Below are 144,179 nucleotides of genomic sequence, written 5' to 3'. Positions count from 1 at the left end.
AAGGGAGGAGGCATTTGAACAGAAGAGAAAGTCTGAAGACACAGTACAGCAGCAAATTCCCCTTAATGAGCAATAAAATGATGTAGAAAGTATCCAGAAACTCTCATCTATGTGAGATAACAGAGTCCTCAATTTAAGATACTCTTCTCTGTATATTTCAACGTACACTAAAGCAGTAGTATTCTAATTTCCCTATACCTGTGATAATAAAGGGTAGCCAATTTGAACAAATGAATAAATTTAATTGAGAAAAAACAAAATACTTTCCAAAGAATATATTGTTATCATTTCAGACACACACACACACACACACACACACACACACACACACACACACACACAGACACACAGACCTACAGACACACACACATTCTCTCTCCCTCTCTCTCTCTCTCTCTCTCTCTCTCTCTCTCTCTCTCTCTCTCTGTCTCATGTATCAATTTTTTTTAAACAAAGAAGAATACAGATCTTTAAGATCTGTTATACTTCTTACACCCAGGAGACAAAGAAGAAAACAGTATCAACATGCCTTCCAGAGCTCTGATGTCTGGGTGCCCTCAGTACTGACATATTGCCTAAATGGAAAAAAAGAGCACTCAAACCCAAACTAATTCTTCTCATTAAAAACATATTTACTCAATTTTAAAAATCACATTTAAGAGTAATGTTAACATAATATAGAATATATTATGGACTGTACACCACCTTAATAGATGAATTTCCATTTCTTCAGTTTTCTGATAGAATGCTAAATCACTTCTAACAATAGCATATTATTATTTCCTATTCTACATTCTAACCTTCTTCCTTTAAGATTATAATTTTATAAGATAAATCTGATTATACAATTTAGTTATGTGTAGTTTCACCTATTTAGCTTTGATAAACTCCATTCTGCACAACTCTACAAATTTTATTTAATGAAACAATTACAATGGCTACTACTACCCAATGTTGTTGATAAGTAATAAAACACAAGAGGTTTACAAGGAGTTAGATTAATTCTCACAACACTATAGGGAAAAATTACTATCACCCACAACTTTTATATTAGTAATATAAGTTCAACAGCTGGTGAGTGCCCAAATTGGAATTTATTTCCAGTCAGTCTGATTTCCAAGCTCTTAAATTATCATACTTGTTGTTATTAAAATCTCGTTGTAATAAAATACCCACCACACCCATCCAAATAGAGCACACAAAACTAACACAGTTCCACTTGGTGAGATTTAATGGGAGAACAAGACAAGGGAAAGGGGCGAGAGAAAGAAGAGAAAAGAATGAAGAGAAGAGAGAGCATGAGGGCAGAAGAAGTCTGCCTTTCATTTGGAATATGACATAACTACTCCCACGTGGAGTTGGGATTTGGACCAGAGGAATACTGGGAATGTAGGGCTGTTGCCATGTCAACAGTTACCAAGTGGTGTCGCTGTTCAAGGCAATTCCTGATACCAACAATACTGCTGTTATAATTCGACATATTTCAAAAAGTAGTTCACAAAAAAACAAAGTCTATATACACAGGGAATTTTTCTTTCATCATTAGCTGTTACTCGTTCTGCCACATGACCATTATATTTATGGAGATGAAAGTAAATATTATCTCATAAGGAAAATTACTGACTTAGGATAACCAGAGATTGTTAATAAGGATTATTATAATCCAACTATTAGGATAACACTACTTTATAATAATATTACTTCTAATAATCCCCCTGGTGTTCCAAAATATGATAGTACAGGTCCTAAAACTGCCACCCATTCCTACTTGTCTCAAGCTCTGGCTGAATCTTTCGTGCACTGTGACAGCCAATTCTGTGAACAACTGACTCATAAAAGGCCAGTGAAAGAAGAACACAGACTGGAAACAATTTTAAAAAAAGTCTATTCAGTCCCAAATCAAAGGACACCTGCCTGTTAAGATAAAGGACAGAGCAAGCAGTGAAGATCCAGGTAAATATATTTAAAATGCAAATTATACCAGCCCTCAACAAACACCAAGAAGTCAACAAAATGATCTAAGTATTAAAAAGAAAAAAACAAACAAACAAACAAAAAACCACAAAAACCCCAAACCACTTTTTCTCTTCAACAAGGTGGCCAAGTAGCAGATGCCAACATGCAGATCTTCATGAAGACTCTAATGGGCAAGACCATTACTTTTGAGATCGAGCCCAGTGACACCATCAATAATGATCCAAGACAAGGAAGGCATCCCACCGACCAGCAGAGCTGATATTCGCTGGCAAACAGTTGGAGGATGGCCACACACTGTCCAACTACAACATCCAGAAAGAGTCCACCTTGTACCTGGTGCTGCGTCTGCACAGTGGCATCATCGAGTCATCCCTTTGTCACCTTGTCCAGAATTACAATTGTGACAAGATGATCTGCCACAAGTGCTACTCATGCCTGCACACAGTGTAGTCAACTGTTACAAGAAGTTCGGTCACTCCAACAACCTGAGCCCCAAAGAAGCTCAAATAAAGCTGGGCCCATACCTGGCCTGTGACCCTGTGACCAAATAAAATCCATTGACTGGGGCAAAAAAGAGAGAGAGAGAGAAAGAGAGAGAGAGAGAGAGAGAGAGAGAGAGAGAGAGAGAGAGAGAGAGAGAGAATGACAAAGAAAAATATCAAGCTGGGCACAGGACTTAAACGCTAGCATTCAGAGACAGAGGGCAGGCACATCTCTGTAAGTCTGAAGGCAGCCTGGTCTACAAAGTGAGTTCCAGGACAGCCAGGGCTATACAGAAAACCCTGACTCTAAAACAAAACAAAATTCTGACAATTAGCTTTCCTGTGTAAAACCATTATGACTCTTTAGCATATCCAACAAAAATTCATGTATTGGTGGCAAACCCACATTTGGAAAACAGCTGTGTAAGAAATATAGTAAGACACACATTTAAACAACTAACATTATTGGATTTTGTACTAAAAACTGAGATCTTATGAGTAAACTGTAGTGGTTTGGCTTGATGCTGCTTGTATATTATTGTTCATATTGGTTCCTCAAGAGGAGTTGACCCCACCCCACAAGCAGAGCATCATGTACTTAGGTGATGCTATGTGAACCTTCTCTCCACTTTAATAGGTCAATAAAAGGTTAGAGCCTATGATTGCGTAGTGGATAGGAAAGGTGGGACTGGAGGCTCAGGAGTGGGTGCCAGGTAGAAGGAGAAAAAGAGAGAAGGAAGAGGAGAGAAGGAAGCCACTATGCACCAGAATCATGTGGCTGGGAGAAACCAGAAGTAATAAGGAGTCTTAGAATTGGGAAATAAGTTAGTATTGTATTAGATATGCCCAATCTAGGCATATAACTTATAATTAAAAAATTTGGATTGTGTGTCTTTTACATGGGTTGTTAGGGTTGGAAACTTTAGTAACAAATTGACAAACCCATGTCTGGCTTAGAACCGAAGTAACCCGATACAGAAATCCACCCCCATCCACTCAATATTAACAACTAGAGCTTCACTCTAAAGCTGCTTCAGGGTGGAAATTAAGCATGAGTCTAAAGGGTGTACAGAGAGCTAACTGAGAGGCTCCCTGCCCAAGCCCCAAGCAAACCGAGGCAACCAGAGGTAGCACACCAGCCCTGAGTTTGGACACAAGGTGGCGCCAATGCCACAACATAGTTGGGGTTCCCTGAGTCTGAGAGAAAAAAAAAAGGACAGGAAGTCAAGGTTGCCTGAGATGAGGCCTTCACAACTGAAAATTAGCAACTGAAAACACAGCAGGTATCTTTCCAAAGCTTTCTCACAGATAACAATGGGCTGACCTAGGCATCTCTCTCCCAAGTCAACCTTCCCGTGCACACTTAGATTTCCAACATCCCTCCACTTCTAAACAGGGCACAGGACACAGGTAGCAAGACCAGCTCTCTCAACTGCTTACACTGCAGGCTGTGTAAGATCAATACACAGGCTGAAGGCTATACAGGACAGTAAAAGACAAAAGCCAAGGTTCTTTGTACAGTCAGCCCCTCCCTACTAGTGAAAGAATCTGAAAGGAGCTTTATGTCCTAAATCAAACACCAGAAGGAAACAAAGATAAAAGAAACTTCAGACCAAACATAAGAATTAAAATAGTACCACTGCACTCTTTTCCTCCTTCGCTTTTTCCCACATAAGGTGCTATAGAGAATTGAGGAGTTTCTTAAGTAGTGAATATAAAAAGCAGTGATTTTGTTTTTAACATTCTTAGCTTCTCAGAGTATATATGACCAAAGTCTAAGAAATTAAATTTGCCAAGGTAAGTTGAAGAAAATGTTTGCATTTTCTACAGGCTAACTCTAAAAGCTGTACCAGGATCCACTCTGACATAACAATTTACCAGCAAAACTTGTAATTATAAACAGTATGATCTGCTCTCGTTAAGCAAATATCTTGATTGATTAGTACTTAACTTTAACTCAACGAATAAATAAAATAGTTTGATTCAGTCATCACAGAGACAACAACAGTACAATTATACAGTAATGAAAATGTAGCTCTACCTTATGTCTATATAACAAGGAACTATAGTAAGGACTAAAGAGGGCTAATATTGCACCTTCCTTAAGAGGCATGGACCTGGGCTGGAGTGATAGCTCAGTGGATAAGAGGTCCTGAGTTCAATTCCCAACAACCACACGGTGGCTCACAACCATCTGTAATGGGATCTGATGTCCTATCCTGATGTGTCTGAAGACAGCTACAGTGTACTCATGTTAATTAATTAATTAGCCATGGACCCAGAGAAACAAGGTGAAATCATATAAACCAGTATGAAGACAACCAGGCAATCAAGCACAGTGATATATGAAGAGATCTTAAATGACAAATATGTATCAGTCAACTGCACGGGTTAAAAAAAAATGACACTGACATACATATTGACAGCAACTTGCTGTCAATTGGGGGCAAACATACACAACTATGACCATCAAGAAGACTCAAAATTAAGAAAAACTTGGGTAGTAATACTCAATAAAGAAAGACAAGTGCTAAAATGATCAGAAAGGAATAAGTCTAGATTGGGTAAATGAAAAGTCAGAAAGAAATTATTTGGTATAAAAAAAGGAAAATAAAATTAATTAAATAAGTAAATAATTGGGGGCCAGAAACAGATGGAACAATCTCACTGGGCAAAAAAAAGTAGGTGAATAGGTGTCTTACAGTTTTATTGCTGTGAAGAGGCGCTGTTACTGAGTCAACTTTGATAAGGAAAACTGACATTGGGCTGGCTTACACTCTCAGGAGTTTAGTCCATTATCGCCATGGTGGGAAGCATGGCAGCATTCAGGGAGGCATCGTGCTGGAGAAGGAGCTGAGAGTTCTACATCTTCATCTGAAGGCAGGAGCAGAAGACTGTGTCGACACTGGTCATAGCTTGAATATAAAGACCTCACAGCCCACTTTCCCAGTGACCCACTTCCTCCAACATGGCCACACATACTCCAACAAGCCCCCACCTCCTAATAGTGCCACTCCTTATACGACAAGCATTCAAGCATATGAGCCTATGGTGGTCATTCCTATTCAAATCTTCACAGCAGATAAGTCTTCAGACAGGGAGTTCATAGCTAAAACTATATAAAAATTAAAATTTCCAGATATCTTCACCAACCCATAAGACAAACTACTCATTCATTCCAGAGACTAGACCCAGGAAGAGTAGATAGAGCTGGTAGAAGAGGCAACCAATACAAAGGGGTAATTTGGTGATACCCTTTCTAGACTGACAATTATGGCCCTTTCCTGACCTTCTTTGACAAATCCAAAAATGTTCTCTGCTATGTATGTACCCTTTCTCAAGCAAGAAAAAACAGATCTTTCTCTAGGAAATCACAAGCATGCACCCCAAAGGACCTCAGGGGCAACCCTAATCCTGAGTTCCTGCATGAAGACCCTGAGAGATGAAGTGAAGCCTGGGATACTTGTACAGACTCCAAGGTGTTGGAAGCGCCAAAGCTGTGATTTCTGCCAGGGAGAGTTGCTTACATGGGATAGAACCAGCCTGGAAGAGATATATTTTACAGGCAGAAAGATGGAGGGATGGTGCCATCTAAGCCTCCGATATCAGATATTAAGCTACAGCCCTGGTTCTCAACCTTCCTAATGCTGCGACCCTTCAATACAATTCCTTGTGTTGTGGTGAACCCAACCATAAAATTATCTTTGTTGCTACTTCATAACTGTAATTTTGCTACTGTCATGAATCATAATGTAAATATATGTTTACAGATGGTCTTAGGAAGCCCCTGTAAATAGGTCATGACCCACAGGTGGGACGTCTGACCTAGGGGACTTGATGTTTACATGCTGCCTTATCAGTCTTGCTTGGTCCAGCGTTTTCTTTTTTTTTTTTTTTTTTTTTTTTTTTCCGGAGCTGGGGACCGAACCCAGGGCCTTGCGCTCACTAGGCAAGCGCTCTACCGCTGAGCTAAATCCCCAACCCTGGTCCAGCGTTTTCTGACTATGCCCCCATTCCTCCTTTTAGGAAATAGTAATACATATCTTTTCCATTGTATGTTGAAATTAATTCACTTTTCGAATTCACAGGGTTTTATCGAGACTGTGGGAGACCATGGGGACTTCTAAAGTAGGATTAAATATACTTCGTATTATAACAATGGCCTTTGGAGCCTGGGAGGGAAATGTGGTGGTTTGAATGAGAATATCTCCCATAGGCTCAAATGTCTGAACCCTGGAGATGACTTTACAGGCTATACCTTTCTAGGGGCTAGCTCTGAGGCTAGTATATATTGACTAGCCCCAATTCCTGTTCACTCTCTCTGCTTCATATTTGGGGTTTAACATGTGATCTCTCAGCGCCCTGCCATGATGGTCTCATGGAAGCCCAACCAAAATAAACTCTTCCATAAACTGACTTGGTCATGGTATTTCATTATAGCAACAGAAAAGCAAATAAGTCAGGCTATAAGTAACTGAAGATTAAAACATTTTTTTCTTAATCTTAAAAAGGTCATGATAAAATTGGGCACAAAACCAGTAAAAAGCACTCAACATCTCTAACCATTAATATAGATAGCAATTCCTCTAAATATTGCAGTGTCCCATCCTCCTGCTTAACAGAACAAACGGTTCCTCCAGCTTCTGGAACAAGGCAGCCAAGTGCTCATCCTACAACCAAGAAAAGACATTCCAATAAACAGCAGGTACAGCTCCCTGCCACAAAAATAACTTTAAAATCCCAACACACTTACAGATACAATTTCATGTTTTTTACACTGTTTTGATTAGTTTGCTTTTTTTTCTCCATCTTTATTAACTTGGGTATTTCTTATTTACATTTCAATTGTTATTCCCTTTCCCGGTTTCCAGGACAAAATCCCCCCTAACCCCTCCCCCTCACCTTCTATATGGGTGTTCCCCTCCCCATCCTCCCCCCCATTACAACCCTCCCCCAAACAATTACATTCACTGGGGATTCAGCCTTGGCAGGACCAAGGGCTTCCCCTTCCACTGGTGCTCTTACTAGACTATTCATTGCTACCTATGCAGTTGGAGCACAGGGTCAGTCCATGTATATATACTCTTTGGGTACTGGCCTAGTCCCTGAAAGCTCTGGCTGGTTGGCATTGTTGTTCATATGGGATCTCAAGCCGCTTCAAGCTTTTTAAGTCTTTTCTAAGATTCCTTCAATGGGGATCCATTCTCAGTTCAGCGGTTTGCCGCTGGCATTCGCCTACATATTTGCTGTATTCTGGGTGTGTCTCTCAGCAGAGATCTACATCTGGTTCCTGTTGGCCTGCACTTCTTTGCTTCATCTATGTGGGGCAGTCTCTGAATGGGTTTTCCTTCTGCCTCTGTTCTAAACTTTGCCTCCCTATCCCGTCCCAAGGGTATTCTTATTTCCCTTTTAAGAAGGAGTGATGCATTCGTATTTTGGTCATCCTCCTTGGGTTTCATGTGTTCTGTGCATCTAGGGTAATTCGAACATTTGGGTTAATATCCACTTATCAATGAGTGCATACCATGTGTGTTTTTCTGTGATTGGGTTACCTCACTCAGGATGATAGTTTCCAGTTCCATCCATTTGCCTATGAATTTCATAAAGTCATTGTTTTTGATAGCTGAGTAGTATTCCAGTGTGTAGATGTACCACGTTTTTTTTATCCATTCCTCTGTTGAAGGGCATCTGGGTTCTTTCCAGCTTCTGGCTATTATAAAATAAGACTGCTTTAAACAGAGTGGAGCATGTGTCTTTGTTATATGTTAGGGTATCTTTTGGGTATCTGCCCAAGAGAGGTATAGCTGGGTCCACAGGTAGTTCAATATCTAATTTTCTGAGGAACGTCCAGACTGATTTCCAGAATGGTTGTACCAGTCTGCAATCCCACCGACAATGGAGGAGTGTTCCTCTTTCTCCACATTCTCGCCAGCATCTGCTGTCACCTGAGTTTTTGATCTTAGCCAGTCACTGGTGTGAGTTGGAATCTCAGGGTTGTTTTGATTTGCATTTCCCTTGTGACTAAAGATGTAAAGATGTTGAACACTTCTTTAGGTGTTTCTCAGTCATTCGGCATTCCTCAGTTGTGAATTCTTTGTTTGGCTCTGAGCCCTATTTTTTAATATGGTTATTTGTCTCCCTGCAGTCTAATTTCATGAGTTCTTTGTATATTTTGGATATAAGCCCTCTATTGGTTGTAGGATTAGTAAAGATCTTTTCCCTATCTGTTGGTTGCCATTTTGTCCTTACAACTGTGTCCTTTGCCTTATAGAAGCTTTGCAGATTTATGAGATCCCATTTGTCGATTCTTGATCTTAGAGCATAAGCTATTGGTGTTTTGTTCAGGAAATTTTCTCCAGTGCCCATGTGTTCGAGGTTTTCCCCCACTTCCTCTTCTATAAGTTTGAGTGTATCTGGTTTGATGTGGAGGTCCTTGATCCACTTGGACTTAAGCAAGCTTTGTACAGGGTGATAAGAATGGATAGATCTGCATTCTTCTACATGCTTACCTCCATTTGAACCACCACCATTTTCTGAAAATGCTATCTTTTTTCCTTGGCTCCTTTGTCAAACATTAAGTGACCATAGGTGTGTGGGTTCATTTCTGGGTCTTCAATTCTATTCCACTGGTCTATCTGTCTGTCTCTATACCAATACCATACAGTTTTTATCACTATTGCTCTGTAATACTGCTTGAGTTCAGGGATAGTGATTTCCCCAGAAGTCTTTTTATTGTTGAGGATAGTTTTAGCTACCCTGGGCTTTTTTGTTATTCCGGATGAATTTGCAAGTTGTTCTGTCTAACTCTATGAAGAATTGGCTTGGAATTTTGATGGGGATTGCACTGAATCTGAAGCAGTCATTAAAAGTCTTCCAACCAAAAAGAGCCCAGGTCCAGATTGGTTTAGTGCAGAATTCTATCAGACCTTCATAGAAGACCTCATACCAATACTATCCAAACTATTCCATGAAATTGAAACAGGTGGAGCACTACCGAATTCCTTCTATGAAGCCACAATTACTCTTATTCCTAAACCATACAAAGACCCAACAAAGAAAGAGAACTTCAGACCAATTTCCCTTATGAATATCAACACAAAATACTCAGTAAAATTCTTGCAAACCGAATCCAGGAGCATATCAAAACAATCATCCATCACGACCAAGTAGGCTTCATTACAGGGATGCAGGGATGGTTTAACACACGGAAAACCATCGACATACTCCACTATATAAACAAACTGAAAGATAAAAACCACATGATCATTTCATTAGAGGCTGAGAAAGCCTTTGAAAAACTACAACACCCCTTCGTGATAAAGTTCCTGGAAGAACAGGAATTCAAGGCCCATACCTAAAGATAGTAAAAGCCATATACAGCAAACCAGTAGCTAGCATTAAACTAAATGGAGAGAAACTTGAAGCAATCCCACTAAAATCGGGGACTAGACAAGGCTGCCCACTCTCTCCCTACTTATTCAATATGGTTCTTGAAGTTCTAGCCAGAGCAATCAGACAACAAAAGGAGATCAAAGGAATACAGTTTGGAAAGGAAGAAGTCAAAATATCACGATTTGCAGACAATATGATTGTATAGTTCAGTGATCCCAAAAATTGCACCAGAGAACTACTAAACCTGATAAACACCTTCAGCAAAGTGGCTGGGTATAAAATTAACTCAAACAAATCAGTAGCCTTCCTCTACACAAAAGAGAAAGAAGCAGAGATAGAAATTAGGGAAATGACACCCTTCATAGTAGTCCAAAATAATAAAAAATACCTCGGTGTGACTCTAACCAAGCAAGAGAAAGACCTGTATGATAAGAACTTCAAGCCTCTGAAGAAAGAAATTGAAGAAGATCTCAGAAGATGGAAAGATTTCCCAAACTCATGGATTGGCAGGATTAATATAGTAAAGATTAGTTTGCCTTTAAAGTCAAGCTATAGGTGACAACTAGTGGTATACTTTGTCCAAACTGCAAACAACTTACTTTTACTGATTAGTAAATTTTATATGTTCCTTGTATTTTTCAAAAATTAGAAACATAAAAAGAAAATGCTTTGCTATATACAGATGATTAACTAATAACACTATGTACTAGATACTTATATGTTTTTCCTAATTCTCAGTATTACTAGCAATGCTGAGCTAAACAAAAATATATTGAATTGTTCTGTGCAAGAATATCTACTTCCTCTGAACAAAATTTTTGAGAGTAAAATTAACTTTAAAGGTTAGAATTTTTGAGCAGTGGAAATATATTCCACCTGAAGCCATATTGTAAACTAAAATGAACAAAAATTATCTGGCTATGTAAATATCTTTATTCATTAAAACAGCCTTTTTCCCAGCCATGATTTTCGGATTTCCTCCTCCAACAACACTGCCTCATGGTAGGCGGAGATTCTGTATGGAGAGAAAAAAAATCAGTTTTATACCATAACGTACTCTTCATTGATATTCTATCAAGGGAAATGGGAAACTTGAAAACTCAAATGTCCAATTAACGAAAGACAGAAGTATAATCCCAAGTAAGCCTTATGAAATGTGTTATTTTCAGGTTGCTTTATCAGTGCAGTCTGTCCAGAGAACATCCTCCCTACACTTTTAGTCTCATATTTAAACACTTTCCAACTTTCTACTTGTAATCGGGGTCAATGGGGAATCTATGCCCTCCTGAATAACACTTAATATCCACTTTGCATCAAACATCAATAAATCCAACTGTCACATACTTGTTACCATTAATTAGTTAAACAATCTACTAAAATATTCCCTTCATCATCTGACCTAAAATGACTCTTAAACTGTGTCATAGAAGCCACTCAAGAAAACACACATACTATAACACATCTGCCAAACAAAATGCACCCCCAAGAAATTCATTAAAAGATCTACATAAGGGACTTCTTAGTGTGATAACAAATTTAATACATGAGGTTGAAACGAAATACATAAAGGAGTATTACTTACTGCAGACCCATGCCAAGATGTGCTCTTGAGAAATGATTACATGCAAGAGATCAGGGGTAAGAAGGTGTGTGGGGGGGTGAGGGCCTGGAGACTGGGTAGAAGCAGGCAGACAAGAGCAGAGCCATGAGGGCAGAGAAGGGAAGACAAGGTCAGAGGACAGAAAACACTGGCATTCTTAATGCAACACTTAACTGTACTATACAACACCAAGATTATCAGATCCTGGCATGTCTCAAGCTCCCAGCTTAGGGACTAACTAGTCAGCTAGTTAAGTCATTGTTGGATCAAAAGAGGCACAAAATTAAATTTTTCTAGGTACAAGTTAGGCCACCACTGCATTAACTTTCACAAATTAATGCAACATTTACATTTATTTCTGTAATTCTCTAAGATTATATCAAAGACTATTATATGAAGCCTTCACTATCAAAGTCAAACTAGCTTTGGTAAGATTTATAAGAATCTTTAACACTTAAAACATATTTTATCCACACACATGACTCCTACTTTTTGAAATGCCTTTTGATTTGGTTTCTCTTCCTGGCATTTGTATTAACGACATATTATATACATGAAAAACGGCTAAAGACACACGTTGTCAGCTAAGTCCTAGGAGTGAGAAAGAAAATTAAATGTTTTAGGGGCATATGTAAAAGGCCCTGAGAATAAATTACTAATTCTGTGGACTTTGCTCTTAAATTTGCTCTGGGCGGGTACCAGGGTGTTCCATGGTGTGTTCCTTATCAAGCCCAGAATTGCCAGATGTATCTCATAAATTCTCCTTAAGAGGCTTATTTGCTAGTCTTCATCCCTTAAGAGCCAACAAAATTCCTATTGCATAATGACTGGTTCAAAGAAACTCTGAATCTATACACATACTTTTAACAGCAAATGACTTGAACATTCTGCTTATGTGTATGTGGCAGTCATTAAATGTAACAACATGTAGTCATATGCATGAGAATGTCCTCATAGGCTCTGATATTTAGACACCTAGCTGGTGGTGCTGTTTGGAAGGGATTAAGAGGTATGGCCTTGCTGCAAGAAACATGTCCCAGGAGGGAAGCTTTGAGAGGTAAAGATTGTTGTATATCCAGTCTGCTCTCTCTGCTTCTGCTCACCACCATGCTTCCCATCAAGATGTCTATTAAACTATAAACAAAGTTACTTTCTCATGGGAAAAGCAACAGGAAGGTCTCTTCCTCAGGTTTGCAGCTTACTTGGCAGAGCACCAGGATTCTCTGCTTGAGAAAGTCTGCTTCCTTGGTCTCAGTTTGCTTAGAATGACAAACACCCTAGGTTGCCTGCAAGCCGGCAAGCTGGGAACAGTGTCCTCATGACATTTCTCTACAAATAATAAAATATATCTTCAAACTTAAAGTCAGGTATGGTGTATTACACCTTTAATTTCAGTGTCTGGGAGGTACAATGAGGAGAATCAGAAGTTCAAGGCTAGCCCCATGTATATAATGAGCTCAGGACAAGCCTCAACTTCAGAACCCTAGTCTCAGTTCTTAAAAAAATGAATAAGTAAAAGAAAAATAAGTGAGAAATAAAAAATAATAACAATTCATTTGATTATTCATTTAAGAGCACGGTATGCTCACCAAAGTTTCTGCTGTGAAAAGCCAGTGAGAAAATCCTTATTGATGGTGTAACAAGGAGGGTATCAAGTCTGACACTGAGAAAGATGCTAAGGCTATGGATATTCATCAGGGGTGCAGCACTGGCCTGTCATTGAAGAGGCTGTGGGTTTGGTGTCAATAATTAAGGAAAAATGCAAAACCAAGCAAGCCCCACAAGAAACTAAAACTATGTTTTCTATAAAAAATTGTCCCAAGGCAAAGTCACTTCCCAGGTAGTGGAAATTAGTGAAATAAATATCTGAAGAGAACAAAATTTACAAATACCTGCTACTTCCCCCAATGGGATTCTTTCCTCTCTGAGAATAATCTGTCAACTCCAGAGGAGTCGCTGAAGAGCAGCCATAATTTTGACAAACACCACACGAAAGGAATGAGAACTGGAGTTGAAGAATCTTCCAAAAATACTGATCTCTATATTACCAAAAAGAACTGAGGCTGGAGAGATGTCTCAGTGGGTAAGAGCCCTGACTGCTCTTCCAGAGGTCCTGAGTTCAATTCCCAGCAACCACATGGTAGCTCAGATCAGCTCTGTAATGAGATCTGATGCCCTCTTCTGGTGTGTCTGAAGAGAGTGACAGTGTACTTACATACATAAGATAAATAAATTAATTTTAAAAAAAGAAATAAGAACAAACTAGAAGTAAACAAACCAAGTTTTCCGGAAATTAAACCCCCGACAACTTCTACTAAAAGGCCAAATACTAGGCAAGTGATACATTTCTCCACACTTGCATTGATACTCATTGCCCTAGTTAGGGTTATTATCACTGTGCTGAAACACTGAAGCAAGTTGCAGAGGAAAGAGTGTATTTGGCTTACACTTCCACTTGGTAATCCATCACTGAAGGAACTTGGGACAGGAACCCAAACATGGTAGCAACCTAGAAGCAGGAAGTGGTACAGTGGTCAACCAGTGGTGCTGCTTACTGGCTTCCTCAGCTTGCTTTCTTATACAGCCCAGGACCACCAGGTCAGGGGTGGCCACACCCACAACAGCCTGGGCCCTCCTGTATAAATCACTGAAATAACACCCTATAAGCTTGATAAATAAAAATAAAACCTGATCTTATGGGGAAGCATTTTCTTAATCGAGGTTCCCTCCTTTATGATGACTATAGCCTAGATTGAGCTGACATAAACATGGAGAGCATATTCATATGTACACGTTCATATTTCACTGAAACCAACAAGAATCTTGTTTCACATACTCAAATATTATCATGAAAATATATTAAATTGACATTAACTGTACATGTGATTGGGTAGCAAAGAGTGTTTCAGTCCAGCCAGGACTACATAATGTTGGGGTAGAAATCTCATTTCGCATCCAGACAAACCAAAACGGGACAACAAGGTTCCATGTGGAAATGTTTAATGAGAGAAGAGTAGAAGAGGAGAGGAGTTAAGACCGGCCATGAGCATGTGGAGGGAAGGGGGGAGGAGAATGGGGAGAGAAGGAACAAAGGGGGAGAGGGGAGGCAGGGCAAGAACAAGAAGCAAGAAAGGAAGAGAGTAAGAGAATGAGGAGGGGACAAGCATCCCCTTTTATAGTGCCAGGCATACCTGGCTGTTACCAAGTAACTGTGGGAGTGGAGCTTAGACAGAAAACTAACACATAGTGAGAACCTGTTTCCAAGAAAAAAAAACAAAAACAAAAACAAAAAACAAACAAGGAAAATGAACAAAAAAGTTTTTTCCAGGACTGAAGAGATGCTTCAGTAGAGAAGAGAATATAATACTCTTGCAGAGGATCAGAGTTTGGCCAAAGCAAACACATCTAGCAGCTCACAACCACCTTACTCAGCTCCAAGAGCTCAGACACACTCTCTGGATGCCAGCACCTTCATTCCCATGTGTGCATACCCACCATCACCACCAAGCTGCTACTACATACACATGCATATTATTAAAATAAAATAAAACATTTTTAATAGAAAAAATTCTGAAAATTCAGATTCAAACTCTGAACATATAGATCACAAATTCTCTCCTAAAAGTAGTATAGGAAAAAACTCCAGCATTTGGACCTCATTGATAGCAACAAGAACCATGTAGTATGTGGACAATTACTACAAATCATTCATAGGATTATACTCTATGAGGTGTCATGGTATAAAAGCATAAATTTCTGCTAATCCATAACGATCACCAGAAAAGAAATAGTTTATCGATGTCTCTGTGGTCTTATCTATAGAGAGGTTCCCCACTCCACAATACTTGTCTGTTTATTTAAATAAGACTTTGTCTAAAGGGAAGAGGGCAATGGATTAGGATACAAATAACATGATGAGGCATAGTTCAAAAAATGAGGTTTTTCTTCCTGTTCCAAGCAACTTTTGCAATTACAATGTGTCCTCTTTACTACGCTGACTCATTAGGAAGCAATGGTTCTGTATTGACAAGTCGTCAATTATAAAGCTAGACTTGTAGGCAAAAACCACCTTGTTTGAGGTGATTGGGTTTCCAAAGCTAATTGTATGGTGTTTGCTCATCTCAGGTGAGCATCAGTGAGAAACAGTGTCTAAAATACAAGGTACAAAATAAATCAGCGCACAAGTTCTCTGTATTCTGCAGCATTAACAGAGAAACTATCAATGATGATGTCAAACACTTAAGCTTAAAAGTAAATTAGACATGAACTCATAAATCTACAACACATTATGCCCATCATTTGGGGAATGTCCTCAAAACACTTTAGTGATTTATCACAGGATTCTATCCTGCCAGTGCAGAGCAAAAAGCATATTGGAACAGACTTAGAATCCCTCTGAAAACTATACAAAACATAAAGTCACTTAAAGCCACCATCCAACCGCTACAGAGAGACACAATGGAAAGGATTTACTAATGAAAGACCTCAGCTCAGATCTTAGTCAAAGGACTGCCACCTTAGCTATTATACAGGGTATATTCAAGAGCAGTGAGCCTCAGATCTCTTCACCTATTAACAAGAAATGTGACTGACTAGTGATCAGAAAATCCCCATGTGGGGCCATATGTGGATATTAGGTAGTGATGTGACCAGAGTAAAGAGAACTGAACGTAAATATGTCAAGCAAGGAGGGTTCCATTGTTTAATCCTGTCTTTAGCAGCCTTTTTCTTATTTAAGTTTTAGATTTAAGTTCTGAATAGAGTCTCCTCAAGGTTTAAAAGTAAAAGAGTTTTGAACAGATGAGACTGATTTAAACTAGTCAGCTAAAAATAGTGTAAAATTCCTCAGTGTAGGGTTGCGTGAGTCCCATGTCCACTCTGCCACAGGGCAAGGCTGCAATAGGCGGGATGTGGGAGATGACTGCACTTACCCCATCGACCAGTGGTTGTATGGGCAGTCAAGGGACACTGCTCTGGGGATGATGAAATGAGTCTGAGGCACAGGACCACTGGAGCTGCCTGAGGGATTGGGGAGGTTCCTTGGGCCTGCAACAAGGCAGGGGCTGTCTGGTTCTTATGTTCTTAGGCATCCAGGTGCCCCTGAATGCCACAGAAGAGTTGAGAATGGAGTTGGGGCCCATGGAACTGGATCTAGTCCCGGGCTGAAGGGGAAAGAAGGGGGCCTCTAGCTGGTCCTTTGAGGAGAGGTTTTGGGTTGGTGAGGGGGTCTTGGTTTGGCTTGGTTGTGGTGGTTGCTGTGGCTGGGAGAGCAGGGAGGCCTTCTGCAGGAGATTAGGTGCTGGCTCTGTAGTCTAAGGCCTTCTCTGTGGCTCACCATGGCGAATCCCAATAAAATGAGGCAGTCCATGGTTTTACGATATTCATCGGCATGGTGAAAAGTGAATGATTAAAACCGTACCCCACTTCTTAGGGTGGACTTGCGATTAAGTACCTTTTGAAGGGTGAAATATCTAGGAAGGAAAGGTTATTGGCTAAGCCTCCAGGCCTTTGGTACCTCATTAAAATGGAGATCTGTCTTGAGTCTATGAGACTGAAAGATCCCACGTAGAGAGACCCTTATTCAAGTCTTGGGAAATCGCGGACCCCAGACACAGAGAGACCATTTTGGATGTAATAAGCAAAGGTGAGGTTTATTACGGAGACCTATTATAGAGATCTCCAGGCCGACACGTATCCCGCGCAGGAGACAGAGGTGTCGGCCCCGAGAGGCTGGGAAAAAGAGTATTTAAAGGCAGAGGCTGTGAGCACCAGGGGATGGGGGATGTCAAAGGGGAATGCACCGCAAGTTACAGGATTGTTTTATGGCTCCAGGAGATAAGGGGACGCCAGAAGGTTTTATGGCCCCCTGGTTCTTGGAACAGAGCTACTAAATCAGGAGAAGGGTAGGGTCTTTAGGTCCTCATTATTTTTAAAAGTTTGTCAAAATTGATGGAGCATTTGTATTTGAAACACCTCTGGTTAGGCTTGGGCTGCCCGGTTTCTTGGAGTGCTCTCGGCAGGACACAATGGCTGAAAAGCACAAGTAGGGGCTTATCAGGGTCTGGAGGGCATCTGGTTAAAGTATGGCCCTGAGTAAGCTGGGAGGATGTCTGTGGATGGTTTATGGGTCAGTCCTCGATAGCCTGAGCTGGTTTTTGCATTCCTTTTCTTTATCTTTATGGCCTGCTATTCCTGGCGGCAGGGCTTAGCCCTGAGTTTGTGGCTTTGGGGGCTAACTCTTTTAATTTTATATTTCTAAACCTAGAATTCGTATAATTTTCTTTTCAAGACCACAGGCCATGTCCTCTACCTGTGGAGGGACTTGAGGCATTACCCTTCTGTGACTGATGGCCATGAATCTATGGAGGGCTGTGGGCTTGTGATCTGCCTAGTTTCCCAGGGGTCAGGCGAAATGCCTACTGTCTCTTCAGTGTCACCAGGATTTCTAGCCTTAGTTCAACCAGGAACCAGGCTGTCTTTCATGGTACCACACAGTTCTTACTTCTTGTTTTCATATGACTCTATGAAAGTTGCCCAAAGTGCCTCAACCACTGAAAGGTGCTGTAGGCTAAAACTGTAAAGAAATATTAAGGCAAAAATATTAAATGTCAGCCAATCAGTGACTATAAAGCATAACTATGCCCTGTTCCATTCAACATACCAGAACAGTCAGCCAGCTGGCTTCCCTTCAATGGAAGGGGAATGATAGAGCAGCATGGATTTAGAATGTTTACAATAGGCTTCTTGACTTACAGGATTGCTAAAGCATGTGTCATTCTTGATGGGCACAGCAGTAGCAGCTCATTCTGGACTTCAATGTACATGTTAAGAGGCCTCTCACACCCCATCAAAAAACTTCCTTTTGTCTGCTTACGTGGGCATTGGTAAGCTTTACTTAATTTTGCTTATTTTTTGGTTTTTCTGACATAGGGTCTCTATAGCCAAGGATGGCCTAGAACTCAAAGTTATCCTACTGACTCAGACTGGGTCTTGGCATGCACTACCACATTTGATTCTTAATTTTAATATTTGTCAGAGGAACTATCATCATTAGGAACAATCAGGTTTTGCAAAAGTGGCATTTCACATATTTACTAAGAAAATTACTTATACAATAAATAATAAAGAGCTCATTTATCACACCGTGACAAAATGCTCCCAAATACAGCTAATGGCATTTGTAACTCCTAAAGATATGAAGTATTAATGAAAGAAACTGAAGCTTGCTTGCTCCCCATACCCCCGTAATTTCAACACTCAGAAGACTGAGGCTGAACAGTTATGGCTGGTTTGGGCTACCTAGGAGTGGTAATGGCAGTGTTGTGGGGAGGAGACATAGGAAGAACAAGCCAGGTACAGTAAGTCACACCTGTAATCCCAGAACACAGGAAGAAGCTAAGGCAAGAGGATTCTGAGTCCAAGCCAACAGAGGCTAGATAGCTATGTAGTTAGATCCTATCTCAAACAAACCAATAACCCAAACAAGTAAGTGCAATTGCCTTTGAGTGACCTTATTCAGTCTCATTGCTGTGGTCATATACAGATACAAAGTGCTACCTTACCCTCACTTAATAGTTACAAGAAATATTTGTTAACTAAAACAAATGTACAATGAGTTCACTATTGTGCCCATTTTAGTTGTATGACATAACACATAATGTGCCACAAATGTAGAGAAAGCAACCTGGGGCCACTCTTTGACAAGGCGAGATAAGCTGGGTTTGGGCCCACACATATCTCTCTTCTCAGTACCTTTCCCCCTTACCTTAGCCATCAGTTTCCTACTTAGGCAGTTACTTACAACTGAGGACCTTAAGGTATAGTGCAACCCAGGGACATTTGTATTTAAAGGGGCTTCTCCGTAAGAAATCAATGGGACAGTCTTTTAAATGAAGAGAGTTAGTGAAACTGGGATATCACATGCAAAAGAAGATGGACCATTAGCTTACACTATATATAAATATTAATTCATAATAGATTTTAAAATGGACTTAAACATAAGACCAAAACTACTGAACTCAAGAAAAAGAAAATAGGTAAATATTTTGACAGTGGATTTGCTAATGATTTCTTGGATATGATATGAACATATTCTCACAGCAAAGTAGATAAACTAGAAAATACTCAGACGTAATACTGTGAAAGCAGAAGGGGGTCCATGACAAGAATAAATCCCATGATTTTGTGTGCCAACTAAAACTCTTAATTAAACTTTTGGGGAGAAAAAGTAAAAACTGGAGCTGAAGAGATGGTTCAGCACTTGAGAACACTTGCTTCTCTTGCACAGGACTAAGGTTTAGTATCCAGCGCACACAAGGCAATTGGAACCATCTGTAACTCCAGTTTCAGGATATGCAACAATTTCTGGCCTCTACATGCATGCTGTAAACATACAAACGTAGTCAAGTATTCATATGTTGAATTAATAACTATCAGCACTCAAGTGCTGCCGCGGTGGAAGCAGCACACAATCACAATCCTCACCGCCCGCCAAAATGCTCTGGATTCGTGAATGAAACACACATATACACAGACACACACATACACACAGACTCACACACACACACACACACACACACACACACACACTCAGAGCCTTCTATTTAATATACTTTAAACATCGAAATGTCTGGACCCATCCAAACATCCCCGCAACTAAAACAGTCTCCCCTCCCATATGCTTTAATTATTTCTTACAAAAGCCTATATTCAATACTGGCAGCCACAGACCCAAGCCTGCAGCCCTCATGCGCCATGATCTCCAACTCTTACATGTTGTCAGTGTCTCTGTGTCTTTGTCTCCCTGTCCTACATTTCTCAGGCTAAGACCTTCTCTTTCCCTGGCAATGGTGATCCCCAAGCCCCGCCTCTGTCTCCCTGCCTAGCCATTGGCCACCAGCAACTTTATTACCAATCAGAGCCAACTGGGGGTGAGGACCCTCAGAGTCTTACAGGCAGACATGTGGTTCCCATGTGCTTTTGGGAGCCAAATGAACACAAATAGCATTACAACCAATCCACAACAGTCATAGACATTAAGAAAATAAATATTTAAGTTAAAACTGCATCAAATCACACAGCAATGAAAAGGCAACTTACAAAATGGAAGAAAGTATGTGAAATTATATTCAATTAGAAATAAAGATATAGGCTACTTAAAACTAATTTTATCATCACTGAAAAGGTAATCTAGCAGTTTTGATGTATGGATGGCCAATAAGCACAGGAAAATATGCTCCCAGTCACCAATCATACAAAAACACTAGGAGAGGCCTCCTCACACCCAAACGGATGGGTACTGGGGTTCAGGGTGTTGGGCATAATCTAAGTATTGAATCCAGTGTCATGTGTGCCCTAAGCAAGTGCTCTACCATTTAACTCTATCCTCAGCCCCTTTTTCCCTTGAGTCAGACTCTATGTAACCCAAATAGCCAGAATTCCTGATCCTCTTACTTTCATCGCCCAAGAGAGGAACTAGGCGAGAGGATATAATGATGCTCCTACTGTGGGAAAAAGCATGGCAGAAATCGAAAGCATTACTACAGCACTACATTATCTATGTCCACTTCTGAGTATAGACCAAAACTCAAAGTAGATGTGGCCCTTGGTGAAAATGGGTTGAGTTGCTTCCAGGGGTCTCTGGTCTGGCAGGAAATGGGCAGAGTGTTAACAGCTCTTACAAGGAAAGCGGGGGGGGGGGGTTGGGAGGACAATACAGGAGAGCTATCCAGGGTCCTGGGTCTCCTCTGCTACTGTGGCAGTGGCAGTGCCAGTGCCAGGGTGGCATTAGCAGCAGTAGGCTTTGCTGATGGCAGGAGGCTGTGCCAAGGTCCAGATGAAAGCTTCTGATGACAGCTTCTGGAGAGAAAGCTCTTTCCCAAGAGTTACAGCTCATTAAAACAGACACTCTCAGATTACTCTAGGCAACATAGCTTCTGTACTTTACTAAATGTGAATAGGAAATATACTTTTGGAGGAGTAGAGTGGGTTCCAAGGGAAGATGCTTGGATCCACTGGATCAGTTTGAGAAGCTAGTTCTGCTCTATTTGCATGGGGAAGGATTCCAGGTGTTTTTCCTACGTGACTAATAGTCCTGGTCTTCTCAGTGTGGTGTCCTGGTTACATGTTCTAGAGCAGGCAATGGCCTCATTCCTACCATTATCAATTCTGAGATTCATGGTGTTTGAGATCACTAAACCTTCTGAGCTCTTCTGTCTGATGTCATGGTCCACTTGCTCACAATGAAACATTTATCTGTACACCTGTATTCCCAACAGCAGCATTCATAGTAGCTAAAAGGCGAAAGCAATACCAAATATACATTGATATACAATCACAAAACAAAACATGCCACATACACACATGAAATATTATTTAGACTTAGGAAATTTAGGATGTACAACAGCATAGTCATGAAATCAAGATGCTAAGAAAAGCAGTCATTTGTAAAGGTAAACTGCTCTCCCATCCCACTCAGACCAGATACTTCAAGTATTTAGGAGATACTGAAAATAGGAGAGTGTGTTTTGGGACTGGGGTAATAACAGGAGAATCTTAGGTCAAGATGAAAGGGATTTACTGACAAATGGTAGTAATGTCTGTTGCACATTGTATTAATGTTACTGAACAACCCATGTAAAAATGGTTGGGACCAAAGAGATGGCTGAGCAGCCAAGGGCACTGGCTTCTCTCTCAGAGGACTATGGTGGGCTCCACTGCCAGCACCCACATGGTGATTCACAGCTGTCTTTAACTCTAGTACCAGGAGTACCCAATGCTGTCTTCTAGCATCTGTGGTTACCAGGCAAGAATGTGGTGTAGAGACACACAAGCAAGCAAAACTACCTTTACACATAAAACGATAACTAAAAAAGGATCATCAAAATGTTACATTTTTATGTTTTAAGCATTTTAGCACTTCACCACAGTTTTAAATGGTGTATTTAATGGCTTAAAGATAAAAATGTGGATCAGAGAATGGCCACTAAGAGAATACAGAGCACTCAGGAATGCTTAAATAAATGGAATACAAACCCAGAGGTCTAAGAGAATTTTGAGAGAGTCTGTACTGTTATGTTCTATCTTCCTTTCACATTTCCTATATCTTTAATAGGGTACAGAGTTGGGAACTATGAATTATATTTCCTAGGTGACTATCAAATCAAGAGTATGCATGTTGACTAAGTTCTAGCCAGCAACATATGAACCGAGGCCACAGTCAAAATGTCTGCCATTTCCTTCTTTATGTTTACCCTCCCTAGTACTGAGGATCAAATTCCTATATTCTTAAAGAAATTTGCTTAATTTAATATCAAGAATGTATGTGTAAAGGGTCAACATCTGGTGTTGAGCATTGTCTTATTTTGGCTCCCCAAAAAACCAGGCCTGAGGCTCCTGGAGTCCTTTAATTGCAAATAAAGAGTTGCCATATAAGCAATGGCTGGGTAGAAAGACAGAAAGAAAGGGCAAGGGATTGAGAGAGGGGAGAATGAAGAGAATCACCATGATCCATATTTAGAAGGATCAGATTTAAGAGCTGCAAGAGAGAAAGCAGCCTACAATATAGGTGGAAGGGAATAGGACCCTATAGGGAAAGTGGAGGCTTTCCCAGAAGGTAACAGAACAACAAAGATAAAACACAGATTTATATGAGTACACTGTCGCTGTCTTCAGACACACCAGAAGAGGGCATCAGATCCCATTACAGATGGTTGTGAGCCACCATGTGGTTGCTGGGAATTGAACTCAGGACCTCTGGAAGAGCAGTCAGTGCTCTTAACCGCTGAGCCATCTCTCCAGCTAAAACACAGATTTAAACATAGATCCCTCCTGGGGTACCAGAGGGAAATGTATGCTAGATGTCAGGAGGATTAGAAATGTCCAGCCATTGGGCATACTCGAGGTGTATCAAAATTAACTGGTGTGCGTGTATGTGTGTGTGTGTGTGTGTGTGTGTGTGTGTGTGTGTGTATGTGTGTGTGTGTATGTGCATGTGAACACTTGTGTGTTTCATTCAGAGAACTCTTGAGCAGTGCCATGCCTAACTATGGAGCCAAAGCAGAAAAATGGATTCAATGCTACAGTCTAGTACATTGAGGTCTCAAGTGAGGTTTGCATTAACCTGGATATGGGGGGTTCACAGCCCAGTCAGCCAATGCACAGTTTATTCAGTTTCAACTTCTTTTAAAAGCAAAGCAGGATAAAAGTTTCCCACAATTTATAGTTCTCACCAGCTGCTGCTTCCCTACCAATAGCATATTTTGGATTGAAGTGATGCAAACCTCTTTGCAAACTGAGAAACTTGTCAGCAGTCCAACTCTTCGATCTGTTAGATGTGCTGTTGTCTAATTAACCTATAAACAAAGCTACTTTCTCACGAGAGAATGATCATGAAGGCCACGTCCTCAGGTTTGCAGCTTACTTGTCAGTAAGAGTCACCAGAGTCCTCTGCTTAAGGAAGTGTGCCTCCCCGGTATCTCAGTATGCTGGGAGTGACCAAACCATCCTAGCGTGCCCTGCAGCTGGCAAGCTAGGAGCAGTCGCTTCCTGTTATTTCTCTACAGTAGACTAAAATAGTGTCAAATGAAATCCGTAGAGAATGGCTAAGCAGACAGAGTGACCCATGGTCCTGAATAGCCAGAGAAATGTTGCCCTCTGCAGATTAGCTGCCTATCTTTGGACGAGCACAGGCAAGAGAAAAGTCTCAGTATTTGCATCAGATCCAGTCTTTTCCAATCGCTTGTCCTGTGCCCTAGTGAACTTAAGAACACTTAATAATTTTAGTATTAGTAATTTATTCCACATTTCAGCTACATAATTGAGATTGTGCCAAAAGGGAAAAAAATGAAACAAAGTACATTCTTAGTAATCTTAGATGTAAGAATCATGGAGTTTAGAGAATTATACAACCCTTGTCCTATAACTAAACCTTCAAGAAGACCCTCTTGGAAGGGTGGGGGAGGGAATGGGGGCTTATGGACAGGAAACCGGGAAGGAAAATAACATGGCAATGTAAATAAAAAATATACCTAATAAAAAATTTAAAAAAACAAACAAAGAAGTTCCTCTTAAACCTTGAGTGTGATCAAACAAGACTAAGCCAGAAAGGAACATTCTGTTCACTTTTATGCTAGACTCAAGAACAATCATATACAATACACGCATTGATCACAGACATTTTTTGTCCTCTCCTGCACACATAGAAAGCCATGGGGCCAGAAACTCAGATAATAAACTTCAGTCCAAACACAAGAAGCAAATTAAAATAACAACAACAATAAAGAAACCTGGTTTGGTGGCACACACTTATGCTGGGGAGACAGAGACTCCATATCCTCCCTAGCCAGATGGCCAAGTCAACCTGTCCTAATGATGGCACCTGAAGAGTAAACCCCAAGGTTGTCCTCTGGCCTCCACACATGCAAGCTCACATATGCAGAGCCACCAGGCCAAACGAGCCTGTAAAAGGTTTTTCATGAGCCAATAAGATAGCTCAATGGGTAAAGGTTCTTGTGTGGCCAAGCCTGATGTAATCAGTTCACTACCTGGGACCTACACTGAAACCTGACTCCTACCAGATGCCCCTGACCTCCTTGTTTTGAGGTTTGGTCTGTTGCTCTGCATTGTAATGCTAACAGCAGACCCCCAAGGCCTGATTGTCCCAGAGACAAGAGTCCATAAGTAGACCCAAGTGATGAGATGTGATCTTTTTCCCAAATTATTTCTGATAAGTGAATAAAGATGCCAAAGGTCAACAGTTGGGCAGAAGACACAGAGACAGGGTTTAGCATTCCAGGACTTCTGGCATCAGAGAAGTACCATGAGGGGAAAAGAATGTGAAGGGAGGAGGAAGCCTCCATGGGTCAAGTAGGTTGGCTAATTGGAGTTAAGAGAAGCCCAGACATAGGAAATTTAATTTTATAGTGGGATTATTGGCTGTGAAACAGACATAACAGCAAGAGGATCCATATCTGCCCAGCTCCTTTGCTGATTAATGTAAATATAAAGCTTGTGGGTGTCTTTTATCTAGGAACTAAGTGGTCAGAGGCAGGGGAGAAACCCTGTGTCAGGATTAAACAATTTCTACAACATTCACACATACAAATGCTGCCACACACACACACACACACACACACAAACACACACACACACACACAAATAAAAATTGTCACTTTTAAAAGGGGGTAAAGGAACTTGTCATCACCCATGAGGATCCAAATTCTATCACTACAATCCATGGGGTAGAAGGACGACCTCCCCACTCATTTGTCCTCTGGTCTCCATATACACACACTAACATATATAGACATAAGGACACAGAATACGTTAATGAGTTAATTAATTAATTAATTAATTAATTAAAAGCTTTTCTAATTATCTGTTCTTGGCCCCAGCTCACTCTGTCTTTGCTTTACACAGCTCAACTCCCCACATCTGCCTCCCCTTCTCTCATGCCTGTCATGCTTTCATGTGTGTTACTCCTCCTTTAGTGTCCATGTTTAAATCTATATTCGCCTCCTTATAAACTATAGTCTGGTGATTAGACAGATACTTCCCAGGTTGAAAGAACTTGCTGTGCGATCATGAGGCCTGCAGTCCGAATCCCAGCATCCTGCAAACACCAGTCACTACAGCTGCCAGGAATCAGACAACATCTTCTTAGGCAAAAATAATGAAATACTGCCAGTGATTTGGATGAACATACACTTATGAATATATGGCAAAATGCAAAACTTTGTCCTTTTAAGATGTAGCTCACAAAAAGAGTGAGGACTGGGGTCATGAGTCAAAGGGAAGTAAACATACTGGTTTCTTTTATACCATGTGAACCAAACAAGTACTGTTATCTCTAAAAATCTGTTCCTTTCTCATAAGCCAAATTTAAATAATGCTTTGGAAAACTATCCACCTGGACCTGGATCATCCTGCTCTGTTGTCCCCATCTTGATTTTCCTCACCTCTCTTTCTCCTCCCTCCTTCTTGGACTTTTCCCCACCTACCCTTCCTTCTCATCCAATGATAGGGTATGCCTTATCCCGGACTCGCCTTGCTCCATAATGGCATCACCTTACACAGAGCAGTGCCACAGATTTCAGCAGAATACAGGAGAGGGATGGACTGGGGAAATAGGATGCTCAATGTTCAACACAGTGATGTGAAGGGTCAACATCTAGTCGAAGTTCTGTTCTCAGACAGAACAAGGCCTACATTAAACTCCTGGGCTTGGCTATTTCTGTAGATTTCTAATTTCTCAAAGCCACCCATTTAGTTGAATGCTCACTTCGTTCAATCATTAATGTTTAGGAGGGTTTTTTTTTTACCCTTTATAATCAATATGGCAAAGTTCTCCAACAGTAATAATAGTCTTGAATATAAGATCTGTTTGTCAAGTCCATTTTCCTCATGAAGAACTATTATAAAAATTGAGGACCAGCATGAAGGCTCAGCAAAAGGCTTTTGCCACAAAGCTTGATGACTTGAATTCAATATCTGGATCACATATGGTAGAAGGAGCTACCACCCACAAGTTGGCCTCTGACCTCCGCACCCATACATGTATATACATACATACACATAAAAATGCGATGAAAATTTAAAACGGAAAGCCTAACAAAATTAATTATAATTCAGCCAAGGTACCTTTAGTGCAATTCGAGTTGCTTTATCTTCTGCTGACTTAACAATACAGAGGGGGAATGGAAAGAAATGGCCTATTGTTTTGACTGTGCCTAAAACCTCAAGCATGCCCAAGAGAAGGCAAGCCTGTAGGATGGGCAAGGTCCTAGAGGGATAGTACCAAAATATCACCACACAGTAGAGAACACATGTAGTCAGAAACTACTTAAACAGAATGTGTAAGTCCTCAATACACAGGACATAGTTGATGGCGCTTGGGGTGCAATTCTTAGGGGCCCTGCAGTGTGTAAAATACATGACACTTGTGTCATATAATTGTCTGGGATTCAGTAAATCTATATACTTCAGTTCTAGCTTTGGATTACCTCAGCGGACCTTTGTGGAGTTTTTTATCAATAGAGTAGCTCTTTACCTCCTCATAACCTTATTATGCTTTAGGCTTTTATTATTTTATTTTTCCCTCCCACTATTTAAAGTTGACCAGAAGAAAAGGGTTGTGTTGAGGCTAAGTTGGTTGGTCCGGTTTTCTTCTTGGAGGTAGGCTTCTGAACATCAAAATATCTGAATAGACCACCTCACCACTAGATCCCAATGAGGGCTTTTCAATAGAACCCAACTGAAATTGGCTGATTGTCTCTTCTCAAAGATCAGGAAGAAACAACAGTGCCTTTTCAGACCTCTTATACAGAGAGGGGCATGTGGCTTCCTCAGTATTCTGTTGCTCGTGATTTTTGTAAAAACAGAATTTTTAAAGTCTGTTAATGTTTCACAAAGAAGAAAGACACAGTTTGTTGTATCCTATAGTTTTATAGCTTTACATTGTGTGTTTCTTCCTTTTAGGAGAAACCCTACCCAGTACAAGCCATCACATGCACAGAATGTCCAATGAGTGAGTTGGTTCTCCACAGTCCTTGGTGTAGTACTTAGTTTAGTCATTTACATTCTTTTGTATATGAACCCCAATAGGCTTATATGATTGAATACTCAGTCATCAGGGAGTTGAATTATTTCAACTGGCCTTTGGGAAGAGGTATGGCCTTATTGGAGGAGGCATGTTATTGGAGGAGTAGGTTTAGAGGTTTCAAAGTCCAGTGTATCATTCTGGGATATATTAGGATGTATAGCTCTCAGTTACTGCCCCAGCACCTTCTTATTTGCTTCAGGCCATGATAACATGTACTGATTTTCTAAAACTGTAAGCAAGCCCCCAATTAAATGTTTTCTTTTACAAGAGTTGCTTTAGTCATGGTATCTCCTCATAGCAATAGAATAGTGACAAACACAGAGTTTATTTGACTTACAATGTCAGGTAACAGTCCATTATTTCAGGAAAATCATAGGAATTGCAGGAATTTGAGGCAGATGGCTGAAGAGTATTCACAGTCAAGAGTAAAGAGAGCATATTTGCACGGATAGTTACTTAGAAGCTTTTTTCACTTCTATATATAGTTCAGGGCCCAACCTAGGGAATGGTTCTGCCCATAGTGGGCTAGGACTTCTTCCTAGGTATTTAAACTTATGAACCTTTGGCAGCCATTCTCATTCAAGCCACCATAATCCCTTGTTCCCTAAGTTGATTCTGGCCAGGATATGTGATGACAGTAAGGCAAATAAGACTAGAACAAAAATTGGTACCAAGAGTAAGATAGTTGTTGGTTGCTGAGATTAAAATAAAAATTCAAGATATCTACCACCACCACCACCACAACCATCAAAACGTGCCTATAGTCCAATATGATCGAAACAATTCCTAAGTAAGACTCTCTTCCCAGGTGATTCAAGATTGTATAAAAATGACAGTTAAAAGTAGCCAACACAATGACCAAAACAAAGAAGAAACGCAGCCTTAGAATATAGCCCCCTTTTCCATCACTGGGAAAGTGAGAACTCACTACTGCCCAGGATAATCATGACAATAGTATTTCAGTAGGAAGAGACATGCAGTGTGTAACAAGACATTCTACTACCAGTAAACGATACCATCTCAGTGGAACCCATTTTTCATTTAGTATTTTATGTTGTGGTATAATGTGTGATGCTCATTCTCCGAAGAATTCTGAGAACTTTGCAGTAATTCTGGATGGCTTACAACCCCTGTTCCTGCTGCTGGATTAATGAAGCATAGCTATATTTATGGGTGAGGTTGCTTTTCGGGCCATTTAGATTCTCATTTAGCTACTGTTAGCTGTTGGAGCACGAGCAAGCCACTTAAAATTTCAAAATCTCAATTTTCTTATCTCATACGATGTGATGAAGATTGTGAATCCATTGCAATGTCTATTGTGTAATAAATTTTTAATAAATTATGAGAACATCATCAACAAATCTAGACTGCAAGCTTTTAAAGGGCATGGTTTCATATTTTTTCAGACTAAAGAATTCAGATATTTAAAGTCCTCTAATTTTATGAGGTATGTCCAGTTGAGCACACATAATTCTAGCTTCATGAAAATTGGGAACACAAGAACTGGCTGGCAGAATTAGAGGTTCAGCTGTTGCCCATGTTTTGAGGGAGGTTAGAGGTCAGATAGCGTTGGCTTGAAGTTTGGTTTTCACTCTTGCTGAGTGGGTTCTTGGTTAAGGCAGGTAATCCCTCTACACTCCATTTCTGTATCTGAAAATGAGGCACGATTACCAGATAAACAAAACAGTGGAAACAGTGCCCAGGCCGAGCCCTGTACGTTATAGATGGCTCAGTTAAGGCTGGCTATTGCTATCATTGACTTCAGGAACATCGTTCTGGCTCAAGTACCAAGTTCTAGAGTGTCCCGCGCTATCGTCTGGCCAGCAAGAACACGTGCGGACACCAGGATCCTTCTGCAGCAAAGCGTTTATTACATCTTGAAGAGGAGAGACTGGGGCCCAGAAAGGCGCTGCTTATAAAACCCTAGCACAGCACGTCCACGCCTGATTGGTCGCTTATCCATGATCTCACTGGCAGGTCCCAGGGTGGGTAAAGACTTGGCGCGAACACACTCTTGCACTTGCGCACACAGCTAGTTTCCTGAAAGGAAGTCGGGCTGGCACAGCGGAAGCCAGCGCCATCTTGTAATGGCGAATGCTATCCCGGCTTTCCACGTGGGGCGCAGCGGAAGCCAGCGCCATCTTGTGATGGCGAATGTTATTGCGGTTTTCCACACTAGAGGAAGTGCTGGTGGCCAGCAGGTCACATGTAACAATAACAGGTGATTTGATTTGGGGAAAAGCAGAGCATATCTAGGCAAACAGCACAAAGAAAACCAAAGACAACTGGAAACATGGCTGCTTTCACTACCCAGTGGAGACAGCTCACACTAATGTTATATTTGGGCAGCCATGAGCTCTTTCTGCATCATCAGAAGTACACCAGCATTTATTTACAGAACACTGTGTTAGGGCAGCTGGGAAAGTCTTGAAGGAAATGAAAAGTAGAACCTAAGAGAAACAGAGTCTGGGGAGGGGAAGACTTCTGTGTGGAGGACATAGAGACTGATAGAATATACTTAAGTATAGTTTGTGTGTGGGTTTGCTTCTTGTTTTTCTTTGTTTTTTAACTCAAGTCTCATGTATTCCTAGTAACAGTCAAGAATGAGGCAAGAATGCAAAGAATCAGGGAGTGGATTATACAGGAGAAAGTGTGGGAGTTAGGAAAGCCATTCTAGTAGTATTTTTTCCTATTCATGTCAGCAAGGGTTTACTGAACATCCCTGTGTAGCAGGTCTGTGCTGTGAAAAATAAGATAAAGAGATACTATGCATCGCTGACCACATTCCAATGACTATGCAAATCCAGCCAGGAATACATTTGTAAAGCTTTCTCTTGTCCTATGATCAGAGAAACAAGCATTCTTAAGTGACTACATAAGGTAGGTAAGAGAGCAGAGAGACAGAGACAGACAGAGTGGGTCAAAGATGTACCATGACATGAAACTACAGTTCAAACCCTGGAGCCTTTGGAAATGACAGACCTAACTAGAGTACTGGAGAGTTTAGAGGAAAGGCTGAGAAACATATGCCCAAGTATTAGGTAGGCAGAAAGAGCAGGTTCTTTGGAACATCTGCAGGTGGGAATGGCAAGGAGCAGTATCTGCTGAGATATACCAGGATCCAGCTGTTATTGCAGATTCTGAGGATGTAAGGCTGGAAAGAACAGTATATATCAGAGGAGATACAGAACAGCATTAGCTTTCCAGGAAGGTGAGGAAGCTCCACCCAAGCATGTCAGACAGAGATATACCATAGATTTGTTTAAATTTTATGGACAGTGCAGGGTTAAGTGTAGAGTGTATTAATGAGGCATAGGAATTCCTACATGTAAGAAAAGTTTACGCCAGCAGCGGTGTGTTTTCTCTCACAGTGAAGGGGTGGTGACAGGAGGGCAGGGCTCTCTGCAGTTTGGCTTTGTCAAAATGGTCTCATAGAGGCCATTCTGCCATAAGAAGATGGTTGGTTGAGCACAGGACCTTGCAATTGTGTTTAATGATACAAGAATGGGATATAAGCCAACAGGTCCTTTATCATCCATCATAAAGGCCCTTCCAGAGACCAACAGCCTCAGTAGATTTCTGCAAGTCAGGTACATACCATCTCCAATGGCCACCTTTGACTGTAAGAAAAGCTAAGCAAGCAGTAATTCTCCTTGTATAAAAGGTCTGGGCATGGGAAACTCGGAATAAACAACGAATAAGTTAAGCTACCATTTCTTCTACCATAGGGAGCAGGTGAGATACAATGAGGACCTGCAGCAGGCTAATGGTAACAATACATGCCTTTAGAAGAAATGTGGAATGTAGAAATTCTTCTAGTTCTTGATGTGGAGTCTCAGGGGAAACTCAGCAAAAGGCTGGATGTAAGTTCAAAAGCCAAAGGCTCAGGGCTGGGTCTGAGACTCTAGCTGTGAGCAGGGGCCATTAGAAGAGTCCGGACACTCCAGGATGGCATGGAGCAGAAAGAGAATCAGGCCTCAGTAATGACATGCTTTTAGAGCAGAGGCGTAAAACAAAGACCTTAAGGAAGAATATAAGGAGATGACCAGAGAGGAGAGCCGGGCAGAGAATTTCTAGAAAGAGACCCCAGAAGGGCGAGAAATACCAAAGAGGTCTAAAGGTAAAAGGCTGAAAATTGCATAGAGAATTTTGTCATATGATTTCATAGCTGGTCTCGATCTGAGCCATCTATTGGTGGAAATGGAACAGTCCTTTTCCCTGTATTGTAAAGGAAGGCACCTGGCTAGTTTAAATTCCTTCTCAGCAGAGGCTCTAAAAATGCAGAGAAAAAAATCAATGCAGTAGGAAATAGAGAAAAACATTAATGGCTTGACTGGTGTATAGTTAGGGATTAGGAGAAAGGCCAATAGGAAGGGAACGGTTGAAGACACAGGAGACACTTGTAGGAATGAGAAAAGGCATTCAGGCATCGCCCTTTATCCATGGCTTTGTATTTTATTGCCTTAGTTATTCATGGCCAACTCCCTGCAGCCCCCAAACTTCCAGAAATAAATAATGCATAGGTTTTTTTAAAATAAATAAAGCATCTTGTTCCATTCTGTTTTGTTAATGCCTTTAGGGCTTACTTTTATTATGATTTTTAACTACGTGTAGGTATGTGTGTCTGCATGTCTCTGGTTTCCACGTTCCCTAGAGTATGAGACAGTCCTGAGTTGCATGAAGTGGGTGCCCAGTACCAAACTCAGGGGCTCTCTGAGAGCAGCAAATTCTTTTAACTGCTGAGCTGTCTCTGGCCCCTTCAGCTGCACCTAATTAACAACTCAATGCTGTCCTAGGGGTGCATAGGAAAAGCCCTAACACACACTTTCAGACATCCAAGGGATGTGTTCTGCAATGGAAGAGGTAGCAACTGTAATCATGACTGCTGGACCAATTTTAGTTGTCTGTCAGAATGGGGGCCACCATACCTAGCTTTGCTGCACTTAGAATCTGAACAGTATGAAGCTTTTGAGTCCAAAGAAAAGAAGAGGAAGGCTGTTGGGAAAGAATCTGAATGCCCCCCCCCCCCATACCATCTCTGTATTTAAAATTATAGGAAACCTACATGATCAGTAACACAGATGACAAGACTGCAAGACTCACAGTCATTATACACCGTACATCTTACATCAAATACTATCTTGCGCGTGGTATTTCTTAGGCCCAACATAATTCCACGTGAGCCTCAGTCTGAGAAGACGTGCTAATTTGCCCTATTCTATTTTTTCACAGACCATCACACCGACCTTGGAATATAGTTGGATAGCAAAGTTATGCGAAGAGTCCCTGAGTACTACGAGAGCTGGGCTACACAGAGAGTGTGCTCCCCTGACTTTGCATGGCACATGCTTGCCTGACAGTCCATGGAGCATATACTTCTGGTCTATCCTTGGAGCATGCTCATCTCACTAACCATTGAGCATGCTCCTCTGACTAACCATTGAGCATGCTCCTCTGACTAACCATTGAGCATGCTCATCAGACTAAACATTGAGCATGCTCATCTGACTAACCATTGAGCATGCTCATCTGACTAACCATTGCGCATGCTCATCAGACTAAACATTGAGCATGCTCCTCTGACTGACCATGGAGCATGCTCCTCTGACTAACCATTGAGCATGCTCATCTGACTAACCATTGAACATGCTCATCAGACTAAACATTGAGCATGCTCCTCTGACTAACCATTGAGCATGCTCATCTGACTAAACATTGAGCATGCTCATCTGACTAAACATTGAGCATGCTCATCTGACTAACCATTGAGCATGCTCCCCCGCCTATGCATGGAACGTGCTCTTGAGAACTTGCATCTATCTGCACACAGAGGAACAGATGTGCTTTCATTTTCCTAAGCAAAATAACAGGAAGTATCATCATTCTTGAGGTCACAGTATTCATAACAGGAATGTGTTGAGAGTCACGTGAGATCAACTGGGAAGCATGGTGTCTGGCTCAGTCCCTATCTTGAGGGGGATAAAATAATCTCAGTTCTCAAATGGTGTCAGTCACCATAAGGACCCAACCCAAGACCAAGGACCCAACACTTCTGTAGTCCCTTAGAATCTGAGCTTGAAAGGGGCCTCTGCCTCTTCAGCCAGCTGGGCAGCTCACAGAAATTCTATCCTTGCAAACGGAGCTATAGGTACCAGAGAAGCAGCTCTTCCCTCTGATTAGTGGAACAGCTATGACAGAAATTGTCTTTTCCCCAAGACACAAAGTGACATTTTAAAGGAGAAGCCTCTCTTTTGATGCCATGGAGTCATTTAAAAATAAATGTAAAAGCTCCAAAGAATGTCTGTTTAAGCACAGCTGTAATTCAGGGACACAAGACCATTCACTTCAGCCATCTCTCTGCCGGATTCACTTCTTGATCCTCAGATTATGTAGGAATCAAATCCAGTACTATCTTTACTTTCAAAGTCAGTTTGCCTGTTTTGCTGGTGACTACCTGGTATGTTAGAGCCTTGTACGTATGCTTCAGTTTCCAAACCTAATTGTGATCGTGGGCCAGTAAGGTCGAGGACCAGGTCATGAAAGCCATCATAGCTTACCCACCTGGGTAAGCTTGCAGGAATATTGCCAAATGAATGAGAGACTGATGAAAACTACAGTAGTACAGTACAGTAGTGGGTGGGTTGCTAAGCAGCCTGGTAAAGAGGATTACAAATTAGGTCCCATTAGTAGAAAAGGTGGGGTGGACAGTGAGAAAGACCGCTGTTCTGGGCCAGCAAAACTGGGTCCTTGTCCCAGGCTGGCTTGCTGGGCTTCACTCACTCAACAAATACTCCTCGAATTTCTAGGCATTTGACAGGCTCAGAATAAGACAACATTTCTTCTCCCAAAGCATACTGAAGGTGTCTATTTGGATCACAAGAGAGATATGGGAAGACATTCCACCTTGGTATGTAAACGTGGGGTATGTGCTGAGCAAGAGGCTTCTAAATCAAGTTGTTGTCCAGGAAAACATCCTGAAGACTATTGCTTCATGCCTTGAGGGATACAAAGGGTCATTTGTAGACTGGTGGAAAAATTTACCCACCACAGGGAACGGGACTAGTGTTTGAGTTATTCTGCATCATGAAATGTAGGAGGTGGCATTTGACAGCTGATAGCATAGCCAGAGGTGAATCTAACCTAAGTTACATTGCAAAGTAAAAATGCCATTGAGTCAGTATAATTTGCAGTTGAAAGTAGAAGTCCAGAGACAAGACAAAACTGGGTTTAAAGATAAGCTTTCACATAAACCAGTCACGTGACAGTAATCACTTAAAAAAAAACAAAACAAACAAGCAAACAAAAAAACCAAACACTCTTCAAGTTTAGTTTCCTTAGCACAGTGTTCTCCTGATTTGGTTATCTATTGATGTCCAGCAACTCCTCTCAAATGAAATGCCTTAAGACAACACATATTTAGTATTTCTCAGGGTCATTATGAATTAAGAATGTGTTATGGCTTAAATGAGGCCCTTGCTTCAAGGGTCTATCACATGGCTGCAACCAAAGTCAACCATGGTTGTGGTGCCATCTCAAGACTCCAGAAGCTCATTTACAGGTCTCTTGGCAGTTTGGTTCTTGCTGGCTGGTGACCAGAGTCTCTCTGGAGTTCTTTACTATGTGTTGCCCTCCTATAGCTTCCTCAGATCCAATGGAGATATGGTGTTGACTGGCAAGACAGAAAGGCCATTGAAGTGAATTCTGAACACTATGGCCCCATTCTGTTGGTCAGAATTCACAAGAAAGCCGACCCTTCTCAGGTTGGCAGGGGTGTGTTGTTGGAGAGTAGGAGTGCATGGGAGGATGGGCATTTATACAAGAAAGAGAACACTAGGAAATCAAGCTGTGGGGATTCCATCTTGGATTTTGGTTTGCCTCTAATTTGTAGGCTAGACGTCCAGTCAATGTTAGAGCTATTGTTATGCAGAATGGAGGGATGGTGAGCCAGAGGCAGAATGTACTGTGTGTGGAAGAGTAAATAAGGTGACTTTGGACAAGTCAAATCGCCTCCTGCCTCTTAGACACCATTTTGTCCTCAGCAAAATGTAAATACTTGGTCACAGGGGGGCAAATGAGAAAAAAAAAGTGCAAGCTTCAGTTTGTTTTCTGAGGGAGAAAACATAGCTCTCTCCAGCTTGCGGGGACAAACTGCTCTGGGCCTTTTCTGTTTTGTTGATTCGGAGTCTGTCAGTCTAGTATCTTCAAGGATTTTAGCATTTGGCCCCTTGGAGCCAAATAATAAAGAAATATATTAAATAATATATAAATATTTAAGAATTACATGGCTGGGAATAAACACAATGAGAAAACTGGTTTTGGGAGTCCTTTAAAGTATCTCTAAGGCTTTTTTAAAAACTACCTTTGCTTCTAAGGAGCCCATGGGGGGTGGGCCTAGCTGAGAGAAAACTGGCTGTATGTGGGAAATTTCACACTCCTGATAATAAAATGGTAATAAAATCTCATCCGGCTCCCGAGGCTTAGAGCAGAGGGGATGTTTATGGTGGAGGGGGTTCCCCAACACAGGTGCAGCTGCTTTCCAGGTTGTGAGGTTTCCAGCCCTACAGGGCAGCTGGGATTATGGACTCTGTGGCCTCCTGCTAGGGCAGTTCCTTTACTTTGGGAGAAAACACTCAGTTGTCCTGCCCTGGCACCAGGCAGCTTCACTCCAGGCTCCACTGAATGGTGTCACAACAAAGTGAGATTCACAGTCTGCGCTGGGGTGGTTTGCCCCAGGGAAGGTAAACAGCTGGGGAGGACATTTCAGAGGGTGGCAGTGTCCTCCCAAAGGTTAGCCAGTGATTGGGGATAGAGTTTGGGAGTCAGCCTTTCACAAAGGCATACTTCTCAGCAGGAAATGTGGGTGGGGCGGAGCAGTCCTGGGATAGAGACAAAGCTCCTTTGAATCTTTATCAGAAGGCCTGGCCTCTTGCAGGAGGGGTACCCGGGACGCCAGGGCAGAGAGAAAACTCCAGTGTGTAATCTCATTACTCTCCCTCGCTCTGTCAACCTAGAGTGCACAGTTGCTTACAGCCTACAGCTGCCAGAGCGCTGAGTGTCCCTCCAGCTCATGAGGTCACCTCCTGCAGTGTCATAACCCATACTGGAGAGTTGTTGGTAGCCCAGGAGTAGTTGGGACAGCCCAGACCAGATCTGGCCAACAGTCTCACCTTCCCAGGCTGGCTGCTCCACCAAACTACAGCAGTCTTAGAAAACCTAATGAGAGCCAGTTGTAGTGGCCGCTGGCAAACTTCCTCAGAGTCGTTGATTGGTCAGTGGCCGAGAGCTGTAGCCAATCAGCGCGGTGTTTGGGCCCGCATTTCGGACCAAAGGTCCGAGTAGGCGTCTGGCGGGCACAGTGGCCTGCAGAGACTCAAGGTATGGAGGGCAGAGCCAGGGAGGGGTGAGCATGTCTTGGGACCGGACAGCCAGGCGTCTGGCACCGCCATCACCGCTATCGCTGCTCCTGGTGCTGGTGCTGCTGTCACGAGCCGGGACTCTGCATCCTGAATAGCTCTTTCCTTACGGGGAGTCGTGGGGAGACCGGCTGCTGCAGGAGGGCGACGTTGAAAGCTCCGCGGCTGTGAAGCTAGCAGTACGTAGAAGTAGCTTCTATGGTGTCCAGTTCAGCAACCTCTACGTAAGTTCAGCTCCCAGAGGTGCGCGGCTTGGTGTGGGGTTGTAGTTTCTTCCCAGGGTGTGGAGCAACTAACCTCCATGTTTAACTGTCATCGCCGCTGGGGACCGGACTTAGCAGCGGTGCTGCAGCTTCTTGATCCCTACTGTGGAGGAATAAGGATCATTTCAAGGGAGAGCTGGAACCGTCCCCCTCTACTTCGACTTCGCAGGCAGGAAGATGAAATTGAGGCGGCTAGTGCGGTTTGCCTTTAGGGGCGGTGGGAGGCTGTGCACACAGGCATAGCAATCTAATTAAGGACACGGCACCCAAGGTGTGCAGTGGTGGAGAAAGATGAGCGGGTTCAAGAGCGGCCGCACCTGTGAGTTGCAGTGCACTTGAGCACTGTCACCAAAGTTGAGTTTGTTACCCCTGGATGTGTCTCAACCTGCCAAGAGGAGGGAGTCTTCTTGACTCGAGTAGAACTCGGACCGTAGGTGCGTTCGACTGGTGGTTGCCCACCACCAGTTTGAGTGACCACCGTTTTGCCCTTTTAAAAATGTTTATGTGGGGCGGGATTCACGTGCTACCTCATGCGTGTGAAGAGCAGAGAACAACCAGTTTTTTTTTTTTTTTTTTTTTTTTAATCCCACCTTCTGTCGGGTCCTAAAACTCAAGTCATCAGGTTTGACAGCAGAGTGCCCTTACCTGCTGAACTGTCTCACCGCCCTGTGGTCTTATTGTAGGTGAGCACCAATGGGATCATCTCCACCCAGGACTTACCCAGGGAGACTTAATATGTCGTTGATGATTTTCCTACTGACTTCCCAGCCATCGCCCCATTCCTGGCTGACATCCACTCGAGTCACAGCAGTGGCCGGATCCTGTATGGAGGACACCTCCTGGGCTGTGCTGAGTCTGGCTGCTTGCTACCTGTGCACAGGCTTCCCCCCTACCCACTTCTTCCTGGCCACCTGGGAGCAAGTGGGCGCCTAGGAGGAGGACAGGCTTGGTTGGGGCTGAGTGGTCTGGAGAGGTAAGCAGAGGTGTACCCTGCAGCTGAATAAACAGAAGGGTTGGGCTTGAAAAGGAAACTAAGACATTGGCTAAGAGGCATTCCCTTGATTCCCCTCCTCAACACTAAGAAAATCGCTTAGTAAAATGAGGGACTAAGGTGCAGATACCAAAGACCCTGAGGGAACTTAAGGCACTTTACAGTTTTTTTTTCCCCCTGGAATCACCTATAAGTACACAAATAGTTCTAATGATATATTCATCAAAAAATTAAAAATTTGGGAAATTTAAAAAGGAACAACTTTTTTTTTTTTTTTTTGTATGAGCTGGGTGTGGTGTCACTCACCTTCAATCCCAGCAGAGTCAGAAAGGCAAACAGATATCTGTGAGTTCTAGGCGAGCCTGGTCTACAAAGTGAGTTCCAGGACAGAATACAGAGAAACCCTGTCTGGAGAAACCAAAAATAACCTGTAGGTTCGTGTGTACATTTCTATTTATTTCTTTAATATTGTTGCCGTTGACAACAGTGGGTCCACAGTGCCCATATTACTTTTTCACTTGCTTGTTCTGCTGTTTAGTATGCTCTGGTCAGTGTATTTCTGTAACATTTATTACAACCTTATAAAATCTCACCCTTCCTAGTGGTCATTAAGGTTGCTCCCGTGACATTTTTACTATAATCAATACTATAAAATGCTTTATAAGGTTTTTTTATTTTATTCGTGTGTGTGTGTGTGTGTGTGTGTGTGTGTGTGTCTTTCTCTTTGTCTGCTTGTGTTGGTAGGGCCAGAAGAGGGCTTGGGCCCCCTGAAGCTGGAGTTGTTACATACAGACAGTTGTGAACTGCTTGACTGACAATGGATACAGAGATTTGAGCTAGCATGCTGAAAGGACTACAAGGTGCTGAGCCACCTCTTCAAAGCCAACACTTTTTAAAGTGTCAAAACACTGCACAGCCTGACCTGACATCACAGGAGAGTGAGCAAGCATGCCATGAACTTCTTAGTAAGTTCCCTGTAGCTTTCTCCACATTGCCTTTGTAACAGTTTACATACTTCTGTCTGCAGGAGCCTGCTTTGCAGTCTCCCTGGAGAAAACACCACTCTGCTCTGGCTTTGGTCTTGGCAACATGTGAAGTGGGTATGGGTGTGTGAGGGTAAATGGCCTCATTCCTGGTGTAGGTAGAGACAGAGTCCTCTTGTGAAATTCCACCTGGGTGTAAAATGCCATAGACCTGGAGCAAATCTGTGTTTGCTTTAACTCCCCTAGTGCCTCTGAGCTACAGAAGTGATGTCTTCCCTAAGAGCTTGCCCCTTGTTCCTGAGTTTGTTCTGTGAACTTAAAGGAAGAGACATGTTTTCCTAAAGCCTGCACCAGCAGAGATGGAGAAATTGTTTGAAGTTCCAGTTTCTTACTTGACAGGTTAACATCCAGTTTTGTTTACTGACTAGCCTTGTAATGCCTTGGCTTTGACATCTCAATTACAGTTCAACAGAATACCTTCAACTCAAACACTGCCTCCTTGGCGCAGGCCAGCCAGCTAGAGGGCTAGAGAAGACAGTCCCCACTGTTAGGTTTCATTCGCTCAGTCATTCATTCATACATTCTTTTTAAAACGTTTATCTAACATCATGTATAACAAGCTTATAGTGGAAAAAAATAAACTTTTATAATACAAGCAACTAGGTCGCCAATTCTAATATTTCTATTTTCTTACAGTCTTTTTAAAAATGTTTAATTTATGAGTGAGAGTGTGGGTGTGCATGCACATGTGTGCATATGCATGTGTGCATATGCATGTGTGAACCAGAGGTCAACTTTAAATATCTTTGCTTGGGAGCCATCTTGTCTTTCTACTCAGGGTCTCTCTGGGGCCTGGGGCTCCCCATTTACGCTAGGCTTGCTGGCCAGTGAGCCCTAGGGATCTGCTTGTTTTTCTCTCCAGGCCAGAGATTACAAGCGTGCTGCCATGACCTGCTTTTGATCTGGGTGCTGCCATTCAAATCAGGACTTCATGCACGCACAGCAAGCACTTCATAGGGTGTGCTGCCTTCCAGCTTCTCCTGTAATGTTAAAAAAATCTATGTCACAGGGTTAGAGTTAGGAGCTAGGGTTTAGGGTTAGGAGTAAGGGGTTAGGGTTAGGGTTATATATGCAGAGAGTCATATATATCATATATAATCTCTATCTAAACATAGTCGATATTTGTTAATTCAGAAACTACTTTTACACATTTTCCTTATATCGGCACTGAAATAGACATAGTCTCTAAGCAGAATGCTCTTACTCTGAATGGCCTCTCTTACATTTAGTAGGAACACCACTGATAACCTTTTGTTGTGGTAATATGGTGGACTCTCCAGCTAGAGCTTCCTCCTAACCCATCTTGATTCAGGGATTCCATTTGGGTAGGTTTCAGTGAGCAAGCAATTTCTCCAGGATAGAAGGCAGAGCATGTATCAGCCTGTGCGCTGGAGGTTAATGTACTAGGGGCATGGCAGGCACAGTGTCTTTCAGAAGAGCAGGGTGTTGGGATCTGATGCAGGAGCACTCAAGACGTTGTCCCTTCTGAGGACTGCAATTGGTTCCTGGAAGTAGGCAGCCTTGAACGATTTGAAGTGGGGAGTCTGACGTTTATGTTGTTCCTTTTGTTTTGCTTTTGATCCCCCCACCCCATGCATCTCAGGTTGGCCTCAAACCTCATAATGGAGGATGATCTTGAATCTCTGATCCTTTTGACCTGACTGACCTGTGCTGAGATAGTGGGTGTGCAGCATCACACCCTACCCATTTGATGGGAACGGAACCGAGAGTTCAGGCTGACCAGGCACTCTTCTAGCTGAGCCACAGTCTTTCTGGTGACCTTAGTTAGTAAGGGTCGAAGGGCAAACTAGACAACTGTTAAATAGTCTGTTTGTTCACACCATCAGACTTCTCTTTAAATTTTTAAAATTGTGTTTATGCACATGGGTCATATGCCTACATACCGTTGCATGCAGTGCCCGTGGAATACCCTGGACCGGATTACCTACAGTTGTGAGCTGTCATGTGAGTGCTGGGAAATGAACATGGGTCCTCTGGAAAAAGAGCCAATGATCTCAACCAGGGAGCCATCCCTCTGCCCCCCTCCCCTTACCTTCTTGCAGGAGTGTTTTATACTGTCTTCTCGACACAGTCCCACAGGATAAGTACAGTAATTACTGTTTATATCACAGAAGAGAAAATAATTTCCAAATCTGCCTTAAGTGAGGCAAAGTCACCTTAGAAGACATACTTTTCCCCTTTCTTACACTTTCCATGCAAGACCCATTTCCTGTACACGAATCATATAAGTAGTTACAGTAACAATCGCTGCACTTTTTCTGAAGACATCTAATAAATAAGGTTAGCGTTTTAGTGTTCATTGCGGCTTTGGTGCTAGGACAGTTCTTGGAGCCATATTCAAAGGAAGTGTGAGCTGGAGTGAAGTTGCTGTGAAGGATGCTTCTGATGATAACCTCACTTCGAAATTATGTTCTGATGCTCCCAAGGAATGTTCAGCTGAATTAGCTAGCCTCTTGCAACAGAAAAAACAAACAAACAAACAAAAAAGTAGAGCAAGGAGCATTTGCACTGAGGCTCCGGGGTCTTGAGGCTGCGGTGGGTCCCAAATGTTTTAGTGTTTATTTGACATGAAGGTTACAGCCCCAGAGAGATGAGTTTACTACATAGGATTCTCATTTCATTAGCAACCTTTCATTAGAAACAGTCTTTGACAGTTTCCTTTTGGTGTCCGTGCATGCGGTACCTGTGTCTCTGTGTGTGTCTGTGAATGTGTGTGCATGTGCAGGCACACACAGACATTCATGCATGGTTCACATTTGTGTGGAGATGCACGTGTGTGCAGACCAGAGAAGAACTTTGAGTGTCCTTCCTTAGGCACTATCCACATTTTAAAAATTATTTATTTGTTCTGTGTACGTGTGCATGCTTTGACACTGTGGTAGTCACAACACAAATTCAGAGTCAGCTCTCTGCTAATCCTCCTTCATGGGGTCTGGGAATTGAGCTCTGGTCATCAGGCTTCCGAAGTAAGTGCCTTTAACCTGCTGAGCACTCTATCCAGCTCCCTTTCAAATCATTTTCAGGCACACCTCCCTCTGACCCAGTACTCAGCAGCTAAGCCAGGATGGATTGCTGGGTGACGAAGCTCACGAAGCTGCCTTCCTTCTATGGGACTACAGATCTGGGACTGACAGACACCATGACTGTTTTTGTTCAGTGTGTATTCTAGGGATCAAACTCAGGTGCTCATGCTTGAATAGCAACTCCTCACACTGAACCATTTTCCCAGCTCTTCCTTCAATTTTGCAGTTCTGGGACTTGAACACAAGTCCTCATGAAGGTTAGCTAAGTATGTCCTTCATGAGTGAGCAGCACCCATAGGCACAGTAATTCTTTCATTACACCTTCCAGGTACTTGTGAAGTCAGGAACAAGGCAGAAAACACTTGCAGCAGTGGTCTTGGAAGACACAGTCCCTCAGGCTTCATTTTCTAAGCTGTAGATTGACATGGTAGTGCTGAATTTTTAGGGTTGTCATGAGAATTAACCAAGGCGATGTGTTGTTCCTGCCATGTAACGATCTTGTGGTAGAACTCCTTTATGTAAGGACTTGGTTGTTTTATTTCATTTTATTCTCTCTCTGTGTGTGCATGTATGTGTACGTATATGTTTACGTGCTACATGTGAATATGTATGTCTATGTATGGTGAGTGTGTATGTAAATAATCTATGTTAATGCTGTATATGAAATTGTGTGTCTGCATGTTCATGATGTGTATGTATGTCTGCATTTGTGCATTATGTGTGTGTTTGTATATGTGTGTGATGTGTGTGTCTGTGTATGGTTTATGTGTATGATGTGTGTATGTGCATAATGTGTGTGCTTGTGTGTATCTGTATGGTGTGTTTATATGCATATGGTGTGTGCATGTTGTGTGTGAGTGTGTGGTGTTTGTATGGTATGTGCATACTGCATTGAGGCCACTTGTGTGTGCATGATATATATGTGGGGTGTGTGTGTGGTATGTGTGTAGGACATGTATGGTATGTGGTTTTGTATGATTTATGTGTGCACGTAGCGGGGTGCACATGCAGAGATTGGGAGGAGATCCTCCCGGTACCAGTTCTCTCCTTTTACATGGGTTCCTGGAACTGAACTCAGATTTCAAGGCAAGGGATTTATTTACCTTTCGAGCCTTCTCTGGCCCTCTCTGTAAGTACTTTTTAAGAGGAGGGTTGTCCAAATTGCTGTTTTGGGATTTTCCCCTTTGTTTTTCTTATCTTTTTGCAGGGGAATTTGGTGGGGAAAATTCTATAGCTTTCTTGTTTTTTAACTTTTCCAAACATCCATATTGTTCCTCAGATATTGCCATAGGCTGAATGGGCTTCAGGACTTGTTCCATTCGATGAGGTTTTGAGCACAAGATGTGTTCTCAATTACTCCTGTGGAAGGCTCTTCTGAATACTTTGAAGACCGTGGGATTGAACTCTTGCTTTGATAGATTTTTTTTTTTTTATTTTTGAGGTAGATTTTGGCACACAACAATCTCCTTTGCCTGGAAGATTCTGTGATCGCTACATAGTTTTCTGACATCTGGTATAGCAATATTAATATTAATGTCACTGGAAATGACATCAGATGAATAATATCTTTACCGTGTGAAATGTTTCTGCTCTCTTCATTCCCTCCAGGATGTTCACGTTGGGTGTGACAGAGTGTTCTACCTGGCATGCAAGAATGGCATGGTGCAACTGCATTGAAAAAAAATGAACAAATAAAGTGTTTGTTCATTTAGTTAATCTGAGATTTCTTAAACTGTCACTTCATAGAGCAAAGAGGTTATGGCCGGAAGATCTGAGTAATGATGGGTACCGTATTTTTTTTGTTTTGTTTTTTGTTTTTTTGTTTGTATTGTTGTTGTTGTTGTTGTCGTTGTTGCTCTGTGTGTTTTTGGTGTCAGGGGAAGGCTGTTGTGTTCTCACTGGGGAAGAGGGTGTTATCTAGAACTGAATTAGATAGTATGTCGAAGGTTTTTGTTGATGAGGAATTTCATTTGGGTTGGAAGGACCACAGGAATGGGAACCGAGAGTGAGTGGTAGGAGAGCTTGCCCTAGTCTGGGCTGCATCCTGGGAGAGGGATGGGAGCCTGGAAGTTGCTTCAGAAAAGGATGGAAACATTGTATCTGTAGCCAGGAAGCAGAGATAGATGGGTGTTGTTTCTAAGCTTTCTTTCTTCTTTGTATGCAGTGCAAGCCTGAGCCCAGGGAATGGTGGTGTCTATATTTAGGGTGGGTCTTCCCTCCTTAATTAATCTAAACAAGATACTTTATCAGAGACATGCCTGGTGACTGTTTCCTGGATGGTTGTAGATAGCGTCAGATTGACAGCTAATAGTATGCATCACAGCTGGTCCCTGGATGCTTTAACATGGAATGGTGGGTGTTGAGTTGGTGCAGAGGTGACAGTTGTTGATCAAGAACTTTGGATTTAGCTGGAGCTTTTAATTTATGAAGCTAGAGTCCACAGAAACTGTACGTGTGTAATTTACCACATGTCAGTGAAGACAGAGAGGATAGAGAATAACTAGATATATTAAAATGGGTTGAAGAAAACTGCTTAGGTGTCCTTGAAGACTACATATGAAGGAGGATACACTATGTCGTCGTGAAAGCATTAGGCATTCTCTTAACTCTGCAGTACAGGGGTGAATTTAGAATACCCCAAGTACATCAGTGTCCCCATGGGAATGGGGAAAGAGTAACATACAAAGTGGTGGTTGGTGTTCACACCAAACATCGTAGGCCAGAATCAGTGGCTTTACACCTCCAGAGAATGTGTCCTTAAAGAAGACTGAGCATTGAACTTTGTCCCCCAGGAAGGAATCACCTCATTTCTTATTTTGTTATCATTTTGGTAAGGCTGAATAGACAAATCCCTTGTTGTAAAGATGTCATTCTGCTGGTTGATGTTTTACCCTTTTTGGATGGTATGTTTGAGAAGCCTTCTGGTTTTCTGTCTGAACAGGAAACTGGAGACCTTGCAGCTGGGCAACTCTGACCTGATCCTCTTTGTACTGCTCCCCACGCTGTGGAGAGCTCCTCTCCTAGCTGGCACTCTCTCTTTCTCTTTGGGGAGGTTGGGAGGCCATGACTCTTGTACAGGTTTTGGCAGTGCAACTGAGGGCTTACCTTCAGAACCGCTGTGGAGGACTCTTGGAAAACTTGTCTCTGGGAATGTGAGGGCCTTTCCCTTTGGAAAAGAGTCAGACAAGAGGGTGTCTCTAAGGGGGGCTCTTCAGAGCCTATGAAGTGGCCTCTTAGCGATTCTGTGTGGAAGTCTGTAGCCCTGACAAGGGGTTCATGTGTGGCAGATTTCAAGCAGCTCAACTCTTCCGGAATGTACTTTGGGATCATAAACTATATTAAAAGGAAGTTTTTGTTGTTTTCTCCTCTGTTATTTGCCTCTTTTAGTGGGGATGAGGAAATTAAAAACTTGCCATCTGAAGTGAGTGCTTTGCCAAAAGGTGACACAGAAGAGACATAGAGCAAATAAGGCACTACATGTGCAGATCTCCAGGTTAAAAGTCGGGCTCTCCCATCACAGCCTCCTCACTTCTTCCCAGACCTCCTCCCCACTGCCTTCTGATCTCCACATGTAGACAGCCCTTATCATATGGAATTTCTGTAAATTTAGAACCTTGGTTCTCCCTTATCATGTGAAGTTGATTGTGGCCACCATACCAGGAGCCTCCACAGTTGGTTATTTAAGGATGGGATTATTAGTTCGGCTTTTTATCTCCTACTTGAACTTTGCTGTGACTGAAATAAAGCTTTCGCAGCCTCTGGCCCTACCCTGACTGATGATGGATGACGCATGTTCTTCGTGTCCTTGAGTTGGAAACTTAGAGGGTTTGACCTTTCTGGGGAGGGTCAAGCCCCGCAGATGACATACTTGAGGACTACAGCTGCAACAAATGTAGAATGTGGGGACTGAATTCATGAACTTTTTTTTGAAAAACAAGGAAGGTAAGCAGACTCTTCCATTTAGAGAATACAGAGGAGCTACAGAGTTTTTTTTTTTTTTTTGTGAAACCATATTAATATCTGCATTTCTTTGTCTTATTACCCAAACCTCAAAGCTATACTTTAGCATTACGTGTCAGAAAGGTAAAAGTAACCTTTGAGATGTTCTAGAACAAGGCAGAAAAAAACACAAGGACACATTCGTTCCTTGTATTCAGTTTTGAGGGTCTTGCTGCGTCAGTTTGTCTTGTTTAGCAAAATGAAGAGGTAATGATACCAATAAGTGATTTCTTTTCCTTCTTCTCATCCACCTTCTTTATAAAGCGAGTATTTGTAAGAGAAATGTCTCCCCAGTTCCCTATTAAATTGTAAAGCATATATGATCTAGTGAGAGAAGCCAACTACAGAGTCTAAGACAGTGGAGCATCCCTTAACCAATCCTTTGGTGGAAGAAGGTGGTAATGGCAGAAAAGGTCCCTTTGAAACTCAGTAAATGCAATATCAGGGAGTAATTCCACAGTCACCCTGGTGTTAATTCAGACTCCAACTCTCATCTGGGTCTGCTTTGGCTCCCACAGTGTTTATCTTCATCCATTGGCTGCCACTCTGATGCTACCCTACCCCACTCTGATGTCCTGGACACTCTCCTTTTTCTGTGGCCTCTGCCACCATGCCTGTCCCCAGTCACTCTCCTAAAATTCCAGTCCTGGCTGTTCCTCTCTCCTATAATTCAGGCTCTTGGGGCATAGTTTTTTGGCTCTGTCCTGACTGCAGCATCAAACATAATGTGGTTTAGCGGGTACCCAACCCTGATGAATTAATATTCAGATGGGTTAGTGAGTGGAGGCCAAAGCCAAACCAGACAACCAACAGGAGCCAAATACATACTGGAAAACCAACATAGTGGGTGCCGAAGGATGGAAGGGGTTCCGCAGGGAATCACAGTCCTCGACCCCCAGGAGGCAGTGCTTGCTGGTTAGGATTTTCTTGGTGCACAGCATCAAAGCACTTAGTAGGAGTGGGGACCCTTAAACACTGTGCAGAGGACTTAGTGGAGCTGAGCCTGGGAAGGGAGATTGGGTCAGAGCAGGTGTCCTGGAATGGCTTGTTTGGTAGAGTTCAGATGAATGTCTGTTGCAGGGGATGAGCTGTTGGGTCTGGCTGGCTTCCACCATCAATCATTGCCCGACCTTAAGCAAGCCCCTGGGTCTCTTTCTTCATCTGCAATGTGACAAGATAACTCGTGTTGTAAAGAGACTGAAAAGGAAAGGGAGTTTGGCTGTGAAATCAGTAAGGATGCCTTTTGATTAGCTGCTTCCTGACTGAGTGTGGCCTGCAGTAGGCAATGGGTGGATGCATAGATGGATGGATGCATGTCTTGCTGGATGCACGGATGTTGGATTCATGGATGGATGGATGGATGCATGGCTGGCTGGCTGGATGCATGATGGATGGATGCACAGATGGATGGATGGATGCATGCATAGATGGATGAATGCATGGCTTGCTGGATGCATGCTGGATGGATGCATTGATGGATGGATGGATAGATGGATGCATAGATGGATGGATGCATGGATGTTGGATGCATGGATAGATAGATGGATGCCTAGATGGATGGATGCATGGCTTCCTAGATGCATGGATGGTTGGATGGATGGATGGATGGATGGATGCATGGATGCTAATATGATGTATGGATGTGAAAGCCATTCAGACACAAAATAAAAACTGAGGGTATAGGAATGAGCAAGTCAATTTTGTTCCTTGTCCCAGAACTCTCAAAAGAGTTTGGACTGGAGAAGCTTTACAACCTTAACACTTTTAAATACACTGTTTTAATGTTATTTGTTGAGAATTTCATACATTGATACAGTATATTTCAGTATATCCACTTCACCCACTGTGTTTGTTCTAATAATCCCTTGATACAGCGAAGCCTACTCATGAGTGAGGGGCCACCACTGCAGCGTGGTCCACTCACTAGGGATCATACCCCTAAAGAAAACCCTCCCCTAGCAGTTCTCAAGTGACAGAATCTTCTCAGCTGAAGGCAGGGGCTTCAGTGCCCTACCACATCCGTGCTGGAATGTTGAGTGGTTTGCTCTTCTGCTGGACACCAACTGCACTGAGTTTGTGAGTTCAACGACCATATCATGAGAACATGTCATTGTTTTGATCCAACTCCTTCCGACCTTTGGCTCTTAAAATCTTTCCACCTCTTTTCTTTCCAATATTCCCTGAGCCTTGAGGGAACTTGATATGGTGGGAGCTTCTGTGGCTGAGTTCTCCACAGAGAGTTCATTCTCAATACTCGGACTAGTTATGAATGTGTATTACCTACCATCCACTGTATGAAGATGCTCCCCCAATGACCACCGAGAGCTGTGTTAATCTATGAGCTTGTAACTGGTATTGTTTGATACTATATATCCATTTAAGAAAATAGTAGTTATGGTTCACTCCCAGGGCTTATGAGCCTGTCTGCCATGGTTTTCCTGACCAGATTTACAATGCCAGGCAAAAGTTTCCTCTTGTAGTGCAGACCTTAAATCCACCCAGAAAATGATTGGTGATCCTCATTACATTCCTGCCATTTATGGCGCACCCATGAGTACATCTTGCCAGGGCTTTTGTTATATAGCCCTGAGTAGTCACAGTGGAGTGAGAATAGTCTGCGTAGCATTATAAAGGGTAGCTAGCAGGGGTGGAAGTTTCCTGCTAAGTACTGTGCAGGCAGGTCTGTGTGATTTCTTCAAGTTCTTTGACCTACTTGTGTGGTGTCATCAGCTATAGGATCTTACCATCACATTCTGATGGGTAGCCCTGAGCAATGAGAATTGACAACTCTGGTATCATCTCTGTGACATCCTCGACCAACAACTTGAGAGCAAGGTGTCCTACATCTGGCTCTGGACTTTTTGAGAACTTGTAGCCAATGGAAGGAGAATTACCCACCTTGTAACGTTCGTTGTAAGTTGGCAAGTAGCTTTTCATATGGCTTTTGTATTTTAATGTTCGTGGACGTTTTACCTACTTGTATGTCTGTGTGAGGCTGTCAGAAGTCCTGGAACTGAAGTTATAAGCAGGGGTGAGTTACCATGGGGGAGTAGGTGCTGGGAATTGAACCCAGGACCTCTGGAAGAGCAGCCTGTGCCCTTAACTGTCCGTCTCTCTGGCCCTTCATATGGCTTTTTCAAATATCCTTAGTGTTAGTTAGTTCTTCTTCATCCTCTTCCCTGCAATCCTAAAGATTTTAAACCAGTGTTTCATTTATGCATTATTTAACTATTGATCTAAATTGGTAGAAAAGATTAAAAAAATAACACGTGGTTTACAAAATTATATTTGTAATTTGAAGAGGGGATTCTAAAGGAGATTATGTTCAAAACCAACATGGGGAAATCCTAAAAAGGATCTGGCCTCTGCCCCCTTGTTGGAACACCTTACCTGTGTTCTGATTTTCTTCTTTTGTTTATTTCTTTGTTTAAGGGTGTCTGCAATTCCTTTTTGTCCACAGCTGAACACTTTCCAGGCCGTTCTGGCATCCGATGAATGTGATTCCTATGCCCTCTTTCTCTATCCTGCCAATGGTCTTCAGTTTTTGGAACTCACCCCAAAGAATCCTACAGTGTCCAGCTGCAGCTTCCTGCTAAGGTGGGATTCTGCCAAGGGGAAGCAGATGACGTGAAGAGAAAAGCCCTGTATTTCAGCCTGACTAACAGTGAGCAGTAAGTGAAGAATCTCTACCAGTGAGTAATGTGGAGTGTGTGACTGTGCTATGCACTGGAAGGACATTTAGGAGGGACACTATCTCTAGTGGCCAGAAACCATTTGATAATAACCTTTGGTGGCTTCTAAGAAAGGCGCTGGTTGAAAACCAAGAGCTAAGCTGGACCTCTGGAGCTTCAGGCTGCCCAAGATTTAAAAGATTCTTTCTTTTTCCTGCACTATCTGTCAGGCATAAACCAGAACCAGAAGTGATTATATGTTTTTGCAGAACTACTGGGATTTGCTGTGAAAAACATTGTTCTTGGGGCTACATAAAAATATCCAGTCATAACTAACTGCCTCAGTGGACGCTTTTCAGGTTAATGATTTCTGGAGAGGAGGCATCATGATTCAGTCTTTCAAACAGGTATTGTTAAGGATTAAATTATGAGTACTATAATGGGGGGGAGGTAGATGAGGCTTTTAGTCGTCTCAGGTTTCTCCTGGCACCATCACCAGAAATCATGCTGACTGGTTTACCCACAGCGTTTCCAGAGACAAATCCATTTCTTAGTCTCCCCAGTGGGTTATTCTGCTAGTGCTGCAATAGGCTATTCTGCAGGTGTCTGTCCAGTTGGTGCTCCTAAGAGACTATTGACTTCAGGTGGGCTCTTTTGTCTTTGTATTTTGCAATACTAGCTTAGCCCACAGTAGTTACTTTGTGGCTTCCCATAGTTGCTTCTCATTCAAACTAGATCGTGGGCAGATAGAGTGACAGAGCAAAAATTTGCCGATCACTTTATCTGCAGAGCATTGTGATAAAACCCTTGCAGATATTATCTTAATTAAACCTCTCTCAACTTATAGGTGGTAAGTATAACTATCTTCTCAGATTTACCAATAGTCTTACCGAAATTACGAAAGGTGCTTATGTCAGAGTTAAATGGCCGAGCCATAGTCAATACAGCTCTGAAGTATGGATACAGGGGTGATCTCTTATGCAGAGTAGATAGGGTGTTTCTTACTTGGATTTCATGTTACCTGGTTGTTTGTATTTTGGTTCATTTTATCAGTCACTCTGGTTACAGCTCACTCTGCCCCTCTCCTGCAATTTTGATATTTCTGGAAAGCATCAAAGGAAATAGTGAAGAACCGGAGTGAATGGATGACAGTGTTTGTGTGCGTGTGCGTGTGCGTGTGCATGTGTGTGTGTGTGTGTGTGCACTCGCACGTACGTGTGCATGGATGTGTATGCATGTGTGTGTGAGCACGTGTATGAAGGCCTTTATGGCTCTAGACAACTGTCTCCTCACATGCTTTTGCACACACACACAGGCACAGACACACGCACACGCACAGCAGCTTCTTATGGCTATGCAGGTACCAATTCTCATTCTAATACTCTGTGATTCTTGGTCCTTCCCAGATTCTGTTGGTGTCCAGGGGCTCTGCCTTTAAAAATCATAGTATTTCAAGCACTCAGCCTTATTTCCAAGGTTCTACATACAAGTGTCCCCTCCTGTTCTGTGATCCGTACCGTGTGTAGGTCTCCATCTCACCCTAGTCTGTGTAGTCTAGACTCTAGAACAGACTTAGCAGTTGGCCTCTATCCTTTCTCCTCTAACCTCTTATCCTCTAGCTTAAAGACTCTCTCTCCCCAGGTTGTACCTAGAGCCCCTTGGAAGGAGGGCTGAGTGCTTGAAATACTACAATTTTTAAGACACAGGCATGTGCCAGAAAGGAGCAGCGTGAGACATGACCAGAGTGATTGACAAATTTGGTGTGCCTCACGCTTAATAAAATGAGACAAACTACAGACAATGGAATAACATAAAATGCAAGGCAGAATTATCCTACCACTACTCTGAGTGACAACTCTGCTACCTCCCCTTTCAGCGTGGGCTTTGCCTCCCATTCAGTGTTTGCATACTTAACACTGTCTCCTAGGCTTCTTTCCTCCAGATTCTGTCAGTATCGTTGTCTTGAGGGTTGAAACATTGCATCACACATGCCCAGCATTGAGGACAACATTTGTAAACTAAAGTAGCTCAGGATCATGGTCCTAGCTCCCTCTGGATGCTTTGCTGTACCCCTCCAAGGAGAAGAACATTTTCCTAGTCCTGGAATCTCTTCCTCCAACAGAGGTCATATATTATTCATGTTTGCAGGCCTCTTCTGAAACATATGCATATTCAGGTAGGGAAGAGAGTAGTTCCTGGGAAGGGATTAGTCCCAGGCAGGCCAGCATGGCTGTTCTGTTTTGTGATACAGTTTTCCTTTTAGGAGACAAATTCTATCTGTGAGCATGCATAAACGACCTCAGTGTGGAGGGTAAATTAGCTGTTTAGATTCCCACCAGGCACTGTGGCAAACGCCAGGATATTGATTTATGTCTCATTAGAAGGCATTTATTTAGCTCCACTCTTGCATGATTTGTATTTTCCTTCTCTTTGAAGCTTTGAAGCTGTCCACTTCCAAACTCAAGAGGTTTCCCAGCTGCAATACCCTGCTGTGGGATGGGCTGGGGCTCCAGGGTGTCTTCTTACTGATTGGTTTCAGTTTTTATAATTACATTACTGTGTGGGAGTTGGGGTTGGACGCAGCTGTTGGGGAGGTGTCTGGGTCGGAATCCAGTTTGTCAGAGTTTGTGCTCTCCCCCTATCACGTGGATTCTGGGTTTGCTCTAAGGTCTTGTAGGTAAGTGGCTTTCCCTGCTAAGTCATTTTTTCAGCCTGGAGTTTTGTCTTCTGTGGTGTGTTTTATTTGCAACCCTAATTTCTATAAGCACCAACTGAAGGCAAGAGTTGAAGCTCTGCTGGTAGAACATTGCCTAGGGGACACAAAGCCCAGAGTTTTGACCTTGGTGCCACACAAACAGGGTTTAGTATCACACCTGGTATCCCAGTGTTTGGGAGGTGCAGGCAGGAGGAATAGAAGCTCAAGGTTATCATCAGCTACATGAGACTGTGTCTCAAAAAATGAAAAGAAACCTTAGCAATTGAATATAGCAAATCACAGAAGGGACGAACACTGACCTGATTGGGGAGGAGAGGGTTTATTTGGTTTACTGTCCTGGGTCACACAGTGCATTAGGGGAGCCAAGGCAGGAACTAAAGCAAGACAGGAACCTAGGAGGAGGTAGGAACTGGAGCAGAAGCCATGGAGGAACATTAATATTGGCTTGGTTCCTCTGTCTTACTCAGCCTGATTTCTTACACAACCAGAGATGGTACCCTAGGGTGGTATCACCCATAGTGAACTGCTCTTCCTCCTACCAATCATTAACCAAGAAAGCGCCCCTCCCCCAGACTTGCCTATATGCATGTGTGATTGAGGCAATCTCTTCTCAGGTCTGCCTCAGGGTGACGAAATCCAGCCAGTACAGCAGAGTATGGTGAATACATTTGGGTACAGGTAGTGGCTCGTGGACAGTGCACAGAATGAGAGAGAGATAGAGAACTGAGGAAAACCTCAACTCTCTTCATTATTGCAGTAGAAACCTAGACTAGAATGATGAATACTTGCCCCAGTGAACAAAGATCTCGTTATATGATTCACTGGATCTTAATACCTCTTTTTAGCCATTCCCTCTTATTCTTGATTGTTGACTTTTGAGGAAATTACATTGTCTGGGATAATTTGAGGTTTGGTATTTCGTGCAAACACAGGATTGATATCATTGGCTAGGTCCCATTTTCCAGAGTCATTTTTTTTTCTCCATCTTTATTAAATTGGGTATTTTTTATTTACATTTCAATTGTTATTACCTTTCCTGGTTTCCAGGCCAACATCCCCCTAACACCTTTCCCCTCCCACTCTATATGGGTGTTCCCCTCCCCACCCTCCCCCCATTACCGCCCTCCCCCCAACAATCACGTTCACTGGAGGTTCAGTCTTGGCAGGATGAAGGGCTTCCCCTTCCACTGGTGCCCTTACTAGGCTATTCATTGTTACCTATGCAGTTGGAGCCCAGGGTCAGTCTTTGGGTAGTGACTTAGTCACCTGAAGCTCTGGTTGGTTGGCATTGTTGTTCATATGGGGTCTCAGGCCCCTTCAAGCTCTTTCAGTCTTTTTTCTGATTCCTTCAATGGGGTGGTCCCATTCTCGGTTCAGTGGTTTGCTGCTGGCATTCACCTATGCATTTGCCATATTCTGGCTGTGTCTCTCAGGAGAGATCTACATCCAGTTCCTGTCAGCCTGCACTTCTTTGTTTCATCCATCTTATCTAGTTTGGTGGGTGTATATATATGGGCCACATGTGGGGCAGGCTCTGAATGGGCATTCCTTCAGCCTTCCAGAGCCTTCCTAATCCGAGCTTTCTCTTACGGTTAGGAGTCATCTCTCACATGGCTGTCCTCTTCACAGCAAGCGTACCATTGACACTGAGATAGTAGGTGACTGAGCTGGCAAGAATAGTGCCACATCCCAGCAGAAGATCTCGAGTTTCAGGATAGCTGGGACTATCTGGTGAGACTCCTCTGAGAAAAGAGATTCTTGGGAATTAACAGGGGTTCATGGTCTACTCTACAGAGAAAATGAAGATCTGTTCCCAAATACTGAGCCTCATTTTGATTAATACATTTGTATCTTACCCATGTTGAACTTTTGCTCAAAAATTGTTTTAGACTTGGTCATTAAAAAGTACTGATAGATCTATCATCCTCTGTCATTAATACATTAGTCCATGTGAATCCTTGTACACAGAGATGTTTGTAAGACAAAGTTTCTTGTTAGCATGAAATTCTTGCCGTGGCTTTGCCAACTTTGGGCTGTATGATCTGAAGATTAGCTAACCTCTCAAAACCAACTTTTTCCTCACTAAGATCTAGCACAGCTACCACCCCTATCTTGCAGAGCACAGTGACGACTGATAAGCACTGGTGTAGGCACGGCTTGTAGAAATCAGTACTATTTAAGTGTTTTAGGAATTTTAAGCTTAAGTAAGCTTGAGTCCGATTTAAGTTTTCATTCACGTCGAGAAAGCATAAAATATTCTTGCATTCCATGTTTGCTCTCAAGACAGCCAGGATTTTGACAGAATATTTGATTTGGGCTTCTGGAGCAGACATATAACCTGATGGCTTAGTGTTCCATACACAATGCCAAACAAAAGGCAGCTTATAACAAAGTTCCTGTATGGTATTTATCTCAGTTACTTAGAAGCTTTGCTTCTGTTTGACATAGCATGGAAAGTTTGGCTTTGATCGTTAAAGTCTTTTGATTTCAATATGAATTCTGAAGGAGGATGAATGGACTGGTTACAATCCACTCTTTCCACTGTTCTTAGACTAAGCAACCTGGGGATTCCTGGGGCGTGGGCTTTTCACATCAGCAGCAGGCTGGCCCTGGACAATGTCTGGCCAGCCACGGTCAGAGGTGACCATTCCACAGCCTGCTCCTCAGCGCTGGAGCACTCCTTCCACCATGCTGCAGCCCTGGAGATCTGTACTGAGGACAGTTGCAATTATCACAATGAGAATGGAGAGGATGTAGAATACCCACCAATTGAACCAGGGCAGGCCCTGGAAGGCCACAGCAGAATCGATGTATTGATGTGTCTTTCAAATCAAAGGCTAATTCGAGCTTTGTGGTGAAAGATCCCACGCAGAGAGACCCTTACTCAAGTCTTGGGAAATCGCGGACCCCAGACACAGAGAGACCATTTTGGATGTAATAAGCAAAGGCGAGGTTTATTACGGAGACCTATTACAGAGATCTCCGGGCCGACACATATCCCACGCAGGAGACAGAGGTGTCGACCCCGAAACTCAAAAGTCAGAGGGTTATATAGAGAAGGCTAGGGGGTTTTGGCGTGGTTACATATAATTGGCTCATTTAAACATAGCAGTGAGAACAAAGCAGAAAGAGTACGTGTTAGAAGTCAGGGGCTTATCAGGGGCCGGAGGACACCTAGTTGAAATATGGCCCTGAGTGTGCTAGGGGGAGGTGTCTTCCTGCCAGATGTCCCATGAATCAGTCCCATTAACTCAGGCTGGTTCCTGTATTCCTTTTTTTTTTATCTTTATGGCCTGCTATTCCTGGCAGCAGGGCTTAGCCCTGAGTTTGTGGCTTTTGGGGCTAACTCTTTTAATTTTATATTTCTAAACCTAGAATTTGTATAATTTTCTTTTCATTCCCGTCTTCTCCTACTAAATAATTCTAATCTTAGAATTTTGATATCAAGTCTCGTATTTGGTCTCACCAGTTGTCTTAACTGACTGGTACTGTTGTCTCACAACCATCAACCGCACAGCACCCACTCGATTTTTAACAAAAGCAATTAACCTGTTTGTCACGCAGGGTCCAAAAACTAAAACCAAGAAAATTATTAATAATGGCCCAGCTGTAGCAGAGAGTAGGGTAGTCATCTAGGGAGATCTACTAAACTAGCTCTCGAACCATCTCTTATGTGTTTTTCTGTCTGTCTTTTGTCTAACCTTTTTCTAAGTTTATTTATGGAGTCTTTAATTATTCCTGAATGGTCTGTATAGAAGCAACATTTTTCTTTCAGTATAGCACACAGACTCCTTCTTTAAGGAATATCAGGTCTAATCTTTTTCTATTTTGAAGGACTACCTCTGAGAGGGAGGTTAGGTATTCTTGGAGGTCAGCTAAAAAGTCTTTGGCATCAGGATTCTATCTGGACACTATCTAAACCTATATACCAAGGTCATGACTGTCTTTTAGAACTTCTAAACTTATACAGGTTGTGATCCCTGAGGCACAGTCCCAAGAAGTGTTAGGAGTACTAACATATGTAATGTTACATCATTTGTAATAGAAATCAAGCCTATTCCCACCCCTATCTCGATGGAACCCAGGACAAACATGACTGAATTTCCCTCTAGGTCCCAGCTCTCAGCCCTAACAGCTAGTAAGTACACGGCTGGTGAGGGCTGAGAATTGACGGCTGTCAGGGTGGTCAGCAGCACCAGGTATGGTCCTTTCCAGCGAGGCTCGAGTATCTGGGCTCAGTGTAGCTGTTTCCGACCTGGAACTGATGGGATGTCTCAGGGGTCTCCGGGGCATAGGCTGCTGTCAGCTGTGAGCAGATTTCTTTCTGTATCACCTGTAGGTCTTTTAGCCTGGCACACAAATCATTATTACTATGGCACTATGACAAGTTGGTTTAGTAACATCATCTAATACAGTCAGGGGAGCTGAGGCCCCATATAAGATCTCAAAGGGGGTAAGGCTGAATCTGGAAGGGGTATTTCTTGCTCTGAAGAGAGCAAGAGGGAAGGAGTGTCACCCAGTCTGTGCCAGTCTCCATGGTCAATTTGGTCAGGGTCTCTTTTAGAGTTCTATTTATTTATTCTACCTGTCTTGAGCTTTGAGGTCTGTAAATACAATGTAATTTCTAATCGACCTCTAAATACTTGGCCACACCCTGGCTTACCTTGGCAACGAAAGTAGGACCGTTGTCTGACCAGATTACCTTGGGCATTCCAGACCTGGGGAAGATTTCTTTCAGTATCTTCTTGATGATTGTAGAGGCCGTCTCTCGTTTGGTGAGGAAAGCTTCTGTCTATTTCTGAAAAAGTATCTACAAGCACTAGGAGATTATATTTTTCTGGTTTTATCTCAGTGAAGTTCACTTTGACTTTTCGTTAAACTCTCTAGGTCTCTTTGTCCTGTTTGTTTGTTAAGCATTTATTTACTAACGTATCTTATACTTTTTACTGTCTCTCTTGGCTAAAATCTTAAAGTCTATTATATATATTTTAACTATTTGGACAAACTTCTTATCTCTTAAATGAGTCTATTTCTTAATTTGGCAAAGTGAGTCTTTTGTTTGTTCTCTGGGGGGGTATAGCTTTCTCCCCAAGTGTGTCATTGTCCTTTTATCTTTTAAACAACTTGGGCCTTTTCTTCTGTTGTACATTTTAAGTGAGGCCATCCCTTAGTCTAATCCCAGTTCTCAGTGGCTGTCTCCTGTAGGCCTGTAACCAGGATAGGCTCCTGCATAGCCATTTCTCAAGCCACTTTATCTACTTTGTTACTGTCCCATGTCACTGAATCTCTTTCCTCCTGATATCCTGAGCAATGAATAGTACTCACAGTTGTTGGCTTCATCAGGGCATCTAAGAGATGGCAAAGGCATCTGTGGTGCTGATGTGTTGGGGGTTGGGGTTCAGCCATTCTAGATGACACTGTGTTGTCCACCATGGCAGCACCCACTTGTCTCTGACCTTCATTCATGAAGAGAACTGTTCCCGTCTGTGGACAAGGTCCTCGGCTTTCAGCAGGGGTCAATCAGCCAGTCACAGAGGTCTTTCCTCCACCCATGTGCTTCTGTCAGTGTTTGACACTCGTGCTGTGGTGGCTCCAGGTCCGGATTGGGCAGCAAGGTGACCAGATTGTCCCCAACCGGTGGAGAATCTAGTCCATGGCAGCTGACCAGTGGTCCCATCTTTGGACACTCTATCAGCCACTCTATCACAGTTTAAGTCATGGATTGGGTGATAATTGTTAGTGCCCGGCTGGCAGGAACGGTGTGTTCCAGGCAGAAAAGCACTAAGCCATTCATCTCCCAGCATCAGTTACTGGTGTACTGAGACAGGTCTTAAGCTCCACATACACAGTCTATAGATATGTATACACATGGCCTCATCTAGCCATTTTAGCCCACGCAAGCCAATTTGGAGAGCAATTTTCTCATGAGCAAGGGATAGGGGCAGTCAGGGATGACCATGAATTAATGGGTGGGTTACCCGGCCCACGCCAAGGTCCACTGTTCTTCGGGCAGTCCATAAGTATTGTTTGTTGTCAGTAGGCCCCTGTACCCAAGGTCTTTGGATACTGGCCCACTGGAGCATAGGAGCACAGAGCATTGGGTCCCTGTATCCACAAAACAACTGGGCGGGCTTCCCTTCCATCTCTGTGTATAGCCAGCACCAAGAGGCTCTCCAGTGTCCCCTCTTGTTCTTTCTGGGGCAGTCCCTGACCCAATGTCCTTTTTCTTCGTATTAGGCACACTGATCTTTAGCCAGGAATTCTCTTCTGTTGTCAGGTACTATCTTCCTAGGTTCTCCAACTACTGTGGCCAGTATATGTTCCTCTCTTGTCTTTTATCTCTCTTTAGCTCTCTAACTTTTTTTTTGTCTCTTTTCTTCCCTAGCTTTCTGTTCTTTTTACCTCTTTCTTTTTTAACTTTATTTTCTCTGTAACTTATACTAACTCTCAGCAACTTAACTTAACCCTTCAAATTTTTGTAACTTTTTTTTTTCATATCCTTTTTTTATCTTAGCCAGATTGGTGGGGCATTTTCTAGCCCCTCAGAGACCCACCCTTGGAGCCTGGCAGCAGACCTGGCACTCCCTACCTTTAGGCGTCTGAAGAGAGCAGGCAGAAGTGAGGGCCTTCTATCCATCTCTGGAACACTTTTTCTGGCCTCTAGTAGGATTCCGTCTTTCCTCGGTGGTAAAGAAGACCTGTAACAGTTACTAACAAGCATCTTAAATGGGATGGTGGAAAACAAGAGAATCTTGAGAATAGAGGTCCACTGAAGAGGGCAAACAGCATTTAGTCACACAGCTAAGCCAGGAGGCTTTCTTGGGACAAAAAGACCTTGTGTCTGTGAAACAGAAAAGTGAGCAGAGGGGCAGCCTATCTGCTACCGGCTGTCTCTCTGGACTTAGATTTTCCCTTAAGGAGTACCTCCCTTTAGTGCCAGCTCAGTGGCTTTATCGCTCAAGAGACCCATCCTCTAAATGGCACTAGGCTTCCAGTAAGAACTAATAACAAAAGGATGGAGAGACGTTAGAACCTGGGTGTTAGATACTAAGCAGCTGACAAAAGAATTGTAACCAGTTTACCTGGGGCTTCTTGTCTCTTATATCTAATAAGGAGATTGTTAATACTATAGTACCAACCTTTAATAATAAAAAAACTATAGCTCTCTCCATGTCTCTGAATATCAGGACTGCAGTAGTAGTCCTTCACCAAACTGTCTCAGTGGGCTAAAGGCCCATGGAAAAGAAAACATTAATCCTGACCTTGGCCACAGCCAAAGCCTGAATTTTAAATTCTGACTGGCAAAACAAAACAAAGTTCTTCATGGTTTGTTGTAGATTCTTTGAAACTATTTTAGGGGCTTCTCTGTCCCCCAACCTGGGACATTTCCACCACAGGGGCAGGAACTGGCTGCTGTGGGGATAGGATCAAAGGCATTCTCCATGCTAATGATGACCAGTGAGAAAAGTAATTTAATGCTGGAGACTGACTCCTCTCTTGGAATAGGGCCAGCAGATAAGGCAGGCTCCTTTTTTTTTTTTTTTTTTTTTTTTTGCTTTTATGGTTTTTATTTTACCTACAGTATTTATTTAGCAAGCAGGACTTCAAGGCAGGCTCCTTAAAGAACTTCTCCTAATGAGCACTCTCTTTCTGTGAGCAAGAGTTGAAGGTCTGGTCACTAAAAGCAGAAATTCCTTTCTTGTTCTTGTTTTCTTTAGAGTCCTCTCCCACCTCACTCTCAGCCTTTTTAGATCATTCTTTCTGTAGCATTTCTAACACAGCCTGTCCCTTTTTTATAGCCTGTTGACAGGATTTCTGATCTTTTAGGCAGCTACGCATTAAGTGCCACACCAGCTGAAACTCCGCCTTTAAGATTCTTTGCTCTCAAGCAAAATTTAAATCCTTTTTTAGCTTATCTCAGCTGTCCACCGTGAGATTCCCAGAGATCGCGAACCAAGGTGTAATAATTCACTAAGAAATCTCTCTATAGTGTTTCTTTTTACCTTAAGCCTTTTCTTTTTAAACAGCTCCTGAAGAGCCAGAAAAATTGGGTGAGACTTGAGAAGTCCCCATGCTCGCTGCAGCAGCTCCGCAGCTAATTTTGCTCCCCCCTACTGTGTGCTGCAAGCACAAGCACAGATAAAACACTATGTTTTAAAAATTAACGTTGGCTATCAACCAACACACCGCCACTAGAGCGGGGTCCATAAAATTAAGTTTCTTACTCACTATACTTGTTTCATACCGGAGGCCTAATCAGGGGAACTTTTTTATTTACGAGAGGTTTTGTCCTCAAGGTTTTTGTTAATGTCTGTTTACACAACTGTTAACAGCAGCTAGGCTGATCAAGGGGAGTAAAGGGAGGGGCATCTCTCTTTGGGGAGGAGGCTCAAGAGAGAAAGACAAAATTCCCTGGCAGAAAACAATTTTTCTCAAGCAAATTATTTTTAACTCTTAACTTAAGCACCAAGAGGACCAAGTAAAACTCTTTGACGAACAAAGCAAACAGTTTCATGATTTCAAACACAGTCATCAGTCCAAGATTTCAAACACAGTCGTCAGTCCAAATTCAAACACAGTCGTCAGTCTAAAATTCAAAAACGAAACAAAAGCCAAAAAGACACTCAACAATACCACAGAAAACAAACCAGACAAACAAGACCAAGACAAAGCATCTTATAACCAATTTTCACAGATGCCTGGTACCTTCAGTACCTGGCCCAAACTGCAGCTTAACCTTATCTGCTTCTGGGATACCAAACACAGAAACAGAATACAGACAACAGACACTAACACGTATTCCACTTCCACTCTCTAAGCACTGACCAGAGTGAGACTCCACGTCCACTCTCTAAGCACTGACCAGAGTGAGACTCCACGTCCACTCTCTAAGTACTGACCAGAGTGAGATTCCACGTCCACTCTCTAAGCACTGACCAGAGTGAGATTCCACGTCCACTCTCTAAGCACTGACCAGAGTGAGACTCCACGTCCACTCTCTAAGCACTGACCAGAGTGAGACTCCACGTCCACTCTCTAAGCACTGACCAGAGTGAGACTCCACGTCCACTCTCTAAGCACTGACCAGAGTGAGACTCCACTTCCACTCTCTAAGTACTGACCAGAGTGAGACTCCATGTCCACTCTCTAAGCACTGACCAGAGTGAGATTCCACGTCCACTCTCTAAGTACTGACCAGAGTGAGACTCCATGTCCACTCTCTAAGCACTGACCAGAGTGAGATTCCACTTCCACTCTCTAAGTACTGACCAGAGTGAGACTCCATGTCCACTCTCTAAGCACTGACCAGAGTGAGATTCCACTTCCACTCTCTAAGTACTGACCAGAGTGAGACTCCACGTCCACTCTCTAAGCACTGACCAGAGTGAGATTCCACTTCCACTCTCTAAGTACTGACCAGAGTGAGACTCCACGTCCACTCTCTAAGTACTGACCAGAGTGAGACTTCACCGGTACCGAGACACACATATATACACACACGGCGGAACCAAAACAGAGACAGACACAGACTGACAATTGCGGCGCCGCTCTCACAGAAACACTCAGACAAACATCCAACTCACCTCCAAGGGGTCTTCGGAGTCTGGGGTGGTCGCGAAGATCCCGGACGAGCCCCCATTATTATGAAAGATCCCACGCAGAGAGACCCTTACTCAAGTCTTGGGAAATCGCGGACCCCAGACACAGAGAGACCATTTTGGATGTAATAAGCAAAGGCGAGGTTTATTACGGAGACCTATTACAGAGATCTCCGGGCCGACACATATCCCACGCAGGAGACAGAGGTGTCAACCCCGAAACTCAAAAGTCAGAGGGTTATATAGAGAAGGCTAGGGGGTTTTGGCGTGGTTACATATAATTGGCTCATTTAAACATAGCAGTGAGAACAAAGCAGAAAGAGTACGTGTTAGAAGTCAGGGGCTTATCAGGGGCCGGAGGACACCTAGTTGAAATATGGCCCTGAGTGTGCTAGGGGGAGGTGTCTTCCTGCCAGATGTCCCATGAATCAGTCCCATTAACTCAGGCTGGTTCCTGTATTCCTTTTTTTTTTATCTTTATGGCCTGCTATTCCTGGCAGCAGGGCTTAGCCCTGAGTTTGTGGCTTTTGGGGCTAACTCTTTTAATTTTATATTTCTAAACCTAGAATTTGTATAATTTTCTTTTCAGTGGATGTTGGCACCACGTCTCCAGAGTCTGATCACGCTTCTCCTTTGCCACACCCAGCACCTGGTAACTGGCCATCCTACCGGGAAACAGAATCGGCTTCTTTGGTCTGTCAAATCAAACAGGGGCCACCTGTGGGAGAGGTAGAGGTCCTGGATTTCAAGGACCCAGCATTGCTTTTGGATCCAATGGGCACCAGAACCTCAGCTCCTCCACAGGCAGATGCAGCTTTCCTAACTCCAGGCAGGAAAGACCTTGGGATCAGAAACACCCAGTCCTATCCAGAGTCACGGCCAGTGCTTTCACAGCCAGATGTTCCCGTCGCTCCTTTGGAAGGAGAAATCCTTCCTAATTACCCCGAGTCTGGTACATGCCACCCCTGAGTGGAGGGAGGTATGTGGTAGGACTGGATGACCACGTGAGTTCTAAAGCTCAAGGCAAGTGCATTGAAAAACTGGGCATTTGAGGTTTTGTTTAAAGAAAATATAGCAGAGTTGACAAACTAGACATGGTCATTCACCTGGGCCCATCCCTGTACCGGGCAGGCTGGGACAGGCTGGGGCAGGCTGAGACAGAAAGATTTTCTAGGTTCAAGAGTAGCCTGGGCCATATAGAGAATTGTAGGCCAGCCTGGATTATACAGCCAGCTCTCCTCCCAAGTGTAATGAAAAATTTCGGTTTGCAAGTTCAGAGAAGGTGAGCTATGTCGAGGCTTCATAGGCATTGCAGGATGGAGGGTACAGCCATTTAGCTTTGACTGTGATAGTTAGCTGTGCAGGCTTAGGCAAACATGCTGAAGAGCCTTAGGGAGAGAACATGGTATAGACACCTGTGTCTGCTATTAATTCTGGTTCTTGTCCCCACAGCTGTGGCCTTCCCCTCCCCTGAACCACCTTAACCTGGTTCTGTGACTCACTAGCACTAAAGGTAGCAGGAAGAAGGCAGGGGAATGCCCAGAGGGAACAACCTTTCATCCACCCTGATGGACTGGGAAACTGGTCCTAGATTCATCCTCCCCCACACCTATCTCCCGCTCTCCCTGCTCAATGATCTCTGCCAGGAGGATGTGTCAGAGGTCATACCTCTCTCCACAGCATTTCAACTTCACAGTTTTTCTGTCCGTGTATTGACAAAAACATTAACCTAGCAGAGAGGACCTTCTGGTTCTGCTGGGACATTTTCTGCAGGTTCAGGGGTTGTTTAGAGAAATAGTTCAGGAGGGAAGAAAACACTTTGTGTTTAACAGAGTATAGAGTAATAGTTAGGGGAGGACCGTTGTTGTCAAGTTTGAATCTTGGCCATGCTAAGGCAAGTTATTTCACCCTCAGGTCTCTGATTTTCATTTATAAACGTATTGCCAGGATTTGTTGTTAGTATGTTATGTTTTGAGTGCCTGCATTAGTTTAAGACCATCATTACTAATCTTTAGAGGATTTAAAACATAGCAAACTGGAGGATGGGGGTGGGGAGTGAACAGCTGGGCTGGAAAACAGAGAAACTGAAAACAGAAAGTCTCATTAAAAAGCTTTGGCCTCCTGGCTCCTTTTCTGCTTGATGGAGTTTGATGAGCATTTGTTTTTGTTAAAGCCAAAGGCATGGATTTCTTTTAAAAGTTCTAGAACTTTCAAATTCTTCTAACAATCTCCTAAAATATTCAGTGTGAGTTTTTTCTATCTAAAGAGATTTAAAGGCACGAATCAAAAATTTCCTCAAAGGGATTTAGTGTTACAGATGGGTTTTTGAGTGGCCTTTTGTTGGGGGTTGTATTTTCCTGGCCCAGGAAGAGCACACAGTTATTGGAAAGTGGTTGTATGTACAGTTGTCTGAAACCTGAGGAGCGGGCTATGGCCCAGCACAAAACTGTAAACTGATGTAAAACCTTCAGAGAGTTTTCTTTTGCAATCGGTCATGGTTCTTGAAGCGTGAACTTTGTAGATGATAATGTGTCAGGTTGTGCGTGGCTGTTTAAGAGCTCAGAAAGGCCTGAAATGGAACCAGTCACTGGGAACTGAGGGTAACAGCATAACCCAGGAGGGACATGATCTGTGGTATTTAATCAGCTGCCAAATGTAGTCAATGCTGACATCTAAATGCTAGAATGGTTATGAAAAAGACTTTCAGGGGGAGATTGTCCAACTGGAAGCTACTAAGTCTTAGAGGAGAAAAATACTTTTAAATTTTATTTAAAAAAATATTTATGTGTGTTCATGTGTACAAGTTCATGTGTGGGAAAGCCTAGCCCTTAAGAAAGAATGTTTGGTGAGCTGTGTGAACCATAGAAACATGTAATTGTTATTATTTATGTTCAGAGGAAACACTGTTCTCCCGGAGGTTTATCCAGCAGCTGTGGGCTTACTCTGGGCAGCTGTTGACATGGGGCTGAGACCTTCTAGTACCAGCTCAAGGTAGGAAATTCGAGGCTTCTGGTAGTGGATGGACTTGAGTTACCCCGCAGCTCTGTTGTGTAGTTTGAAGACAGATGCTGTTTGAACCTTATTTTCTGAGTAGAGAGCACCCTTCTCAATAAATTTTAACTTCCCCTTTAAGCATATAGGATTTGGTTTGCTGAGTCAGGGAATTAGGATTTTGTTAAAGGCTCAGAAAATTTCTCTTCTTTTTAGTATTGTTTTCATTAGGGTGTGTGTGTGTGCGTGCGTGTGTGTGTGTGTGTGTGTGTGTGTGTCTGTGTGTCTGTGTTTGTGTGTGTGTCTGTGCACGCCTGCCTGCCTGCCTGCCTGTGCATATGTATATGTGTTGTATAGGCCCCATAGGCATAGGAATAGGAGAGGTGCTCTGAAGTGGCCCCAGGGCAGCTTATGCTGCATGATGGTATAGACAGGTTCCATGTTGCCACCCTGAGCAGTGTTTCTGTGTCCTGAGAGCGGGCTGCAGCCCTGTTCATATTGGGAGCTTTCAATTCCAGGCTGCAGTAGGTTTTTGGTTGTCACAGCAGAGAGTATCTGCATTCTCACCGCCAGGGAGGTGGACTCCACTTGCACACACACACACAGAGAGAGAGAGAGAGAGAGAGAGAGAGAGATTGATTCAGGGGGAAAGGCTGCAGCGCATTTGTTAGTCTCAGTAGACTGAGCAGCTGTGAACTTTCCCTTCACTAAGGCCATCCCTAACTCAAGCATCAGGAACTGTTCCCTACAGCTTTTACTCTGGACTGAGCTCACCCTCCCTGTTGCCTGCCCTGATCCTCAGCTTCCACCTGGTTCCCAGCAGCTACACAAACAGACCAGTTCTTTTAGTCTGAGGCAGGGATTCTGTTGCAGCTTTCAACCTGGAGTAGCAAGCGCTGCTGAGGTGCTGGGGTCCTCGCAGCTGGGAGAACTGAAGTAGAGGAGGAAGGTGTGGCCAGGTCGAAAGCTCTGGGCCAGGGTGTGGTGGTCTCACAGGTGGCCATTTCTGAGCACAGTCTCCACTGCTGTTTCTCACCCCCTGGCTTCTGATACTCGAAGGCCTCTTCTGACATTCCCATTGTGACGCAGGAAGGGGAGGGTTCTGTGGGCAGCAAGTAGACACACCACCCAATCCGGATCAGGCGACCCAAGGGTGTCTGTTAGCCCCGCCTCCGCCCCTCCCCCATGTCCCACCTCCAGACTGCTGCCAAGCTGCTCAAGTGGTTCTAGCTGTTGGTGGGGTCCTGCAGATGTGATAGGCTCCTCCTCTCCAGCCCCTCCTCCCCACCCACCTCTCAGGCCCTCCTGGGATAGCTGTCCTCCTCTGGGGCCCTGTACTTGCTCCCAGCCATGGTGGCTAGGCTCACTGCTCTCCTCCTTTACCTCGTTTTCTCCTTGGCCATCCTGGTCCAGACAGGTAAGGTGAGTGAGGGCTGGGGCACCCGGGGACCCCGCCCTGGTGCCTGGGGGTCGCTCTTTTCATGAGCGACTTTGTCTCTACCTGGCTGGCCTGAGGTGTGGCATCGGGGTAGGAATAGGGAGACCTGGCTGCTCTGGGCCTAGGGGTGAGGGTCTAAGATTTTCTGGAACTGAACCAACTCTGAATTGAAGATGAGGGATGGGACCTTCTTAGGGCTGGTATGAAAACACTAGGATGTTAAAATCCTAGCCAAGTATTAGTGATAACAGCTGTCCCCAGCAGTGTACCTTGGGAAAAACCTTGGAAAAAGCAGTCATTTTGAAAATTGGCCTTGAGGCCACCTGCAGCAAAAGCATCTGGAGAGCTTCCCAGGAGACTCTCTGGCCACTTTCATCGGGAACTCGGAGGGTTAGTAGAGAGACAAAGGGAAATTAGGGTGGGGGTGACTTGTACTTCTTAACAGCATCTTACGTGCTTTTGGTGTCTGTCCCTACACTTCTAGAGACTCTGGTCATATTTTGTGGAGGAGGTGGACACAGAAATTGTGCTGAATCAAGGGAACACGTTTCTTTCACCTTGTGCAACTCAATTTATAGACCAGGCCTAAGTGGCATCACCTGGGGTCTAAGGTTAGAAATGCAGTAGCTCCTGAGTTACTGTGTCAGATTCAATGACCTATTTAGCATAGTAATCAGATTCCCAGGAATTTGCAGGCACATTCAAGTCTGAGTAGTGTCTTCTTATGATAAATACAATCGGTGATTCAGAATAGCATCTTAAGCATGGACCAGCAGAGTGTTCTTTCATTTATTATGTCCGGTCTCCACATCAGGAGGGGAAAAATGGCTTCAAGAAAACACTGCAATTGTAGTTGATTCAAAGCAGCATTATGCTTTGAGCTTTCTAAAAATGAAGGCAAACCCAACCAGTGAGAAACATAGGCTTAGGCAAACCAAACTTGGCCTTAGCACTGACTTCTAGCAAGGTTTATGTCACATATAAGGAACACTGGGAAAGAGAACTCCTTGCCCAGGTCATTATGATAAATGAATGAATGAATGAATGCAGAAATGGTTTTCTTAAGGCAATTCTGTTGGTGTTGGTACAAGAACCTTTCAGTGAGCTACAGAGAGATGGCCAGTCTGGGTTCTGGGTTCTAAGAACTGATGCTGCAGAGGGTGAAGACAGCCAACACTTGTATCTCTGCGATGACAATGTGGTAGAGGAAGAAACCCAGCATAAATGTCAGATCTATGTCATGGACTGCTAAGGAGGGAAGAAAGCAAACAATCACAGGGATAAAGAGTGGCTCATGATTTTAGTCTCCCTTTGGGGATAAAATTTTTATTGTCTAGTGTCTTTTTGTAGAGAAAAGTATCCAGTAGCTCAACTTATCCTTGAGCTTTGTGTCCCAAACACTGCGGGAGATGCCTGAGACTGTAAATGTCAATTGTTTTTGCTTTGCTGAGTTGAATCACAAAGCCCTGTGCATGGTAGATAATTGCATCTTATAGCATGGAGGTTTTGAAACTAGACTGTGGATGCCCTTAGGTTTTCCTGCTTTGAAGTGAGAGAGATGGGGAAGCTGGTAGAGGCGAAGTCATACAGTGAATAATTGGCAGCTAGGGTTTGCTCCCAGGCTTCTGTGACTCCACAGTCACCATCTAAAAACATGCGGCATAATTCATTTAGACCTGGAGGCTGCCCCACTTCTAACCTTCTGTGGCTTTTTGAAAATGAGTTCTCTAAACCCGTTCAATCAGTCCATATAATGAGTAATAATCGCAAAAGATGTCTCTGGTCCAGGAATGTGTCCATCTTAGATCAAGTACTACTCCCTGGTGTTTTTGTGCCCATCGTATGCCTTCCATCCTTGTTTGCTTCCTTTCTTTTTTTTAAAAGATAGAGTCTCAAATTTGCTATGTGTTCAAAGCTGGCCTTGAACTCTTTATCCTCCTGCCTCTGCTTCCTGAGACCTAGGCTTAGATTCCTGATTCTCTTGCCTCTCCCACCTGAGACTTGGAGTTTCACTTATGTGCCACCATGTCTGACATGCATCTTGTTTTGAATCAACACTACAACTCTTTAGGTTAGATATCCTCACTTCCAAGTAAGGGGACTGTGGCTACAGGTCAGAAAGAATGGCAGGGTTCAACCAGATAAGAACGCCACTCTCTGACCTTTTTGTTTTGTTTCGTTTGACCTAAGAATACTGAACCAGAAGTATCTTTGCTTTAAAGGTAGGGACCTAATTTTTCTGTAGCAGGGTCCAGGGAGCTCTGCCCCAGTGTCCCTTTATTCTTGTTCCTGGTCCTCAGTAATGGGTTGTACCTGAACAACCCTAGAAGGCATGCAAAAGGTTCCAGAAGCACCTTGGCACTCCTGGAGGGTTCCAATGTCCCTCCAGGCGCTAGGAAGTAGCAACACATTTTAGCTCTCAAAAGTTGAAAGGGTGATTAAAACGTCACTCTATAGAGACCAAGGGGAGTTAATGTTAATGTGTTCTACCACTTCTGAAACATCTTCTGAGGACAGGTGCATCACACACATGTATGCCATGCACCAACCTGGGAAGGTTGCCACAGTTATCTGCTCTGACACTCAATGTACATAGTGAATTTTTTCAAACTGCTTTGCAATTCTATCTTGCCATAGTCAGGACCATCCAATCAGATAGACAGCTCTCAATGGACAAACTATAAATAGCTAATAAATATTTGAGGAAATGTTCAATATCCTAGGTCTTTGGGGAAATGCAAATTGAAATTGCTTGAGCTTAGAATGGTGTTGATGAGGATGGGGTGGCGGCGGCTTACTCAAGATTGGGGCAGCCACTGTGGAAATTAGTATGCGGTTCCTCAAAACCTGTGAATAGAACTCCCATATGATTCAGCTTCACCACTCCTGTGCATGTACCTAAAGGACCTTAAGTCAACAGACCATGAAGATAGCTGTGCACCATGTTTGTGATTATTCCCAATAGCCAGGGTATGGAACCAGTCTAGACTCCCAGAAGTTGACAGGTAGCTAATGACAATGTGGTACATACATGTACATAATGGAGTTTTGAGATGATTATCATTATCATTCTTTTTATTATTATTTTACTATTAGGGTATATATGTCTAGTCACACTGCAGGGTGCACATGGAAGTCAAAGGACAAGTTTCTTTAGTTTATTGTCTTCTTCCACCCTACAGGTCCCAAGGATCAAACTCAGGTTATCAGGCTTGATGGCAAGTGCCTCTACCTACTGAACCATTTTACCAGCCTCACAATGGATATCATTCATCTGTGAAAGAAAAAGTTATATTCCTTGCTGGAAAATGGATAGAACTGGATATGATCATGTTAAGTAAAACACGTCACCCCGAAAAACAAATACCCAAGTTTTTCCCCTCATGTGCTAAGTCTATATGTGGATCCATGTATATATTTATATGCATAAGACATGAAGATAAAGCAGGACTGTTGAGAAGAGGTAAGGGAGTAGTAATGTGGCAAGAAAAAGAGGAGGTTAATAGGGAAAAGATAAATAGAACCTTTTTCTCAGATGTGAAATCAGAAGGGAGACTAAGTAGTGGATAATGGGGACAGTGAGCATGAGTGGAGTATGAAATGTCATAATCAAGCCCATTACTTTATATGTTAAGTTTTAAAACAAAATAAAAGAACTGGTCAGTAACAGTAGGACTGTTGGTCCTATGTAAGCAACATGTAGCTCCAAAGGCTTTAGCAACCTTTTGGGGACATTACTATTCGTTTCTTCAGTAATACCATGGGGATGACGGCCCTTTTCTCCTGGTGTGGCAGTTATCAGGATTAAATAAATGTGTCTAAAGTGCTCAGCACAGGACCTACCTTCCAGTGGCCCCTTTCAGATTAGTACAAATTAATCTTACTTCTTCGATGTTCCCAGCAACATTTTAATAAATACACTTTGCAAATCCTGACAGTGTTGTCTACATGAAATGGTCAGAGATCTCACACCTATACAAACAAAAAGGGGGAAGGGAATGATGGCAAGTGACAGCTTAAAGGGCAAAGGCTTTGGGAAGTAATAAAAACCTTCTAGAAATAGAGAAAGGTAATGCTGTATGTTCTTAAAGTATCATAAAAATCATTGAATTAGACACATTGAAAGGGTGACTTGTGTTATGTGAACTCTATATTCATTTAAAATAATCCCCAAAGGCTGAAGATGTCGCTCATCGTCAGGTAGAATATATATTTAGCATGTGCAAGGCCCTAGGTTCTATCTTCAGTCTCAGAAAAAGAAAGGAATGAGTAGATAAATGTAAGTTTTTTAAAAGGTAAGCTGGATGTGTTGGCCTATGTCTGTAATCTCAGCATTTGGGGATGATGCAGAAGGATTGCTGTAAGTTTGAGAGTAGTCTAGATTACGTGATGAGGTCCACACTAGCCTACGGAAAGGAAAGGAATTGAAAATACCACATCATGTCCAATAGAAAAAAATGCTTTCCTAATTATACCCTACATGGTGACACATGCCTTTTAATCTCAGTGCTCCAGGAGCTGAGTCAGGAGGATCTTGAATTTGGGGCTAGACTCCCCTCAGCAAACAGCCAACCAGAATAAGGTGTACATAATTGTGGGTAAGAGCACAATGACCCCGGTGCTAATTATACTGAGTGGACAGGCTGGATTCCTAACAGGAACTTGTGCACTGATTTGGGGGTATCAAGCTTTATACATGTGCCCCAGAAAGAGTGTGGGATTGGCTTCAAGCTCCTTGAGTGCCTTCATCAGTCCTGGGAATTGGGCATCATGAGGACAGAGAGAATTTTCTTTCCCTCAGTGGTACTGGGGTCACCATTTTGTCAGCTAGTCCTCCACAGGGTCTAGAGCCTCATTCTTGAGACATTTGATAAGTTTTCAGCCCCTCCTTTGGTGGTATAGGCCACGTCTTCATTTTTCAGTACAAGACAGACACCAGGTACCTGTATCAAGTGTACAGAAGCCATTTGAATGGATATTTGTGGGTAGCAACAAAAATAAAGTTATGGTTGGGGGTCTCCACAGCATGAGAAATGGTGTTAAAGGGTCACAGTGTGAGATGACAAGAAAAAGGCTGCTCAGAGGGGCCTGAAGCCAGGATCTTCACTGGGTTCTGAGAGTAGACTTTCTAGACACACTGAGTTTCCTGTCTCCAGTTGTGCTTCCTACCTGATGGTTTGGCTTTCCCAACTTTATGTCTACTGTCACTTTGTACATTTTTAATGTTGTTCCTCTGCTGCTCTTGGGTTCCCAGAAAGCCTGGCTCAGAGGCTCCTGAACCTTTGTTTATTCTAGACTCAGCTCTCCCAGTAGCCTTCTCAGAGGTCCAGTGACTGAGGATTTGTTGTTCTAAAGTAGGTATATTATAAGATCACCATTGGATTTCTGGTGAATGTCTGTAATCTCAACACTCAGGAGGTGGAGGCAGGAGAACCAGGACTTCAAGGCTAGCCTCAACCACACAGCCAATTAGAGGCTACCCGCTGGTATATGAAACCTTGACTCCACTTTTCCATACATCTGCATATCTGCCCTTTGTGGCCTTCACAGTCACACAGTGTTGCTTTCATTGAACTCTACACATTGTAAGTCCCATTGGATGGTGGAGAGTCTAGGTCACGGTACATATTCCATCATGAAAGTGGAGGAGTGTCCAATGAACTTTAGCCCCAGTTTCTCAACAGGCACAATCTCTGGAGTTGTAGGGTCCTGCTGAAATGCTGCACCCCTAAAGTTCTCCCCAGTCTTCCCAGTGGCAGTGACTGTATACCTCTAGCATGAAGCTGGTCCCTTTCGTTCTTTGAGTAGCAATGACCATTAGAGGTATTTGGTGACCTGCACATCTCTTTATTTCTAGCACTTTGAATGAGGCCATGATGTGTCTGTCAATTGTCGGTTGTCACGTTCCCTCTCCATTGGGGTTGGGCGTGAACTAGGTGGATCCAAAGATTTTTCTAGAATTTTCTCTATGGTGAGGCTTCATACAGAGAGTATAATGTCCAGTGGGACAGCTCCCTTAGTGGAATTGGCAGAGCATCGGTCTTCAGAAGTCTAGATCAGGAGCTGGGGCAACCTGGGGGCCCTTGTTTATGACAGAGAAAAGTTACTTAGGTTTGCCTGTTTCTAGATGCAGACAGCAGAGCAGTTCCTTAGCACCAGGCCTTTGAATTTTAGCCTGGAACTTGTATGTGGGTTGGGGTAGCATAGTGTGAGAAACCTGTCTAGCATATACGCGGTTCTGGGTTCCAGGAAGTAGTGGTGGGGCAATAACAGGAAAAGGAAAGTTGGTTGATTGATAGTAGATATCTTATAAGCAAGGGAAACGTGAGTGCTGTCCTGTGTGGTGTAAGATGTTTGGCACATAATCTCTTGCCTTTACCCAGCAGGTACAGCACCCTGCTCACTTGCCTTGCAACCTGAAGACGACTGCAGAGAGCGTCCAGTGTGTGCCAAGCAGTAGATTTCTACTGGTGGAGCACCAGTGATACCGACAAAGATGTCTCTATCTCATGACTCTTGAGATATCTCTAAATGCGTGTGGTTCTAGGGCTGGGAAGGAGGAGAGCCTTGTACATATCATGCAGGTGCTCTACTACTGCCAAGACACAGCCTAGACCTTGGTAGAGTTTTTCAGAGACAAGATCTCTGTGTGTATGTCAGGCAAGTCTTGAACTTATAAGCCCCTCCTGCTTCTGCTCTGAAATGCAAGGATAAAGGTTTCAGACAGCTTGCAGATGTGTTTTTGTTGTTGGTTTTTGTTTTTTTTTTTTTAATAGTTCCCTCTGTTGATTTCAATATACTCAAACACCAAGGTTTTCTGTTTTCCTTGCTGCCTTAGTACAGATGTGTTGGAAGAATTGAGGTCAGGGGCCATCTTTGTGGGTTGGTGTCAGCTCCACTCATCTCAGACCTACCCTGGACTCTGGTGAGCTTTGGCTGTCCTAACTGTATAGCAAGTCACTCAGATGGGTAGATGTTAGGTCTCGCCAGTCTCAGTGCATGATGACTTTTATTTTATTTTTGGTTTTGTTGTTGTTTGTTTGTTGTTTAATTTGAAAATCTTTTATAACAAAAGTTTTAAAAAAATGTACTTTGATGGCTAGTGGAAGATGCACTCTGTCTTATGCCTTAAAAATCTATTTTAACCTGTCATATGATAAATATCAATAGTCAGAAACCATATTTAAAAAGCACATGAAGGTCTTCAAGTGTTTTAGCATCTAGGGTTGCAAGACCAAAAAGTTTGATGCTTCCTTTGGCAAAATTATACTCAGGAGAGTGGTTTCTGCTGTGCACAGTGTTTATCACTTTATTGTTATGAAGTGATACCCGACTGTCTCCTGAAGTGGCTGTTTTGGTTCTGGCCACCAGCAGTGTACTAAAGTACCCATTGTGTAATGGCCTTGTCAGCACTTGTCAACTTTATCATGATCTAAACCCACAAGATTTAGACATTTATTATACAATTATATTATAATTATTTATTTGTAATTATATTTAGTTTACATGCTTCCACTTACTACGGGGTTATCTAAGATAGTTTCTTCTTTAATGAATTGCCTGGTCAAGCCTTTGTCTCAGTTCCTTGTGTATATTTTCTCCTGGTTCCTGCTCACAATGCTCTTTTTTCCTGTTTCCTTTGCTGTATTTTTCATTATCATTACAATATCTATCTATTGATCTGTCTGTCTATCTATCCAAGTCATTCCCATTGTTGGCCCTAATCTTAAGTAGTATATGAAAGGACTGATAATTTCTTTATTGACTTATTTTAAAAATTCAGTATCTTTTGTTTATCAAGTCATGTACTTTGTGTTAACAGACAAGGACGTAAAATATTCTTCTTTGCTCTCAGTTTATAATCTAGTACAACAAAACCAAGAGAATATAATATAAACAAGGGATTGAACCTAGCATAGTCGCTTACTAGCCAAATGCTTCTGAGCTCTATGCACAGCCCCAACCTTGTCTTTCTAAAATTATGCTTTATTTTTGAGATCTACTTGCCTGCAAGTTTCTGCCACGTACAGCTGAGAATAAAATTTTCAAAGTTTTAAATGCTATTAGGATTCCTCCCCACTGCCGTTGATTTTTTATTTTTTAGAGAAGATCTTCCTGGGTAGCTCAGTCTGCCATGAAATCTCAACCCTCCGCCTTAGGGTTTACAGTGCTGCCACTGGAGGCCTGCCCCACTATGCCTGGCCTACCTTGGGCTTTAAAATATTGTTTTAGATTTATTTTTTACTATTTAATCACTAGAAATATTTTTCCTACATGCATGGATGTGTATCATGTGGTGCTTTGCGCCTTCAGAGGTCAGGAAGGTGTTCGATCCCCTGGCACGGGAGTTACAGATATAAGCAGCCATGCAGATGCTGGAAATCAGTTGCCAGCACCCCGGTCAGGTCACTTACAACCACCACAGCTCCAGGTCCAGAGGATCTAAGGCCCTCTCTGTAGGGACTGCACTAATACAGATTTAACCCCTCGGCCCCTATATGCATAATTTTAAAAATCTTATAACATGTAATTTTCTTTTACATTATTGATATTTCCCATTCAAATGTGATCTATGTGATTCTTTTAACTTTGGGTTTATTTTCATAATCTTATTCATTTTCATTTCTCACAGGGCTGTTGCCAAGCATTGTATAGTATAGATTCCTGTTATGAATAGGATCTTTTCTTCCTCCTCCTCCATTTCTCTAACTCATGAATATTGTTGCCTGAGAAAACTTAAGATTTTTTTTTCATATATCTGAAATTAGCAGCAACACCCTTAACTACTTTCTAAAGTTTTGTGTGTGCATGTATAACATGAACAGCTTCTGATGATGGATGACCTATAGTCTCTAGTCTATACACGCATGCACACACACACACACACACACACACACACACACACACGAGAAAGAGAGAGCTAGAGAGGCAGAAAGATAGAGACAAAGATAGAGAGACAAAGACAGAGAGACAGAAAGACAGAGAGACAGAAAGACACAGAGACAGAGACAGAGACAGACAGAGATGGAGAGAGGGAGACAGGGAACACTTCACTGACTGAGCTACATTCCTCCTCCCATGTTTTGTTTTGCTGTGTAGCCTAGGAATGTGTCAGGATGCTTGGTTTTGACCAAGTTTTTGAAATGTATAGTTACAGAATACTATCCATTAAGTCCAGTTGAATATATGATTCATACACAAACAGGTTTTTTGGTCTGCTTTATTTACTGTTATATCCCTAGGACATGCAAGAGGGTAGGTGTTTTTCAGTTCAATGGAAGGAAGAACAGATAAATACCAAGTTTTCCATTCACAAGCACAAAGCTATAGTGATTTTGTTTTGAACCAGGCATAGTGGGGAAGTTGAAGTAAGAAGATGGTTTGTGTGTCTTCTTATTCTCTGATTCCTTTTATATGGTAGCTCTCTGCCTCACCAGGCTTCTTATTCATGAATTTTCCTAACAGCTTTATTTGAAATTGCCTGATACTGGAATGAACGCATATGTCCCAGACAATGGAATGAACTGTAACAATCACTTGGTGCACTCCATTGGGAGAGATGGCTTCACAGTTGGGGTGAATGGACTCAGACAGTGTTAAACACTTCAAGCAGTACGATGCCACAAGTATGACTTTGTTGGAATTACCTCACTATGGAGGCAAAAAGCAAATTAGTGGTCATTTGGGGTCTGAGGTGGGTAGTGGATGGAGTCCTAGGAAAGGTAGAGACAAGTATGTGTGTTAATCGGAGGTGAGGAGAAGGGGCCAGTATAGTGATGTAACTGTTCTTTGCCTGGACTGTTGTGGGGTCACATGACACATTTGACAAAAGTATGGATGAGCAAACATTCTCCAATGAACGAAGGTAAAACAGCGGAAGTCTAAACCCAGTGTATGGTTGTGTGAATTTCAGTATTTTTATTGTGATGATAGACTATGTCTTGCTATAATGTGACTTTTGGAGGAAACTGAGCAAAGCACAAGAAACCTCTTACGTTGCTTCTTACAACTCTGTGAACCTGTAGTTATGTTGGTAAACTTTTGAGATCCTGTGGCTCAGTAATTCTGAAGACATCTGCATACATGTCATGGGTAGAGGGCAACACCATGTGTCTTCAATTGTTCTCTACTTTAAAAAATATATGTATTTATTTGCACTTTTGTGTCTGTTTTGGCTGCTCATACATAAGTGCATCACTCGAATGCAGTCCCAGAGGAGGGCGCCAGATCTCCTTGAACTGGAGTGCAGGTGGTTGTAAGCCAGGTAACACATACCCAGTGCTAGATTAACAGCCGAGCACCACCACATCCGGCCTTTACATGGCTGCTGCACACGTGAACTCAGGCTCTTATGCTTGTGCAGCAGTAACGGTACTCAGAGGTCTCCCTAACCCCGTTTGACTGCTTGAAATAGAATAGGCTTTTCTGACATTGGAATTGTACCGCCCAGTTCCTCGTGCTCATGTGCACAGCTGGTTTCGTGCTTGGGCAGTCAGACTTAGGTTTTGGTTGGAAGCCAGGTATATTTATGGTCCTTAAGACATAAGACCTCCCTCTCTCCATCTCACACCCTGAGTACTTGGCCATTTCTCATCCTTCTTCTCAGCACACATTATACAGGGCATCACTGATGCAGATGGGAGCTGCAGAACTCCTGATCCACTAAAATGTGAGACATGTCATCTGCTGACTCCTGTGGTTCCTTACCGAGCCACTCTGTTAGGCTTCCCTCACCATGATGCACTTTATCCTCTAAGACTCGAGTCAGTGTGAGGCCTTCCTCTGTAAGTTGCTTCTGTCAAGTGTTTGTCCCAGCCACGAGACTAGAAGTCCGAGAGTGGAGAGATGGGCTGGGCTGTTCCTCACTTGGTTCAGAACTTGCTTGGTCCCTACCATCAGATAATCCCAGGCACAGAGACTGCAGTTACACACGCTTTCAAGGTGCATTCTAGCTGCAGCATGGCTCAGGACTCTGTGCCTTTGCACCTGACTGATAGCCCACTGCGTACTGGACTGCATCATAGGAGATGACCTGTCCTCACCTTTCTCTAGTATTACTTCTCTCTTCTTTCCTTCTCCTCTCTCCCCACCCTGTTTCTTCTTGTATTCCTTTCAGCAGACTGGACTGCCCCAGTGACCCTGCACTTCTGCTTGTCATGCAATGGAAGATGGCTGTGTTGCTGTCTGCTCAGTAGTGTTACAAGTGATATGTGATTGGCCAGCATCACCCTTTTCATTGTTCTTGGGTAATTTTCCGTATTCCACGTGTTTCTCCTGAAAATAGATGCTTGAGTTGCTTTGTTTTTATTACAAATGAAACATGTCTGAGAGACCAAGGAGGGGCATTCCTGACTAATGGAGCACATATATGTTTAATGTCTTAAGAAACTTCTGGGGGTTTCTAAAGTGTTCCTACCATGTTACCCTCTCAGCAGCAATGCATGGCACATTCCATCCTTCCTCAGAGTAAGAGGAACTTCCAGAGGAACAGAAGTGGCTTAAATCAGAAAAACAAATTCACTCAAGAAGAGCTTTGAATCACTAATGAATGTTGACTGAAACACAGAAACATGGTAGAAGCACTTTGGAATGCCTCCTGTGTCTAGCTAGTGTCTGTGGACACCCGTGTGCTCTTTTTTTATTTTTTTTACTCTTTCCCAGGTGTTTGGACAGACCAAGGATACAGACATGCATGCCTGAGGACATAATGTTTTAATTATACAGATGTGTGTGGCATCCAGCTTGAAGTTCTCTGTAAACAGGGCCAGCTGTTCCTGACATTTTCCTCTTCTCTGCTTTTTCTTTGTATAGAGGCAGACAATGAAAAATGATGATTTCTGTTCCCTCTGATCAAAGACTGTTAACCTTTCAGCTATAGCCTTATCACAAAGCCAAGAACTACTCATTGAAGGGGGGAAATGGGCTTGTTGACATTTTACAGGATTTTTGGAAATGTTAAAGATCTTTTTGAGGGTGGGGCCAAGGGCACAAACACCTGTAATGTGTGCACTGTCCTGAGTGTCCTTACATTCTCAGGAAACAGGCGGCTACTGCTTTGTCTGTACTCTTGGAACAAACACATACCCTCCTGAAAGGACCAGAGTTTGTTGTGCTGATAGAGGGTCACGTGGTAGACTGGGCTGAGGCTTTCACAGCCTCTGTTGAGGAGTAGTACTGGGGGGGGAGCCTTTCTGTCTGGTATCATTAAACAATGCTTGTCATTTGGGGCTTTGATACGTTGCTTAGGCTACGACTTGGCAGGACACTTCCATAGAGCAGGACACACAGATTGGTATGGTACCAAAGTGGCAGGAAAGCAGTTTTTTTTTCATTTAAGAATTTAAGAGGAGGGCTCAAAACCTCTGCACTCTGTAATTTTGGTCAATCGTCATTGGCTATCTGTTAGTCTGGCAGGCATGAGTTTTAAAAACACGAAAACAGTGTTGGAAAAGGATGTTCCGGCTCAGGGGGAAACCCAGGCTTTGCCAACCTGACTTTAAACATCTTTTTTCATATAACTTAGCACAGCTAGTGATGCTGGGGGTGGGTTGGGCAGTGTAGGGAAGAAACTTAATTATGCAAATTTTGATCTTAATGCTTTATTCGTATGTTTCCTGGCAGGCTGTTCTTTAATCTCTAGAGCAAGATTGCTCAGAATTACCATATATTCTTATTAATTTCATTAAAACTATAGCAAAGGTTGTTTTTGCTATAATCAAGAGTGATTTTGATTAATACTTAGGAAATCAAACCCCTCGCCAGCAGTGGGAATGAGAACAACCTTCTCAGTCAGTCGTCCTTTCTCTTCCTTCTCACCCCTTCTTGCAAAAGGCCAAAGATACAAATGCACCAGAGGGATTTTTCAGTCTGTTTGCTTTTGCAGATAGTTCTACGGAAAACACTCCAAAATGGGAGTCCATTTTCCTCTCTCTTGAGTGTGAAGAAAGAACACACGTGTGCACACCAGCCTGCCTTGGCTGGCAACAAACAGTGCCAGGAGCACACACCCTCTCTTACAGGCTGACTGTTAAGTCAGCAGAGAATGCTGGGAAAATCTAGAAGATGGAGCAGGTAACATACCCATGTACCCATGTAAAGAGGACATGAAAATTGCAGACAGGTATTAGATAAAAACTAAAGGACCAGTCGAAGATGATCTATCTTTGCTTTTAGAAACGATACCTACTGAGGCATCCCACATTATAACTTGCTCTGATTTCAAAGCATAGTTTGACATGTGTGTTTTTGTGCTTATGATCTGTTCATGAGCGTTCATTAGTACACTATGTACAGTGTGAGGAGCAGCAGGTCATTGAGGGAGAAAAAGATACTGGAAAGATAGTCATTTGACACGCTATAGTTTCTAATGTTTCAATCACACCCTCCTCCATTTTCCCTCCCTTCTTTCCATTCTTTTGAGTACTGATGCTGGAAACCATGACCTTGTGTGTGCTAGACAAACACTCTATCAATGATTCTCTGTTGCCTCCTTATTGATCTGTGTAATAATTTTTGGTCACAGGATAGGTGTAAAATAGTGTATCTTCACTATCTCCTCCTTCAAGGAGTGCTCAGTACTCTAATCAAAGACAGAACCCATTTGTCCATTGTCTTTTTCCTTGCCAACCTCTATGGTTCCTGCTTTTAGGAAAAAGTGGGGCCAGCTTACAGGTTCAGAGGTTCAGTCCGTTATCATCAGGGTGGGGGCAGGACAGTGTCCATACAGATGTAGGGCTGGAGAAGCTGAGAGTTCAACATCTTCCGAGGGCAGATAGGAGAAGACTGGCTTGCAGGCAGCTTTTAGGAAGTCTTGTCAGACTATTTCTTATGTTTGAACACTGTAGGTATCTGTGTTGCACTGCTTTCTTAGGGCTACTGGGACACAGTGGAGTTAAAGTATACATTAACAACTGGCCACACAGCAACATTTGATCCATTAAAGACTGAATACATGACAGTATGTATTATTTACTTCTTTATTGCTTTGAAAGACACCATGGCCAAAGCAAATTAAAAATAAAATTAGGATGATGTTTCCAGAAGGTTAGAGTCCATGATGGCAGAGAGAAGCCATGGTGTCAGGAGCAGCTGAGAGCTTACATTTTGGGTAATTTAGTGTGAGCATGAGTGAGTGTGTGCGTGTGTGTGTGTGTGTGTGTGTGTGTGTGTGTGTGTGTGTGTGCGCGCGCGCGCGCGCGTGCATGCACAAGAGTGTGTACATTTATGTGTATGTATATGTGTAAGAAGAGAGAGAGAGAGAGACAGAGACAGAGAGACAGAGAGACAGAGAGACACACACACAGAAAGAGAGATTGATATGTACCATGGTGCCTGTGGAAGTCCAAGAAAAGTTATGGAGTTGATAATTTCCCATCTCTCCATCGGTTCAAGGAATTGAGTTCAGGTTATCAGGGTTTCTGCTTTTTATGCAGAAGATAACTGTACAATAAACTGGATAACTTAAAATTTGAAAAGAAATAATAATATTTCCAGTTCCCCAGAGTAGAATTCCCCAGAGTTCAAAATATCAGCAGAGCCATGCTCCTGAGTGTTCCTGGATTTGAATGGAATCCTTCCTTCCTTCCCCCACCCCATTCTTAACTACTTTGTATCTCACTAAAATATAAGAACAGCTAACCAGTTTCCTGTGGATAGATGTGATGACTTGGAAGCCTTTCTTCTGGATTTAGATTAGTGTGAGCAAAGGATGTGTCCCTCAGGTGAGTGGAATGCCATTCTTTGTCACCTCAACTTTCACAAATCCTTTGCAATCACAGTAATTGCAAGAAGCTGTGCAGACGACAGGGTCATGGTACAATGCTCACAAATGCCAATGTGTAGCAAAGGCCTAATAATACACTAGGTGTGAATTATGAACCTCAATTAAGGCCTTTGCCAGTCATATTGCCCGGTTAGAATATACATAATTGTAAGTAGGACTCCATTTTTTTTTTTACAAAAAGAATATTTGCTTGTTAAAAGTGTGACATTCAAGAGTCAGCTTAATAGGATGTGGAAAGATTTCCCAATGAATACTGCAGACCTCAGAAGAACAAAGGCGAGCACATGGTTTGTTTTAAACAGATGTCACCTGCTGTGGAAACTTCTTTCAGGCAAAGAATACAATGTTCTTACTGTTCTCCAGGCCTGTGATGGACTGTTATATACATAGGAGAAAGGGGGAGATAGTCTCTCTATTTCTGCCTTGAACTTAGATGCCTAAAGCAACACAAATCCATCCATTAACATTTTGGGTATTAGGCAGCTGAAAGATTCCCACTAGAATAAAGTTCAGCTTTAGCAGCGTTGTCCTCCTCTGAAGGCTCTAGTTTTCTTTGCCTTTCCTGAGTTTGTTCTTATTGTTTGTTTTGTTTCTTTTTGTTTTGTGAAATGTGTCTTCATCTCATGGATCATGGCTCCTTCCCCTGATCCACTGACCACATGTTGTCTGATTATCACTCTTCTTTTCTTATCACGACCCTAGAATTCACTTTGAGCCTGTCTAGATAATACAAGATAATAACTGTATCTCCAATACCTTAGAAGCTAGCTTAGTTACATCTTATAGTGATTTCTGCCTCATAAAGTATCAACTGTGTATGCCCTGACACTCGAAATGAGAACACCCCTGAGGGATTGCATGCATTACAGGAAATTGAACATTATATCATTAGCATTGTGTCGTGATGTCACACTGTTTTTATTTTACATAAAACCACAATAGATTCTCAGAAAAGATCATATCTAGACAACTTCCATATATGGTTTTAAAAACAGTGTAAGATCTTTTGAAAACCAGAAATGAAAATTCCACAATATGTGTGTTAAGTGCGGGGTCAGCTGAAATGACTCAGACCCATTGCAGGGGCCTAAGTACTTTTTCCTTCCACTAAGTGGTGGTTAATGAGCACACAGTAAGCTAAATGGACTGTGCATGCAGTCTTCTTCTTTTGTAGCCTGGGTTCTGCTATTTTGCACAGGTCTGGTATTCATGTTTTTGCATGTGTCTCATTTGGTAATATCTATGTTACTCACAACGCAGGTCTAAGTGTGACAAACATGTTGAGTGTACAGTGGGGTTGTGTCTCAGCGGCTCTACCACAGGTGTCTTGCCTCAGGCCTCTTGGGCATTCTTTGTGCAGAAATGTTAGAACTCATCTACCCAGTGATCCCACAGGGATGTGGGGTGATAGCCAGGACATAATGATTCTCTGGTTGGGGCGGGAGGGACATGATTAAGTGTGTCTTAAAAATTATCACTTTTACTTTTGAAATTATAACATAATCCCATCATTTCTCCATTCCCTCCACTTCTCCTCCCACCAAACCCTTCCATGTGGGCTGGAGAGATGGCTCAGTATTTGGAAGTGTATTTTACTCTTCCAGAAGAACTGAGTTTGGTGCCTAGTACCCTTGGCAGATGGCTCACAACTGCCTGGACTTCTAGCTCACAGGCTCTGATGCCTCTGGTTGCCTTGGGCATTCACACATACACAGGATGAAAATAAAATAAAATAAAATGTTAAAATGACTCCCATCTACTCTTGCTTGTTCTCTTTTAAGTCCACAACCTCCCTTTTCATTAATTGTTGTTACATGCAACTATGTATAGATTTTCCTGCATACATAAATATAACCTATTCAACCTGTCTAATGTTGCTTGTATGTTTATGTTTTCAGTACTGACTACTTAGTATTGGGTAAAAATTGACCTGCTCTTCCCCGGGGAAGACTATCAAAGTCTCAGCATTTCTTAGTTGCATGTAGTTCTTTGTGTAGAGTTGAGGCTTCACGGGCTTTCATCCACTTTGGCGTGTCTATTAGCTTGGTAAATCAATTAATTTATTGAGGCTTAGTTACTGAGAAGAAACTGTGACTGAAAGGCAGCTGCATCACCAAAAGCTCACCACAGAGGATGGGGAGAGGGTTCAGTCCGTAAAGTGATTGCTGCATAAACATAGGAATATGAGCTCAATACCGAACACCCACGTGACAAGCCAATGCCAGTGGCACACACTTGTGCTCTCATTGTTGGTGAAAGGGGGAGAGCAGATCCTTGGCAGTGAGTAGCAAGCTGACTTGACTAAATTGCTACGTTCTGTGTATGTATGAAAGATTCTGCCTCAAAAATAGTAGGGCCTTCAAATACCCACAAAGGAGTGTGTGAACCTAAACAAAGAAACACACACACACACACACACACACACACACACACACACACACACACACACACACACACCTGCACATACATCTACAAAGTTTGGTTTTGAAGTTCCACCCCAGCATGGGTGATGGCTCACCAAAGCTGTAGACATAGAGCGCTCTGAACAATTTACAGGTAGCCCGAGGAACCAGAGGCATTTTGTTAAGTTTTATGTGCCCTACAAGTCTACCTTCTCACTGTAGGAAGGGATTAGCAGTGACTGACTTTATGGAGGACCATACTTTGAGCTGTTGGAAGGGACAAAAGTCCTTAAAGAAAACGGTGTGCAGTAAAGAGTCACAGGGTAGGTTGTAGCTGGACTGGAACTAAAATCCTTGCCCTGCCTTGTTTAGAGCTGCTTCACTCCAGTCCGTTTCTATCTTCAAGAGGCCTCCTTCATGATATACCTTCCTCCTCTTCTTTGAGGTAGGGTTTCATCGTATAGCCCTGGCTGGCCTAGGACTTGACACGTACACCAAGCTGTACTTGAAATCGCTGTGCATACCAGGCTCGCCTTGTGCCTGTAGTAGAACGTCTGCTGACTCCCAGTTTCTGGGAGTAGAGAGGCTCTCGAGAGGACCTGGATTCAGTTCCCAGCATCCACACGATAACTCGCAGATGACTCTAAGTCCAGTTTTAGGGGATCCGATGCCCTCTTCTGATCTCCAAGGATTCTTGCACACTCATTGATTTTATGTGTGTGTGTGTGTGTATCATATTAATAACATATTAAATAAATAAATAATATATTTATTTCTTGCCTACGTAGGTGCAGAGTATCACTCTTTGCCTTTGCTGAGGAAAGGTTTCCTCTTTCAAATTAGCTGCCCCTAATCCATCATCCAGCTCACACACAAGTCTTGAGTCTCCTTATGAGCAGCAGTAATTAGATGGACCAGAACATGAGAAGGGGAGTGGAGCAATAAAACGGGCGAAATAATTTCGCATTACTTCCAGACTGGTATCTCAGGGAAAACTGCTTAATGGACTGCTTGTTCTGTAAGTTGGGTTAGCATTCAAGTGTGTGTTTCTGGGGTAGTGCTTTGGGCCCAGGGCTAGAGAGAGAACTGTCGATCTCTACTGGCTTATGGTACTGTTAGTGTCGGTCAAGAGGATAAGATCTCCAGTCTGAGTGGAGACTGGTTCGATCCCTTTGGTAAGGGATTACCATAGAAAGGTTGGCTCACCAGCTAAAACCTTGCTGAAAAGATAGAATGGTTTTTAAAATGAGACACTGTACTTTTCTTTCCCACGATTCCCACCACCATTGTTCAGAAGCTTACCGACCAGTCATGTAAAAGGTCCTAAGTCCTACCCTATGACCAAGTCAGAAAAGCATACATATTTTTCACATTTTCTAACTCTTTTCTAAGTGTTCTTTCCTTAGTACTGGGGTCTTTATCCCCAGCATTTTGGGCCTCCCTACTCTTTCCTTAAAACCTGTAACCCCACATGTGGCTGCTTGCTGGCCATGAGTCTAACCTCCATGGCAGCTTAAACAGCACGGCTTGGCCCTTCTCCTTTCTCGTCCTCTGGGAGCTGCTAGGGCTTTACAGCTTGCCAGTCCTGGGGTTCTTCTTCTGAACTCTAATAAATCGTCCTTGTGGTTCTTTGTGAGTCTGTTTTTAAGTCCTGTTGTCAGTGTGACTCCGAATCCCAGAGGGGACCTTGATCTCCCCTGTGTCACTGTGGGAGGAAGATTATAAGAGTTGGACTTGATAATACTGAATCCCATGTTCAGGATTTGGAAGTAATATGTAAAGGACTCTGAAAAGAAGCAAGACTTGGCTACTAGGCTGTAAGCTTTTGACTCAGAAACTTTTTCGGTGCATTTGTAAGCTTGGCACTAGCAGTAATCGCCAGGTTGTGGAGAGGGTCTACATGACCCTGTAACTTTGGGCAGGTTGAGTATGGTACACTGGTGGTTCCATTTAAGTGGAACTGACAGTGCTGTTTGGAGGGGTATATGGGAAGATTTGGAGGGAGGGAAGGGAGAAGTGTTGTAGTAATAATCTCAAAAATAAAGGGCCTTTTGCACACACCAAGTACGTGTGCTATCACCAAGACATTTCCCTAGTCTAATAACCGTTTTCTGTATTCATTTACCTAGATAAAGCTTGAGTTTTTTTTCCCATACCTTGGCTACTGTGAATAGTTTTGCACTGAGCGTGAGCGTGCAAATGCCTCTGGTTTACCAACCTCAGTTCCCAAGCTTCATATAACTGGATTATAGGATAATTCTATGCTTACTTTTCAGGAGCGTCCATACCATTTTCCATGGGCTAGGATTAAAGCTAGCTTCATTGCACTTGCAATTTTTGTTTCCTCAAAGATTAGACTTGTCGTACATTATCTTTTAATTCATCGGTTGACCATAAACATCATTTCTTTGTGGAAAATGTCACTTAATTGCATGGGTCATTCTTTAGCTGTGGTGAAGCATTTTGGTTGGACGCATGTTAGTCTCCTTGTTTTGTGGTGCTGGGAATTGAACCCAGGGCTTTCCACTTGCGGAGTGAGCCCTTGGCCTGTAAGCTCCACCTCACTGCTGCAGTTTGCTCTTTTGCCTATGCTTTGGGAATGCTCTTCAGGAAACCATAAGCCAGACCTATGCCCGCTACTTCTTTTAGTACCTCTTCAGGATTGGGTATCACATTTAATAAATTGCAAATTAATTATGATTCAGTTACTGTATTGGAATAAAGGTCTAATTTTATTCTTTTGTGTTTTCCCACCAGTGATTCCTGAAGACACTATCCTTAACCCTTTGTGCATTTTCAACTCTCCGTAAGAGTTACGTTCGACTTTATTTCTGGGTTGTGTATTTTACACTACTATTATTTTGCTTTTATTTTTGGCAGCTTTGTAGCATACAGGTCAAGTACCGCTTATATGGATTTTAGATCATTTTGTATTTCTGACTTTTATATTATCTCCAACTTGTAGTTCTTGCCTGTCACTGACCAATGTTGGCCCTGTCACTTTCCTCACTGGCCACACAGGGCTTTCACTTATTCTGAACTGCGTCCTAGGATTTGTGATGTGTGATTTTATTTGTTCTGTTCCTCAAGTGCTTGTTTAAAATCTAGGCTCAGACTTGAAAACTAGCTTTTCATTAAGATTTTGGTTCCCAGCATCCATGGCGGGCTGCTAGCTCTACCTCCTAGGGAACTGACATTCACTTCTGGTTTCCAAGAGTACCTGTACCTATGTCCACAGATACACATATATATGTAATTTTTAAAAATTAAAAATAGGGGTTGGGGATTTAGCTCAGTGGTAGAGCGCTTGCCTAGGAAGCGCAAGGCCCTGGGTTCGGTCCCCAGCTCCGAAAAAAAAGAACCAAAAAAAAAAAAATTAAAAATAAAAAAATTAAAATCTAGACTCTCCCATTTGAGACAAAGTGTGTGATATTCAGCTTTCTGAATTAATCCTTGTATACAACCGCTTCTTCTGTGGGGTTCCAGAAATGACCCAGCAGTAAAGATCACTGACTGCTTTTCCACAGGACGTGGGTTTGTTTGATCCCTAACATCCACATGACAGACCACAGTCATCTGTATTCCAGTTGTAGAGGACTTGACACCCTCTTCTGGCCTCTAAAGGCACTGCATGCATGCCATGCAGAAACATACATGGCGCGCCAAAACATACACAATACACACACACACAACACACACACACACACACACACACACACACACACACACACACACACACAAAGGAATTTCAATCGTTTCCTTTAGATTACCCACTTTGTTGTTTTTTAAACATGCTTTGCTCTGCTTGGCTTTCCCTTTGTTCTGCTTTCTAGCTTTCTGAGGTGTAACATGAGGGCTGATGTATTGCAGGCTTCCAGTCAGGACTGCTTTCCATTTGAATGTATTGTGATCCCATTTGCCCTTGTCTCTGGATCCTGTTTGGTTTCCGTCTAGTTGGTTTTCCTTGACTTATGGATTGTTGAGAAGAGTGCTGTTTAATTTCTACATATTTGTGAGCTGTCTCTCTCACCATTCAGTTTTAGTTTCATGCTGTTGTAGTCAGAAAAGAGACTTGATATGATCCCACTCTTCCATAATCACCGCTGGAATGTGCTTCATGTATTAGCACACGATCTATGATGTTCCCTATGTGTGCATTTGCAAAGAACACTTGTAAAACCCACTGTTTCTCCCCATGGTTAGGTCATCCATTTGATGATGGAAGTTTCCTATTACTGTGTTACATTCTATGTTCATATCTATTAATGATTGCCATATATGTTTGGGTGCCTGACAATGGAGACACACACACACACACAGACACACACACACACACACACACACACACACACACACGCACATGCACATGCACATATCTCAAATGCATTTGACTTGTTGCTGAAGTAGCCCTTTTGCATTTTGTAACGATCTGTTTCTTTCTATCACAATGGAGTGTTTGACTTCTGCTCTATTTTTTCTTGGCGTAAGTGACCAGTCCAGCAGGTCCAGTTATTCAGGGTCCCGAAGAGGCCTTCTACCTGTGTATCAAATGGGGGTGAAGAGAAGAAGGAGACCAAGCAAAAGTTCTGTTGTCAAGGTCTCGTTTATTGGGGTGAACGTTACAGCTTTTAAGGTTTTCAGGTAGGGGGAGTGTCCTTAGTGAAACACAAAGGATGGAGGGAGAAGGGCATTCCAGCAGCGAGAGCAGAAGGTGAAGAGGTCATGTGATGGAGACGCTGGAGATGTCTGGTGTTTGCTCAGACTGAAACAACCTGTGAATGTTATCTTCCTGTGTCATAAATTCATGGGAGAGGCTTTTGTCCAACACTCTCAAGACTTATGACAGTCATTTCAAGGTTGAACATCTGTGGCCATGCAGCCAAGAGTCACGTAGACACTTTGAGCCACAAAGCGGCCAGGCCCAAATCCAATATGGCTCCCTACATGTAAGTATAGCTACTTTGGATTTTTGTTTTCCGTTTGCATTCACATCCCCCCCTTTTTTTTAAATGACAAACACCATGTCAAGAGTCTATTTTAGCATCAGCCTCAGTGGTGAACACTTGCCTAGTACATTCTAGGTCCTAGGTTCAGTTCTCAGAACCACAAATTATAATGGTAAGGACAAAGAAAATATTACAATCTTTCCTTCATTTTAAAAACTACCTAAACTTAAAATTGTCTTCTTCTTTGCAGGATATGGAGACTTCGATGGTTTTAATCTGGAGGATGCGCTGAAAGAAACTTCCTCAGTAAAGCGTGACTCAAACAAACAAGTCCACCAAGCAAACACAAGTGGTCGGCCATGCACCACACTGACAATCTTGCCTTCAGAAAAGTACACGCATATGAGACTAGCTGTGCCTCCATCTACCTGTTTGTTCTGTTGTGCAAGGCTTGTGTCTTCTCGTCATACGTGTGTCATCTTCCTTTTACATTTAGAAAATTTCACAATTTTCATTATGTTGAAACCACAAGAGAACATGCATCTGCCTTCGCCTTTTTTCTGCTGTACAAAAAGAGAACTCCGACCCGTTTCATTCCTCTCACTGTTTTGTTTTGAGACAGGGTCTCTTGATTTAGCCCGAGTTGTCCTGAAATTCTCTGTGCCGAGAAGCCCGGCTTTGACTTGGGTCCAGTGCTAGAGCAACAGTGACTCTTGGCCACTGATGTGCATTTCTAGCTTCAGAACCCATGACTTTTTATGATTCTTCAGTGTGATCCCCACAATGGCCTCGGGGACCTATACTGAGACCATTCTCACGATGTGACTTCTGTAAACCATAAAGCAGCCACTGTGTTTTACAATCTGCTTCCTTTCGTCCTCCCTTCTCCCTTCAGAGAGCCACTTTAGCACCACGACTAGAAGGACAGGAACAACCAGAGCCTCATCAAATCCAGCAGGTAATGAGGTGTGGGAAGTGAGGAAGGCCAGACTCACCTGAGAAGGGACACAAGGAGGGACTCATTAGGACTCCATCTGGGACAGGGTCAAAAGGAGCCATGTAGAATTTTTAGCTGCACATATGAAAAGTTAGCAAAGGCACCCATGTGAATGTTAGATTTAATTCAACAGAATCCCATCTGGTTGGTCACTGTGCCTTACGTGAAAGCCATGCGTTTCCACTTCCCTATTGCTTTGGGTGACGATGGCTGCCAGAATCCAGGTACAGGAGGCGGAAGGGGTGAGCTGAAATTGACTTAAGCCCCAGCCTATCCCCATAGCTCCCAGGTTAAACATGAGCCATTCATAGTCGAGCAGAGTTGGGCAACCTGAGGCCTAAGGAGAAGTCTTCAACGAAGATATTCAGACGTTTTCATGATATTCTCTAAGTTTTTGAAGATCTCGGGAGAGTTTGTGTATGTGGGTCACATCTATAAATACTTCTCATCTGAGAACTTAGAACTAAAAACTGATATTAATCCGAGGAAAATAAAAAGCCATATGCATTGACATATGTGGTGTGCTTTTATGAGAAGTAACTGTTCTTATAAGGTGAAAACATAATTTAGAGTAATGAATGACATTATTTTATAGTTTTCTGTAATGTCTGGCTTCAATAGAATTCATCTGGATTCTTGGTGTGTGTGTGTGTGTGTGTGTGTGTGTGTGTGTGTGTGTGTGTGTGTGCGCACGTGTGCATGTCTGTGTCTGTGTGTGCCTCTGTGTGTGTGTGTGTGTATGTGTGCGCGCCTCTGTGTGTGTGTGTGTGTGTGCACATGCATGTCTGTGTGTGTATGTTTGTGTGTGTGTGTACATTTCTGTGTGCGTATATGTGTGTGTGTTTGTGTGTATGTGTATGTGTCTGTTTGTGTGTGTTTGTGTTACTCTGAGACAGACGTAGGAATCACTATGTAGACCACACTTTACTAGACAGACCAGACTGGCCTCAAATTCACAGAGATCTATCTACCTGCCTCTACCTCCCCACCCCCCGACCCCTGTGCTGGGACTACAGATGTGTGTTACCACTCCTCCTGGATTTTTAATATCTGCATCTGGACTGAGCAGTTATAGGTTCCTGAGGTTCAGTACAACATGCGGAGAAAATCCAGACTCATGCAAATGTGTAGGAGAAAAGGGGAAAGAACTCAATGTGCTTTTTTTCTTTAGTATTTTCTTATTTATTTATTTACTCCCTTTTTGTCCAAATGGCTGCCAGTTTCCCTGCTCCCTTACACAGTCTCTCCCTCTATCTCGCCCCTTCTCCTCAGAAGGATGGAGCCCCCAGGGTATCCGTCCCCACTCCCCACCCCCGACACCTAGCTGGCACATCTAGCCTCTTTGGGGCTGGATTCATCCTCTTCCACTGAGGCTAGTAAGGTAGCCCAACCAGGGAAACAGGATTCACAGGCAGGCAACAGCTTTAGGGACAGCCCCTGGTCCAGTTGTTTGGAGCCAACGTGCCCAAGCTGCATATCCGCTACACATGTGTGGGGACCTAGGGCCAGATGTGCATGCTCCCTGGTTGGCGGTTCAGACCCTGAGAGCTCCAAGGGTCCAGGTTAGTTGACTCTGTTCATGGTCCTTTGGAGTCCGTGACCTCTTCTGGTCCTTCAGTCCTTCCTCCAGCTCTTCCATTGGACTCTCCTATTCTTTGAATGGATCATTCACAGTTTGCTAGCGCTGTGCACTGGTCACTTGGAAACACTGATACCCCAACCAATGCACAATGTAATATATTACAGAATCACACCGAATCCTGTTGCCACCTATCTCATTGAACAAAGCGTTCAGTAGTCATACAGGGTGGCACCACCTGTAATCCCAGCACTGTGGAGGCAGAGGTGGGGAGAATACCAAAAGTTTGAGGATAATCCTGTTCTGTATTGCAAGTTCCAGGGTACTCAGGGTTACAACAGCAAGATCTCTTGTCCCAAAACAAATAAGCAAATAAATGATGAGTAAAACAATGATTTAAAAAACCACCTAGATATTGAAAAGCTGCTCATATCACAGCCACCAGCAAGTTTTCGGAAAACTGTCTTAAATTCCAAGTTTCGTTACTGGCAGCAGATATGATCAAGGGAGGCTGCAGGGATAGTTCAGTGGCGCAAAGCACTAGTGCCTGTGTGGCAGCATTCCTCTTGGAGGCTCTGCGGGGGAGTTATTTCTCTCCTTTTGCCATACACATTCTTTGGCTTATGACTACTTCGTTCATCTTCAAAACCATGGATATGCCAGTGTTTCCTCTTTCAGTTTGTCTATTTTTCCGTATCTGTAGCCCAGGCTCATTTGAAATTTGTTATATAATTCAGGCTGCCCTCCAAGTCCTCCTCCTCCTGAGTCTGCCTGTCAGATTCTGGGTTCATAGGTGGGCACCACCACACTTGGTTCTCATGGATCTTCTGTGCATACAGTCCTGTCACCTACAGACCGTTTTCAATATCCTTTCCTCATTCTTGCTAGGACTGCTGGTACTGCATTGAATAGAATTGGTAGATTGGACACAGTTGTCTTGTTCCTCAGGTTAGAAGGAAATCTTTCAGTGTTTCCCCCTTGACTATGTACCCTGGTGCCTCATCCTGTGTGGTCTTCATTCCGTTGGGTGACTCGCTTTCATCTTCGTTACCTTTCTAGTTGCTGTAAGAAAGCACCAGGGTGGAAGTCGCTTAAGGGAGAGTTATTTTTGCCCAGTTTGAGTGATGATGGCATACACTCAGCTCACTCCATCACCTGTGTACAGGCTAGGATCTCAGACCGAAGAACCATGTCATCTGCCGTAGGTGCTTCTTTTCAACACAGTTTACCGAGTCAAGATGATCTCCTACCATATTGCTGGAGGCCTCTCTCTCAGGAGGTTCTAGAACTCATTGAGTTGACAACTCGCGCTAACCACTCTAGCTTCTATGGCTGATATGTGGAATTGTCATCAAAAAGATGTTAAATTTTGTCAATTTCTCTTTCTATACCTACTGACATGATCACATGGTTTTTATGCTTCATACTTTTAATGTTTAATGATTTAATTTATGTTGAGCAATCCTGTGTCCCGGGCATAAATCCAGTTTTGATTATAGGGTGCAATCTTTTAAATATGCTGTTCATTTTCTTTGCTAATGTAATGTTTCCTTGATTTTTGCCTCTATTCATGTAGTTTTGCTTGTTTTTGGCATTCTTCTCTGGCTTCGCGTGAGGGTCATGCTGTTCTCATGAAGTGAATTTGGAATTCTTTCCTCCTCTTCAGATCTGCAAGGATTTGAGAAGGATTAGCTTTAACTTTTCTTTGAATTCATTTTAATAACCTTCTTTTACCTGGATATTTCTTTGTTGGGAGGTTGTTAATTATTCTAATTATCATCCATCCATTTATATTTTGATTTTTCATAATCACCTTAATAGTTTGTGTGCTTCTAGAGCTCTATCCATTTCCTCTAGCGTGTCTGATTTGTAGGAATACATTGTCCATTGTAGTTTCCTTTGTACCTATTTAGTATTAGTTGTAATGCCTCCTCTCCCATTTATAATTTTGAGTCATTAGAACAAGTTTTGAATCTTGTTTTCTTTTCTCAAAAAGCCAACTCCAGATTTCCTTTCTTTCCTCTCCTCCCCCTTGTTTTTCCCCGTTTGTTCTGAGGAAAAACCTAGGACCTCTAAGTAAATGCATGCTTGCTTCTGAGCTACGCCACCAGCCCACAAGAACCTTAGCTCCATTAAAGCTTCCTGATGGTTTTCTTGTCTAGAATTCTTTGTCCTCCCTCCTTTCTACACATCCTATTCCTATGCCACTTCTTCCTCTTCCTCCCTCTTTTGAGACTGAATCTTACTATCTTGGCAAGCAGTCCTAGCTGGATCTCAAATGCCAGGTCCTCCCACCTCAGCTTCCTGGATCGTGGCCGTGCACCAGGTGGCCTGCTCTTTCCAGCTTCGTAACAACTTTTCCTCTTATGGGCCATGTTTCTGTTGCGAATATCTGAACTCTTTACTAAGCATTCATTCTGAAACATTCTAAGCATTTCCTTCTGAAAATTTAATGGTTTAATATTTAAGCAAATAGAACCTATCAATTTGCAGTTAGTTTTATAAAATGAAACCCATTGCTTTTTGTTTTGGAAGTTTAATTATTCCAGCACCTTTTGCTGAAAAGATTTCTTCCTCCCTTGAGTTACTTTGCATATGTATAACAAAAACCTCTTGAGCAGATCTGAGGTCTTTTGACCTCTTCATTCTGTTCTGTTGCCTATATCTATCTGTCTGCCACATCTTTGATAAATGTTAACTATGAAATATTAGGTAGAGTGATTCATCCCACTTTATTCTTTTTAAGGTTTAAAACAGACAATCTCAGGTTCTGCCTTCCCCAAAAAGTTTAGATCAAATTTGACTATTTCTGGAAAGAAACAATCAGTGGGACTTCTATAGGCTTTCATTGACCATAGAGAGTGTGGGAGCTGATGTTGCCAATCTGGTGTGTTTTCTGGTGTGTGTCTTTATTTGGATCTTCTTGGTTTTATACCTTTAGGTTTACTTTACGTTTATAGTAATTTCCCTCACCTCTGCTTTAAATACTTTGCTTTCTGAGACACTGCTGAAATGAGTTCAGTAGCATCAACATGTAATAGTGATGACAAGGCAGTATCCAATCCATCACTTACAAAATGCCACAGTAGTTCTCCTTTACTCTTAACCTGGGCCCCATGTGACCCCACTGCTCACGTTGGAGTGACACGCAGGAAGCACAGAGACAGAGACAGGAAGTGGATAGTAAACCTTACATGTCACCTTCCAGTGACGTATTCCCAACAATTGGCCTGTAGGGTCGTTTCACGTTTGACTACAACACCCATTTGTTTGTTGTTCTGTGACGGTGCAAGTGAGTTGTTTGGAAATCCTTGTTGTTTTTTCTTTTCATTTCTTTCTCTTTTTGTTTTTGTTGTTGTTTCTTTAATGCAGGGTTTCTCTTGGCTGTCCTGGAACTCACTCTGTGGACCAGGCTGTTTTCAAGTTCAGAGATCCTCTTGCCTCTGTTCCTCGGAGTGCTGTGATTAAAAGAGTGCATCGCCATAGATCACATGAAACTCAAGAAGGATGACCAAAATGCGGATGCTCCACTCCTTCTTTAAAAGGGGAACAAAAGTACCCTTAGAAGGGGATAGGGAGGCAAGGTTTAGAGCAGAGTCTGAAGGAACGGTCATTCAGAGCCTACATGTGGCTCCACATGTGGCCCATACATATAGAGCCACCAAACTAGATAAGATGGATGAAGCAAAGAAGTGCAGGCTGACAGGAACCGGATATATATTTTTTCCAAAATGTTTTCTGCTGAGTGTTTAGAAACTAGCTTTTTAGATCTTTGATCCACTTTTAGTTGACTTTAATGTATGGTATAGCATGATGGTCAAATTTGCTTCTTTAACCACTTTCAGTTTGTAAAGCAGTTCTCTGTACATCACATAAATGCTAGCTTATAAAACAGTTCTCTGCACATTACAGACAACACCAGCTCATTCATCTCTGGGCATCGCAATCTGCTGTTCAGTTCTTGCACTAACAGTGGAGGAAACTGTAGCTCAAAGGTCTCGGGGATCGTCTAGAATTCCCTCTCCATGTGTGCAGCAGATCTGGGCTCATGTTTTAGCTCTGGTCAAGTGGTGAGATGTGGGTCTCTCGGTCCCCAACATATGAAGAATGGTTAGACTCTCCCTCACTTAAACCTGTTCCATCTCTTTGCCATCTTTTTCCGGGTAGTCATGAGGTTGTATAGGAGCTTTAATAAGTACGAACGATGGCCTATTCACGGTGTGACTTCCTTAAACTATGATGTAGGTATGCATTTTATTATTATTTATTTTTTTTTTGCTGTTTTCCCTCCTACTGTCAGAGAGAGGGGACCACATCACCACTACTACAACGAGAAGGCCAGGAACAACTAGAGCACCGTCAAATCCTATGGGTAAGACAAGCTCTCAGAGGAAAAAAGGAAGGGAGGATTTTCCACATCAGCTACCTGTTTCAGTGGGTATCCTAGTTTGTGTTTCTACAGTGATAATTAAACACCATGATCAAAACCAACATAGAAAAGAAAGGGTTTATTTTATTTGGCTTATGACCACCAGTGTAGGGATGGTACCTTCCACGGTGTACCGTGTCCTTCCCCACTGATCGATCACTGAGAAAATGCCTAACAGCCTGAGCTTATGGAGGCCTTTTCCTAAACACGGTTCCCTCCTTGTAGATGGCTCTAGCTCATGCCGACATAAAAACTACCCAGTACAGCAGTGATTATCTCTTTTGTTCTGTGGTCCCCAGAACTTGATGGGTTTGACTTGGAAGATGCCTTGGATGATCAGAACGATCTAGATGGCCCCAAAAAGCCAAGTACAGGAGAAGGAGGAGGTAAGTTCTAGTTGCTCAACATCACAGGCCAGTGCTATAGTTCCTGGTATGGTTTGTCTTATACCTGCAATGGCATTCTGAGACGTCCAGTGTACTGTAGATCTGGGCCAGATCTGGGCCACGTTGAGCTGCCGGAGAATCCCACAACAGTAGTACTGATATATTTTGGTCTTGGGATTCTCCGAATTACTGGGAATCTCAATAACTATTGTCTGTGTGTGTCATATCTACCTCTGTTTATCATCTATATATTTAATTTTTAAGAAAAATCAGTATTGTTCATATAAAATGATAATACTAAACCAATACATATTAACATAAATAGCACATTGTATGAGTCTGTGTCGAGAGAAAAACAATTTGTCAGAGAGTGGCATTATTTTATACTTCTTAGAAATTTCTAGAATGTCAATCTTGCTAGGAGATGCCTGGATTCTCATATTGAGATATGCAGCTTGAAAGCTGTCCTCTGACCTACACACACACACACACACACACACACACACACACACACACACACACACAAACTTAAATACAATTAAATTCAAAAGGGTTTAAAACATACATATAAAGGAATAATACATTTTAAAAAGTGTTTAGTACCTTTCCTCACTTAGTTCTCCTTTCATTACTGTTCTGGTTGCCCTGACCAAGTACCTAGCAAGTGAAGAGAAGAGGAAGGATTCTTTCAGTTTATCATTTTAGAAGCGATGAGGCCCCGATATATCTCTGCTGCTCGAGTTGTATCCACACACAGGAAGCAGAGAGACAGAGACAGGAAGTGGGCTAGTAAAACCCAGATGTCACCTTCCAGTGATGTATTTCCAAAAGCAGGCCTCAAGAGTCCCAGCACATGAGCCTATAGGGACATTTCACGTTTGAACTACAACACCCGTTCAATGGACTTGTGCCCATTTGTAGTTTTCTAGCATTGCAGGTTAGTCTTTGGAAAACCTTGTTCTCTTATGGTTTATAAAAGTTCAGTGTAATGCTGCGTGCTATAATAAAAAAAAATCCAACTTGCTGCTAACACCACCCATACCACTGGAAAAGACTCACGGTAGCTTACAAAGGCTTCACCCGAAATCTTGTCGACAAGCACCATCAGTGGCTGTCCTGGACAGACGGATTCATTTCATTTAGTTTTAAGAAATGCTTCCCAAGTCATCCAGTTGGTATGACATTCATTCTGCCTGGCAAAAGTGGTCTCATGACACAAAGCAGACAAAGCCAAGTAAGAGAAGGAACAGTGACGCCAGGGGCTTAGCAAATCACCCCTCTGTCCTCTGGAATAGAGCGGGACGGCTTTAAGCACACTTTGCACACAGAGCATAGGACATTCAGGAAGATGTGCACTTAATCACTGAACTATGGTTAATAATGATTCTGCTTCTTGTATTAGTCATCTGTGATTGTGTTGCAGATCGTGAGAAAGTTGAGACTTATTTTTGCAGAAAGGCATTAATCTCCTTGGTTCAGTTAAGAAGCAGAGTCTTCTATAGAGTCAGAGCCTCAGAGAGCTGCCATCGAGGCAGGGGGATGGCGTCTCATCTGAACTTAATTATAGGATTGTATTTCTTCTCTCTGTGGTCACACAAACACTCAAGATGATTGGCCGTTCTACAGAACATATACGTCGGCAATGAGCTGTCTGAGGGGCCGGTTGAAATTTTGCCTACCCCCTTTCTTCCTTGTTCGTTTCCCTCAACATCCTTCCCTTCCCCCTCCTTCTCCCCCTCCCCATCGATCCTTAGTATGAGCACAAGGTGTGGTTCTGAGACATCTGCTGTGCCACTGAACCACACTCTCAGTTCCATGAAGAACACTCACGTGTCATGGACAACTTTGACTAATCCAAATGTTTGCTGCTGAGATTTTTTTCTTTTGGCCACTGAAATATGTGGTTTTTCTGTAGGTTGGTCAGACAAGGATCTCGAAGATATCTTGGGAGGCGGGGGATACAAACCTGACAAGAATAAAGGTAGGAATGTTGCTTTGTTTGGCAACACATGGATTCTCCTTAAAATGCTAACCATCTGGCCGCCAGGTAAACATGTCACTCTCAGCCTCTGGCAAATCAGGCTTTGACATGTGCACCTGTCATGTGCAGTGGGCTCTCATTCTTGTGGGTGGGGGCTCATTTGTGAGCCATCCTGGGATGCTACCCATTTGCTCTGTTGCTCTTTAAGCCTGAGCTGGTGTCCCCACTACCTAGGTGCACCTCATAAGCCAGTTTTTCATGCAGTGCGAGGGTTCAAACTTAACATGGCACACATTTTAAAGAAGCCCCTAGCAAATCAGATGTTTACAAAATTCCTTTGGATTCCATTTCCCCTTCCCAGGAAGATTCACACTTCCCTCCTATTGCATCCCAGGAAGTGGAAACTCTCCTTGGGGTATATCGTGTGAGCGAAGAAACTATTTTCAATTAAAAAGACAAACAGTTGGGGGAGGGGAAGGAGAGGGAATAGGCGCTGATGGACAGGAAGGCAGGAAGGGGAATAACATCTGAAATGTAAGTAAAGAAATATATCTAATAAAAAATTAAAAAAAAGAATATACAAAAAGCAATTAATAAAAAATTATCTAACAAAAAATTAAAAAAAAAAAGAAAGACAAAAAGTCCCACATCGTTCCTTGCTGGGTCCGAGCCCCGGGTCCTGTTTATCAGCTGATAGAATCCATTCTTACCTTAAAGATCATGGGAGCTTTGCTACTTTGCAACAGAATTTCAAGGTAGCCATCCCTGAGGTTTAACTGTGTTTAAATGTGTAGGAAAAGTAAACCACAGGATCAGACTGTCTAGAGGTTTCAATCCAGTCTGACACACAAAACAAAACACAAAACAAAAACAACCAACTGAAAAAAAAAGCCCTTAATATTAAAAAAATAATGTAGCACTGGTTCAGGAAAACTACGGAATCTTCATCCAGCCTCGCCCAAGGAGCCTCCATTGTAGAACCATAGAGCTGGTTGTTCTAAATCGGAAGTTGTTATCTGTGAAATAAAGTCACCTATTGACATTTTGGAAATTATGTTAGATCTCATTTTGTGTGTGTGTGTGCGTGTGTGTGTGTGTGCATGTGTGTGTGTGTCTGTGTGTGTCTATGTCTGTGTGTGTCTGTGTGTGTCTATGTCTGTGTGTGTGTGCCTATGTGTGTGTGTGTATGTCTGTGTGCCTGTGTGTGTTTGTGCCTGTGTGTGCATCTATGTGTATGTGTGCCTGTGTGTGCATGTGTGCCTGTGTGTGTATGTGTGTCTCTGTGTTTGTATGTGTGTGTGTGTGTGTGTGTGTGTGTGTGTGAAATTTTCTCACATGTGTAGATTTCAATAGCCCTTAACACAACCAGGGAGAGATTATCATAAAATCTCTTCTGCATGCTGCCCCTTGAACAGTCATGTCCTTCCCAAGCCTCATGTTTGCAGTTTCCACAGCTGTTCATGACTGAAACCTTTCTTCACACATCTGTCAGATGGGATCTTAAGCTTGGATGGGGTGAGGTGTCTGAGTCTTGTGTGGTGAAGTACGTTCCTGTTGGAACCCATAGGTGTCACATGCCACAGTTGTGACCTTTCACATAATCACTTTTGACAAGATGTTGGAATGTTGTGGTGTTTGAAACCCTTTGTTTATTATTCATGTTATGATGGAGAAATTGTAGCAGGGTCCGAAGAATTCAAGCTTTGAGTCCATCAAGACCCCTCTTTCCGAGTCCAGGCTGAAGTTGAGCATTTGCTTCGTTCTTGCAAGTGCTGTGCCTTGCATATGGGACCGGTGTTCTATTGCTTAAAATGCCCCGCAGTCATGTTTGTCCCCAGAAACACCTTTCCAGATGGTGTCATCTCAAGGAACAAGCTGTAAAAGCCTCTAAGTTAAACTTCCAGGGGTCAGGAGGACACGGAGCATTTAAAGGGTGACAATTGGTATTTCCAGACGGGGAGAGAAGGGCAGTGGTTACCTCTGTAAGCGTGCACGGGAACGAAAGCCTGAGTGACAGGCCGGGGGCTTCAATTCATTAAATGTACTGGTTTTAGAAAGGAAGAGGTGTCCGGAAATTCTTTAATTGGGCTCACGTTGGAGCTCATCTTGTAAAGAATAATTAATTGTTGGCTACGGTTACTCCCTCCATCACCCATCACTGTAGGTGTCAGAAAAGAAGATCAAAGGGGACACGGGAACACGGGTGACATTCACAGACACCGTCCCTTCCACCAAAAACCAAGCTCATGATGGGGAGCGAAGGGGAAGCATCATATAATTTCCATACATTATAAACTCAATTAGCAAACTTCCTCGACTCGAGTCTTTACGACGTAGCTTCAGTCGTTCTGGCGTGGATCTGTCAAGTAATATGTTATCCGTTGTGTATTTTTTCCTCAAGACAACATTGTTGACACACTGCGAGTGTGTACCTAAGTCCTGGAGCATTTCTTGAAGTGAGTGGCTTGCAAACCCTCCATTCTTCCTCCTCCTTTGACCTTTCAGGACTCACACTGTTGCCATTTTTTGCAAATGGCCTTGTTCTTTTCGTAGTGTGGATGAGAGAAGGTCCAAAGAGGTTTCTTTGGAGTTGTTTCCACAATATTTCTGGCTTTAATGTGGGGAAATACTGTTCTATGGTGAGGAGACACATGAGACACCCACAGTCGCTCCAACAGATCAGGGAGTGCAACATGAACGTAGGGAAGTTGTTGAGCTGCTCTTCATGTATAACATTGGATGTTTTGATGTAGATGACAGCGCATTACCTACAGAGTAGTCTCAGTTTTGTGGTAGGAAATGGATGAACATGGCTGTGAGAGATTTTGCAACTGCAGGAATACTATATTCCCTGGTCGTTAGCTCAGATAGTACATTTTGGAGTAATTTTTCTGTTTGCTCTTATTTAGCAATTATAAGTTTTTTGCAGCAATATTTTCCTCTTTTTATTACTTTTTTTAGTAATTATAAGCTTTTTACAGCAATATTTTCCCCCTTTTTATTACTTTTTTCTGTTCTTATTACTTTTTTTTTTTTGGCAGGGTTTTGTTTTACAGCCCCAGCTTGCCTGGATGTCACGAGCTTTCTGACTTAGCTCTCTAGGTTCAAGGGTGGCGCCACCTGGTATAGCTTTATTTATTGACTTTAAAAACACCGTACCTCTCTTGCTATTTTTTTGAGACAATAAAAACACATTTTAAAAATATTTAAAAGCCCTTGCTGTTTCTTGCTGGAAGCCTGGGACACTCACAGTGTCCCCAGCAGTTGTCGACATAATCACTCCACCATCCCATGATTCTCTGTGTCCTTGACAACCAGATGTGTCAGGCACTTGATGTGAGCCACAAGCTAGGTGGCCATCAGAGAGGGGCAGACTCCTGCCTCATGTCCCTGCCTCTCCCAACAAGTAGCTCCACAGGACTCGAGGCTGACGTGTGTGTGTGTGTGTGTGTGTGTGTGTGTGTGTGTGTGTGTGTGTGTGTGTGCATTGTCGTCTTTGTTTCTGAGCTGCCGAAAGTCTGACACTTCTGTTAACAGCAGAGATTATTCATCATTTTTCAACCCATTGTCTTTCCCTATAAGAATAATAAATAATAATTAATAGTAATATTAATAAAGGAAAGATGCTTATTTACCTCCAAGTTCTGGGAGCCGGGTGACCAAGATGGGTGGCTATATCTGGTGAAGGACTCACGTTGCACCCTAACATGGCAGAAAGACAAAAGGGCAAATGGGCACAGATCCAAAAGACAACACAGCCTGCTCTTGTGGCACCGAACGGAAGCATCACGCTTTTTACCGCAAGTTTCCGTGGGGACAAGATTTATTCAAACCACTGAGCACAACTTCCTCACTGAAGTAATTCCTTATTCTATGGGGTCCATCCAAGTAAAGGTGGTTGCTATAGCGACAAGGTCCCTGTAACCTCAATCGGGCAAGCATCATAGCTTTGTAATCTTTGCATTCAATCAGAACAGGGCATTTGTCCTGGTCACAGTTTCATGTCTTTGAATATATGTGTTTTTAGAAAGTCGGTATATATCGTGATCTCATGTTCATGCCCTTGTCCCAGTTTCTCCTCATCGTTTAATAATAATTTATATCACCGAGCCCTTTTCCATATATCACCAAACATTTTACTTTGCTATTTGTCAGTGGATGGACTGCCAGACCGAAGGCCGTCATGAAAGAACTGTGCTGCTGTGAACATCTGTATATGGGTGTATAGAAGATTTCACACAGGCATAGTTTTTAACTGTCTTGAGTACATGTGGGCATTGGCATCTGCTCAGCATCTGCTAGGGCCTCTGTGCTGGGTCCAGACATGACTCCGTTTCACTTGTGGGTGCCCCTTTAATACCCGAACAATATATTATATATTGCCTCTATACTAATCTCCCTGCACTTGCCCAAAATTCTCCTCCTGAGACTTAACCAGAGAACAAAGTCTCTGCTGGGACTTTCTGAGACTTCCTTTGTCTCTGCAATGAATCTGAGTCTTCACCTTAGCCTCAGGCAGACTCTTCAGACAGGGGCAAAAAGCAGCCACGTTCTTCACCAAAACACCACAAAAACAATCTCCAGGCCACACACTGAAATTATTCTCCCCTGAAGCCTCCTGGGCCAGGTCTATGCAGTTAAATTCACTCACAGCCACAAAGTCTTCCTGCCAGGAGAGCTCATTGGACCCCACTCAAACCATTTCGTGGCTTTCCAAATCCAAAGTCCCAAAATTCATGTTCTTCCAAACAAAAGTATGGTCAGGCTTATCAGTAATACCCAGGGCTTGGTATCAACTTCTGACTTACTTAAGGTTTTACTGCTGCGGACAGACAGTGTGACCGAGGCAGCTCTCACAGGGACAACATGTGACTGGGGCTGGCTTACAGGGTCAGAAGTTACCTGAGTGCCCCTGAGGGCTTCAACTGATGATAAAGAGTTGCCATAGCCAATGGCTGAGTAGAAAGACAGAAAGACAGGTCATGGGGTTGGGAGAGAGGAGAGGATGAAGAGAGTCACCATGATCCAGAGTTAGAAGGATCAGATTTAAGAGCTACAGGAGAGAAAGCAGCCTATGATGTAGGTAGAAGGGAATGGGATCCTATTGGGGGAGTGGGGTGTTTCCCAGACGGTAACAGGGCAGCAAAGATAAAACATAGATTTAAAGGTGTGAAACCTTGGATGCTGGGTGGAAGGGAGATGTATGGTAGCTGTCAGGAGAATTAGAAATGTGTCTTTCATTCTCAAAACCAGAGAACTCTTGGGCAGGTGCCATGACTGTACTAAGGAGCCAAAGTTGTTTAATTAATTCACTGCTACAGTCTGGTACATTGAGGTCCCAATTGAGTGTCGCATTATCCTGCAAAGCAGGATAAAAGTTTCCCACCGTTTCTAGTTCTCACCAGCTGCTATTTCTCTAGCAATAGCACATCTTGGATCAAAGTGACCCAAACCTCCTTGGAGACTGAGAAATCTGTCAGCAGTCCAACTCTTAGACGTGTTAGAGGTGCTGCTGTCTAATTAAGCTATAAACAAAGTTACTTTCTCATGAGAAAATGACCATGAAGTCCACGTCCTCAGGTTCGCAGCTTATTTGGGAGACAGAGCACCAGGATCCTCTGCTTGAGGAAGTTGCCTCCTCTGTATCTCAGTGTGCTGAGAGTGACCGAACCACCCTAGGGTGCCCTGCAGCTGGCAAGCTAGGAGCAGTCGCCTGATGACATTTCTCTAAATTAAAGAAAAATAGTGTCAACCCTAATCCCTAGAGAATGGCTAAGCAGACAGAGTGACCCATGGTCCTGAATAGCCAGAGAAATGCTGCCCTCTGTGGATTGGCTGCCTACCTTTGGGCTATCACAGGCAAGGGAAAACTCTTAATATTTGCACCAGATCCAGTCTTTTCCAATAGTTTGGCCTGTGCCCTAATTAACTTAAAAACACTTAATAATTTTAGTATTAATAATTTATTCCACATTTCAGCTACATAATTCAGTCTGCCTAAAATGGGAAAAATGAAAGGAAGTAAATTCTTAGTAATCTCAGATGTAAGAGTCAGGGACTTTAGAGAATTAGCCAGCCTTTGTTGTATAATTAAACCTTCAAGAAGTTCCTCTTAAACCTTGAGTGTAACCAAGCAAGACTGAGCCAGAAAGCAACATTCTGGTTCACTTTTATACTAGACTCAAGGACAATCATATACAATACACACATCAATCACAGACATTTTCTTCTGTCCTCTCCTGCTTACATGGAAAGCAATGGAGCCAGAAACTCAGATGATAAACTTCAGTCCAAACACAAGAAGCCAATTAAAATAACAACAATAGAGAAACCTGGTTTGATGGCACACATTTTTGCTGGGGGGACAGAGACTCCATATCTTTCCTACCCAGCTAGCCAGGCTGGTTATTAAGACAGATCAATATTCCTAGTCAAATGAAAACTCCCATTTTATAAAAACTGGTGGATGGCACCTGAAGAGTAAACCCCAAGGTTGTCCTCTGCCCTGCACACATGCAAGCTCACATATGCAGAGCCACAGGACCAAACTAGCCTGTAAAAGGTTTTTCATGAGCCAGGAAGATAGCCCAATGGGTAAAGGTTCTTGTGTGGCCAAGCCTGACATAATCAGTTCACTACCTGGGACCTACCCAGAAACCTGACTCCTACCAGATGGCCCTGACCTCCATGCTTTGAGGTTTGGTCTGTTGCTCTGTATTGTAATGCTAACTGCAGGCCTCCACGGCCTGATTGTCCCAGAGACAAGAGAGTCCACATGTAGACCCAAGTGATACTATGGAAACTTGTGTCCCCAAATTATTTCTGATAAGTGAATAAGGATTCCAACAGTCAACAGCTGGGCACAGGCAGGGTTTAGCATCCCAGGACTTCAGGCATCCAAGAAGAACCATGAGTAATAAAGAAAGTGAAGGGAGGAGGAAGCCACCATGGGTCATGTGGGTTGGCTAATTGGAATTAAGAGCAGCCCAGATGAAACACAGCAAATTATATAGTGGGATTATTATCAGGGAAACAGACATAACAGCCAGAGGGTCCATGGCTGCCCACCTCCTGTGCTGGTTAAGGCTTAATGTAAATATGAAGCTTGTGGGTGTCTTTTATCTGGGAACGAAGTGGTCAGAGGCAGGGGAGGAAACCTGGGTTGGGATTAAATAATTTCTACCACATCTACACTCACAATTCCTCCCCCTCTACACACACACACACACACACACACACACACACACACACACACACATGTAATTTTAAAAAGGGGGATAAGGAACTTGTCATCAACCATGGAGATCCAAGTTCTATTACTAAAACCCATGTGGTAGGAGGATGACCTCCTCACTCATTGTCCTCCGTCCTCCATATGCACACTAACACATATATGCATATGCACACAGAATATGATAATGTATCAATTAATGGATTAATAAATTAATTAAAGGTTTTTCAAATCATCTGTTCTTGGCTGCCGCTCACTTCTGACTTTGGTTTACACAGCTCACTTCCCCACATCTGCCTCTCCTTCTCGCATGCCTTTCATGCTTGCATGTGTGTTTCTCCTCTCTTAGTGTCCATGTTTAAATCTATATTCACTTGTTTATAAACTACAGATCTGGTGGCTAGACACATGGTTTCCTGGTTAAAAGAACTTGCTGTGTGATCATAAGGCTTGGAGTCCAAATCCCATCATCCTGCAAACACCAGCCACTACATCTGCCAGGAATCAGACAACATCCTCTTGGGCAGAAATAATGAAATACTGCCAGTAATTTGGAGGAACACACACTTACAAATATATGGCAAAAATGCAAAATTTGTCCTTTTAAAATGTAGCTCACAAAAGTGTTAGGACCTGCGTTATGAATCAAAGGGAAGTAAAAATTCTGGTTCCTTTTATACCATGTGAGCCAACCAAGTATTGTTATCTCTGTAAACCTGTTCCTTTGTCTGTACGCCAAATTTAAATAGTGCTTTGGGATATTAAATGGGAAACCACTTAGCAAAGAGTTCTGGAACATAGTGCATACTATGGAATTCACCAATTATTATTAAGTTTTGGAACGAATGTTAAAAAACAAGTAGGGTTTCATGTTCATTTTTAAGTGTCAGGCACAAGGCTTACAATCCTATGATATAAGGTTGAGACTAAAAGGAATTACAAAACATTATTTGCCAAGGACAAATGCTAAGTAAAAATATGCTCCAACTTGAGAACCAAAATACAACATGTGGGAAAGCTCCTTGTACAAAATGGTAGAAAACATCACACTAAAGATAATAAGACACCTCTCCTTCCTGAACACTACAAGAAACAGAATTCCCTGAGATCTTCTACGGTTTTCCTGTCTGCATAAAGGAAGCCCCAGTAAGTTCTCTCGTCACCACAATCGTATTTCCAGTAGAACATCAAAGCAAAACCTAGGAAAGGCATCTGTAGCTTTCCCATTCTCAGCAATTCATTTTTATTTCATTCTAGACTTACCGATAAACTACTTAGAAAGGCAATCAAATTTTGGTAGGCAGCAAAATTTCACTCAAAAAATAAATAAAAATGAATTCTATTTTATCTTTTGACAACAATGAAAAGTGTCAGAGAACAAGAAACGGTAACACACCTTTAATCCCAGCACTCTGGAGACAGAGGTAGGTAGGCAGATCACTTGACTTTGAAACCAGGCTGATCTATAGGCTACTCAGGAAAAGTTTGTGCATCACTGAAAAAAATCCAGCCTCCAACAAAAGGAGAGAGAGAGAGAGAGAGAGAGAGAGAGAGAGAGAGAGAGAGAGAGAGAGAAAGAGAGAGAGAGAGAGAGAGAGAGGAAGAACCGATTTTATTAAAAAGTTTGGATTATCTGTTTATGTTTCTTTGCTTGGGGACTGGAGTGCAGAGGGTTTTCTAGCAAAATAAAGCAAGCAGAATTTACTTATGAAGCCTGCAGGCTCATTTCCCACAGCAGTACTATCCACCCCACTGCTAAACTCTGCAGAGCATCGATGGAGTGGGTATGAAACTCCTCTAGTTTTCTTTCAAGCTGTAAACTGCAGGCCAGTAGCATCCTCAACGCTGCCTCCCAAAGTGGCATCTCCATCTTATATCATCTCATCCCATGTGGTTAGGGGAATGAGAAGGATATGCAGGCTCTGATGCTGTTTCCACTGTGTTTACTTTCCAAATGCTTTTATATTCTTTCTGTTTTCATGTTCCCCTTATAACAAAAGCCTCTGTGGCACTATTTCTATGTAATTGTCTCTAGCTTATCACTACATGAGTACATGGTGTCCAGACTCTGCTGACTTTAATAGATACCAGAGAACATTCGAGATCCACACCCCAGACCCCTCTGCCTTTATCTTGCTAGTTTCCACCTCAACTCTGTAGTGCATCGTGAGAGGATTCTCAGAGAGGTGTGTGGACAGTCTAGTTTCTGATGAACAAGCTCTGTCTACATCACTTCCTCAATGACAACCCCTCAAACCGTAGGATATGCATCCTAGTAATGTGAGACAGCCAGTATGAAGCCCCTGACTTTTGCTTAGGGCAAACATTTAAGAAGGGCATACCCTGATCTCAGGTGCAGGGAAGTTTGTCTGCCTGACAGGTGGCTTACGGAGGTGAGTAATCCCTACTTAAAGGTGGACTTGTCACAAGAAAGAGACCAGAGCTGAGTCTTACATTCTTAGAACTTCATATCTTATCAATTACACTTCTGGGCTGCGTGCTTTCAGTCGCCACATATTCAAGTCACCAGTTTTGTCTGTTTATTTGTTTGTTTGTTTCCAGTATTGGACAGAGAGAGGTAGCAGTTCTACTGTGTTCTGTGTTTCAGACATATGACTGGATGGTTGCCTTTCTGTCTCTACTTCTGCAGTTAGACCATCAGGCTGGCTTAGTAAATTGGAATCCTCATTTTGTAGTTCAAAAGTGATTTTTTCCCACTTCTAATTGTAGCATCAGCATATCAGTACAAGTTTAGTTTATACATAGTCTAGGATTTCTTAACAGAAAACATATTGATACCCTCAGCTTTAGAACTGAGACATAAAGCTTGGCTAATTTTCAGTTCCTGTTCTTGAGGCCATTGTATTTGGGGAACATCATGTGATTAGTAATTGCACGTCAACTTGGTCAGGCATAGGATGCCCAGGAGATGACTAAATAGTATGTCTTACTATATCTGGAAGAGTGTTCTAAAGAGCTTAGCATCCACACTGGTGGACTAAAGGACATAACTGCTCCTGTGTGTGTGTGTGTGTGTGTGTGTGTGTGTGTGTGTATGTGTGTATGTATGTGTGACATCTGGCCAGTTGCTGGCTGAATAGAAAGAGGAATATAGGTGAAGGTTGATTCCTAGCTTGATTTGGGGGATTGATCTGTCAGTGACATTTTTAATTCTCAGGCTGTCAGGCTGACTAGATCTCAACTGTGAGCTCTACTGTTTTGAGATTTCTTTCAAACATAACACTGGCTTTACAATTAGACACACATAGAGAGCCCCATGTAAGTCAAGGGCTGGAATGCAGACTGAGAAAACTGTTCCTAGGCAGTTTTGTAGCTTGAGTGTGAAATACACTATTGAAAAAAACATTGTGCATCATATGACTGTGTATACAGAACACACATACAGAGAGAGACATATACAATCGGTTCTATTTCTTTCATTTCTTTGAAGAACTCTGACTAATACTTAGTACTTGAAATCTGAAATTCATTGTTTTCTTTATGGATCTGTAAGTCAGAGGCTTTGGAAGGCAAGTTACTTGCTGTAGGTCATTCTTCAAAGGAAGGCAAAGATAAACATGAAGGAAAGGAGAACGTCATGGAGGATGTTAACACTGGGCTTGCATAGTTCCATTGGCAGGACTCGTGTCTTTCAAAACACTCAGTCTTTACTTCCTGATTTCTACACATGTCTAAATGTTTTCAAAGGGAGTTCTAAGAACTCCATCTTTGCCTGGTAGTAAACTAGACAAGGCTCACACCATTCACTGTAGCAAACAGAAGTCACTGAAACCTGGAGATTGGATTTAAAGGATGTGCACTGTCATCCACACAGTCCACAGAGTCCTGTGAAGTTTCTATGTTGCTGACTATTGGATGTTTGCTATCCTCCAGCACCATCAGTCACTATCCTTGGTTCTTGTTTTGAGCCTCATTGAGGACCTCTTAGAACGGCAGTCTGAGTATATCTCCGGTCATAGAGGATAGCAAGAAAGATGAGAACCATGAAGGTAACCTAAAACTCACGAAGGACTGAAGCCTTTGAGGATACACTGGATGTGCACATGTCTTACCGTCTCCAGCCTTAGTAGCACCAGTATCGTGCAGAGGAGCTCAATGATCTGAAAATGTACATGACTTGAGACTTGAAGAACCATTGGTGGAGACCGAGGAGTTCCAAGTGCAGATGATGTCCTATGCAGCAGGATGAGCCAGCAGGTCAGGGGGAGTGTGGGATGCCACCAGCATGCCCAGAGACTTGCATTTTGTTTTTAGAGTGGGGACACAATGGTGATGCTTCTCTGCTGCCTTTCAGATGACAGGCAACATGACACTTGCTCAATCGCAAGCGAGTGCTTGTCACAAGGATTCTGGACGGTATTTTCTTCTCCTCTGGAAGATACAAGGAAACTCTACCATTCAGCCCCTCCAAGGCTTCAGGCATCTGCATGGAAGGCACAGCCAGAGGAGAGACAGTGTCAGTGCATCCACTGCTCCACCACAGTCTGCTTTCTCATTAGGAAAACAAAAGGCCTCCCAGGAATTCTGAGACCTGCAAAGAAGGAGGTAGAAACAGCTTTCGAATGACTCAAATGAATTTTTAAAAAAATCTATTGAGTGAGTTCTCATTTGAAGTTCATAGAACACTCACACTTCCTAGTTTGAAAATTGGTATTTGAGGAGCAAATTAAACATCCAAACTTCGTAAAATCTTCCTAAAAATGTATCTTAAGGAAACCAAATAGGTCCAAATGATGACTGTTCTACTGTATAGAAGACTGGGATATTAAGAATATGGAAAGCAATACAGAATCAGAAAAGCCCACATTCTGTAATTCCTATTAAATTTAGCAATTTAGTTACTATGTTGAATTCTAATTAAAATGTTTAGCTGTTGGGACCTAAGAAAGTCACGTAGGACCAAAAGTAACCCTGCAGAGATTGCTTTCTTGTGGCTGATGGGGAAAGAGGGGCTAAGGGTTCAGTGAAAGCTCAGACTGGACCAACAAGCTCAACAGGTAAAGAAACTTGCTACCAAGTTTGGTGACTTGAGTGTGATCTCTGGAAGCAGGTCCAAAGGACAGAACTCCTCCCAAAAGTTATCCACTGATGCCACACAATGCACAGTGGAATTCATGTGCACAAGTGCACACACACACACACACACACACACACACACACACACACACACACACACACAGAGGGGGGCGTAAATAAACATAATATATTTTGCAAAGGCTCAAATGTCACAGTGCCTAAGAATGAATCTTAGCATCCAGTCAGTGTTGCAGAACAGAAGGCAGAAGCAGGCCAAGTCTTCAGCAAGCTAGCAAGTTTCTAAGAATGTGGATCCTGAGGCAAAACAAGGTTTGGAATCAGGGTGTGTCCAAACAGATGGACCATAAAAGGATTTTTTGAGAACTTCATGCAGACATTTGCACTTGCACCAGAATGTTGGCATTCATTCTACACTCCACTGAGCCAAGCTCCCTGGGCAAGCCATCCCCAAATAGGACTAGGAAGTGCCATTTCCACATCTAGCTACTAGGATAAAGAGTCCCACCTCTAAATCCCCTGCCTGTGAGTTCAGAGCATTCCAGGGGTATCTGAAAAGATCTTCCCAGTACAGGCCCAATACCTCTGAGACCGTCTCATGCTCTTCCTACCCCAGCTTTAGTCTCCTTGATGGTGACCTGGGCCCTTGAAAACAAAAGAAGTAAAAAGTTCTTAAGAAGCCGTGGCTTTTTGTTTAGCTTCTGGTTCTTAGTGGCTTTGAGAAAAGCTGAATTATAGGGTTAATTAATTAATTTGGGATCATAGAATTCACATCCAACAAACTGGGGAGACTGGGCTCAGAGCTGGAGAGGGGAGACTCAGATGGAGCTTGAGAACTGTCCAAAACTACATCCCATTTCCCTTTGCAACTGCAAGAGCGGGAGAGACCCATTTCTGAGTTGTGCTGATTTGTGCTATAGTAGACTTGGTAATGAGAAAGCACAGTGCCTCCCTTTGTAGCCTCAAACTCCAGGCTCTCCTGTCTCAGTTCCCCAAGCATCAGGAGGGCAGGTGTGCACTGCCACAGCGCTAGCAGGAACAGGAAGATTTCTGTGTTCTGTTATCTTCTTCATGGCCTGAGGCTGAGCCTGGAGTCTCCATGTCAGTAGCATCTTTCAAGGCTGTTCCTCTGCAGCTCTGAAACCTTTTTTTTTTAAATATAAACCAAGTTTATTTTGCCTTTTAAGTAGTGTTCATATAGCACTACAGCTAGGTAAACAATGTGAATTAGTATACGTCATCTCAAAAGCCAGAGTTTTGTTATCATTGTTGTCATTTTTTAATGAGTTGCGAAAATGATGCAGCCTATTCTAACAGGATAAATATTTTTAACCATTTCACTTTGAGTTAATGAAGGCTCACAAATGAACAACACTCCTCATTGAGGAAAACAGAAAGCTGTTCTCGACAAGGGGCAACTCACTCACACAAGGAAAAAGAGCTGTGTAAAAATAACTAACTGATCCCATATTAAACGTTGACCACTGGGGAGATGCCTGGGGAGGTTCACTGTCAGATTATTCAAGCACTTGGGCACCCTCTAGAGGCACAACTTGAAAACCTTCAAAACTTCGTTTGGAGAGGTTCACTGTCAGAATATTCAAGCACTTGGGCACCCTCTAGAGGAACAACTTGAAAACCTTCAAAACTTCATTTGGAAATAAGAAAAATCTGATTTTACCTAAGCTATGAAATTTTAAGCTCAGAGGTACCACTTGGACATTTTTATTTGGAAACCTCTTCAGAAGGTGTCTTGCTCTAAAGCACCCATAAAATGGGCGCAGCCACTGTCTTTGCTACTGTTCCAGTCCTTTCTGTACAGCAACACACGGACAATCATCTCCAGTTTCTGAACTGCAGTAAACTGTAAGCACTGCTACAGTGTGGGACAGCTAGCTTTCCTCCTGTTCTTAGGGATAGCATTCTTAACATTTGAATGCCTGTAACATCGCTCATCTTTGGCCCTTCTTCCTCCCTCCTTCCTGTCCTTCTATTTGTCTGTGCTGGACAAAGTTCTGCCATTAGACTGTCACCCCATATCTGAGTTTCTTTTCATAGGATTAAATCACCAAATCATATAAAGTGACATCCCCTGAGATGACAGCTTGTTTCCATGTCACTTCCTTATGGCTGTTCTTTTGAGAAAGGCTCTCAATGTACAGCCCAGACTTAACGCAACCTAGAGATCCTCCTGCCTCTGACTCCCAGTCCACATCGCTTTCATCTGAAATGAGATTAAAAGCTCAAGTTTCAACTTTTGTCCCCAGTACTGGGAGCTTTCTCTCTTGAAGATGCTCTGATAATTTAGTGGGCCAGCGTTGATTTGAATCAGTTTGACTTTGGGTCGATAAAAATTTTCACTGAGTTCATGGACTTCATTTCTTCTCTTTGAGAGTCTCTGAGAACCTGGTTCTTATTTTATTCTTCAGGGCCCAAGAGTCCAGAGATTAGAAATATACCAAAGGTGAAGATTCTAGCAAGAAACCTTGTCCCATAAACTCAGGCCTTAAAGAGAAGGCTAAGGATGACTTAGAAGTAAAGGCAATGTATTTTTACACTCTGTTCATAGGGAGAATAAAAATCAGTAAGATAGACGGAAAGAGGACACTAAAGAAAACAGAGACCTGCCCATGAGACCTTACAGGTATCTGTTGGTTGGGGTTCTCTGTGACCTTGTAGCCCCAACATCATCTCACCTGGATGTTCTACTAACATCATGCCTGGTTGAGTTTACAGTTGTTTAAGATCAGACATATTACCAGTGTCGTAGTCAATGTTCTATTGTTATGAAGAGACACCATGACCATGACAACTCTTACAGAGGAAAATTTTTAATTGGGACTGGCTTAACATTTTCAGGGGTGTAGTCTATTATTGTCATGGGGGTGGGTGGGAACACAGGAAGCCATGGTACTAGAGAGATAGCTAAGACTTCTACATTCCAATCAGCAGGCAGAAGGAAGGGAGCAAAGACATTAGGCCTAGCTTGACCATTGTTAGATTCTCTTTTTGATCACCAAGAAACAAATAGATTTAGGTCTGTGGAGATTTCCAGGCAAATGTGGTAGTTAGGCCCTGTAATTCTAACAACCTGGAGACAGAGAATAAGTCATGGTGAAGACAAACTTCAGCCCAGAGTGAGATCCTGTGTCAAAAACAAAACAAAACAAAACAAAACAAAAACCAAAAAAACCAACAACCTACAAAGAAAAACAAAAAACCAAGAGCCTAAAGAAATGTACCACATCTTGATTACATAACCTTCTGGATACCCTGAGAGATTAGCTGGGGTCAGGCTAGTTGGACAATAAATCTTAACAGTGAACAGCACTGATCAATCAATAGGCCTTGACTGTATATAAAGAGAAAGGGAGTGGAGCATAAGTATTCATTGCTCTCTGCATTCTCAGAGAGGATAATATATAGACAGCTGCTCAACCTGCCATGGTGGACTGTGGCCTCCAATTGTTGGCCAACATACACCCATTCATTAAGTTGATTCTCGGGCATGTGATTTAGTAATGGGGAAGGAACTCATGTGGTAGGACATCTACAAATCTGTGTGACCAGGCAGGCATGTTAAAAATAGGGAAAGGGTCCAGAGGAAGCTTCATAAACAAGAGAATCTCCAAATTGCAGTCTTTAAGTATACTGTATGTACAACACCAACATTAACATGTAAAACATATCCAGACTTGAAGGAGAGACATTCTAGTCATGGTGGCACATGTTTGTAATCCTGGCACTGGGAAGATGAAGCAGGAGGATCTCTGTGAGTTTGGGTCAGCCAGGACTACATAGTCAGTTCAAAGCCACCTCATAGTTTGTCTAAAAAGAATTTTTTTTTTCAGTGAGATAACAAGTCCAGAATAGAGAAACAGAAAAGTCCAACAATAGAAGTGTTACTGAGGACGCAGACTGATAGGGGGCACTCAAAATCCTGGGATGTGGTGTAAGTTGGAAAACATTTTTATGCCAATAAAACTAGGTGTGCACACACCCTGTGATCGTGAAGGCACTTGCCTGTGTACACTGCATTAGAGGATCTGCCTTCTCAGATCCAAATCCTCCATTTCAAGATGCAAGAAGCAGAGCCACACTGACTGCTGGGTGAGTCTACAGGGTGAGTCCGATCCCTGCAGTGGATCCCCCTCAGTCCTGCAATTCTTGAGGGAACCAGCTACTAATGGTCCAGATTTGGCTCCTCAACACTTGGGCAAATTGCTAGTGAGAGCAGGGTATGTAGTCTCTGGGGCCTGAAAAACATTTGACTGTCATTCTTGGAATTAATCTGCTGTGCATGACTAAAGGAATCTGCACCCAGGAACTACTAGCAGGCAGCTTGGTAACATTAAATATGTACCCTTTCCCTGGAGATGCCCCGGAGTGACCTCAGATTGGTCCCATTTCTAGCTGATAGAATTGGAGGTAGCACTTAGATTGGCTATGAGCTCCCTGCTTCTGATCTTTTGGATTATCAGGGTTTAATGTCTTTCCTACAAAAAAAGACAACATAAGAAAAGTACAATTTATTGAGGTTGGAAGCCCACTGTGGCTGGCATCATTACCATGACATCATTCTGTGAATAGCATATGAAACTGGGCTCTAGCATTCATGTGGTAATTTGTGCCAAAACAAGTTTGCTGCGTGATCAAGACAAGAGAGATGAAGTAATAGAAAATATTTGGTAACTTAAGAACATATGACTTTAAAGTTTTAAGCTTGGAAATTTGTTATAATCATACAAATATTATTTTAAAATGATTATGTGTTCAAACATGTATGGCTTAATTAAACGATTAATGAAACATATAAATCTAAAGAAAATGAGAAAACTATCATTATAAGAACTGTGTCTGTTTTGTCTTTAGTGGGTTAGAGACTCTGGTGATGACCTATATTCTGTATCCCCGTTTAGCAGGGTGTGGTGACACTGGGTGCTGAGGACCACAATGTATGGGTTTTCACCATTGGTTCCAAGCTCTGTGTCAGGATCCTCTCTGTCCACATAAGATTTCCAGTCTGGAACTTTTGGTCAAGCTCAGACATGAGCAAGGGCTCAGCCTTGTGAATATTCCTCTGGGTCTGTTGCAGGGTCTTTAAGAATGTGACAGGGGAATGGCTAGTAACTTTTGCCTAGTGAACATCTCAATATGGGGGGCATCTGACCCTTAGGGCAAAAAGTAGGAGGTTAGTCCAATTTTCATAGCTTTCATTGACACATTTATTTTACCCTTCCTGATTTTTGCAGCCTCTATGCACAATGTAATTTTAGATGAACATTTAGGGCCTTTGCCAGATTTAAGGGAAAGTTTGATCATGAAGGTGAGGGCATTGTCAAATCTCAGAGGTAGAGGCAACCCATATACAGAATTTTTTGTCTTCTGATAACAGCAGAGAGTATGGGTCTCTTGTTCGACAAGAACTGCCATCCATTTGCCTCCTGTTTCTTTTTGTCACTTGGTTTCTTCCTGTGTTCTTTCTGTCAAGGTAAGGAGTCCCCTCTCTCTAAAGAGGGCCTATGGACACTGGCATTGGCAAATGCATGTCAACTGTTTGCAGTATGCATGTCTTTGCCCTTCTCCCAGCAAAATGAATGGGATAAATCCAGAAGGTCAGCCCTTTGTGTTGAAGTCCATTGGCTGAGGGACTGGGCCTGTAACATCCTGGGTAGGTGACCACTGCAACCTAGTATACCTGATTTCATGTTGAACAAAGCTGCTCCATATAAAACCTCTTCATGCCTGTAGGAAGTGCAGAGTGCAGCTGCAGTGGAGCCCAGAGTGGAAGCCAGAGGCTTCCAGCCAGCCCCAGAGCAGAGCAGGATGCAGCAGCCACAACTCCAGAGGTAGCAGCAATCAGGCTTGGGTTCCTGCTTAAGACGGGAGATGAAGCTGATCACATCCACCTTCTACCACAGCTATGGTTGTTTCTGTATAATCAGACCCTGCCTGCAGAATCTGAGCTTTGAGCTCCTGTTGATCAGAACTGGAGGAGCCAGAGCCTGGGCAGTTCCTGGAGTACATTTCCCCTTATGAGGGTTGTTATGGGGCCTCTCCACATCCACGGCTATGTCCCTCCTCTGTTCGGGGGAGTCTGATGACCTGAACTTGGCTGCTGTCTTGGAGTGGCTCCTTTGGGTTATCATCTGGTCGTGGGCTGGGTGGGCTGACAGCTATTTTATTAAGTCAGATATGGGTCTGGCCCAGAAGATGTGCCTCATAATGGGTTATTTCAATGTTATGCATCCACTTACTGCAGTTCCCCTCAGGAGGTCCATTACAATGATGGAGATGTAAGTTAATAACAGTTCCTGGCACAAAGTCAATGTATTTATTAGTACAGTTGTAGCAGCAACTGATCACAAAAAAGCAGGCCAAACAAGATCAAGTCTTTTGGATAGATAGGCCACTAGCCTCCTCCAGGGTCACAGTGCCTGAGACATCCCTCATAGCCATCCCAATCCACAAAACTCCTTCTGGGCCTGTGTCCACCACCCACAATACTACTCAGGAGCCCCTACTGCTACCATCACCATAGCAACAGTAGCACCGACTTGCACCCACAGTTGCTGCCAGAAGAGGGGTGCAGCATGGATGGGCCAGCATGACCTATGAGCCTATGGGAAGTTGTGTATCATCCCAGGGGCAGCAGTAGCTGTTGTCCCAGGCGGGCTCACTTCCCTTCTCTTTTAGATCTTTGACTCCAATCAATAGAAGTGACAGAAATATACAGAGAGATAAATACATAGAGAAAATTATCAGGGTCCCAACCATACATTCATGCACCTGAAGAGACCATATGGACCCCAGTCATAGATCCTGACCACCTGCAACTCATTGGCATCCTAAACAGAAGGTGCCTTAACCAAACTTAACTCTAGAGGTGACAAACCAGGCAACTTTCAATTTTGATCCATTTTTGGGCTGGAGGTGTCAGATTCTTTAAAAGCATTGGCCATCAAAGAGATTTCATGAGGAACATCTCAGGTTGTACAACTCTCAGAGTTCTTGACCATTACATTCTTTCCATCTCCAGGAAACTCCAAGACCACCAGTGTTTCAAGGTCTGGACCCGAGATGGAGGTGTGTTACTGGGAGTGGATTTTGAGGTTTCAAAGGCCCCCACCATTCCCAGTTAGCATTTGTTTTCTTCTACTTCTTCATCAACGTCGGAGCTCTCGGCTGTCCATGCCACATGTTCTTGCTCTAAAACTCTGAAATTGCAAGTCCCCAATTAAATATGTTGTTCTATATGTCGCCTGGGTCACCTGTTTAGTCCTTCTTAGTTCTAGCATTCTGTTAATAGAAATAACAACAAAAATCAAGCTTTCTGATTTTGTAGATTCTTTGCCAGGGCATGGTAAGATCTACCTACCTTCATTGTGATGATTTTCAAGACTATACTGATTTCTAAATCTTGCTTTTCTCAAAGACTGGAATGGTCCCCTTGTCAATAACAGATCGGGCCTGCTGATTCTTTTTACTAAGTCAGGTAATAGTCAAGGGCAGGAAAAGGAAGCTCCAAACACCCAACTGCAATTTGCTGTGAACTTAGCTCTGCTGCACATGGAGGCCATTCTGGGAAGAGAAAGCCATCCATTCCAGGCAGTCCAATGAGAGGAAGTGATTGGCTTCATCCAGAGAATAGGTTGAGTAGAGTTAAAATTTGCATTTCTGATAATTCCCAAGGAAGTGAAGTTACTGGTACTTGTCCAGGTTACAGTTTCAGAAGTGTTGGTCTAGCATGCCTGACTGGTAAGTGAGGAGGTTGTGCAGGTTTTGATATTTATGGAATTTCTACTTTCCAGAACTTCTAGGAATACATGGCAAGTAGGCTTCAGTCTAAATGAATAACTTGTCTTCACAGTTTGCATGGTGGGTAATGTTTGTTGATCATCAACTTGACAGCACCTGGAATCTCCCTGGAGACACACCTCTAGGCACCCAAGTGGATGATCATTTGATTATTAGCTCTACTATATAAGGCATTGCTAGATTTAGGTTAGCCTCTGGACATGCCTGTGCAGAACTATTTTGATTAGACTAATTGAAGTGGGAAGACCCACCCTCCATGGTTGACTGGGATAGTGGACTGGATATGGTCGATGAAGTGATTTGAATACCAGCATCTCCCTCTGATCTCTGCTTGCAGTCAGTACAAGAGCTCTCAACCTCCTGCTGTCTTGACTTTCCACTATGGTGCATCTTGCAACTATAAAACAAAGTAAACTTCTCTCCCTTAACTGTTGCTTTTGTACACATATTTAATCAGAGCAACAGAGAAGTGACAAAGCGTAGAGGGCCGCTTTAACATTCACCACCACAAGATGGCGGTGGCTTCCACTACGCCCCACGTGGAAGGCCAGGATAGCTCCCGCCATTACAAGATGGCGCTGGCCTCCGCCGCGCCAGCCGACTTCCTTTCAGGAAGTTAACTGTGTGCGCATGTGCAATAGTGCCTTTGTGCCAGGTCTTTGCCCACTCCGGGGCGTGCCTAATGAGATCATGGGTAAGTGACCAATCAGGTGTGGATGCGCCGTGCTAGGGTGTATGTAAGCCGCGCCATGCGGGCGCGCGGGGCTCTCCTTATGATTTCAATAGAAGTTTTGCTGCCGCAAGGATTCGTATGTCCCCGCGTGTTTTCTTGCTGGCGAGGTCGCATGTGGGACAACAAAGCCAATCAACTTTCACTTAAGCTCCTGAAAATCCACAGGAATCTCAGCCAGGAGTCATAACGTATTCTCCAGGAAAACTGGAAATTCAGGAGGAAGAGACACTCTTTCACAGTGCTTCTCCATTCACAAGCATTTTATGGGAACACAGACACTCAAGAGACAGAAAGTGGTCAACTGCAATGGAACTGAAAGGACACAAACCCCAATCACATGGTGGATCCCATGAGTCACATGGTGGATTCCATGAGTCAGAGGGCAGATCCCATTTGCTCTGCTTCCTAAGCCACCGTGTACTTACCTCCTTTTTCCCTGCTACCTGACTCCAACCTCATCTTGCCTGAATCTTTCTGCCATGTGTCATGGTATTACTACTTTGATTTCCCATGATTCTGTGCTTTTCCCTTTGTATTCTGATGGCCATGGTGCCTGTTCAAAAAACACCATGCTGTGATGGATTTACTCCTGGTAATACCCTATAGCCACAAAGTTGAATTCAATCATTAACCTTAGTGGTTTGAATTCTGCTGTGCCTAACACTAGTTTTTGTTCACATTTAGAGGACAGAACCTTTGACTCCTTTTTATCTTTGAGGGGAGTCTTTCGACTAGGCTTCTCTGCCCCTGCACATAGAGTCTCTATGTCCCCTTTCAAGTACATAAATCATAAAATACCCCTCCCTCTGATTCGGTTGGTTTCATAGCATGAAAAACCAGGGCCAGGCTCTTTACAGATTCATTGCTTCCTTACCTTGTCCAGTACAAAGACTGCAGCACTGTATCAGGTGTGACACATACTCTCATGCTCTCTGGTGCCCCTGCCCTCCCCGGTCAGAGTCCACATCCCTGGGTGAGCCCCCAACTCCATCCTATCCCTAGCCTGAGCCTGAGTCCTAGCCTGAGCCCAAGCCCATGCCTTAGCCTGAGCCTGAGACCGAGCCCATGCCTTAGCCTGAGCCCAAGCCCTAGCTGTGACCCAAGCAAGAACCCAAGCCCCAGCTTGAGCCCTAGCCCAAGACCTAGCCCTAGACTTGGCCGTAGAACTAACCCTAGTCTGAGCACGAGCCCGAGCTCCAGAACTGGTCCGAGTCGGAGACCAAGCCCTATCCTGAGCCAGAGCACAAACCCTAGCCCTATCCCTGGCCCAAGACCTCGCCCAAGCCTGAACCCTAGCCCTAGCCTGAGCGTGAGCCCCAGTCTGAGCCTGAGCCCGAGTTTGAGCCCGAGCCCGTGCCCTAGCCATAGAGTCAACTAAAATACCATTTTATTAGTCTGGGCTCTTAGTGTGCAGCACATCTATCTAGGCTCTTATGACTCTTAGAGTCTCTAGGGAGAAGTAGTGTGTAATTCTTATAGGAGGACTGCATTTATGTTTCTAGTCCTTTTCCCCTTCCAGGTTTTATTACACTTTATTTGTTCGCCATGCTTACTGGGTTAGGTAATATATGCCCAGGAGTATTCTTTTTCAACTCCAGGCAATTTCATACTCTGTTTGCTCCTTTCACTTTGATAAGTCTCTTATTTAAGTTAAGGACATTTTCTTCTGTATTTTTGTTGAGAATATTTTTTCTTTGTTTTGTTTTTTGGGTTTTTTGCTTTTTACCCGAGTTTCTTTTCCTCCTTCTTATATACTTTATTGTCTTTATCATTTTATTATTATATTTGTTATTTTGTAGAAAAGCCCTATCTATTTCTTGGATGTTTTCTTACAGGATTGACTTTCTTTATTTTTCCTTCCTTCCTTCCTTCCTTCCCTCTTTCTTTCTTTCTTTTTCCTTTTTTTTCGGAGCGGGGGACTGAACCCAGGGCCTTGCATTTGCTAGGCAAAGGCTCTACCACTGAGCTAAATCCCCAACCCCCTCTTTCTTTCTTTCTTTCTTTCTTTCTTTCTTTCTTTCTTTCTTTCTTTCTTTCTTTCTTTCCATTTCCTTTCTTCCTTTCCCCCTCCACTCTTTTCCTCCTTTTGGATTTAACATATTCCTTTATCTATATATCCATTCCTCCTATCATCTCTTCAATGCCTAAGATTCTCTATTCTATCTGTTGTAGTCTGTTATTAAAATCTGCCTCTGAGAGACTATTTGAGTTCCTACATTTTACTCATCCACATCTCTCTGTTTAGGTTTTCTTTATTCGTTTCCTTCCACAGTTAGGGTTTTCACAGATTTCTTTATTTTTCTCTTTAAAGACCTCTATCATATGTGCAAATGCTGTTTTACCCTCTTTTTTATTCTCGTTCTTCAGTCATGTTGACATATTCAGGGCCTTCTGTGATAGTGTTGATGGTCTCTAATAGACATTTTAATGCCCTGGCTGTTACTGGTTGTGTTTTTATACTAGTCTGTAGGTATCTGGGATTGGGAAGATTGTAATTCTAGGTGCTGGAGGCTGGTTTTGTGTGATAGATAGTATTTGATCTCAACCATGAATTTCTACCCATCCTTTGACCAATTAGTTTCTGGATAAAAGATGCATACAAGCTTTATATTTATGATAATCCTTAATTAGCACATGAACTGTGCAGATAGCTATCCTGTACACTATTATGTATATTTCTCAGCCAATAATTTCATTACATAATTTGCCATGGTTTTGTCTGGACTGCTTTTAACCCCAATTAGCCAATTCACATGGCCATTATCTAAAGATTCTTACCTCATGGTGGCTTCTCCTCTGCTCTGTTTACCTTCTTCTATCTGCCCCTGTCATGGTCTCCTCCCACCCCCAAGCTGGGAACACCAGGGAACACGGATCTCAATTCTGCACAGCTTTTGAGTGTAGGCATTTTTATTTACAATTCAGAAATAACTTGGGGGTGAGTTCACTTAAGAGTATGGATTAGTGTTTTCTTTCTTTTGTTTTGTTGTTGTTGTTTTTCATTTGTCTTTGTCTGTCTGTTTGGTTGGTTAGTTGGTTTTTGAGACAGTGTTTCTCTATTAGTATTTTCAAAAGCCAATTTTTTCATTAAGATATCTGGGGTCAGAGAAAGGATCACCCATTTCCTGAAATCTTGTGTATGGTAATCAAGAAATTCTACTAAAACTTCTGAAGGGCCCTGTTACCCTTCAGCCCCAGGGTTATAGGTACCTCTGGATATTCTCTAATTTACTTTATTGATCAGGATGGTCTTAAACTCAGAGATCTGCCTGCCTTTGTCTCCCGAATGGTGGAATTAGAGGCGTGTGCGAGCATGCCAGGCTAGTGCCCTGAATAATTGCAAGAACTGAGTAGTCTCTCCCTGCTAAGAAAGATTTTGATATGCATGCTGTGCAGACATTTTCAGGGAGTCATGAAATCAGTATATCTTGCTGACTCATGCCTGCTGAGGCCTGCCTGGCTCTGCCAGGTAGTCCCAAAGCTGTTTACTATCTAGAGTCTACCGAACTGGATCGCTGATGTATCTGTGAAGGGTTTGTGAGTAGATCAAGCTGCTGCTGCTGACCTGCCAATTTTCCATCTGAAAAAACAGATGGGAGTTGCTCTAAAGAACCATTTCTAAACAAGTCCACTCCCCCATATCCTTTCTTTCCCACTACCTCTGGTAAAAATGGCTAAAAGGAAAGTTAAAATATGTAAGAACCATCATTAAAAATAGGTTTTAAAAAGTTGCAGTTATACTCCTGCGTTTTAGTTCCTGAGAAACATCCCTGGCTCTTCTGCAACTTGGTGTGTAGACCAGGGTAGGTTAAAACTTACAGAAATATGTCTGTCTTTGCCTCCTGAGTGCTGGGATTAAAGGCATGTACCACCACCCCATCCAGTCAACAGCTCTTGGAAAGTTTCACTCACACATGTCATGGTGCTGTTTCTACCACATGAGTCACTAAGAGATAATGACACTCTTACCTTCCCACTCGAGTGGTTCTGTTCAGTACCTCTATTCCAACACACATGATCCAAATTATTCTTCTGCCCCTAATGTTGTTTTACTTTTCTTCTGTTGCCATTTGGAAGTTACTGTTGGAATTAAAAGCTTTAAAAGTCAATAAATAAATCGCAAAAGTTAAAACATGCACATGAACGATAATCAATACTTTACATAGCACAATGGTCAAGATATTTCTAAATTTAGAAAAATATGAGGGACATCTATCATGTTAAAGAAACATAAGAGTTATCTCTGGTACCTCTTCAGTTACCTACTCTAATAGGAACTAAGGTTGAAAGCACCATTAGGAAATCCGTACTTTCCTGACAAAGACCAGTTTTGGCATCCATCTGGTGTGCAAACTGAGGCAGGCAGCCACTGGGGGTCAGTGCTTAGAGCTTCTGATGGTTGGATCCAGATACCTAAAGATGCTGCTGCCAAAGGAAGCCAGAAATCAGAGAAGTTACTCAGCAGACCTTTTTATGAGGGAACAACGCTTAAATTACTGGGGCTGGAACTCCCTGAGTGTACTGGAAAAACTATGAACTTTTTCTAATTCCTTGGGGCCAGGAAGAAAGAGAAGGAAAGAGAGAAAATTCTCTCTCTCTCTCTCTCTCTCTACACACACACAAACACACACACATACAAACACAAATACACACATGAACACACAGAGGCAGGAACACACGCACTGAGTGGATGAAACAAAAGACAAAGTCCAATAATTTCATATACACAAATATATGCATACAAACACACAGACGTATATGCATAGAGACCTATAGACAGACATATGTACATTCACACATAGATTAGTTAATGCAGACCTCCAGCAAGCAGGCTTCAAATATTTCATACCTGGATGCATAAGTACACACAATAGGTGGCCTGAGAAAGCAACACACACCCAGAAAGGCAACAACCTTTGCACATATACCTACCTACATACATACATGTTGATGGGTGAAAGGAACAATATTCCAAACTACCATAGACACAAACATTGCACATACACATATGTGGTGAATGAGGGTGGAAGCTCCAACCCTCATTCATGCAAACTCTGCACATATACATATATACATACATACATACATGCATACATGCATACATGCATACATGCATACATGCATGCATACAAGCACACACAATTGATAGATAAAAGAACAATGCTCTAACCATCACACACACACAACCTTTACACATATTCACACATACCCCATTGTTTATGTTAGAAGAAATAATGCTGCAGCCCACCACACATGAACCCCAACAGAGACACATAGCTGGTGGATGCTCCAATCCCCACAATTTATTCTTCATTTCATCCAATATATATCCCAGCAAAATCTTTCATGCAGTATTAAATTACAGTGTGTTTCTGTTTTAGTTTTATTGTAGAGAATGGTTAGTGAATGATGTGTTTTTCAATACCTTATAAGAAATAACATTACAAGTACAGGTAAAGAACAAAAATTAGTACCAAAAACCCATGAACCTTCATAACAAAGCAACTTATCATAGATTAACAAAACGTAAGCAAGCAAGATAGTTTTCTCAGCAAGTTTCTCTTACTGGCAGGCAGCAATTAGCAATTACAAAGAAATGAGTAATTATTTTCTTATTTTTCTTAAAAGTAATCTTTTAAGAATCTTAAAAGAATCACACTAAACTTTTATATAAAAATCAGTCATATCTTCCTTAAGTCCTCAGAATGCATATTGACTTATCAGAAATTCGTAGTAAGTCTTATCAGGATGCTGAGGGGAAAGTGGATGTAAGAAATCAATTATCACCAGTCCAGCCTGAGTGAGAGTCATGTCAGCTACTAGTGCCATTGTACTTATTTCCTGATCATAAAGATCCTAACTTAACCCACACGAGTGTGCCTTTCTGAACTTCAAATTATTTCCTAAGATTTTCTACATCATAGCCAATAGTAGAAAACATCTCAGCCTAGCTTCACTAACAACTTTTATTCCCAATATTTTGTAAGGGTGGAGGTCATTGCTGACAATCTAAGTATCTAAGTTCTTCACAGGTCCAAAGGCTTTTCCTCCTATTGATGCTGGACAGTGCCATCCTCTGCCACATATGTGACTAGAGTCATGGGTCCCTCCTTATGTACTCATTGGTTGGGGGTTTAGTGCCTGGGAGGTCTAGTGGGGTTCAATTGGTTTATATTGTTGTTCTACCTATGGTGTTGCAAACCTTTTCTGCTCTTTCAGTCTTTTCTCTATCCTCTCCATTGGGGTCCCCTTGTTCAGTCCAATGGTTATCTGTAACCATCCTAATCTGTATAGTAGGGCTCTGGCAGAGCTTCTCAGGAGACACCCTTTATCTGGCTCCTGTCAACAAGCACTCTTGGCATCAGCAATAGTGACTGGTTTGGTTGCTGTTTATGGAATAGATCCCGAGGTGGGCCAGTCTCTGGATGACTTTTTCTTCAGTCTATGCTCCATTCTTTGTCCCTGTATTTCCTCCCATGAGTATTTTGTTCTCCCTTCTAAGAAGAAATGATACATCCACATTTTGGTCGTCCTTCTTCTTGGGCTTTCGGTCTGAATGCTCTCTGAGTCCAGGGAAACCAAGGATGGGGATTGGAGCTAACTTCAAAGAGTTCTCTATTCTAGGTTTAGAGTGCCTCTTGCCCCTTACCACCACCCTAGACACTTATCTCATCCCCTGACTCACATGATAATGACTGGGAAACCAAGTGGACAGGTGCTTGAGAACAGCTATCTCAATTCCTGAAAGATCACCCTGTGGCATCTCTCCTTGGGTGCTGATAACAGGGTCCAGGGATTTTGGCCTCAGCCCAAAAGTAACGGAAACTAAAAAAGAACAACCAGGGAAAGGGTAGGAAGGAGAGCCTGGTGCACGCGCAGAGGCCTGCAAGGACCTGTCCTACCCAGTCTTTGTGCCCTTCCCCTTTTCAGCTTGTCAGCGGGGTTGCCAATGTCCAAGTGACCTAGCCAGGTACCTCTTTTTTTTTCTTAAATTTCTTTTTTTTTTTTACTTTACATTTCAAGTGCTAGCCCCTTTCCTGGTTTCCCCTCCATACACCCCCTATCCCATCTTTCCTCCCCCTGCTTCTTTGAGGGTGTCCCCCAACCATCCACTCACCACTTTCTCCCTCCCCGCCCTGATATTCCCCTGCACTGGCAGGACCTAGGGCTTCTCCCATTCGTGCTCAAAAAGGCTATCCTCTCCTACATATGCAGCTGAAGCCATGGGTCTGTCCATGGATACTTTTTGGATGGTGGTTTAGGCCCTGGGAGATCTGGTTGGTTGGTATTGTTGTTCTTATGGGGTTGCAAACCCCTTGAGCTCCTTGAGTCCTTTCTCTAAATCCTCCAATGGGGACCCCATTCTCTGTTCAAGTTCGCAGCCTCTGTTATTTGTCATGCTGTGGAAGAGCCTTTCAGGAGACAGCTATATCAGGCTCCTATCTGCTTGCCCTTCTTGGCATCAGCAATATTGTCTGGCCTTGGTAGCTGTATATGGGCTGAATCCCCAGGTGGGACAGTCTCTGGATGGTCTTTCCTTCAGTCTTTGCTCTCAACTTTGCCTCTGTATTTCTTGCTGTGAGTATTTTTGTTCCTCCTTCTAAGAAGGACTGAAGCATCCACACTTTAGTCATTCTTCTTCTCGAGCGTCATGTGTTCTGTGGATTCAATTCTGGGTAATCCAAGCTTTTGGACTAAACTCTTAAGGGCTCTCTCTCTCTCTCCTCAGATTTACCCTCAGTCTGTGTCATCGCTGGGTTGTCCCACTTCAATTGTAGCTGCTCTTCTGCACATATTGGAAACTAGTGCTTATTCCTTGTGAAGATGAATTTCTTTCTTTTTGTGTGTGGTGGGGTCTGTGCTTATGTGTAAGGAACTGCTGACTGGCTATGCACATGAATGGATAGCTAGTGTCCATAGACTGCAGCCTGCTCCATCTTCCCCACCCTTGCCTGAGGAAGCTTGCTAGGGATCCTGGCTTCTGAGGGAACACGTCTTTCCCCTCCATTCACTCTACACTATTTTTTGTTCTTTCAATTTTTTTTTTAGTGAAGCTGAAAGTGCAGTTCAGTAATAGATTCCTACCTATGTAATAGATTCCTAATGCTGTAGGAGTCTGCAGAGTTAGAACTTGTTTATTCTTGGCAGGAAGGCTGCTCCTGTGGCCTGGGAAAGAGCAAGGCCTTTCTAAAAGAATACAATGTAACATTCTTTTGGAAGTTACTCAGGACATGCTTAGCTACTGCAAAAACACCCTAGAAAAACTGATAGGTGTAAATGTAAAGTGGATCTAAAACTTCATAATGAAAATTTCCTTAATTTTACCAGAGTTTGGGGTTAAAGGACAAAATTAAACATAGGGAAAATACACTAGAGTGCTGGGAGCTCTGCAGCAGCCTGGGAGGGAAATAGAAAGGAGGGGCCACAGGGGGTGGGGTTCCGGTATAGGTGTGAGGCCATGTGCTTTCCCATTGCTTACCCGCCATTGTTCACCCCACTGCTCACTTTGGACAGACTTCCAAAGAGGTGACACAGGTCAAAAAGAGTCACATTAACCAAGACAAGTAAGTGTCCCTACAACAATACAGAAAAAATAATTCAAAGAAGGCATTCTTAACTCTCATTCTTAACTCTTGATCTGGAATAAAATAAGAAGCAAATGGAAATGTTTATTGGAGACAAATATTTTGCACTTTTGCAAATAATTAATAGGTGATGCCTAAATGTTGGGTATGGAATTTAGTGAAAATGCTTCTGTTGATATTATATATAATAGCAGAAACCAATTGGCAATAGTATGAGATTGACAGGCAGGCGAATTTTAGCAGGGTTTGTTGAGGATGCTTCTAAAACATGTCATACTTGCCAGTGACACAATCCTGGTAGAAACCACTTAGCCAGGACATGTGTGAGCATCAAGTCTCAAGGCCCTCTGAATACTCATATGGATTTTATACTGGTGTTGCTTCAACTCTACATGTTCTGCACAAGACAAAGGCAACATATTACTAAAAAAATATTTAATAGCCTCCTCTCCTCTCTTTTTCAGGCCCTTCTTGTTAGTTTGCACCTCTGAGTGCAAACATTAAATCAACTATAAGGCATATCGTCTGGAGACATTATTGAAGATTTGTGCCTCTGTAAAAAGTTGATTTTCAAACGAGGGTTTCCCAAACAGCACAAAATAGGACAGAGACATTAAATAATCATTGCAATACTTAGTTTAAAAAATAGAATGATGGCAACGCAAACCTGATGGATTCTGTTGTAATGTGGGAGATGTAAACATAGAGTGAGCAGTCAGAGAGCAAGAGAAGCCCATGGTGTTTGAGATGTCTGAAGGAATACACCACGGAAGGTCTACAGAGTGCTTAGTTCTTGGAGTATTCATTCTGTATGATACTAAAAAATATACAAATATTGTGCTGGGTATTTTGGCACCTAATCCTTCTAAATTCCTTTCAGACTAATAATATTCTGGCACAGGAGTACATTTAATGACATTACTCAATTGGTACAAATAATGAGCCCATTTTAAATACTGTCCAGCAAAAATCTTTTGCTAAGTATCCAAACATGTTGATCATACCCCAAATATAGATGTTGGTATTCTGTTAAGCTTGTGGCCTGGTAAAACTCTTTTTCAATATTCCCGTGAAGCTTCAGTAGACTTACTCAGTAAGCCGACACATTGGGTAAATACATATGACAAATCAGCTCCCATCTGAAGTTCCACTTCCTTGGCAATGGCAACAGGCACCCCAGATTTATTGATTACAACCATTGTTTCTATGACTGTTGGAATCCTTAAAGGGGAGCCACATTTTTAGGACGGAACTTCTCCAGAACGCCTTCTTTCTCCACAAGAGCAGTGTTGTAGGCTGCTTCACATACTCTTCCTATTAGGGTAACGCCATAACTGTTAACTTCCTCTATACAGTTGTTTAAGGTTGCATTGGTTGTATTGTGCATAATAAGAAATCTCATGTTCTTGTATGTGACTTCTACAAGAGCAAGGCATTTCATTCAAGTCATATGAATTTAGTTTTTAAAAGAAACATGGAATAGGGTTAGGAAAGAATTAAAAAATTGAATACAGAAATGATTCCAAGCAAAAACCAAAACCAGCAGTGGGGGGTGGGGGGAGGAGAAACTGAAATCTGCTTCAATATTTATATACTCCACTTAAAAGTTTAAATGGTTGAGGACAGGAAATCAATGTATTTGTCCATTGGCACAAAAGATGTGGTATAGTGAGTGGTGAACAGAATGCATTCTATGACTAACTATTGGGTTACAATGATTTTGGGAACTGCGTTGTAACGTGTGTATTTTTCCGTCTCACAGATAATGTTTTGTCATTTGTCTTAGTGAAAATAACTGCTGTACGAATAGATTTAAAAAAAATAAAACATTCCCCCAAACTTCAGTTCCTTTTCCCCCCCACTGTGGCATTTCAGGACAGGGCCTGCTGGGGATGCAGCTAGTGAGGAGCTCTGTCTGTAGCTCCTGAAATAAAGCTGTATCTATTTTTCATCTTTTCAGATGTGTGTCCAGAGAAACAAGCAACTTTCTAGGGGTAGGAATGGAATGCTGAAGTTGAATTCATAAAGGAGAGCGAGAAAGAGGGAGAGAGAGGGCGATTTTTACTTGAATATCTGTCTTTCTGGGGGGAAAGCACAAGTTTGCAAAGTAAGTTTTGAAGAGTACTGATTGTTTCTTGTGTTTGCAAACTCTTTTCAAATGTGTAAGATAGGGGAACGAAAGTGTTGAACTTCAGGAGAGGAATTGTTTGGCTTCATGTTTGAGTATTTTGACAATAAGGACTATTGTAATAGTTTGTAATATTCATTCAGTTTGCCAGGTCACAGGTAGGCTGAAGGGTGGGGAATGGTGCTAAGCTGAGCTGATTGGTGCATCCACTCTTCCACCTTTTGCAGATCATGGCAGAGGCACCCATGGCCCACACCAAGGTTCTCCAGCTTCCCCTCTCTGCTCATCCCCCATGTACCCTTCTTCTCCCACCATCTTGCTCTTAAGCATCCTGGAGTCAGTTTCTGGAGACAATGTTTAACAAACTCCCTTTTCCTTCTTACTATCTGTCCTGTTTCCTATGCAGGTCACCTGTCCCCTGTGATGCTACAGATGCTCCATTCACACTTGTGTGTACTGTTAAAATAGCAGTCAGTCTGGGCAGACTGAGAGCAGAAGTTGTAGCTGTCTGGAAGAACATTCTTTTGTGTGTCTGGTTTGGAAAGCCGACCATCCTGTAGGAAGTTCCTTAATTGTTTACAAAACTGTACAGTTGATGCAGGTCTAGGACTTTGCTCTTTTTCTTGGGCAAGTTGTAACCTAGAATTACCATTCTATGAGTCTGCTTTCTCACACCGACTGAGCTTTGCCCTGGGAAATCCTGCTACAATACCCTTTGTGCCCTTCCAGTGCTGCAGTTCAGACACTTGGAAACTTACCTGAAGCTCTCCATCCAGAAATTCAGTTTACCTGAGTGCACTCAGCTTACTAATTAGCCTAGTTATTGGCCATTTTTCCTGAATTACTCTGTTTTCTTGTTTGTGTCATTATGTACAACATTGTGTTTCACTATGTGAAACTTTACTTCTTTTTATGATGAGTAGCTGTTCATCTTTTAAAAGTTGGGATTCACTTTGAATTAATTGCTATGTTGTCTCAGGTAGAAAAATACTAATTTTCAAAGATAATGTATTTAAATATATACCTCCATTCCCTTATCCCCAATTGACAACTAATAAACTACATAGGAAAACAACCTCTTCTCGACAACCAATCACTGTTTTGTGTTTGTTTGTTTGTTTGTTTTTAGACATCTGAAAGGGGTCCTTTAATGACTGACAGTGGTGAGGCAGAGCCACACTTGACAAAAGCTCACAGGAACCTCATGAGTATTCATGACATACTAATGAGGGGAGAAACAGGGCTGTGATGAGGGCAAGGCTTGAGGTGGAAGTAATGAGTTTACTAGGCACATAGACAGTAACTATGATGTCTGAGGCCGGCCTGGGCAGCGAGTGATTGAGAGGGGGGAGCCATGACTGACACTGATCCACCTTCAATGACTGACAGTGGGTGCTGTGATACACTTGATGGATGGTTCCCATGGGCGGAGTCTCTGGGTGTGTGGAGGGTAATGATGACACCTGTAGCCATCCCTCAGGCAGGGCTGGGACCTCACATAGTCAAGAAGTGTGTGTGGGGGTGTGTGTATAACAACACCAGCAGCGGAGGCCGAGCCCCAGTGTGCGTTTGATGTCAGGATTGCCCCAGAGTCATGCACGCAGACCCGCCCAATGCTTTCACCATTTAGTATGATGTTTTCTACCATTTTGTACAAGGAGTTTTCCTACATGTTGTATTATGGTTCTCAAGTTGGAGGGTATTTTTACTTAGCATTTGTCCTTGGCAAATGGCGTTTTGTAATTCCTTCTATATATCAGTCTCAACCTTAAGTCATAGGATTGTAAGTCTTGTACCTGACACTTAAAAATGAACATGAAACACTACTTGTTTTTTTAACATTTGTTCCAAAATTTAATAATAATTGGTAAATTCCTGTGTATGGCCTATGCTATAAGACTCTTTGCTAAGGGGTTTCCCATTTAATATTCCAAAGGTCTATTTGAATTCAGCATACTGAGAAAGGAACAGGTTTACAGAGATAACAATACTTGGTTGGCTCACATGGTATAAAAGGAACCAAGATTTTTACTTTCTTTTGATTCATGACCCAGGTGCTAACTCTTTTGTGAGCTACATTTTAAAAGGACAAAATTTTGCATTTTTGCCATATATTTGTAAGTGTGTTTTACTCCAAATTACTGGCAGTTATTTTGTTATTTCTGCCAAAGAGGACGTTGTCTGATTCCTGGCAGCTGTAGTGACAGGTGTTTGCAGGATGCTGGGACTTGGACTGTAGGCCTCATGATTGCACTGCAAGTTCTTTTAACCTGGGAACCATCTGTCTAGTAACCAGAGTGTAGTTTATAAAAAGGTGAATGCAGATTTAAACATGGACACTAAGGGAGGATAAACACACATGCAAGCATGACAGGCATGAGAGAAAGAAAGGCAGATGTGGGGAAGCGAGCTGTGTAATCCAAAGACTGAAGTAAGCTGAGGCCAAGAACAGATGATTTGAAATACCTATAATTAATTAATTAATTAATTAATACATTAGTGTATTCTGTGTGAAAATATCTATATGTGTCAGTGCGAATATATGGAGGACAGAGGACAATGAGTGGGGAGGTCATCCTCCTACCACATGGGATAGAACTTGGATCCTCATGATTGATGTCAAGTTGCTTAACCCCCTTTTGAAAATTACATTTATTATTATTTTTTATTAGATACATTTCTTTGTTTCTCCATCTTTATTAAATTGGGTATTTCTTATTTACATTTCAATTGTTATTTCCTTTCCCAGTTTCTGGCCAACTTCCCCCTAACCCTTCACCCTCCCCTTCTATATGGGCTTCCCCTCCCCATCCTCCCCCCATTAAAACCCTTCCCCCCAAAATCACATTCACTGGGGGTTCAGTCTTGGCAGGACCAAGGGCTTCCCCTTCCACTGGTGCACTTAATAGGCTATTGATTGCTACCTATGAGGTTGGAGCCCAGGGTCAGTCCATGTATAGTCTTTAGGTAGTGGCTTAGTCCCTGGAAGTTCTGGTTGCTTGGCATTGTTGTTCATATGGGGTCTCAAGCCCCTTCAAGTTCTTCCAGTTCTTTCTCTGATTCCTTCAACGGGGGTCCGTTTCTCAGTTCAGTGGTTTGCTGCTGGCATTCCCCTATGTATTTGCTGTATTCTGGGTGTGTCTCTCAGGAGAGATCTACATCCGGTTCCTGTCAGCCTGCACTTCTTTGCTTCATCCATCTTATCTAGTTTGCTGGCTATATATGTATGGGCCACATGTGGGGCAGGCTCTGAATGGGTGTTCCTTCTGCCTCTGTTCTAAACTTTGTCTCCCTATTCCCTCCCAAGTATATTCTTGTTCCCCTTTTAAAGGAGTGAAGCATTTGCATTTCAGTCATCCGTCTTGAGTTTCATGTGTTCTGTGCATCTAGGGCAATTCGAGCATTGGGTTAATATCCACTTATCAGTGAGTGCATAACATGTATGTTTTTCTGTGATTGGGTTACCTCACTCAGGATGATATTTTCCAGTTCCATCCATTTGCCTATGAATTTCATGAAGTCATTGTTTTTGATAGCTGAGTAGTATTCCATTGTATAGATGTACCACAATTTCTGTATCCATTCCTCTGTTGAAGGGCATCTGGGTTCTTGTTTATAATAGCTTCTGGCTATTATAAACAAGGCTGCTATGAACATAGTGGAGCACAGGTCTTTGTTATATGTAGGAACATCTTTTGGGTATATGCCCAAGAGAGGTATAGCTGGGTCCTCAGGTAGTTCAATGTCCAATTATCTGAGGAATCTCCAGACTGCTTTCCAGAATGGTTGTACCAGTCTGCAAACCCACCAGCAATGGAGGGTTTCACCAGCATTTGCTGTTACCTGAGTTTTTGATCTTAGCCATTCTCACTGATGTGAGGTGAAAATCTCAGGGTTGTTTTGATTTGCATTTCCCTCATGACTGAAGATGTTGAACTTTTCTTTAGGTATTTCTCAGCCATTCGGCATTCCTCAGCTGTGAATTCTTGTTTAGCTCTCAACCCCATTTTTTTATAGGGTTATTTGTCTCCCTGGGGTCTAACTTCTTGAGTTCTTTGTATATTTTGGATATAAGCCCTCTATCAATTGTAGTATTGGTAAACATCTTTTCCCAATCTGTTGGTTATCACTTTGTCCTAACAACAGTGTCCTTTGCCTTACAAAAGCTTTGCAGTTTTCTGAGATCCCATGTGTCGATTCTTGATCTTAGAGCATAAGCCATTGGTGTTTTGTTCAGGAAATTTTCTCCACTGCCCACATGTTCGAGATGCTTCCCCAATTTTTCTTCTATTAATTTGAGTGTATCTGGTTTGATGTGGAGGTCCTTGATCCACTTGGACTTAAGCTTTGTACAGGGTGATAAGCATGGATCGGTCTGCATTCTTCTACATGCTGACCTCCAGTTGAACCAGCACCATTTGCTGAAAATGCTTTCTTTTTTCCATTGGATGGTTTTGGCTCCTTTGTCAAAAATCAAGTGACCATAGGTGTGTGGGTTCATTTCTGGGTCTTCAATTCTACTCCACTGGTCTATCTGTCTGTCTCTGTACCAATACCATGCAGTTTTTTATCACTATTGCTGTGTAATACTGCTTGAGTTCAGGGATAGTGATTCCCCCAGAAGTCCTTTTATGGTTGAGGATATTTTTAGCTATCCTGGGTTTTTTGTTATTCCAGATGAATTTGTATTTTTTTCTGTCTAACTCTCTGAAGAACTGGATTAGTATTTTGGTGGGAATTGCATTGAATCTGTAGATTGCTTTTGGTAAAATGGCCATTTTTACTATATTAATCCTGCCAATCCATGAGCACGGGAGATCTTTCCATCTTCTGAGGTCTTCCTCAATTTCTTTCTTCAGAGGCTGGAAGTTCTTATCATATAGATCTTTCACTTGCTTGGTTAAAGTCACACTGAGGTATTTTATATTATTTGGGACTATTATGAAGGGTGTCGTTTCCCTAATTTCTTTCTCGGCTTGTTTCTCTTCTGTGTAGATGAAGGCTACTGATTTATTTGAGTTAATTTTATACCAAGCCACTTTGCTGAAGGTGTTTATCAGCTTTAGTAGTTCTCTGGTGAAACTTTTGGGATCACTTAAATATACTATCATATTAATTGGCTATCCTCCCAAGTTTGGCACCACATTGCCCTGGCACATCTTTCAGGGAGGACAAATTGTGGTTCAAAGGATTTTTGGCTGCGTTGGTGCTCTCGTGTCAGTTTTGGTACCCTGCAGAGTACCTCCCTGTACCAAAAAGGCTAGAATGTAGGAATTCAGAATGAAGGAAAACATGCACGACTTGACCTTTATGAACTTTGTAGATGCTGTCTTCGGCAACGCGGTCATGCTGTCAGTTTGTGGAGGGCATCCCTTTGTTCTGTCATGATCATGGGTTGTTTGCAGATCCCTGTAGCCAAGTTTAGCCACTGTAAGTCTTCTTTGGCTATAAGAGATGGCCAAGTCAGAGTTTGTACTCTACGAAACTTGAAGCCTTCACTAGAATCACCTTCAATGAAGTTTCCTCTGAATGAGATTTCCACACCACAACTGTATATGCAATTCCAATTATCTTAATCCTATCTCTCACTTCATCACTCCCCATGAACTCGACCCCACCTATTCCCATCCCACACTCCCTTAATTCACCCAAAAACTGTCCTTTTTCCCCTGCCCGAGGAGATCCATGATTCCTCTAGCCTATTTCTTTATCTAACCTTTCTAGGTCTATGAATTGTAACTTATTATTTACTTAGCAGTTAATATGCATGGATGGTTGAATACATATTATATTGTTCTTCTAGGTCTAGATTACCTGCCTCAAGATTTTTTTTTCTGGTTACATACATTTTTCCGCAAATTTCATAATGCCATTGTTTATATCAGTTGAGTCATACTCCATTATACAAATCTACCTCACTTTATTAATTTTTGGTTGAGGAATATCCACATGGTTTCAAGTTTATGGATATTATGAGTAAAGCCACGATGAATATAATTTAACAGGTGTCCTTGTGGTAGAATGGAGCATCCCATGGGTATATGCCCAAGAATAGTATGCTTGGGTCTTTTAGAAGATTGATTCCTATCTTTCTGAGAAACTGCTATATTCATTTCCATTGGAGCTGTAGAAGTTTGCACTCCAACCAACAAGCAGTTCCCCCTTGCACCACATTCTCACTAGCATGAACTGTCACTTTTACTATTACTCTTAGTCATTCTGATAGTTATAAAATAGTGTTTCATGGTAGTTTTCATTTCATTTCTTTGTTGGCTAAGGAGGTTGAATGTTTCTTTATGTGTTTCTCAGCAACTCAGGATTGCTTTGTTGTAAAGTCTCTTTAGATGTGCACCCCATTTTGTAATTGGAACATCTAGTTTCTTAAGTTCTTTATATATTAGGGATATTAGCCCTCTGTCAGATGGGGAGTTGGTCAAAATCTTTCCCAAATCTATAAACTTCCATTTCCTCCTACTGACAGTGTTCTTTGCCTTACGGAAGATTTTCAGTTTCATGAGGTAACATTTTTTCTCAATTATTGATCATATTGCTGGTCTTATTAGTATTCTGTTGAGGAAATTCTCTCCTGTGCTAATGCATTCAAGACTATTTCCCACTTTTTCTTCTATAAAGTTCAGTATGTTGGGTTTTATGTTGAGCTCTTTCATCAACTGGGACTTGAGTTTTGCACAGGATGATAGATACAGTTCTATTTCTTCTGCTACATGTAAAAATCCAGTTAGAACATAAATATTGAAGAAGATGCTTTCTTTTTCCACTGTGTATTTCTAGCTTCTTCATCAAAAATAATGTGTTCATAAGTATGTAGATTTATGTCTGGGTCTTAGACTGGATTTCATTGATCAAACTGTATGCTTTAATGTCCATAACCTGTGTCTTTTTAAAATTTATATTTATTTTTACACTCCAGATTTTATTCAGCTCCCGGTCCACCCTCTTGACTGTACCACATCCCATACCTCCTCCCTGCTCTCCCTGCCTCCAGGAAGATGTCCCCACCCCACCCATCCCACCACATCTCTAATGTTCCTGGGTCTTCCAGTCTCTTGAGGGTTAGGCGCATCTTCTCTGATTGAACCCAGACCTGGTATTTCTGTGCTGTATATGTGTTGGGAGTCGCATATCAGCTGGTGTATGCTGCCTACTTGGTCATCCAGTATGTGAGAGATCTCGGGGATCCAGCTTAATTGGGACTGCTGGTCTTCCTACAGGGTCACCTTCTTCCTCAACTTCTAGCTTTTCCCTAATTCAACCAGAGGGGTCAGAAGCTTCTGTTCATTGGTTGGGTACACATATCTGCATCTGACTCTTATTATTTCAGCTGTGTAATAGATCTTGAAATCAGGGATTGTAATAGGGTTGGATTTTCTTTTATTGTACTGAATCATTTTAGCTATCTGGACATAATGCTTTTCCATATGAAATTACATATTGTTCTTTTAAGGTCTGTAAAGAATTATGTTGCAATTTTTATGGAGATTTCATTAAATCTGTAGATTCTTTTAAGTAGGATGGCTATTTTTGCTATATTAATCTTACTGGTAGTATAAGCCTAGGGCATCTTTCCATCTTCTAATATTTTCTTCATTTTCTTTCTTCAAAGATTTGAAGTTTTATTATTTTATATTATTTGTCTTAGTTAGGGTTCTATTGCTGTGAAGAGATACAGGGCCCATAGCAACTCTTTTAATGGGAAACATTTATTTAGGGCTGGCTTACAGTTCAGAAGTTTAATCCATTATCATTGAGGCTAAAAACTTGGTAGTGAGCTAGCTGGAGAGATAGCTTAGAATTCTATATCCAGATCCAAAGGCAGCAAAACATAAAAGTGACATTTGGCATGGCTTGTGCTTCTTAAACTTCAAAGCTCCTCACCCCTCTCTGCCAGAATAAAACACTTCTTGCAAAAGAGAGAGCCACACTTGCTCTAGCAAAACCAGACTTCCTCATATTGACACTCCAGAGTAGCCTACAAGGACCGTTTTCATTCACACTCACACATTTTATTCTGTGGCCCCCATAGTCCAACTTCAAGGGTCTATCATAGTGTCTGCACTGTTCGAAAGTTCCAAGTCACTTCTGAGACTCATGCAATCTCCTTACTGTAATCCTCTGTAAAATCAACATGAAAATGCGGATCGCTTACTTTCAACACACAGTGACACAAAATATACATTACCATTCCAAATGGGAGAACAGGGGACATAATATGGAAATACTAGAGGAAAGTAAGACTAAAACCCAGCTAGACAAACTCTAAATTCTGAATCTCCATGTTTAATTTCAAAGCATTCTTTGGATCTCCAACTCTTTTCAAATTTATTGACTACAAAACTCATCTTTCTTTTGAGCTGTGTTTATTCCCCATTAGCAGCATGCTTTGGCAAGCATACAAGACTACTTTGACATTATCAACATCTTAGAGTCTCCAAGGCAATCTAGGCTTCATCCTCACAGCTTAATACAATGACCTCTATGGATCTTCATTCAAGGTTACCTCTGCCACAACCTAGGGGTTATTTACTTGTTTAAGTCACAGACGGAGATTCCATAACGCTATTCTTGCATATTTATCTCTAAAGTTATAAGCATATACCCAATGTTGTCAAGATTTGTTGGTTTCCAGTATTGGGACATGGATTATTGTTCAAGTACAGTTTTACCAGCCTTTTGCTTTTGATGGTTTCCTTCAATGTTTAATCTTGGCTGTACTTGAGTTGGCTCTGTAGACCAGGCTGGCCTTAAAATCACTCTGCTACCTCCTCAACTCAAGGGCTGGTATAAAATGCATGTAGCAATACAGCTATTTTAAAGTTTTTAAAAATTCTTTTTCAAAAATTGGAAGATGACCTGGGTGGGGTCTTGCCCTGAGGTTACCACACCCTTTCCATGAAATTTTTCAATTTTTCTCCTCCTTCTTCTCTTCTTCCTCCTCCAATTCTTCCTCTTCCTCCTTCTCATTATTATTATTTACTATTATTGTTGTTGTTGATTTAGGCTTGTTTTATATACAGTCCAGTCATTATCCTCCTCCCGGTCCACTCTCCAGTGGTTCCTCATCCAATTCCTCCTACTGTCTCCAAAAGAAGGTTTACATACCCCTATCCACCAGAGCTTTTCTAGGGAACCACTAAACTGATTTCCAGAGTGGGTGTACCATCTTACAATCCCACAAACAATGGAAGAGTGTTCTACTATCTCTACATCCTCTCCAACATCTGCCTTTAACTGAAATTTTTATCTTAGCCATTCTAACTGGTGTTAGGTGGAATCTCAGGATTGTTTTGATTTGCATTTCCCGGATAACTTGGGATGTTGACCACTTCTTTAGGTAATTCTTTGCTATTCCATATTCCTCAGCTGAGAATTCTTTGTTTAGCTCTGTATCCCACTTTTAATAGGGTTATTTGATTTTTTTGGAGTCTAACTTCTTGAGTTATTTGTATGTATTGGACATTAGTCTTCTATCAGATGTAGGATGGGTAAATATCTTCTCCCAATCTGTTGGTGGACATATTGTCTTAAGGACAGTGTCCATTGCCTTACAGAAGCTTTGCAATTTTACGAGGTCCCATTTGTCGACTCTTGATCTTAGAACAGTCTTAAGAAATGATCTTGAAATTAGTCTGTCATTTCCTCAGAAAATTAGATACATTTCTATCTGAGGACCCAGCTATACAACTCCTTGGCATATACCCAAAAGATGCTCTAACATATAACAAGGAAACATGCTCCACTATGCTCATATCAGCCTTATTCATAATATCCAGAAGCTGGGAAAAAACCTACATGTCACTCAACAAAGGAATGGATATAGAAACTGTGGTATATTTGGACAATGAATAATTACTCAGCTATTGAAAACAATGACTTCATGAAAGTTTTAGGAAAATGAATGAAAGTAAAAAATATCATCCTGAATGAGGTAACCCAATCAGAAAAGAACACACAAGATATGTACTCACTGAGAAGTGGATATTAACTTTAAAACTTGGCATACCCAAGATACAATTTACAGACTACATGAAGCTCAAGAAGAAAGACAAAAGTGTGGATGTTTCAGTTCTTCTTAGAAGGGGGAACAAAATAATCACAGAATAAAATACGGACACAAAGTGTGGAGCAGAGACTGTAGGGAAGGTCATCCAGAGACTGCCACACATGGTGATCCATCCTACATGCAGTCATCAAAACCTAATCACTATTGGGAATGCCAAGAGTTGCATGATGACAGAAGCTGTCTCCAGATAGGCTCTGTCAGAGCCTGAGAAATTCAGAGGCAAGTCCTTGCAGCCAAACACTGGACTGAGAATGGGGTCCCCATTGGAGGAGTTAGAGAAAGGACTGAGGTATGTGAGGGGATTTGCAACCTCATAAGAAGAATAGGATCAACCTACTAGATACCCCAAAGCTCCCAGGGACTAAACCACCAACCAAAGAATACACATGGAGTGACCCAAGTCTCCAGTCGCATATGTAACAGAGGACAGTCTTGTTGGGCAGTAATAGGAGGAGAGGTCCTTGCTCCTATGAAGGCTTGATGCTTCATTATAGTAGAATGCCAGTTTGGGGAGGTAGGAGGGAGTGGGTAGGTAGGTTGCGGGAGCACCCTCATGGAGGCAGGGGTGTGGGGATGGAATAGGGTTTTTTTGGGGAGGAGAAACCAGGAAAGGGGATAATATTTGAAATGTAGATAAAGAGAATGTCCAAGAAAAAAAAAAGAAGTGGTCATTCTACCAAAAGTATTCATTAGATTCAGTGTGAGCCCCATCAAAATTCCAGTAGATCCACAGATCTTGAATGGACTAATCTCAACTTCAAATGAAAGTAAACACACACACACACACACACACACACACACACACACACAGAGAGAGAGAGAGAGAGAGAGAGAGAGAGAGAGAGAGGGGGGGGTAGATATCTAAAACACTGTGATATAATAAAAGTATGGTTGGTATTGGCAGAAAACAGACACAGTGATAAAAAGAATTGACCTGATAAGCCAGACACAAATTTACATACCTATGGTAGATTTCATCAAATGTCTGCATGCAGGAGAATTAAAATAGGTTTATACTTACCACCCTGTACAAAACTCAACTACAAATGCAACAAAACTACAATAATAAGCCAGATATACTCAATATGATAGGAGAGTATGTAATGAATAACCTTGAACTCACTGACAGAAGAGAATACTTTCTGAACAAGACTCTATTAGTGAAAGTGCTAACACCAAAATTTAATAAAAATGGGACCACCTTAAACCAAGAAGCTATACATGCCAAAAGACACTGTCATTAGGCAAATCAAGAGCCTACAGAATGGGAAAAGATATTTAACCAACAATACATTCTGTAGAGGACAAATATACTAAGTACATAAAAATACAAAATTGGTTTTCAATAAAAATATGCAAACTTTTTCATTCTCTATGAAAATCAGTATGGAGGTTCCTCAGAAAGTTGGAAATCAATTTACCTCAAGATCTAGCTATACCACACTTCAACATAAACCCAAAGCATATTTCATCATATCAGAGAGAGACTTTCCCTACTATATTTAATGCTGCTCTATTCCCAATTACCAGAAAGTGGAAATGAGCTAGATGCCTCTCTAAAGAAGAATGGATGAATAAAATTTGATAGTTTACATATTCCAATATTACACAGTTGTTAAAGAAAATGGCATCATGTAATTTGCAGGCAAATGATGGAACTGGAAAATTAACATCCCAAGTGAGGTATCCTCGACCCAGAAAGACAAGTATGTCCTATATCACATACACATGGATATTAGCTGTTAAGCAAATGAGAACCAAGCTTCACTGAATGTATAGAATAGAAACAATTAGACTTTTAAAACATGGAGATAATTTCTATATGGGAAAATATGATTTATCTTTTGCAGGGCAGAGATTTTCCTACTTACTGAAAAATTAGGTTAAATCTGGACTTTAACTAATGTTGTTTTGAAAGGGATTGATCTCTAAGAGGTAATCCAAAGCTTGATAGAAAAGAAAATATAGAATTAAACATGGGTTCTTAAATTTAACCAGAAGCAGCATATCATGGAAGACATATTCCATTGAACTTCTCATACAAAATGAGATTAATATAAGCTGACTATATCATCACTTAACTGTTTTTCTCTTGATATAATCATTATCAACACCATACTCCAGAATGTCCTTCTATACGCCTGATGTGCCGGTTATGGCAGGATTACTGAATTTATGAAACTTTATAGTATTTTATTAAGTGAAGCTTCAGTTAATTACAAAAGTACAAAATTATAATTCATTTAAATTACTTTTAAGATGTGTTACTATTTTCTATGACTAAGGGAGTGCTAATATTTTTATAAATTATTTTAATTTTTATATAAAAGTATGGCACACATGGAGCTCTCTATGATGACCAAAAGAGGATGCAGGGTGAGTTGATGATAGGGTTATAAGATGTGTGAGCCACCAAAAGTCAACAGTAGGAACAAAATCTAAGTCCTTTGGACAGGCAGAAAATGCCTAGACAAGATAACCTGTGGATGTTAATCTTTGGACACAAACTAGGAAAATCAAGTTTCCCGAGAATTTCAAAAGTGTATGCTGGAGAGACCTCACCGCCTGGTCAGGTGGGCACTCCTGAGGCTGCAGAGCAGAAGAGACCACCAACACTGCCCACCCCTGCCCACATCCCTGGCCCAAGAGGAAACTGTATAAGGCCTCTGGGCTCCCGTGGGGGAGGGCCCAGGAGCGGCAGGACCACTGCCTGAGACACCGCCGGAACCTGAAGGAAACAGACTGGATAAACAGTTCTCTGCACCCAAATCCCGTGGGAGGGAGAGCTAAACCTTCAGAGAGGCAGACGAGCCTGGGAAACCAGAAGAGACTGCTCTCTGCACACACATCTCGGACGCCAGAGGAAAACACCAAAGGCCATCTGGAACCCTGGTGCACTGAAGCTCCCAGAAGGGGTGGCACAGGTCTTCCTGGTTGCTGCCGCCGCAAAGAGCCCGTGGGCAGCACCCCGAGAGCGAACTTGAGCCTCGGGACCACAGGTAAGACCAACTTGTATGCTGCAAGTGACCTGCCTGGTGAACTCAAGACACAGGTCCACAGGAACAGCTGAAGACCTGTACAGAGGAAAAACTACACGCCCGAAAGCAGAACACTCTGTCCCCATAACTGGCTGAAAGAAAACAGGAAAACAGGTCTACAGCACTCCTGACACACAGGCTTATAGGGACAGTCTAGCCACTGTCAGAAATAGCAGAACAAAGTAACACTAGAGATAATCTGATGGCGAGAGGCAAGCGCAGGAACCGAAGCAACAGAAACCAAGACTACATGGCATCATCGGAGCCCAATTCTCCCACCAAAACAAACATGGAATGTCCAAACACACCAGAAAAGCAAGATCTAGTTTCAAAATCATATTTGATCATGATGCTGGAGGACTTCAAGAAAGACGTGAAGAACTCCCTTAGAGAAACACAGGAAAACATTAATAAACAAGTAGAAGCTTACAGAGAGGAATCGCAAAAATGCCTGAAAGAATTCCAGGAAAACATAAATAAACAAGTAGAAGCCCATAGAGAGGAGACACAAAAATCCCTGAAAGAATATCAGGAAATCATAAATAAACAAGTAGAAGCCCAAAGAGAGGAGTCACAAAAATCCCTGAAAGAATTCCAGGAAAACACAATCAAACAGTTGAAGGAATTAAAAATGGAAATAGAAGCAATCAAGAAAGAACACATGGAAACAACCCTGGATATAGAAAACCAAAAGAAGAGACAAGGAGCTGTAGATACAAGCTTCACCAACAGAATACAAGAGATGGAAGAGAGAATCTCAGGAGCAGAAGATTCCATAGAAATCATTGA

At 42.4% G+C, this 144,179-nt stretch overlaps 1 long non-coding RNA gene and 1 pseudogene across 5 annotated transcripts; both read left to right on the top strand.

Moving 5' to 3' along the window:
- Window positions 1-2,119: 2,119 nt before the first annotated feature.
- On the top strand, window positions 2,120-3,129 carry LOC134478877 (ubiquitin-like; annotated as a pseudogene).
- A 33,537-nt stretch (window positions 3,130-36,666) lies between these two features.
- LOC120101877 (uncharacterized) lies at window positions 36,667-96,297 on the top strand. Of its 5 annotated transcripts, XR_010064723.1 has the most exons (6): window positions 36,982-37,688; window positions 38,411-38,700; window positions 49,535-49,717; window positions 50,265-67,198; window positions 89,600-90,307; window positions 96,226-96,297. It is a non-coding gene; the product is annotated as an uncharacterized LOC120101877 (long non-coding RNA). The 5 variants fall into 5 exon arrangements; XR_010064726.1 differs by lacking the exon at window positions 96,226-96,297 and having other exon boundaries at window positions 36,667-37,688; window positions 50,237-67,198; window positions 89,600-90,857; XR_010064725.1 differs by lacking the exon at window positions 96,226-96,297 and having other exon boundaries at window positions 36,668-37,688; window positions 50,265-67,203; window positions 89,600-90,857.
- Window positions 96,298-144,179: the final 47,882 nt, after the last annotated feature.

Source organism: Rattus norvegicus, chromosome 3, assembly GCF_036323735.1.
Source record: "Rattus norvegicus strain BN/NHsdMcwi chromosome 3, GRCr8, whole genome shotgun sequence".
In the NCBI taxonomy this organism is placed as follows: domain Eukaryota; kingdom Metazoa; phylum Chordata; class Mammalia; order Rodentia; family Muridae; genus Rattus; species Rattus norvegicus.
The sequence above is the reverse complement of the archived record's forward strand: the minus strand, read 5'-3'. Positions and strand labels throughout refer to the sequence as shown.